Genomic DNA, 113,197 nt, shown 5'->3' on the forward strand with positions numbered 1-113,197 from the left:
TAAAATTCAAAAAGTTACCTTCTCTTAACTTCATAGAAAGCAACGTAATTCTATCATGGATTGTCACAGCCCTATTATAAACAGAATAAATTTGGATTGGTAGAAAGCATTTGACATAACCATTTCTATTAACACCAGGAATAGCGTATTTTATGCTTCTTTGTGGTCAGGAAAATATAGTCCTTTCTTAGAATGAATATAGATAGGGTTGACAGGTTTAGCAAATAAAAACATTAGATGCCCAATTTAATTTGAATTTCAGAGAAATGTCAAATAATTTTTTTGGTCTAAGTATATCCCATTGCAACTATGTAGAATGTATGATGACTTGTCTTTTATGGGCCTGATTTTTTTTCTTAAAATAGAACACATTTTATATTTCTTTTTGCTAGCAGGGTCCATTGGCACCATTCCCCTTCAACAATCTATTGATATGCTGAAAACTACAGTGTCTTTGGAATAACCTCCTGTTGAATTTCCTTTTCACCCTGTCTATGGTGATTTCAAGGAGCTACTTGTGATGTCCTTTCTGATGTCAGAATCAAGGGTGGGGCAGAGGCAGATGTAAGTACAGTACTGCCCACTCTCCTTCAAAGTCTAGTGGGAAGGCCTGGAAGCTAATTGAGAAGTACAATTTTAGTCACAAGTAGACAGGATAGTCTGGACTAGTAATGAAGAATGTTAACACTACCTTGGATTTAGAGTACTCTTCCTTCAAAGGTGTAATTAATTAATAGTTCCTTTGCAGATGTAATTCTTTAATGCTTCACTTTTGTTTTGTTTTTAGTACTTCACTTATCCAAGGTAGGTTAAGCAAAGAAGTATTACTCATTACACTGAAGTATTATTCATTACACTGAAGTAAACTGTTCAGGTCTCTTCTGTCACATCAGTTTAAATAAGTGCAACAAAGATTTACAACTTCAGCTGGGTGAAGTGGCTCATGCCTGTAATCCCAGCACTTTGGAAGGCTGAGGTGGGTGGGTGGCTTGAGCAGGAGTTTGAGACCAGTACTGGGCAACATAGGTGGACCTCTGTCTTTACCAAAAATTTAAAAATTAGCCAGGCATGGTGGTGTGCACCTGCAGTTAGTCCCAGCTACTTGGGAGTCTGAGGTGGGAGGATTGCCTGAGCCTAGGAGGTGAAGGCTGCAGTGAGCCATGATCCCACCACTGCACTCCCATCCTGGACAACAGAGCAAGACACTGTCTCAAAAAAACAAAAAAAGAAAGAATTATCAGCTCTGTCCCTGAACGTTGGAGATTATGAGATCAGTGACATTCTAAATGTTGGAATTTACAGTCTTCCAGTCTCCTGGACCACAATGTACAGGTATTTATAATCTTTATTTAAGTATAACTCTTATTTTGAATTTTGTCTTTGCAAAGAATCACCCTTTAGAATGCTTGGTAGGTCTTCATTGGCTCTGAAAGAAACTTCAGCAATTCCTCTTGATTTTTCTACAACTATAGTAAAGTACACCTTCCCCGTACTCCCCTCCTCACAAAGACAATTGAGGTGATTTTAGTGTCCTGGGTTTCCCCACAAAATTTAAGCATCTGGGCCGGCTGCAGGGGCTCATGCCTATAATCCCAGCACTTTGGGAGGCCAAGGCAGGTGGATCACCTGAGGTCAGGAGTTCAAGACCAGCCTGGCCAACGTGGTGAAACCCCGTCTCTACCTAAAAATACCAAAATTATCCGGGTGTGGTGGCAGGTGCCTGTAATCCCAGCCACTTGGGAGGCTGAGGCAGGAGAATTGCTCAAACCCAGGGAGGTGGAGGTTGCAGTGAACCGAGATCGCGCCATTGCACTCCAGCCCGGGCGACAAGAGTGAAACTCCATCTCGGGGGGGAAAAAAAATTAAGCAGCTGGAAAAATAGTTACTCTCGCCTACTTGCAGAAATTCTCTAAATCATTTAATGGTAACTATCTTAAAAGGGATTCATTGTTTCAACATTTTCTTCTCTCTAGTTCCTTAGATCTTTCCAAGCTTTATGGCACTGAATTCCTAATTAGTATTTCACTGAAGAGCTCTTAAAGAACTGAAAAGGAACTGCTGCGTACCACTCCTGCTGATGGCTAGGTTTATATAGGCATAAGTATTATCCGTCTCCAGGGCTTTGTCATGTTTGTTACTTATGTACTTGCTACTAATGAAAGTATAATTATCTATTTTTCAGCATAAATGCTTCTGTCCCTTGGACTAGAAACCTCCTAGACCAATGTCAAGTGAACAGCACCAAAAGTAAATGCTAAGCAAGATTTACTTGCTTATAGAGTAAAAAGAAAAGGAATACCAGAGAAAGCCTATTACTAACAGTAATAAAAAACAGACACTACAAGAAAACACAAGGAAAATTATATTAGTTTTTTTTTAAACTTCCTATTATATTTACCAATGTTACCATCTTTGAACTATTTTGACATTATGAACTTGGTTTTTGTTCTTAACAGGAAAAAGTCCCAATATTAGATATATAAAATAGCAACATAAAGCCAGAGATTGTTCAAAATTGTTAGAAATTCTTTCTGTAAATATCTTAGTTTAATACATGTATTGAATAATAATTGTGTAAAGCACTGAACAAGGAACCAAAATGTGCTTTAACACACTTTGTTAAAGTTTTGTTAACATCTTTGTTAACATTTAACAATGATGCGGAAAAAAAATCCCAAACTTGAAGGAATCTGTAATGTAAGTGAGATGGAGATATTAATAACTTAATGAGAAGGTAGAGTTCGGTTAACACAGAAAGGAGGAAGATATTACAGGAGTTTGAGGAGAGATACTTGGTTTGGGGTAATTTCAAGGAAAGCTGCAGAGAGAGGGAAAAAAACTTTTTTCCCCTACTCATTTGGATTTGGTAGCAGGCAAAGATGAACAAAGAAAGTAGGAAGAAGAGTAAAAAATACTTCTTCCATTTTATAAACATTTATATAGTCCATGTTAGCTATAGCATGGTTACAGGTGTGAAGTCTGGGAAAAGAAGGCTAAAATGTTGACAGATCCCTACTGTGGAGCCACCTTCAGAGATCTAACAGTTTTTGAGTTAGAAGTATCAACCGGTGTATCAAAGCAAGGAGACAATAAAATTGGAAAATCAATTAGGCTACTGCAGTGATAGAAGAGAATTGATAAGGGTCTGAATTAGAGTGATGGTAGTATAAAAAGAAGAGTAAGAGAGTGAAACCCAGGATTTAGTAACTAAAAGAAAGCAAATGGCTGGGTGCGGTGGCTCATGCCTGTAATCCCAGCACTTTGGGAGGCTGAGTTAGACTGCTTGAACCCTGGAGTTCGAGACCAGTCTCAGCAACAAAGCAGGACCCTGTTCTCTACAAAAATATTTGAGACCCTGTCTCTTTAAAAAAACCATAATTTTAAAAAGTAGCCAGGTGCAGTGGCAGGCGCTTGTAGTCCCAGCTACTTGGGAGGCTGAGGCAGGAGGATCTCTTGAGCCCAGGAGTTCAAGGTTGCAGTGAAATATGATAATGCCATTGCATTCCAGTCTTGGTGACAGAGTGAAATTCTGTCTCAAAAAAATAAAACTGGGCCGGGCGCAGTGGCTCGTATCTGTAATCCCAGCACTTTGGGAGGCCAAGGCAGTCGGATCACTTGAGATCAGGAATTCGAGACCAGCCTGGCCAACATGGCGAAACCTGTCTCTACTAAAAATACAAAAATTAGCAGGCGTGGTGGCACACACCTGTAATCCCGGCTACTCAGGAGGCTGAGGCATGAGAATTGCTTGAACCCGGGAGGCGGAGATTGTGCCACTGCACTCCAGTCTCAAAAAAGAACAACAACAACAACCAAAAAAACTAAAATAATATTAAAAAAAGCAAATGGATCAAGGAGGGGGATGGAAGAATTAATGGTGACGGAGAAAGGACTTAAAGATAATCCCAAATCTGGTTTAAGATGAGGCTTCCCAACGTGGGCACTATTGACAGTTTGGACAGGATTATTTCTTTGTTGTGGCTGCAGTCCTGTGTATTGTAGGATGCTTAGCAACATCCCAATCTTCTACCTACAGAATGCTGGTAGCACCCCAACCCTAGTCATGACAATCAAAAATATTTCCAGACATTGCCAAATATCCCCTAAGACAGGGGTCCCCAACTCCCAGGCTGCAGACCAGTACTAGTCTGTGGCCTACTATGAACCAACAGCAGGCAAGCCAGCATTACTGCCTGAGCTCTGCCTCCTGTCACATCAGCTGTGACATTAGATTCTTATAGAAGCAGGGAATCTTATTATGAACTGTGCACATGGGGAATCTATAGGTTGCATGCTTCTTATGAGAATCTAATGACTGATGATCTGGGATGGCACAGTTTCATCCAGAAAACATCCCTACCCCCACCACTCCCACCCCAGTCAGGTGGAAAAATTGTCTTCCATGAAATGGGTCCCTGGTGCCAAAAAGGTTGGGGACCACTGCCCTAAGTGGTAAAGGTCCCCCCTGGGTGGGGAGCATTAGTCTAGGTGAGTGGTTATGAGGCAGGAGAATAGGGTCTGGAGGCAGGGAACCTAAGACCGATTCACCCTGACTTCCTACAACTAAGTTGATAGGAAAATTCCAACTTTCCACGCTTAAGTAACAAAAAGACCAGAGGCTACTCCCTTTGCAAACCCCTTTTCTGTGGAGCAGATGGAAAATTTAAAGTTGGTTGCAAAATTGGTTGCTTTCTGCAACCAGACATTTGCATGGGAGTGTAACTCTGTAACTTCACTTCAGCCTCTAACCAACTGATTTCTGCAACCAATCAGACTGATTGTGGGCCACTGCTTTATTTACATGGGGTGAACACCAAGTAGACAACTGGAAACCTCTAGGGGGTGTTCACACCCCAGAAGATTCCTTCTCCAGAGCCCTTGAGCCACTGCTTGGGCCCACTGTGGAGTGTACTATCATTTTCAATAAATCTATGCTTTCGTTGCTTCACTCTTTCCTTGCTTTGCTGTGCATTTTGTCCAATTCTTTATTCAAAATATCAAGAACCTGGACAACTTGCAGTCAAGACCCTCTACCAGCAACAGCTATGCCATTAATTAGGGCCTACCAGAAGAGGCGCCCAGAATGGCTCCTTGTCTATAATCTCAAACTTGAAGGGGCTGAACATTTTCCTGCAAGGTGTGGTAAATCTATGGAGGTGAGCAGATGTGACCTCTTCCTAAATGTTCATTTCAGCTGTAGATATATCATTCATATCTTTCTCTAGGAGTTATATTTTCCCCAAATATGGCTATACAGTCCTCAAATGTCAAGCCATTACATCAATAAGGAACAGTAGTTTCTTATAGACAACTCAGGGGAAAATCAACTTTAAATGATCATCTACCTATATTACCCCTGTATCTGATGTAGTATCTTTGGTCATCATATTATGCCTATAGTTTAGTTTTGGAAACACAAATATTGTAAATTGTATAGCCTGGTTAGCAGCCTTTTAAATGTTTTGTTGTACTCTAACATTATGTAATAAGTTGTCCTTTGTGTTTTCCTTGTCCCATTAGTTTTACTTCTGGTTCACAATACTTATGCTCCTCAGTGACTTAGAGTTGTTAACAGACCAGTGATTCTATCTTCTCGATAGCTTTGCATATTTTTTATGTTTATAATCTTTTGATACTAGTAGTGTTTTAAAATTTCAAATGTTAATTATTGTTTACTCATACAACATTTTAAAAAATTTAGGTTCAGGAAATTACTTAGTCAAAAATATCTATTATACATAGTAACAGGAATTTTATAGTTATACATCACTTTATTCTATAATATGAAAGATTTGGACATTATTACCTAAGTTTCCATTCTTTTGTCATATTTAGAAAAATAATATTTTAAATCTACTGATTTCATCAGGGCAGGAGGAATGAGGGGGCCTCAAAAATCTGCAAGCTGCCCAGGCCACTTGAGGCTATTTTAATGGCCTAACATTAAGAGTAGTAGGGAGGATATGCAAAAGATTTACTATAAAGAAACATTTCTTACTGCAAACTTCTATTTAAATTTGACATCAGCCTCATCACCTTTTGTGAATTTTACAGGAAATACAAAAACCATGTTTTTTTATATATATAACTCAATACCATTCAAGCTTGAGATCAGGTGATAGTTGAACTTTCCACGGCAAAATTAAGTGCACCAACTGCCTAGATATAGCAAAGATGTTAGTACCACAAATTTACAATTATTTCTCTCTTTAATCAGAGTGGTCTATTGATTTTACACACTATGTCGTTTTTCTGAGACAGTCTCACTGTCGCCCAGGCTGGAGTCCAGTGGTGCGCTCTAGGCTCACTACAGCCCCCACTGCCTGGGTTCAAGCAATTCTTCCACCTCATCCTTCAAGTAGATGGGATTATAGATGTGTGCCACCACACTTGGCTAATTTTTGTATTTTTAGCAGAGACAGGGTTTTGCCATATTGGCCAGGATGGTCTCAAACTCCTGGCCTCAAGTGATCCTGGCCTCAAGTGATCCGCCCACCTCAGCCTCCCAAAATGCTCAGATTACTGGCATACGCCACCGTGCCCAGCCTCACACACTATGTCGTAAGCTCCAAGTTTTTATTCATCTTTGCAAACCCAATGAGGTTTGCCTGTAATAAGCCTTCAGTGAACACTTCTTGAATTAAAGATCTTTATTTCATTCTAAAAAGTCTTCAGGGTCCCCATATTCGAAACATATGTCCACTCCCATCCCTTCACTGAGATTTATTAAAAGGTGAAGAGAAGTGTGCATTCTATAAAACTGACTAGATTAAACATAATGGTTTGATTTCCTTTTCTGAAGATAACACTGCTCTACAAAATTTTTCAGTTGCGTATCAATAAGACAAAAGCACCTTTGTAACAAAATTCGAATGTTTAATTTTTTTCAAAACTTAACCATACTAATGAAAATAAATTATATGTAGACCACCTTCAATATTTTTACATCATCTTTATACAACTATAACAGTGCTTTTAAAAGACATTTTGTGAAGGACATTAATTTCACATTTAAAACGTGTTTCAAAAATAAGGGAACATTAAAGAACATCAAATTAGTCTGAAATATATCTCACAATGCTGAGAGGCATACTCTTCTTTATCAAATTAACTGTATGTGTATTCAAGATGGCTTTTAACTAATGACCTTTCTTGTCCATTTCAGTAATTTCTTGGATCCAAAACAAAATCTGTGTATTTATTTCTTTGAAAACATCATTTGTCGACCGTCCTTTCACTGCCATGGAATGATTTGCCTTCTCAATCCAGTGGATTTTATGGGGAGCTTGCATTTTCTGTGCCACTTTCTCCAACAAGTTCTAAAGAAAAAAAGAAGAGGATACTAGACTAATGTTCTGTTGATATTTAATAAAAGGTCCTCTCTCCCCACCTATACTGATATTCATTTCCAAGTATTCACTAAATGCTTTCTCACAGACAACTTTCTAGGCAATAGAATGTGTGAAGAAATGTCCTAAATGTGGCAGTCCACTTCCCTCAGCTGTAGCAATATCAGATCAAGCACTCATGCATCTACTAATAAAATGTTAAATAAATTGGAATAAAAAAAATTTTCCCCAAAAAAAGCTTTTTCCCAAGCAAATTATATGCTCTGGGGAATACAACGTTGTTTCATAATATTGGGCTAATATTTAGTAATGTGTAGATATTGCCAACCCTTTCTCAAGAATCAATTTTATAACAAACAATCTGCCTGAATATTGAAATGATTTAAAAAATCTACAGTGTAGTAATCCCCAAATCAGACGATTCAGATATTAAGCCTTCATTTTCCAAATAAGGGTCATATTTACCAACTCTATTTCCAGGGAGACAAATTTTGTCAGTATACTTATATTTTTAGATTCTCAAAAGCAATGGAGTAACCAGGACACAAAACTAGCATTAGTCAAATTGGCAACTTTTAAAAGAGACTGTTGCCAGAAGTATCTTGCTCCCAAGATATTTCTTTCATTCTCTTTCATTCACACAAACATTGAGTTATAATTCACCTTTTCACACATTTCATCTGCTGAGCCTGACACAAACAGTACAGGCTCTTTTAAACGAAAGAGGTCTTCATCTCTGAGTTTATGCTGCTGCTTTGGATGGTGCAGTGGGTAAGAAATACAAATGAGACCCCGAACAAAATCATCACCATCATCTGGCTCAATGTGACACATTACAGAAGCAGCTGCTCTTGAGCCCATTGAACGACCTAAAATCAATTAAAATTAAGTTCAGTTTGAAATATAAACTTTCACATAAAGTAGCAGTGATGGTGTGGCAAATTGAATCTTTTACTGTTCATCATATCTGTTTACCAACAAATTAACTCCAAACGGCAGCAATTAACAAGTTGCAATACCAGGCCAGGTACAGTGGCTCACACCTGTAATCGCAGCACTTTGGGAGACCTAGGTAGGCAGACTGCCTGAGGTCAAGAGTTTGAGACCAGCTTGACCAACATGGCAAAACTCTTATCTCTACTAAAAACACAAAAATTAGCTGGGCATGGTGGTGCACACCTATAGTCCCAGCTACTTGGGAGGCTGAGGCAGGAGAATCACTTGAATCCCGGAGGTGGAGGCTCCAGTGAGGAGGTAAAGGCTCCGTCTCAAAAAAAAAAAAAAAAAAAGAAAAAAGAAAAAGCTAAAAATTGATCTTAAGTCAAATGCTAAAAAAAAAAAAAAAAGGCAATTATTTTTCTGAACACTTAAAAGGACAAGGACAATCACTGTAAAGGAATCATATGCAAGAGGACGATTCAGGGATATGAATAAAAGGAGAGAAGCTCAGCTTATAATACATATACATGAGGTTCAAGTTTGCTCTAAGTATATAAAGTACTTTAATATTAAAAAGGTGACTTACCAAAACAAAAAAAAATCATTAAATTAGCTTCCTATGATCAACTAATTTTAACTCTCCATTACCTATTCCTATATTAAAACAGGTACTTAACAAGTATTCACAAGTATTGCACTTACCTCCAAGAAAAACACCTGCAAGTTTGTATTCTCCTGATGTCTTTAGGTAATTCTAGAAAAATAAAAAAATCATCAGTTCTTCATCTATAAAATATTCCACTGGAAAGACAAGATATATTGTTTCTCATCATTACTGAAATGTATGAAAATCTATGCAAAGATAACCAGAAAATCTTAAGGGATTCTTCTTAAAAGAGGTAAGCAGTCCTTCCTCTTCTGGTCATGCCTTCACTATTAAACCACATGTTAGGTAATACAGGCAAATACGTAAGAAAAAGTCAACCTACCCTTACTAAAATATTTAAGCACTAAACTATTTTTAGAGAATAAATTATTTTTTAAAAAGGCCAGCAAAGGCTTGCAACTAATACCAAATTTGATAATGTTAACATCTAAAGTTCTAAAAAACTTAGTAAGTTTGAAAGCATTTAGATCAGGGGTGTTCAATCTTTTGGTTTCTCAGGGCCACAGTGGAAGAACTGTGTTGGGCCACACATAAAATACACTAACTCTCATGATACCTGATGAGCTTAAAAAAAAAAATTGTAAAAAAAAATCTCATAATGTTTTAAGTAAGTTTACAAACTTGTGTTGGGCCACATTCAAAGCTGTCCTGGGTCATATGTGGCCCATGGGTTGGACAAGCTTGATTTAGTGAAACTTTAGTGTTATCCAGGATTTTAAGCAAGGTTTCTAAATAACATATACAGAAAACAGTATCATATTTGTACATGCATAGTATGGTAAATAAAATATTCTAGAATGCCAAAATGATGTGCTAAAGTTACATAATTCCAGTGAGAAAAATCATAAGTAGTTTCCTTGGCAATATCATGGAGGAACATTTATGATGTAAGCATTCATCTCCACGGAAACTGATGACAGAGAAATCTGACCATTAAAAAGCTTTCAGGTACTGCTGAGTTTTCTAAGAATACACTCATTCAAAGATTTTTTAAATTAAACCAGATGACTACTAATAAAATTTATATTACATTTATTAAGGATTTCAAACAGAATTCTGTTATAAGTAAACATAAATTTTCTTACCAAAACTGATTTATATGCCTTAATTCTATGTACAATATTAAGGCCTTTACAGGTAAATCTCAGGCAGAAAAACCCATGGGATGCAAGATGGGATGCCAGTGACATCAAATGAGGAAGATTCATATCTCCTGATGCTCCATGTGTAAGAATTATTCCATATGTTAAGCTCTTGTTAGGTACCAAACAAACAGCATCTAGTAATTTATTTCCAAAAGGTATTTTTAATTTAACCTGGAATTCAAGAGAATAAAGGGATCAAAAATTACTTTCTTGCCTATTAAGACAACTGAACAGCTACATACATGTTGGCTCTGTGAGGCTCATAATTCAAGTCATAGCCTCCAAATAAAAAGTAGTGATATTAATAATAGTATTTAAGTGCTTACTGTGTTGGGTATTATTACAAGTGCTTTATATGTATTAACTTATTCCACCTTTCTAACAATCCTATGAGGCAAGCACTATCATTATCCCCATTTTATACATAAGGCACAGCAGATTAAGTAACTTGCCCAAGGTTATATAGCCGCTAGCTAGGATTTAAACTCAGGGCAGTCTGTTCTAGATTCCTCATTCTTAACCACTTATGCTATACTGCCTCCCACAGTGAAAGTTGAAAATAAGATTACTCTGAAGCCATATAATCACAAACAAACAAAAAACCAGGAACCTTGAAGATGCAGAACATACGAAAATATTACCTCTGTATGACTCATTTTCACTGTTGAATAACAAACTTAAAGTGCATTTACATCTGAGAAGCAAAGGACATCTCCCTGAAAAGAAGATTCTGTTGTGAAAGGTGAGTTGGCAGACATGGATATGACACAAAAACTATGAATGAACACATTCAGTAGCTAAAATAAACATTTAGAATTACTTCCCTAAAATCTGGTGTCTTTACATGTACATTTTTCTATGGGCACTCAGAATTGGTTAGAGGGGCAGGTGCAGGGTTGGTAGATGTTATAGAAGATAAAACAAAGGTGATACTTTGACATGGAAACTATAAGGTAATTCATATCAAAGTAGGATGCTGTATCTTGGCAAAAAATGATAATGTAAAAATGTATAAATACACATTTTTGTAAGAATCTTCATTCTAAATGAACTATCCTAATTTTTCAGCATCTTTCCATTAACCCATTTTCTTCATTATTATAGTTCCCAAGCCTACCCATCCACACCTTGTCATGTAACTTCACAGTGCTGCCAGAAGGCAGAGTATATATGTCTTCACCCTGTTTACTTTGGACTTGGCTATGTAACTTGTTTTAAGTAATGGAATGTAGGTAGACATTTCAATGTGTGACTTCTGAGCTTAGGCGTGGCAAACTTCCAGAAGCCCTCTTGAACTTTCACCCTCAGCCACGAGAAAAACATGCTCTAGGTGGTTTTGCATTTTCAGCCTGGGTCTCAAAATGAAGACATATGGAACAGATCTGAACCCAAAACTGAAGTCTGGAGTCCAGACTAGTCTAACCAAGACCTAAACAACAGCTGATCTGAAGATCCATGAGCATGAAATGTAAGCCACTGAAATTTTGGGGTTGTTAGGTAGCATTCCTTCCTATGTTAAGAGCTCTTGTATTGTTTAGGATATTATCAACGTTAGGATCTCCATTACTCACCCATTTTTCCCATTAACATTTATTTATTCATTCATTCAATAGGTAACAGTAACAAGGTTTAAAGTTCAAAAGGTACCAAGAATATGTAGTGAAAAAGTCTCACTCATTCCACTTTTGACTTGCCATCAGATCCCCTCTCCAAAGGTAATCAATATTATCTGCTTCTTACTTATCCTTCCATATAGAACTGTACTTATTTTCACACGAGTGTAAGTTTATTTATAAGATAAATTCCTGGGGAAGGAATCGCTGTGTCAAAGGATTTGTTCATAATTTTTTACAGAATTTTTTCATAGAACTTCCTGAGGTGAATACATTTCATTTTTGAACAGGTATCATGTGCACACGGTACACTAAAAAATGTAAACAGAAGTCAAAGGATTTGTTCATAATTTACAGAATATTTTTTTCCACAGGCCTTCCTGAGGTGAAGAATACATTTCATTTTTGAATAGGTATCGTGTGTACATGGTACGTTTTAAAAGACAATGTAAACAGAGGTTTCCTCACACTCTTTCTCCCGGCCACCAAGTTCTTTTCACTTCCTAGAAACCACCATAACCAACGTATTATGTACCTTTCCCCATCTGTGTGTGTGAGCGTGTAGAATTCTCTTATTTCAGCCTGGAGAGCATTAGTCTGATCTGACTGTAAAAGTTTTGGAAGTTGAGTGAGATAAGGGAGATGAAGGACTTCAAGCTTCAGTGTCCCTAACTTCATACATGTAGCCCCATAATTATGCCTGGGTTTCTCAGTTCAAAGATCCTCTGTTTTACTTTCTCAAGAGAATAAGCCTCCATCCAGTCTTCTAACAAGGGGAAAGGCAGTCACCCAACAGCGTGAAATGGGGAAGGGGATCTGGATATCCAATTGCTTCTCAGATTTCACCTAAATCATTTCTTTAAGCTCCTTACACCCACCTTCTGCACCACCACCACCTTCATTCCCAGTACCACAGCTGTCCAGTGCTGCCAGTTTCCGTGCAGTTTGAAGAGTCTGTGGTTAATACAGGGTTTGCTAAGATATTGCCAGCGTTTCCTTTCCTATTCTCCTATTGTTGGAGGTTTGTTTTTGTTTTTAAATCCCCTTAATGTAATTTCAGTGAAACTTCATGAAGGAGTAAATTTAGATGCACGTAAACAATCACTATCTTAACTTAAAATGCTTCACTTTTTTTTTTTTTGAGACAGGTTCTCGCTCCGGTGGACAGGCCGGAAAATTCAGTGATGCAATCATAAGTTCACTGCATCCTCGAACTCCTGAGCTCAAGCGATCCTCTCGCCTCAGCCTCTTGAGTAGGTGGGACTACAGACGCTCACCACCACGCCCGCTAATTATTTTAAAATGTTTTTGTAGGGACGAGGGTCTCCCTATGTTTCGCAGGCTGGTCTTGAACTCCCGGGCTCAAGCGATATCCCCTGCCTTGGCCTCCCAAACCGTTAGGAACCCAATGCGTTTGCCACCTCCCGGTCTGCTTTAGTATTTTTCAGACTTCACGATGCACAGTGTGTTCTTCACGGCTGGTGCACACATGCTGCTTTTCTTCAGAAACACGGAAAATGCCCCATAATACAATCCCCAAGCAATCTGCTCTAGGTCGTCTGGGTGTGTTTTTTTGAGACAGAATCTTGCTCTGTCCGCCAGGCTGGAGTGCAGTGGCGCAATCTCGGCGAACTGCAACCTCCGCCTCCTGGGTTCAAGCGATTCTCCAGCCTCAGCCTCCTGAGTAGCTGGGATTACAGATGGGCGCCACCACGCCCGGCTAATTTTTGTATTTTTAGTAGAGACAGGGTTTCCCCATGTTGGCCAGGCTGGTTTTGAACTCCTGACCTCAGGTGATCCACCCGCCTCGGCCTCCCATCGTGTTGGGATTACAGGCGTGAGCCACCGCGCCGGGCCACTGTCGTCTGGGTTTTCATCTCTGGCTTTAAGTTCAGAGAGGGCAGGGCTTCAAGACTGGCCCGGCCTCAGTGCCCTCAATGGCGATGGTGAAGATGACCGGCTAGAGGTGCTGCGCCCACGAAACGCCAGTGGTAGTGGCGTCCCGAGCGCCGGCTCCACGGGCTGGGCGGTCGGCGGAGTTCTAGGACAACTCCTACTCAAAGGGCTGGGCGATCACCTCCAACGCTACAGCCCCTTCAACTTTCAGTTACAAACGTTCGTGCCCTGTTACGTCCACAGCATTACGTTGGCTGTCGTGGGGCAAACAAAAACGTTGAGTCCGAGTCTTACAGCGGGTCGGGTCAACAACCGCAGCAAACATGGAGAGAAAATTCAAAGTGGGTCTCACGGGCGTGCGGGGCTCGGCGGCGCTCGGGCACGGGATCCGTTCCCTCCGCAAATGCGCGCTGCCGGGGCTGCCCCGCCGGCCGCCCCGGACGACCCCTCTCAACTCGGAGGATGCTTCGAGCCAGTCACCCGGGACTGGCTGACGCGGTCCAGGTTAGCCCCGTCCGGCTCTCCCTGTCCGTACCAACCCCACACTCCGCCCTCCTACCCGGCAAAGCCGACGAAGCCCCCACCGGCTGGTGCCCGCGGGCACCGAACTTAACGGAACGCCTCCCGGCTCGGACCAACCGCGCCTGAGGAGCGACGCCCGCGAGCCTCAAACGCCTCAGGCGGGCCTGCCGGGTGCTCTCCCCGTCTCGTCTCCCAGGAAGCCGCCCCTCAGACGGCGGCGCCAACCGCCACCGCCGCACTTACCCGGGAAGGCAAAAGTGGCCGCGGGCACCCAACCGCTGTCACTCCCTTCAGGGAGCTGACTAGCGCGCTCGAAGCGACCGCCTCGCCTGCCCCGCCACAGTGATCGGCTACGACGCACGCGCGCGCAGGCCACGCCCCCGGGTGCGCGGGCCGGGCCGCAGAGCACGTCGGGAGCGTGAGTCTCCCAGCCCGCCACATCCTGGGGCGGTACGCGCGGAGAGGCCGAGCCGGGGGAAGGCGCCAGGGTGGCCGCCGCCTCAGCAGCACTCGGACGGCTGGAAAGTCAGCCCCAGTTTCCGCCTCCCCCAGGATTGCTCCACTCGGAGCTTTTCCTCATCCCAGCCACCACTCCATTCCGAGGCGCCATCAGCTCTGACCAGTCTCTTCCTCACATCCATTGTCAATTCGTTAGTCCCGTTAGGGTCAAACGCTTACGGAATCCAACCGCTTCGCACACTTCTACATGGGGTCAAGCCTCCTGTTATCTTTGCGGGGATGACTGTAACGGGATAACGGTCGCTTCGTACCATCTTGCCCCCGCCTGGGCCTTGTCGGCGACGCCGCAGCCACGTGGATGCTGTGGAAGCCTACCCGCGCCCCCCTACCCCGCCAGATCTTCCAAACGCTCCGCGCTCATCGCCAAAGCCAGCGGCCGGCAGTGGCCTAGGCTGTTGCACGCGATGGGTCCCCCACATCTCCCCTCTCTATCTCCTTTCCCTGGAGATAGCAAACATGGAGAGAAAATTCAAAGTGGGTCAGCCTCTGCTATCCTCACCATCACCCACCAGGCACGAACCCACGACGACGGGCTTTTGTCGTGGCTTCTCCCTCCCAGCGTGGGCCGTGTCTTCTCGGGGTCGGCAGGGTGCGTGGTTTTCACAGCGAGGCCTCTCCTGATCGCCTCCTCGCTCTTCCTGTTCTTCCCTGGTCACCTCACGAGCTATGGATGTGTCTGTCTCCTCACTGCACTATAAGCTCCCAGGTGAAAACAGGGTTGCTTTTTGTAAATTTTTGTTTTCATTGAGAACCTCCTGTGTGTGAATAATGCTCAGAAAAAAATATATATATATTAAATGAATGACTCTTCCCCAAGCCCAGTGCAGCTGGCACCTGCCCTCTTTTCTGTCACGGTACGTACAAGGAAATACATTCCACAAAACCACATAGTCACTGTCATTTATCACAAGTGTTTTCCCAAATTACAAAGTCTTAATACTTCCTTGTCTCCTAAGTTTTTAGCTGTGTTTTTTAAAAAAGTTTCTTTACATGCCATAAAATTCACTCATTTGAAGTACACCATTCAATGATTTTCAGTAATTTTAAAACCATTTGCAACCATCACTATAATTTAAGAACATTTCCATTATCCCCCCGAAAAGTATGTGCACTGTTACAGTTGAGGTAGGAGATCAGCAGAACTTGTTTTCCAAGCACTGATGACCACCCGCTGAGCAAAACAAGATCCGGTCAGAACAGGATGTCCTAAAAAAACGTCCAAAACTGCCCTAAAGAAACAGGCCCAAACCAGCTAAAACAAGGATGGCGACCAAAGTGACCTCTAGTGCCCTCACTGCTCATTATACACTAATTATAATATATTAAACATGCTACCACACTTCCACCGGCACCCTGACAGTTTATGAATGCCATGGCAATGCCCAGACCTTACCTTATATAGTTTAAAAAGGGAAGAATCCTCAGTTCCAGAGGAACTCCCCATCCCTTTTCTAGAAAATTCGTGAATAACCCACCCCTTATTTAGCGTATGATGAAGGAGCAGGTATTAAATATAGCTAGCCACTGGCCCGGTGCCCTGACTTATGCCTGTAATCCCAGCACTTTGGGAGACCAAGGTGGGTGGATCACCTGAGGTCAGGAGTTGGAGACCAGCCTGGCCAACATGGTGAAACCCAGCATGTACTAAAAATACAAAAATTAGCCAGGCGTGGTGGCAGGCACCTGTAGTCCCAGCTACTTGGGAGCTGAGGCAGGAGAATTGCTTGAACCCTGGAGGCAGAGGTTGCAAAGCCGAGAAGAGTGCACCACTGCACTCCAGGCTGGGCAACAGAATGAGACTCCGTCTCTCTCTCTCTATATATATATCTATCTATATATCGATATAGATATAGATAGCTGTAGATATCTATATAGATAGATAGATAGATATATAGCTAGCCAGCAATCCCTGAGTGTTACTCTGCCTGTGGGGTAGCCCTGCTGTGTTTACCAGAAGCAATTTTCCTGTGATTTGTTGCTCTAATGTACTTGCTTTGCTTTCATTTTACTGTCAGTTTGTTCTTGAATTCTTTCCTGTGCAAAGTCAAGAACCCTCTCAGGCTCAGCTCCAGTTTTGGGATTCACTGGCATTACAGCCATTCTCTGTTCCTACCCCTATCCCCGGGCAACCACTAACACACTTTCTGTCTCTCTGGATTTATCTTTTCTGGACAGTTCATATAAATGGAGTCCTACACTGTGTGGTCGTGTGCCTCTACCCTCTTGCACTTAGGATAATGTTTTCAAGGTTTGTCCATGCTGTGACATGCATCAGTACTTTGTACCTTGTTACAACTCATATATTTTTATTGCCAAATAGTATTCAGAATTTTTGAGTATCCATTCACCAGTTGGTAGACATTCGAATTGTTCATACTATTTTGTTATTATGAATTCTGCTGTGCCATTCAGAGAAACAGAAGGCGATGTGACGACAGAAGCAGAGAGATTTGAAGATGCCAAGATGCTGGATGGGAAGATGGAAGAGGGGCCTCAAGAAAAGAAATATAAGGACTGCAGCTCTAGAAGCTGGAAATGGCAAGGAAAAGTTTTCTCCTCTCCGAGACTCCAGAAGGAATCAGCCCTGCTGGTGACCTTGACATGAGCTCTGTGAAACTGGTTTCAGACTCTGACCTCCAAAACTGTGAAAGAATAATTTATGTTGTTTTCAACCACGTAAGTTTGTGGCAATTTATCATCGCAAAAATAGGAAACTAATACAAAAGCTTTATTTATGAACCAAAAATTGAATTTCATATATGCTTCACATGTAATGAGATACTCTTCTTTTTATTTTTTTCAGCCACTTAGCAATGTTGAAATCATTCTTAGCTTGCAGGCTGTACAAACACTGGTGGTGGCTCAGATTGGGCCTGTGGGCTATAGTTTGAAATATCCTAAATTAAATATGAGTGCAATTAATTCAGCCATGTATTAAAATAATAATATGTAATAACCCTGGTTTGTGTTTTTTTTAAACCCTGGGGTTTTATAATGTTTCAAAAATTAGAATGCTGTTAATGTAATACATTACAGATTAATGCAGCAAAAACAAAGCCAAATAAAACATGAACATTTCAATAGATGCCTTAAAAACACTTAATAAAATTTAATGCCTTTCCTATTGAAAAAGGAAATAAGTCAGTATTAGATTAGAGACCGGCCTGGCCAACATGGTGAAACCCGGCATCTACTAAAAATACAAAAATTAGCCAGGCGTGGTGGCAGACACCTGTAGTCCCAGCTACTTGGGAGCTGAGACAGGAAAATTGCTTGAACCCTGGAGGCAGAGGTTGCAAAGCCGAGAAGAGTGCACCACTGCACTCCAGGCTGGGCAACAGAGCAACACTCCGTCTCTCTCTCTCTCTCTATATATATGTATATATCTATATCGATCTATATATAGATTGATAGATATAGATATAGATATATAGATATATAGCTAGCCAGCAATCCATGAGTGTTACTCTGCCTGTGGGGTAGCCCTGCTCTGTTTACCAGAAGCAATTTTCCTGTGCTTTGTTGCTCTAATATACTTGCTTTGCACTTAGGATAATGTTTTCAAGGTTTATCCATGCTGCGACATGCATCAGTACTGTTTTAATAGTGGTTGTTTATCATAAACTAGACCAAACATTTTACTCAACATTGAAAAATCTGTAACATCTTTGATGATCCAATCTAAACTAGCCACCACTATCTACCCCACTTTTTTCTCTGTAATACCGTTTTTATTTATGACAATCCATAATTATCTTGTTTAGTTTTTACTTGATAATTTTCATTCTTTTCCAGAATAGACAGCAATTGTTCACTTCTGTATCCTTAGAGCACAGTACAATGTCTAGCACATATTAGGTGCTCAAGATTTGTTGAATGAATTCCCATTTGTAATGCTAACTTTATGTGTCAAGTTGGCTGATCCAGGGTGCCTAGATAAGTGGTCACACATTATTCTGCATGTTTCGATGAGAGTGTTTTGGGATAAGATTACCATTTAAATCAGTGAACTGTGAGTAAAGCACATTGCCCTCTGTAACGTGGCAGGTGGCAGGGGGTGGGCGCTCATCCAGTTAACTGAAGGAGTAAGTAGAACAAAAGACTAGCCTTCCTTGAGCAAGAGGGAATTCTGTCAGCAGACAGCCTTCAGGCTTGAACTGCGATACTAGTTCTCTCCTGGGTCTCCAGCCTAATGGTCTTCGGACTTTAACTGCAGATGTTGGACTTGCTAGCCTCTAAAATTGTGTGAACCAATTTCTTAAAATAAATCTTTATACACGCACGCACACACACACACACACACACCCCCCTCTATTGGTCATATTTATCTGGAGAATCCTGACTAATGAAATACCATTGCAGTCTGAAAGACAATAAGAATGCTTGTTGTCACCACTATTATTCAACATTATGCTACAAGTTCCAGCCAATGCAATAAGGATAGAAAATAAATAAGATTATAAATATGGCAAAGAAGATACACTGTCACTTTCAAATATGATTGTGTTTGAGAAAAAACAAGTGAAATGTAGTAGAGCTAATAAAATCGTTCGTTAAGGGGTTGGGTACAGAACATACATAAAAACCTACAGTTTTCTTAGCTACATTAAATAACCAGCTAGTGAGACCCCGTCTCTACAAAAAAACCCAAAAAAACAAAAACATAATCTTTTGAGCATTAAAAGACACTGAAATGAGAGTCTAAGACATGCCATAAAGTAGAACGTATGGAGCATATACCACAAAGTACTAAATCCAGAATATATGTCTATGAATCCAGCAGAAAGTTGAACTACTTAGTAGGAAAATAATTAAAATTTTACAGGAAAGGCAACACAAAAGGCTAATAACCACAAAATGGTCAGCCTCATTAATAATCAGAGAAAAGAAAATTAAAACATGTGTTACCATTGTGTACTAATCAGATTGGCAAAAAATTTGTCAGTCTGATAATATCAACTGTTAGCAAGAAAGTAAAGCAACTGCAAATTCTGTACAGCCCTGGAAAGAGCATAAACTGGGACAAACAATTTGGAGTCATTTAACATTATCTAGTGAAATAACAGATGTACATCCCTTATAACCCAGTAATTCCACTTCTAATCAAATGTGGCCAAGAAACATGAATAAGAATGTTCACTGCAGCACTGATTGACATTTCCCCCAAATGGGAGGAATCCAAATGTCCATCTGCAATGGAATGGTAAAATAAAGTGATCATATTTATATGGTGAAGTACTGTCCACATATAAAAAATGAGTAAGGCTGGACGCGGTGGCTCACGCCTGTAATCCTAACACTTTGGGAGGCCGAGGCTGGCATAGCACTTGAGTTCAGGAGTTTGAGACCACCTTGGGCAACATGGTGAAACCCTGTCTCTACTAAGAATACAAAAAATTAGCTGGGCAAGGCAGGCACCTGTAATCCCAGCTACTCAGGAGACCAAGGCAGGAGAATCGCTTGAACCTAGGAGGTGGAGGTTGCAGTGAGCCAAGATTGTGCCACTGCACTACAGCCTGAGTGACAGAGTGTGACTCTGTCTCAAAAAAAAAAAAAAAAAAAAAAAAGGCAAGTAACACCAACAGAAATTTGATATGATTCCATTTACATCAATTTCAAAATAGGCAAGAGTAAACTCTGCTGCTTAGGGAGGTGCTATATGTAGGTGGTAAAACTAAAAAGCAAGAAAAAGATTATCACAGCCATCATGTTTGTGGTTACCTGGGAGCAGAGAGGAAATGTGATAAGGGGAGGCACTGTGGTCACCTCTAAGCAATGTTCTATTTCTGAACCCGAGTGGAAATGTCGAAGAAAAACCAGAGCTGGACAATAAAGTGGTAAAAAACAGATGCTATTCAGGACTATTGCAACAGGGGACAAGACATTTCAGTATAGGATTGGGCTCAATTCTGAATACAGCATGGTTAAATGGGCATTTATAGCCAAGGATCAGGGTAGGGAGTCAGTGGATGGAAAATTACCAAGAGGAAATGCATCAGGGTGACAGATAATCTGGTTAAATAGACCAAATGGGATTCTAGCTGAAAACAGGCCAGCATGATCAGACATGACTTGGGGGATGGTAGAGGATGAGGAAGTAGATTAGATACAAAGCGTGGTCACATATGGAGGGTGGGGGATTTTTGTGAAACTGACTTAGCAGGGTTCTTGGTAAAATTGAATGTTATAAGGCAGTGCGCAGATAGGCCTATGACAAGGTTCAGGAGACTGATGAAAGGATAGTGATATGGTTTGGCTGTGTCCCTACCCAAATCTCATCTTGTGGCAGGCCAGGTCTCACTAACACAGGCCTCCATACAACTGTTTCAGTACTGACTGAGTGGTAAATTAAATGTTAAAAGCTAGTGTCCTTATACAAAGGCTGGAATGTAACAACAGCCCACCAAGAATTTTGCCTAGGCCTTTCCTGAACCTTAAAGCATGATTAACCAAGTTTTACTGGGGGCCTGAAGAAACTCCCAAGGCCTCCACAAACAAGTTTATTGGGAGTCTGAAGGAACTCCCTAAACCTCCGTGATTTAGTAGGAGGCAAGATAAGGGTAATCACCCCAGCACCTGGACTCATTTAGATTAAGTATATTTACTGAGGCTCCAGAGGAAGGTCTTCAAGACTCAGAACTTAGTTATAGATTAAAAGAAGTTAATCACTTATGTCTTTAGATGAATGCACACTTAAAAACATAGACATATAGCTTGGAAGGTACATAGGCTCTGGAAAACTTTGTAATTTTGAGTTGGTCTAGTGATAATTTCCAGGCCTTCTCCCTGTAGCTGGTTACAGAAATAAAAACTCTCTTCCTCCCCAGTTCATCTGCATCTTGTTATTGGGTCACAAGAAATAGTAGCCTGACTCTCAGTTCGGTCAGAGAACAATCTTGAATTGCAGTTTCCATAATCCCCATGTGTCATGGGATGGTCCTAGTGGGAGGTAATTGAATCAAGGGGGCAATTACCCCCATGCTGCTGTTCTCATGATAGTGAGTGAGTTCTCACAAGATCTGATGGTTTTATAAGGGGCTTTTCTCCCTTTGTTCAGCACTTCTCCTTCCAGCAGGCATGTGAAGAAGGATGTATTCACTTCCCCTTCTACCATGATTTTAAGTTTCCTGAGGCCTCCCCAGCCCTGTGGAACTGTGAGTCAATTAAACCTTTTTCCCTTATAAATTCCCCAGTCATGGGTATGTCTTTATTAGCAGCGTGAGAATGGACTAATACAGTAAATTGGTACTTCAGAGAGTGAGGTGCTGCTGTAAAGATACCCAAGAACGTGGAAGTGACTTTGGAATTGGGTAATGGGCAGAGGCTGGAACAGTTTGGAGGGTTCAGAAGAAGACAGGAAAACATGGAAAAGTTTGGAACTTCCTAGAGACTTGGAGGGCTTAGAAGACAGAAAGATGTGGGAAAGTCTGGAACTTCCTAGAGACTTGTGGAATGGCTTTGACCAAAATGCTGATCATGATATGGACAATGAAGTCCAGGCTGAGGTGGTCTCAGATGGAGATGAGAAACTTGTTGGGAACTGGAATAAAGATGATGCTTGATGTGCTTTAGCAAAGAGGCTGGCAGCATTTTGCTCCTGCCTTAGAGATCCGTGGAACTTTGAACTTGAGAGAGATGATTTAAGGTATCTGGCAGAAGAAATTTCTACATGGCAAAGCGTTCGAGAGGAAGTGGAGCATAAAAGTTTGGAAAATTTTCAGTTTGATGATGTAATAGAAAAGAAAAACCCATTTTCTGGGGAGAAATCCAAGCTTGCTACAGAAATTTGCATAAATAACAAGGAGTCCAATGTTAATCATGAAGACAATGGAGAAATGTCTCCAGGGCATGTCAGAGACCTTCAAGGCAGCCCCTCCCATCACAGGCCCAGAGGCTTAGGAGGGAAAAATGGTTTTGGGGCCAGGCCCAGGACACCCCTGCCGTGTGCAGCCTAGGGACTTGGTTGCTTGTGTCCCAGCCACTCTAGCTGTGGCTAAAAGGGACCAAGGTACAGCTTGGGCCATGGCTTCAGAGGGTGCAAGCCCCAAGCCTTGGCAGCTTCCATATGGTATTGAGCCTACGGGTATATAGAAGTCAATAATTGAAGTTTGGGAACCTCTGCTTACATTTTAGAGGATGTATGGAAACACCTGGATGTCCAGGTTGGTTTGCTGTGGGGGCGGAGCCCTCACTGCTAGGGCAGTGTGGAAGGGAAATGTGGGGTTGGGCCCCACACAGAGTCCCCACTGGGGTATTGCCAAGTGGAGCTGAAGAGGGGCACTATCCTCCAGACCCAGAATGAGAGATCCACTGACAACTTGCAGCTTGCACCTGGAAAAGCAGCAGACACTCAATACCAGCTGTGGAAGCAGCTGGGGTGAGGGTCTGTGGCCTGCAAAGCCACAGGGGTGGAGCTGCCCAAGGCCGTGGGAGCCCACCTCTTGCATCAGCGTGACCTGGATGTGAGAGATGGAGTCAAAGATTATTTTGGAGCTTTAAGATTTAATTACTGCCTTGTTGGATTTAGAGCTTGCATAAGGCCTATTGCCCCTTGTTTTGGCCAATCTCTCCCATTTGGAACGGGTATATGTACCCAATGCCTGTACCTCCATTGTATCTAGGAAGTAACTAACTTGCGTTTGATTTTACAGGCTCACAGGCGGAAGGGACTTGCCTTGTCTCAGATGAAACTGTGGGCTTGGACTTTTGGGTTAATGCTGAAATGAGTTAAGACTTTGGGGAACTGTTGGGAAGGCATGATTGTGTTTTGAAATGTGAGATGTGAGATTTGGGAGGGGCCAGAGGCGAAATGATATGGTTTGGCTATGTCCCCACCCAAATCTCATCTTGAATTGTAGTTGCCATAATCCCCACGTGTTGTGGGAGAGACCTGGTTGGAGGTAATTGATTTATGGGGACAGTTACCTTCATGCTGTTCTTGTGATAGTGAGTGAGTTCTCACAAGATCTGATGGTTTTATAAGGGGCTTTTCCCCCTTGGCTTGGCGCTTCTCCTTGCCACCATGTGAGGAAAGACTTGTGTGCTTCCCCTCCCACCATGATTGCAAGTTTCCTCAGGTCTTGTCAGCCCTGTGGAACTGTGAGTCAATTAAACCTCTTTTCTTTATAAATTACCCAGTCTCAGGTATATCTTTATTAGTAGCGAGAGAACGGATTAATACAGGTGGTCAAGCAAAGAATCTTTGTCAGTGATTACATGGATGTTTTCATATAATTAAATTGCAGATATATGTTTAAATTGCAGATATACATTTTATATTCTTCTGTATGTCTATTTCAAGATTCAAAATATTTTAGAAAAAATTATTTGACTGGAAGATGAATGGAAGAGAGAATATTAGGTAAAGGAATCTGTAAAATATGATATATGGTTCAGTGTTCAGATTTTTAGTTCTTTTTAAGTTCTTTTAACTGCATTTCAAAGTGATTTTCATTCATTCATTTACTCATTGTGTTAAGGCCATTTTTGTGTTGCTACAAAGAAATATCTGAGGCTGGGTAATTTATAAAGAAAAGATATTTATTTTGGTTCATGATTCTGCAGGCTGTATAGGAAGTGTAGTGCCAGCATCTACTTCTGGAGAGGGCTTCAGGAAACTTCCAATCATGGTGGAAGGCAAAGGGGAGCCAGGGTATCATGTGGCAAGAGAGGGAGTAACACAGAGAGAGGGGGAGGTGCCACACCTTTTAAAACCACCAGATTATGTGAATTCACAGTGATAACTCACTTGTTACTGCAAGGATGGTGTCGGGCCATTCATGAGGGATCCACCCCTAAGATACGAACACCTCCCACCAGGCCCCACCTCCACCACTCAGAATTACATTTCAACATGAGATTTGGAAGGGACAAACATCAAAACTATATCACCCATTAGATATTTATTCAGTCTTTCTAGTTGCTGTCACTCTATTAGACGTTAGGACTACCCAGAAGAAAGGCCTGGTCTCTGAACTCATGGCACTTAAAATCTAGTAAGGGTAAAATATGTACTGAAGGATGTCTAAGCTGGATGAAGAAGAGAGGGCCAAGACATTCCAGGACAAAGGAAAGGCATGGGCCAGGAAGGTAAGGACACAGGCATCGACAGAACTGGGAGAGGACTCGTTCTTCCAGAGGACTGGATTGACATTAGAAAGTGCTGAGAGATTTGACTAAAGACGCAGGTAGAGGCCATATGATGATTGGCCTTGTATGAACTATTAGCTAGAATTAAGTTTGGCTGAATACCCACAATAATATGGGCTTAAAAGGAGACAGGGGTTCATTGCTTTGTCATCTAAAACCAGTCTGGGCAGGTGGTCTGGGCTGCTGTGCATCAAGGACCCAGATTCCCTCTGTTTTTACTGCTCCCTGTTCCAAACACAGCTAATAATTAGCACAACATAGGCCTTTAAAATAAAGGTGGTTTTATTATAAAATTCTAAAAATGTACTTTAAAGTACAGTCATGGGAATACTGCATAATAAGTAGAAATGTGTCTTCATACTGCAAACAATCACACAGATATTATATTGTCCATGGAATTAATACTTTAAAAAATTCTTCTTTTTAGTTAAGAAGAGTCTTCAGAGCACCATTATTTTAATAGAAGTTATTTTGCATATCAGAGTTCATCTTTGGTCTGCAATTAAGAAGCAAAATATTTAGAGCTATCAAGAAGTCTTACACAAGTGAAGAAGACTTACACTTATTTGTTAATTATTTTCCTGTAAAGATGAGAGGGAGCCAAGCTGCCGCTAGAGGCTTTTAGGGCTTGGGACTATTTCCAGAGGCCCAGAGTCAGCTAAGGGTAAAATCACATCGTGTTCCATAGCCTACTGATAAGGAACCCAAACATCCACGGGCTGTACTACTGTAAAGGCCTTGTGTTATGAACGGTAGTGGTGAAAGGTTAGGATAGACAATGAGCGAAACAATAAACAAAGCTACCATTCTGGCCCCTAACTTCTACTAATCAGTGGAAGATACTGGCTGGGTACCTCCTCTCAATCACGTAGATGAAGATAAACAATTGAGCAGAGGTGGAGCAAGGAAGCTGCCTAGTCTCACTTAGAGCCCAAGTGAGAAGTGTTCTGATACCTAATCACAGATTGGTGAGGGGGAACCTTTCCATTTGGCAATTCTTGTTTTGTCATTGGTTTTAACTGATTTTTACGGACCTGGAACACTGATAGAGTTAACAATGATGATGAACTACCTTTGAGGGCCAGTTGGTTAGTGGTAAATGAGTTCTACAAAAAACAAAGACAAAAATAAAACAACCAAAATTCTGATTTGTAGCATGTGCTGATTGTCATGGTGTAAATACTCTTATCAGGCTGATTCCAACCTACCAAAAATTTAACCAGTATGCAAAATTCCCGAATATTTATCAACGGGTGAGCTCATATACGCTGGTTCTGTCACATCACTGGGGCCGGCCTCACCTTAATTCCTTTTATACCCCCTTGAGAGGTAGACATAATAATTGCCAAATCTGCCTTCTTGTCTTTGGTTATAATACCACAATTTTGAACTTGTCCATTCAGAAACATAATTATGTTGCTTAAAATGTCAAGTCAGCATATGTTACACACACACATACACAAACACACAAACACACATATACACTCTATTTTATGCAATTTACATTCCTTCAAACAGAAATCATAATCAAAGCAACAGTCCCCTGCCACACTATGTCTTTATATACAAACACACACAATCACAATCTGATGATGAGAGATTGGTTTTTGCTTTGCTTAATCCAGCTAGATGATTTTGAGCACAATTCCTTTTTGGGCTCAGTTTTGTTAACCATAAAATGAAGGCATTTACTGGATGACTTCTAAGGTCCTTTTTACCTTAAAAGTCCAGATGTGAACCTGACTTTCATTTTTATCAATGAGATCCTTAAGTAGTGGTATCAACAGAGATGACTTTCAAATGAAGAATTGGAAAACATCAATAATCGTGGTTACATATTTTTCCTTCTCTAAACTGGGATGATGAACTTTGCCAAACTTATCTCATGAGGAGATGAGGGCATCAGATGATACACATGAAAATATTTTTCAGACTGTAAGCATCCATTCAACTAGGGTGTAAGCTGGATCCTCACATTATAAAAGGCTTCCCTCCACTTTGCCAGGGAGCTACCATGTCTTCTCAATTATCTGCATTGTAGCATCCTTTCTTGAGCACTGCTGTCTTCTATACCTATCTCTCTGGCAGACTGAATTGCTTGGAGACCTCGAGAGGAACTCAAATATTTGCTGCCTGATTGAATGACTATAGGAATAAATCCATGTTTGGATCAATGTTAGTTTTTATTCTGACACTGGTCATAAGCTCAGTTCTGGTTACCTTTTTCCTGTGGCAAGTACAAGGGAAGAGGTCATCCTCAGTCTGTGGTTGTACCCTTTTCATGCCCTCTCGGATTTGGGGCTCACTCACTTGTAAATTGGCATATTCCTGTTTAAGCAACAACATAAAAGCATTCTTTATACAACACTTTAGATCCACCCAATGAGACAGGCTAGAATAGATGAAGACTATGATTCGTTTAACTTATGTGTGTCAAACTGTGATCTGCACAGTCCGTCATATATACTAGTTCTGAACACCAACAGCAGAGCATCTGAGAGGATGAACACTGGCTGCCTATTCCTAACAGACATCTCTTTATTCTATCCTACATTTCCATGACTTTTTTTTTTTAACCGTCTTCTGCCTTATGGTAAAAACAATTTTGCACACAATCTTCCCTAGACTGAGAATGTGAAGACACAGACTTCTGCTTTCCTTATCATGGCTTGCACAAGCCTCCATCATCATCTTCATTTATCATGTGCTTACTCTGAGTACGGCACTGTGCTAAGTACCTATGCTAAATGAATGAACATTGCCCCATGGATGCTTAGAAATTCACATGGTAAATCCCCCGAGTTTATTCATTTTACATGGTTTATCCTACACTTCCCTCCATCAACGGAAGGTTACAAAATGGGAAGGAGCCAGTACAGGCCAGAAATATACCAACTTTGATCTGTAGCAGAGCCTCAGATACGGGGCTCAGTATCTGCAACTGTGAGATAAAAATCTTACTCTAGATCTAGTACTATTATTAGCCAAGAACTTGTTTACTACCTTTTTTTTTTTTTTTTTTTTGAGACAGAATCTCACTCTTGTCACCCAGGCTGGAGTGCAGTGGTGTGATCTTGGCTCACTGCAACTTTCACCTCCTGGTTCAAGTGATTCTCCTGCCTCAGCCTCCCAAGTAGCTGGGGTTACAGGTGTGTGCCACCATGCCCGGCTAATTTTTGTATTTTTAGTAGAGACGAAGCTTCTCCATGTTGGTCAGGCTGGTTTCAAACTCCTGACCTCAGGTGATCCGTCCGCCTCGGCCTCCCAAAGTGCTGGGATTATAGGTGTGAGCCACTGCACCCGGCCTACTACCACATTTTAAAAAGAGTCCTTTAAATGGTCAGATATGCTTGATTACAATCTCTAAATGCTCGGGTCCATGGAAATAATTTCCAAGGGAAGTCATGGCTCATATGGAGTCAGCACAAGAGGCCCAAACACACTTGGCACTGTTTAGACAAAGATACGGTGAGGCAGCAGCAATGTAACACAAAGAGAACATACAAATCTATGCACCATAACTGTGTAGGATCAGAGGCCAATTTCTTAGTTAAACATCACATAGTTCTAATATTAATACTTTTCACTTAATATTGTAACATTTTCCATTAGCTAATCTTTGGTTTTCAACTATTTTTATGATTACTTAATATTTGCCTCTCATTTTCATCCACATAAGTATATATATATACTTCTGATACATACATATATATGTATCTCCCTAGAGTAACACGTTTAGAAATTGTTAAGTAAAATATTATTTGTTTTTAACATGTCTACTTATAAGTTATGTGATAATTTTCTTGGAAAATACTGACCTGGAAAAGTTTGAAATAATAACAGAATATGTCATCGCCCATGAGATTATTTCTTGCAAATTCTTGTCCTGCTTTTGCTATCTTTTTGGCCTACAGGAAGAACAATGATAAAGTCCTGTAATAGAATCCATTTTTCCCATGCAGGCATCTGCAAACTGCTCTTCAGAGTATGTATACATTGAGGCAATTGTGGGAAATAATATCTTTGGGGGTAGTCTCATGTCGTAAAACAGAACACTTAACAGAGTATGTTTGTTTAAATCGGAGGGAGGTTTCTAAGACTTGAAAGTTTGAGAAGTCATGTTGGACATTCTAGAATTAAGCCTCTCTTGGAGAGACAAGGTGTACACCAAGCAAACTAATGATGACTTTGTAAACGCAAGATGAAGCTTAGCACACTGCCTTCACAAATTTCAGCAAACAATTAGCTTAAAGTTTATTGCATTCCATCCCTCTTTATTTATCTATTTATGGCTGTATCTACTTCTGAATCAATCCCTCATTTTAACCTGTAGCCAGTTAGTGACTCCTGCCAGACTGGCCATCTTATAATTTTCACATTGCTAGTGGAGGTAATGCTTGTGGCTCAGAGCAACCCTACTGAAAGAGAAAGTGTAATCAAGGCCACAGTGCAACTTTTTGTTGTTGTTGTTGTTGTTTTTTGAGACAGAGTTTTACTCTTGTTGCCCAGGCTGGAGTGCAATGGTGTGGTCTCAGCTCACTGCAACCTCCGCCTCCCACCCAGGTTCAAGTAATTCTCCTGCCTCAGCCTCCCCAGTAGCTGGGACTACAGACACCCATCACTACGCCTGGCTTATTTTTGTATTTTTAGTAGAGACGGGGTTTTACCATGTTAGCCAGGCTGGTCTCGAACTCCTGACCTCAGGTGATCTGCCTGCCTCAGCCTTCTAAAGTGCTGGGATTACAGGCATGAGCCACCGCAACCCGGTTAGTTTTTTGTTTCACATGCAGAGTGGAGAGTTAATGTAAGATGCAGTGCTCGCTGTGTTCAGCCCAGAGGAACTGCCGTGCCATCCATGAGCAGGCAGCTTCCCATTTTCAGGCCAAAGTCTATTACGTGAACATCCTGGATGCTCTCCAGGTACAACACATTTCAAAGGGACCCATGATATTGGGAAACAAGTGGAAATAAGGCTTCAAGGAGACTAACCTTACCTCTTCATCATGATCTTTTGCCCATTTAAGTTTTTCTAGCAGATCGCTCAGGTTGCTCTTAACTGGAATGTAGTGTTTCCAGGGCTGCAGCTCATTATAAAAATGTTCATAGTAGATGGAGTCCTGCTTCAGGACAACACTGTCACCAACTAGCAAATATGGCAGGCGGTAAGCTGCCACAGTGCCATCGATATTTATTTGATACTTATGCTGCAAAACAATGGTAAAGTCTAAGAACCTCCATTAAATTTCCTTTTCTCCACTCTATTTTCCTTCCCAACCCACAGATAAACCTTTGCAATCCTCAGACACAATTTGGTCAGCTTCCATGCTCTGCCTTTGCCATTTAGTAAGCGTCATTATACAACAGGTTGATCTAGAGCTAAATGCTTGATGTGCTCCTAAATTTTACAAAGGAGGATACAAATCTAGTGTTGAAGCAGCCAATAAAATCATACTGTTGTCCTAAGGCTGCAACATAAGGAAGGATAGATTCATTTGTGAGTTTTTGTAATTCTCCTACTACTTTATTGATTGCAAACGTGCCCCTCATGATGGCACATTCTGAGCCATGTTAACCATATTATTTATGTATTTATTTTGAGACAGAGTCTCGCTCTGTCACTCAGGCTGGAGTGTAGTGGCGTGATCTCAGCTCATTGCAACTTCCACCTCCCGGGTTCAAGTGATTCTTGTGCCTCAGCATCCCAAGTCGCTGGGATTATAGGCATGCACCACCACACCCAGCTAATTTTTGTATTTTTAGTAGAGATGGGGTTTCACCATGTTGGCCAGGCTGGTCTCAAACCCTGGACCTCAGGTGATCCGCCCGCCTCAGCCCCCCAAAGTGCTGGGATTACAGGCATGAGCCATCACGCCTGGCTAACCATGTTTTTTAAACACCCAGACATATGTCTTAAAGAAATTAGCAAGCTGTGGAGCAAGAACACCTATGAATAAAAATATTCATAGAACTGTAGTAATCTTTCATCTTTAGTTGCAGAAAATTCAACAGGCAGGAATAAAGCCAAAGCAGGATGCAGCATCCCTCCACTGAGGAAGGATGACTAGTGTCCTTGCACTTTGGTTATAATCATTTCTTTCAAAAATCTTTGGGATATGCATATAGAAAAATACGGACAATTCAACTTCTAACATTCTTTAGGTCAACCTGCCTCAACACAACCTGTCAAAAGAAATCCTGGTCATCCACAGGGCAGACAGAACTCCTTAATCACTTGTCTTCCCACATACAGAAGACAGATGACGACCTTTTCCCCACCTCTCTCTCTACCACGGGGGACTTCAGAAACAGCTCCACGGTCTAAAGAGCAGGGTGCTGCCCACTGCCTTAAAAAGGGAGTTGTTAGAAAAAGGACTACTCCCCAGGAAACACGGGGAATCCACATTCTAGACACAGAAAGCAAACCCTAATTCCCAGGCAGAACATTTGGATAGGTTTCAAGTCATTCCCCACTATAAGACCTGATAAGAAACAAATAGTTTCTATCTTCCTTATTCTGTGGTGATAACATGGCTCTGGGGAAAGTATTTGTAAAATGACTTACATGTAAGTATTATTAAAAACATATTTGGAGGTGACATGTGCTTATCTCAAGGGTTAGCTGGAAAAAAATTACAGCTCTATCCAGGCTCCAAACTCCCTTGATGCACATTTAATGTCAAGACTAGGCAGTGAGGGCAGATCCTGGTTGCCAAAACAGTCCCCAGCACCGCTATGCCTCGATATTCACTCAATTTTGTGCGAACTTCTCCCACCTCTTGTAATTTGCAGGCCTCAATTTCCCTTCCCAAAGCACTATGTACAAATACATTAGAAAAACAAAAAAGATTAGCCACTGATTAAGTCATACCTTGAAGAAATCAAAAAATGAAATGTGTTTCACAATGGGACCATACAGGCTTTCATCGTGTTTAAAGAAGAAAAAGTTGGTGAAAGCAGCGTCTATGAGTTCCGGGTGTTTTCTACTGAGTTTAACCAGCTCGAGTCTCTCTTTGCGGCTGTCTCGCCCTCTCCAGACGGCAGTGGAATTTTTGCTTTCCCAGGGAGGACCCGTGTTAGCTTGCACGGACATCATATCCAGACTTACCCTAGAAAACAAAGTGCAACAGATTTTCCTCCCAAATCATCATGTCACAAAGGTTGTTGAAAAGAACTCACCAAAGAAAGAAAACCAAGGCTCTGGGCCAACCCTGACTTCTCTCTCACCGGCCCATGGTTTCCAGAACAGAATCAGTCAAGTCGTAGGTAGGCATCACGATATCCTTGGAATCTGTGGAGCCACACCAGGAAAAGATTGGATGGATGTTTGCATTGGATTTCTTTTTTTCCAAAGGCCAGTCTCCCAAATTAACAAAGAACTCCATATCTGGCATCTTCACCTAGAAAAAACAAAACAAGAAGCTTATTCACATTTCCTGCATTGGATAATACATTGTATTTATCAATTTAAATTTGAAATTGCATTAATGAAAGGCCAATGTTACATGTTTTAGGTAATGATAATTACCTTGGTTTGAATAGTGGGCAATTTTTCAGAATATGGTCACATGTATAAGCATTCTACGCTCCCTACGAAAGGGATGAAATGGCAAAAGTAATCTCTGTTCTAATACTGCGAACAGCCTCTAAGATGATCAAAGAGAAGGAGAATTATTGGAAAATAATTTAAAAATTAGCACTTGGGACTCTAACCCTAGTTTCTTGCTAGTGAGCCAATGGTTCCATTTTAAAAAACATATACCAGGTAGGTGGTGGGACCAGGATTTGAACTCAGGAAGCCCAACACCAACAGCAACATAGTAAGTTTCAAGCTATGCTTCCTTCCTTTACTGGCAAATGGCATAAATAGTAAAGAGGATCTGTTTTATCTAGTCACAGAAAATGTTTAGAGTATTTACAAAACAACAGATATATATTTTTAAGGCCAGACCAGCACTGATCAGTCTGAGAAGCATCTTGAGAAACTGAAGTCCTGAAGAACATTCTCATTTTCCCATAGATTGACACAGAGGAGCAAGAGAAGTATGACAGTACTCCGATGTCTTAGTTTAAAGGAGGTTTAATATTGATGCTATATAACTACCTACATTCAGAATTAACAGACTGTACTGTAAGTGCTTTGAAATCTCGAAAAGAAAGGCATTATGATTTTCCATGAGTAGTTTAATCAAGAAATACATGCAAATTATTGAATAAATAAATATTATAATGGATTATAAATAAATACACATTTGGTAAAAATGTCGGTAGAGTCTTTCACATCCACTATTTTGACATTACTTTCAAACCATTCCACTAGAACCCGACAAAAGCCCATTATTCCAAGGAATGGGATTCAGTACAAGGCAAGTCATCTTTGGACTCAAAGTTAGTTTAGTACCAAAATAATTTTATGATAAGGCATTTTTCTTTCCTCTATAAAATATTGTGTCCCTGCAAAAGATATGCTGAAGTCTTAAACCCCAGTGTCTCAGACTGACCTTATTTGGAAATAGGGTTGTTGCAGATATTAGTTAGGATGAGGTCATACTGGAGTAGGCTGGGCCATTAATCCACTATGCTGTGTCCTTATAAGAAGAAGAGACCCAGAGCCATGAGGGGAGAAGCCCACGTGATGACAGAGGCAGAGATGGGAGGATGCAGCTGCAATCCAGGGAACACCAAAGATGGAGGGTCACTGCCAGGAGCCAGGACGGGGCAGGAAAGGAAAGGATCAACTCAGAGGGAACTGGCCCTCCTGACACTTTAGTGTTTTTTTTTTTGAGACGGGATCTCACTCTGTCACCCAGGCCTTGGGAGTGCAGTGGTGTGATCTCAGCTCATGCAGCCTCGACCTCCTAGGTTCAAGCAATCCTCCTGCCTCAGCTCCCCATTAGCTGAAACTACTACAGGCTAATTTTTGTATTTTTTTGTAGAGACAGGGTTTCCCATGTTGCCCAGCCCGGTCTCGAGCTCCTGGGCTCAAGCGATTCACCCGCTTCGGCCTCCTAAAGTGCTAGGATTACAGGAGTGAGCCATGGCACCTGGCTGACACTTTGATTTTGGACATCTGGCCTCCATAACTGCGAGAGAATATATTTCTTTTAAGTCTTTCAGTTTGTAGCACTTTGTTACGGCAGTCCTAGGAAACAAACGCAGATACTGAAATAACAGAAAGCTTCACAACAGTATTATCCTGAGGCTCCAGAAGAGAATACGCTGATAGTGTTAGAATTTGTATTTTGAATTATCCTGTAAAATCTGGGCTTAAATGATCTATTACAGCTAAGAGAAAACATGTACTTACCTTTCTAGTCAAAGAAAGTAGTATGGCATCCATGAAAATTCTAAAACCTACATGTTCACCGTGAGTCTTGATATAAACCTAAAAGAGAATTTACCATTTATTATGTTAGTCTAAAAACACTGGCAGATTTCACTGAGGAAAAGCTTGTCACAATGCTCATTCGAATAATGTTTATAACATGATTTAGCTAATTGTAGCCAAATGTTCAAAACAAGCAAAAAAAAAAATCACTAAAACAAACAAGCAAACCTGAATCGCGTGTTGTACCTTGTTATCCTTTAAGGTGTAGTGACACAGGCTCTGCCTCTGTCCAAATCTTTTTGGGATTTCTACTGCAATCTTTTCTGGATCCACAGTAGGGAAATGTGCCAAATCTCTCTGAATCTGAGCAATGGTTTCAGAGCAGTTCATTTCCTGTAGCCAGGCTGCACTATCTTGCAAGGGACAGTCACAATTCTCATGGTAAACCGGCCCTATTTATATAAGAATAACAAAGCACAACAGTGATAATTTCACTCAGCATTTGAAACTTGTAATAAGTATCTATAATGTGGCTTCATGAGTTTTGCCTAGTTACATAGGAAGAGCATTTTCATTGAAAACACATTTTAAGAGAATTACAGGCCAGCGAGGTGGGCTCATGTCTGTAATCCTAGCACTTTGGGAGGCTAAGGCAGGAGGACAGCCTGAGCCCAGGAGTTCGGGACCAGCCTGGGCAACACAGGGAGACCCTGTCTCTACAAAAAATAAAAAATTAGCTGGGTGTGGTGGCATGCACCTGTGGTTTCAGCTACTTGGGAGGTTGAGGTGGGAGGATCACTTGAGCCCAGGAGGTTGAAGCTGCAGTGAGCCATGTTTGTACCACTGTACCCTGGGCAAGACAGTGAGACCCTGTTTCAAAGAAAAGAAAAAAGTAAGACATTTTTACTATATTGGGGCATTGCAAGTCAGTCAGTCTTCTCCTCCGACAGCTCTTCACAGTGAAGTTTTGTGATATATTCATAATAAGGTCTACTTTGCATGAGTTCAAAAGAAAGCAAATAGAGGCCGGGTGCAGTGGCTCACGTCTGTAATACCAGCACTTTGGGAGGCCGAGGTGTGTGGATGACTTGAGGTCAGGAGTTTGAGACCAGCCTGGCCAACATGTTGAAACCCCATCTCTACTAAAAATACAGAAAAGTTTAGCTGGGTATGGTGGTGTGTGCCTGAAATCTCAGCTACTCGGGAGGTTGAGGCATGACAACAGCTTGAACCTGGGAGGTGAATGTTGCAGTGAGTGGAGATTGCGCCACTGCACTGCAGCCTGGGTGACAGAGCAAGACTCTGTTTCAAAAAACAAAAGAAAGCCAACAGATACTTAGTTTATGTCTATGGTATATATTACAGCTCATTATTCCTTATGTTTTGTAGACTGAAGAATAACCAAATACTGGTAAAAGGGTATCAGAGGGGCATACCTATTTTAATGAAAGACAAAAGTGATATGATTTAATATTTTGATGGTCTGTTATACAAACAGGTTCTTAAAGTGTCTAAGGTACTTTTCTCAATAAGTAAATCATCAATAACAACGAAAATAAACAAGGAACTGCCATTCTGTTTTTGTTGTTGTTGTTGTTTTTTAGGAATTATTAAGAAGCAAAAGTAGGCTGGGTGCCCTGGCTCACGCTTGTAATCCCAGCACGTTGGGAGGCCGAGGCGGGCGGATCATGAGCTCAGGAGATCGAGACCATACTGGCCAACATAGTGAAACCCCGCCTCTAATAAAAATACAAAAATTAGCTAAGTGGTGTGGTGCGTGCCTGTGGTCCCAGCTATTTGGGAGGCTGAGGCAGGAGAATAGCTTGAACCCAGGAGGCAGAGCTTACAGTGAGCCAAGATTGCGCCACTGCACTCCAGGCTGGTGACAGAGCGAGACACTGTCTCAAAACAAAAAACAAAAAACAAAAAACAGAAGCAAAAGTAGCTGGGTACAGTGGCTCACGCCTGTAATCCTAGTACTTTGGGAGACCGAGGTGGGCAGATCACTTGAGCTCTAGGGTTTGGGACCGGCCTGAGCAGCATGGCAAAACCCGGTTTCTACAAAAAATACAAAAATTAGTGGGGCATGGTGGTGAGTGCCTCTAGTCCCAGCTACTCATGCGGCTGAGGTGGGAGGATTGCTTGAATCCAGGAGGTCAAGGCTGCAGTAAGCAGTGATTGCACCACTGCACTCCAGCCTGGGCAACAGAGTGAGTCCCTGTCTCAACAACAACAGCAACAAAAAGAAGCAAAAGTAATTCTCAAAACAGTCCACTTCACTAATTTTATAACAAGTTAATTACAATCTGCATTGAGGTTTTACTGTTATTCCTTTTTATAATTGTCAGATCCCACCTAACCCAGGCAGTGGCTGACAATGGAATATCTTTTTAAGGTTTAGTGGGTGATACTATACCAGGCGGTACTGGCGGAATGTAGGAAAGGAGCCTAGACACTCTTAAAAAGTGTTTACCTTTTCTTACTTCTCTGCAGAGTTTACAAAAATTAAAAAAAAAAGTTTACTTTTCTTGCAGTTGTTAAGGGGGGCAAGATTTCTGCCCTTGTATATACACTGCTTCCCTACTGTTTTGTGGTACTGTCGCCTATAAGAGGGAAGGAGATGGCTCTAGGTAACAAAACTGTATTCTCATCCTATATAAGAAACATCAGAATAGCCAGGCACAGTGGCTCATGCCTGTAATCCCAGCACTTTGGGAGGCCGAGGCAGGCAGATCATGAGGTCAAGAGATCGAGACCATTCTGGCCAACATGGTGAAATCCTGTCTCTACTAAAAATACAAAAATTAGCTGGGCATGGTGGTGCGTGCCTGTAGTCCCAGCTACTTGAGAGGCTGAGGCAGGATAATCACTTGAACAAAGAAGGCGGAGCTTGCAGTGAGCCAAGATTGCGCCATTGCACTACAGCCTGGCGACAGAGCAAGACTCCGTCTCAAAAAAAAACAACAAAAAAAGAGAATTTCTCTGGGAAAATGGCATTGGAACAATACAAAAAACAACCACCAGTGCCCGCCTTCTCTTTCAAGCTATCTCCCTTTCTGAAGTGATCTACCAAATTTCAGTAACATTTATCAGTTACTTAAGTCATATATTTCCAATTAAGAAAGTATCATATATGATGATGCACACAGCTTGATTATTCTTGCTAATGTATGTCTTCACAGAGTAAATTCTCTACTAATATGTTCCTTGCTCTTAAGCAAATCAGAATTTCCGTTCAAATCTTGTCTTTTACCAGGACTCATAACTTAGCTTTCAAGTAGAAAGCCTTTATTTTTTTTCTTTCAGTAAATAAAAAAAAAGTCTATATATATATATATATATATATATATATATATATATATATCATGCCAAGTTGTTTTTGTTGATGCAATAACATATATTATTTTATTCGAATACTGCTGGTATAAAATTATATTCCAAATTACCTTTTAAAATATATGGGGATTTGGCCACATGCTGACCTTGGAATTTAACTTCCACCTTCAGATTTTTGTAGCTTGCATACATTCTGTATCTTACTATGAAGGACCCATCTTTTCGGTCTAAAACCTGGACTCCTACTCTAGTGAATTGCTCCTCTGGTGCTGAGACTTTCACCTGGAAGACCTTTTCGCCTGGAGAAGATGTGAATCTGTGATGAAAAGGCGATGGGGAAAATAAACAGATTATTTTAATGAACAAACACACAAAGATTATGCTCTTCAGTCTGGAAAGTTGATTATTCTCCTCCACATTCTTCCTCTAACATATTATTGCCTCTTTTTATCTTACGCTTTTAGTACCAGAATGAATATGATGGATCAAAGATTTAAAAAAAATGAGGATGACAGTGGCCAAGATAACATGAAACAGTTTCATTAAACAATCACAATGGAATATGTTAAGACTACTAGTCTATATAAGCATAGAACATACTCATGCATTCCATATAGAAAAATATTCTTACCAACTTATTTATTTCATGCCATCACATCTGGATATTTGTGATCAAACGGTGGTCCCAAAGATAATGATCTTATTTTGAAAAATCTCTGCCAATGAATCTTTACAATATCAGTATTATAAATCACGCTCAGGCCTGGCACTGTGGCCCATGCCTACTATCCCAGCACTTTGGGAGTCCAAGGCGGGAAGACTGCTTGAGGCCAGGAGTTCGAGATTAGCCTGGGCAACAAGGTGAGATCCTGTCTCTACAAATAATAATAATAATGATAATAATAATAAAATAAATAGCCAGGCGAGGTGGCACGCGCCTGTAGTCCCAGCTACTAGGGAGGCTGAGGTGGGAGGGTAGCTTCAGCCTGGGAGGTTGAGGATACAGTGAGCTGTGATTGCACCACTGCACTCCAGACTGGGCTAGGAAGTGAAACCCTGTCTTAAAAAAAGAAATCACGCTCAGCCATGGGCAAAAGCAAAGTAGTAGGTAGTGTATCATCTTTTGCCAAATAACAAAATTTACAAACTGTCTTTCACTTGACAATCTTTTATTCCAGTATTTTTTTCTGTACGAAATACACATGGTCAGCATCCACCAATAATAAAGACAATCATTTCAGAAGTATATGAATCATAAAAATAAGTTTTAAGTATGATGTTAAAGTATTAAATTCATTGGAACAAAATATTTGTTACAATCATATAGGAGATTAATACTTCGATACTTTCCTTCTGAACTCTAAAGTTTCAAATAGTACTTCATTTTTTTCAGTTTCAAAACATGCTTACCTGCAGATGTCTCCTTGAAAATTGAGAGCCGCACCAGAGAAAGATGAAGCCCATCAAGTCTCTAACAGCTAGGTTTAAATCCCTTATAACAGCTTATGCGAAAAGTAGTTAGAAACAGTATTTCCAGCAAAGTGGAGGGACTTTGTCTTGCCCTGATAATGTGGGAATCCGAATCAAAATTGCTAGGAGATTATTTTATATGTTATATACAATACATTATATTGCATATATTAAAATTCGGAACAATTTCTACAGCTACAGAGAAAAATTGGTACCCGAATATCCTGGAATTTAAACTGCTGTGGAGAAACGAGTTCTTGGAAAGATCAAAATTGCTAGGAGATTATTTTATATGTTATATCCAACACATTATATTGCATATATTATAATTCGGAACAATTTCTACAGCTACAGAGAAAAATTGGTACCCAAATATCCTGGAATTTAAACTGTTGTGGGGAAACGAGTTCTTGGAAAGAAAAAACTTAAAGGGAGAAACAGATTTAACCGCCATCCAAAATAGGTAAGGAGCCGTTTCTCGACTTACTTATTCCCTGATGTATCCACTGCCTGAATATAGAAATAGCGGGCGGGAAGGACGACGTCTGCTTTTAGCCCGGGTCCCCATATTTCGCTCTTCTCCGGGCTCAGCTGCTTTTCTCCGCCGGTCTCGGCGAGTGCTGGAAGCGTCGCCAGAAAGAAGCAATAAAGTAGCAAAATGCTAAACATTTACAAGACGGACACTCGAAATGATCCACGGATAAATGAAGAAGTGTAAGAGGTGGACAGAAGCAGCCGAGGCTTCGGCAGGGGCACGCCGGCCGATCGCAGCAGCCAACGCGACTGCAAAGGGTGCCGCCCGGCGTGCAGGGCAGGCGCGCGGGTCTCCGCGGCCCCAGGACAATCAAAGCCCGTGCCCCGCTGCGCCCAGGTGAGGGTCCCCTGCCGTTCTGCTGTTCCGGCCGAGAACCGCGCTGTTCCTCTCTTTCAGGACAATGATGAACTTGAGTTGCTCCTGCCACTGGAGCATCTTTTGGGAGCGAATCCGTCTCAGGTTCCAGCCAAGGTGTAGGGCGAGGGGATTGGCCCGTGCGTCGAGCCAGACTCAGTAAGGCCTTCTCCAAGTGGATGGCGGGGTGGACACGCGTCCCGACGCCCCGGGCTCCCTGGGATATGTAGTTCGCGACAGGACGAGAGGAAATACTGCCAGGTTTTTACCACCTCTCGCCCATTTATTTACTTTTCCGTCACCACTTTCGGGGGACAGATAAACACCACAGATGCCCATCAAAGGGGCGCACGGGTCTGGAGGCGCAGCTCAGGTTTTTGCGTTGGTCACCCTGCCCTCCGCACGTGCAGAGAGCAGGCATAAAGCACCTTGAAAGGAAGGTGCTGTCAATGCTATCCGACGACCTGTCGCCGGGCACCGCAGTCCAGAGCGCTGTCCTCGCGCGCTCCGATGGGACGAGGGACGCCGGCCCCAGGGTAACCGGAGGCGCCTCGCGGGCCGCGCGCTGGATGCTGTGATCCAGGTCCGGAGCCGGGTTCCGCCGCGGCCGCAGCGACCCGACCCCACCGGACAGGCCAGAGGTACCCCGGGGCGGGGGGCAGGGGCCGAGGTGGCGGCCAGCTTTGCGCCCTGAGCGCCTGGCCCTCCGCTGGGCACCTTGGCGCCGCCGGCCCGGCCTGCTGCCACTCTACGCGCAGCCATCTGGGCATTCAAAATTTTTATTTAATTCTATACCAGCCTGGGCTGCCAGGGGTCATCGCCTCTCTGGAGCCCCGTGGCGTCCAGATGGAGGCCACTGCATGGGTGCCCGCTCTCCTGGGAAGGAGTAGGGGGAAAAGCTGGGTCGCAGGGGGATGAGAAGGACCAGGGAGAGAAAGGCCTAGCCCTCTGGTGAACAAAGCTCGATTGGGAGGTGTCCATCTGGATACCGGTGACCCCTGTGCTGCCGTCGGTCTCCACGCCACGCTGGGCAGGGTCCGGGAACCAGCGCGCGGCGGCTGTCGCCTTCCCCTGCATGCCCGCACCCGGGCCCGGGCCGCCGCCAGGAGTCACGGGCGCACCGCCCTGGTCAGCTCGGGAGTCGGACCCGGAGCCGCCTCCTCTGCCTACCTCCCTCTTGCCAGCTGCCCCGAAAACCCAGAAGGGCCGGTGGCTCCGCGCCAAGGCGGGCCTGGTCGGGCGCCAGGGCGGGGGGTTTCTTTCGTATTTTCTTTTGTGCAATTGTCATTATTAATGATATCGACTCGTTTACTCAAACACTCGAATCGGAACTCCAGCTCTTAGCCCAGATGCAGCAATTGCCCGCGGGCCCCCTTTAACACCTACAGCGTCCCTGGGCCCGGGGCAAGCATGTTCGAGGCGGTCACCCCCGGGGCTCGGCGCGCTCCCCCTGGTGGAGTGCCTCGTCTTCCGGCCGGTGAGGGAAGGTGGAGGCGGGAGTAGGGGCGAGGAGGCCTCGGCGGCCCTTGGGCGGTGCGGACCAGGGACTCGCGGTCCCCGCGACTCGCGCTGAGGCGCGGGCTGGGGTGGCAGCGGGCAGGGGGCGCAGCAGCGCTCCTTCCTCTCCGCCCGCGTCTCCTCGGCGCGCACTGGTTCTGCGCGGCCGGGGCTTGGCCTGCGCGACTGTCTCCTCAGTCCTGGCGGACTCCGAGCTGGCCGAGCCACGAGCTTGTCAGAGGACGGTGGTGGGAACGCTCCCGGCCTCCCCAGGAGCGCGGGCTGGAGGCTGGCGCCAGGCGCGGAGGACTCCCGGTATCTTTTGACAGGCGGGCGCCTCGGCTCTGGGGACCCGCAGGTCTGAAGGGGAGGAAGGGGCCTGGAGGGCGCGGGAGGACACTGGGTAGGAAGGGTGGCATCAGCTCGGCTGGGGGCTGTGCGCCTCTGGTCTCGCCCTCCGGCACATATTCGACCTTTACGAGGTCACCGGAGTGCCCCTGCTCCTCAGTTGTCTTCTATACAGAATATGGATCAGGGTATTTTGTCATATGAAAAGGCTTTACTGAAGAGGGTTTTAGAGATGTTTGGTTCTCTCATAAACTTGATACTTGAGAATATAGACAGAATATAACCAGAAAAGTCTATAACCTAGGCGATGAAGATTGGCTTTACAAATGGACGTTTATTTTACAGAACACTTCTTTCAGTGACTTTGAACAATCGTGACTCTGGCGGTGCTTTTAACGCTTGCCATTTTATAAATTTTTGCTTTGGATACAAGCAAAACATATTTCTATTGCTTATGACGTGATTTTATGTGTAAGCTATTAGTTGAGCCTGAGGTCCTGCAGTAATTCTTAGTAGTAAATCTTTTTTTTTGTTTTTTGAGACGGAGTTTTGCTCTTATCGCCCAGGCTGGAATGCAATGGCACAATCTCAGCCCACTGCAACCTCCGCCTCTCGCGTTCAAGCGATTCTCTAGCCTTGCCTCCTGAGTAGCTGGGCCTACAGGCATGCGCCACCACGGGCGGCTAATTTTGTATTATTATTTTTTTTTTTTCCAGTAGAAATGGGTCTCACCATGTTGGCCAGGCTGGCCTCAAACTCCTGAACTCAGATGATCCACCCGCCTCAGCCTCCCAAAGTGCTGGGATTACAGGCATGAGCTACCGTGCCGGCTTAGTAGTAAATCTTAATATAGCAACACCTCACTTGCCTGGAAGAGGGAACCTCAATCAATCAAAATGAGGGCCTACAGGAATGCCTGACATGATGCAAACACTTAAAAGTTATCTGTTGAATGAGACGTCTACAAATGCTAGGCCCTGGGGATACAATAATCTGGAAAACCAGACTTGCAGGATGCAGACGTTGATCATATAAACAGATACGCACAGAATTAAGTGTAAAATTGCCACCTGGTAAGACCTGTGCGAGGAAGGTACTGGAGTCTCTACCCGGTGACCTGGCCTAGTTTGAGAAGCCAAGAACGTTTCCCCTAGAAAGTGACATTTCAGCTGACATTGGAAAGATGAATGGGAATTAACTAAGTAAGGGAGATAGTATTGGGAGAACCAAAAAGTAATGTGGAGCTTGGGGGGTGGAGGAAGGGAATGAGATGGAGCTAACCAGATAAATCTAGGGACCATCAGGAGTTGGCCTTTTGTTCTAAGAGCAGAGGCTTTCAGGCAGACGAGTTCTGTGATCATATATATGTAGCAAACTTTATTTTCTAATATCTCTGCACAGGTCAGGTTAGAAGTGTCAACTCACTGGGAATGGTTTATAAATAGAGAAACAAAAGGAGTTACAAGATGAGTCAAAACAGTGACAGCTCAGTCTATTAAGTGGAGGGACAAACTGCCTCTCTATATCTCAGTATTGTCTATAATGATTCTGTTATTAGTATTATCAGTAATAAATTGTGCTTAGTGTACTTTAAGAAAGCTAGAATCTGAGCAAAGTACTGAGGATGCAATAATAGAAGCCCCCTTCGCCTCTTCGGGCTCTCACTGTAGTGAGAAAATAGACGTGAGACAGTGTGGAAAGAAAGTAAACACTAGCAGTGTTTGGGTCGTGGGATTTGGGTAATTTCCATTTTCCTGTAATATATTTTGGTACTTTGCATTTTTTTGTAATGTTTTGCTTATAAAATCTATGAATATTACATTTTCAAAGAGAAATTTACATAAATATAGTTTCCAATGAGAATGTTTCATGCCCTTGGATTTTAGTGACAGTCAATATAAAATGCATCCTTATGTTGATGATCTTCATTTTTTTTTGCTAAAACTTCGACCAAAGAGATCATCTTGTTCAGTGACTATTATTTAAAAGCAAACAAACCAAAAACACAAATAAAACCAGACTGTTACTTTTTTCTCTCTTTCCTTTTTTTTTTTTTTTTTTGAGACAGAGTCTTGCTTTGTTGCCCAGGCTGGAGTGCAGTGATGTGATCATAGCTCACTGTGCAGCCTGAAACTCCTGGCCTCAAGCGATTGTTTCGCCTCAGCCTCCCAAAGCACAGATATTACAGGTATGAGCCACTGTGCCTGGCCCACACTGTTACATTTTATATTAATTGAGTGCTGTGTTCTATCTTTAGCTTCCAGGAAGCTCACCCCCAACTTTTGTGCTTAAATGCAGCCATTTCCCTTTGCCTGTGTTTTTGATAAGAATATTCTCCATGGCTGGGCATGGTGGCTTGTGCCTGTAATGGCAGCAATTTGGGAGGCTGAGGTGGGAGGATTGCTTGAGGCCAAGAGGTCAAGACCAGCCTAGGCAACATGGCATGACCCAGTTTCTTTTAAAAAAAAAAAAGATTATTCTATATATGTTCCAAATGAGCATACTTTTACAATCCCTGCTGAGCGCAGTGGCTCATGCCTGTAATCCCAGCACTTTGGGAGGCCAAGGCCGGCAGATCACCTGAGGTCAGGAGTTCCAGACCAGCCTGGCCAACATGGTGAAATCCCATCTCTACTAAAAATACAAAAATTAGCCAGGCATGGTGGCACCTGCCTGTAATTCCAGCTACTCCAGAGACTGAGGCAGGAGAATCTCTTAAACCTAGGAGGCAGAGGTTGCAGTGAGCTGAGATCCCGCTATTGCACTACAGCCTGGGCAACAGGGCGAGATTCCATCTCAAAAAAATCAAATCAAATCAAATCAGATCCTTACACTGTCACACAGAGAGATGGTCCCACAGGCAAAATTCCATTCAGTGTGAGGAAGGAAGCTCTGGGAAAGTGGAAGCCAAGTCTGAGATGAGGATATAAAAGGGGCGGTGCCTGGAACATTTCTGTCTCCCCACCAAACTCACTCCAATAACCTTTGCCTATTGCTTCTCGCCCAGACCACATGCTCTTTCATTCCTCACCTCCCACAGCCCACCCCCACGACCCCAATACCACAAATACCTACCTCTCTGTCCACCACACTGATGTAGAGAAAGGCAAGGCATGAAGATCACAGATGAGAAGTAGAAAATGCTGTTAGGACACCTGCTAAGAATCAGAGCAACTCTGTCTTCCAAAAAGATAAGAGTTTGGTCTGAACAACGCCAGGTACTGAGCTTCCCTCTGCCATTATCATTGCACCACCAGATGAATAAGGAGACAGCATCAGCACTTCCACCTGAGGACCCACTACACCTACTCCAAGATTTTTTTTACCAAAAGAAAGTGAAAGTTTTCAAAGTGAAACCACGGGAGGTTCCACCTTTTGTGGTAATGTTCCTATCCAACTGACCCTCCTACAAACAACTATAAACTCTGCAGAAATTCTTTTAAAACTGAAGGGTTTTTCTTTTTGTTTTTGTTTGAGACAGGATGGAGTGCAGGTTGCCCAGGCTGGAGTGCAGTGGTGCGATCCTGGCTCACCGCAACCTCCGCCTTCCAGGCTCAAGCAATTCTCCTGCCTCAGCCTCCAGAGTAGCTGGGATTACAGGCACACGTCACTACCGCCTGGCTAATTTTTAAATTTTCAGTCGAGATGGGGTTTTACCATGTTGGCCAGGCTAGTCTCGAACTCCTGACCTCAAATGAGCCACCCGCCTCAGCCTCCCAAAGTGCTGGGATTACAGTCGTGAGCCACCACACCAGGCCTAAAAACTGAAAGGTTGAATAGAGAAAAAGCATGCTTTAAAAGCATTTTTTAAGTAAAGAAAATGGAATTTTGCCTAGCACATGTGGAGTCCTAATATGCAGCTCTGTTTCCTTAAATTCCATGAAAGCCATGCAATACCTTTGCTAGTTTCTCCTCACAGATCAGGATAACCGAGGGGGCTCTTGCGTGAATCATCTTCTATTTCTTGCAGCCTAACTCAGAGGCTTTTGTTGTTCAATATTTGTGTGATGGTTTTGATACTATTTTTTTGTAACCCATGACAGTTATTTTTATTTCTAATTTTTTAAGTAAGCAAATGGGCAGAGATATTAACTGGTAAAAGTTCAACTGATCACCCAGGGTGGATTGAATCTCTCGACTGATGCTCTGTTGCTGGAGCCCTGAGAAACCCACATACCCCGCCTGGGCACCTGCCTGGGGTTGTCTGCTGCGTGACCTGGGATGGTTCAAATCACCAAGGACTTCCTCTGGTATAAATCTTCAGCTTCCTTGCATGCCCTCAGTTGCTATTTAAGCTTTCTGTTTTCTTCCCTAAAGGAATCAGTTTAGACTTGAAATTCAGTTTTTCCTGAAACTGATCAGAAGTTAGTGACACCTTGATTGGATCCATTTTTCTGTCAGGTGATGAATCTTTGAAAAATTTCCTTTCTGTATTCTTTGTTGATTTAAATCTGTGGTCATTATTCATTATGTACCCTATATGCCTATGTACTTAAAAAATCTTGCTAATGCATTATTTTTTAGACAACTTTATGGAGGTAAAATTCACACACTGTATAATTTACCCATTAAGTTATGCAATTCATTGGCTTTTAGTGTATTTACAAAGTTGTGTGTTCATTGCCACAATCATTTATAGAATATTATTATTACAAAAAGAAACTCCATCACCCCCAAACCTCAAGCCCTAGGCAACCATGAATTTACCTTCTGTCCCCATAGATTTGCCTGTTCTGGACATGTTATACAAATAGAATAATACACTATCTGATCCTTTGTGACCATCTTCTTTTACTCACTATAATGTTTTCAGGGTTCATCCATGTTGTACCATGGGTCAGTACTTCATTTCTTTTCATTGCCAAACAATATTCCATTGTATTGATATACCACATTTTATTTATATGTTCATCAATTGATAGACATTTGGGTTGTTTCCATTTTTTTGGTCATTATGAATAATGCTGCTATTAACATTTGTGTGAAGATGTATTTTTCTTGTCTGTCATGGATATATACCTAGGCATGAAATTGCTGGACCATATGGTAACTCTGTTTAATTGTTGGAAGAACTGTTTTCCAAACAGCTGGACCATTTTACATTTCCACTAGCAGTGTATGAGGGTTATGATTTCTCCACATCCTCACCAACACTTTTTCTTACCTTTTTGATTATAGCCATTCTAGTGGGTGTGAGGTGTTATCTCATTGTGGTTTTGATTTGTATTTCCATGATGGCCAATAATACCGAGCATCTTTTCATGTGCTGATACTGAGCATCTTTTTATGTGCTTATTGGCCTTTTATTTTATTTTATTTTATTTTTATTTTATTTTATTTTTATTTTTGAGACAGTGTCACTTTGTTGCCCAGGCTGGAGTGTAGTGGCGCGATCTCGGCTCACTGCAAACTCTACCTCCCAGGTTCAAGCGATTCTCATCTCTCAGCTTCCCTCGTAGCTGGGACTACAGGCACATGCCACCATGCCTGGCTAATTTTTGTATTTTTAGAAGAGACAGGGTTTCACCATGTTGGCCAGGCTGTTCTCGAACTCCTAACCCCAAGTGATCTGCCATTCTTGGCCTCCCAAAGTGCTGGATTACAGGCGTGAGGCAGAGGTGGGCGGATCACTTGAGGTCGGGAGTTTGAGAACAGTCTGACCAAGATGGAGAGACCCCATCTCTACTAAAAATGCAAAATTAGCCGGGTGTGGTGGTGCATGCCTGTAATCCCAGCTACTTGGGAGGCTGAGGCAGGAGAAACACTTGAACCCGGGAGGTGGAGGTTGCAGTGAGCCAAGATCGCGCCATTGCACTCCAGCCTGGGCAACAAGAGTGAAACTCCAACTCAAAAAAAAAAAAAAAAAAAAAAAAAAAGGGCTATTTGCTTTTTAATTATTTTTTAATTATTTAAAAATAATTTAGTGCATTATTTTAGACTAATTTAAAAAATAAGATAGTGATCATGACTCCAGTCATATAGTAGTTGTAAAATTAATATAGAATGAAGGCATATGTATGCATAAAACTTGCTATGCTTTTTAGTGCTGTTTGTGTATCTGGTGGATTGTTGATCATTCTTTTTCCTTCCTCTTAGGAGCTCATTTTGTGACTCTCAAGCTTTTATAGCATGCTGTAAACAATTGTCAAAGTTGTTTATCAAGAAACAGAAAAAGTTGCAAGTTCTTTCTAGTAATAGAAATTTTACACCGCATTCAATGCCTAACGTTGCAGAAACAGAAAGGTCAAATGATTCTGGAAATGGTGAGCACAAATCTGAGAGACAGTCACCTGAAGAGAATCTACAAGGTGCTGTAAAATCTTTCTGCACAAGTGCCTCAGGAGCACCCTTGGGTCCCAAAGGAGATGGTCATTATCCATGGAGTTGTCCAGTGACTCATACTCGGGAAAAAATTTATGCCATCTGTTCGGACTATGCCTTCCTCAACCAGGCGACCTCAGTCTATAAAACTCCAAATCCATCCCGCTCTTCTTGTCTCCCTGATAGTACCTCTTTATCTGCTGGAAATAATTCATCAAGATACATTGGTATCCCGACTAGTACATCGGAAATAATCTACAATGAAGAAAATAGCTTGGAAAACTTATCCAACAGCCTAGGCAAGCTACCTCTTGCATGGGAAATTGATAAATCTGAATTTGATGGGGTGACCACAAATTCAAAATACAAAACAGGTAAGAAGGGAGCCATGAGGTTCATATGTGAAAATAATGAGAAAACAAACACTAAGTGTTGTTTAATCTTGCCATTACACAGTAAAACAAACACTGTGTCTTGTTTAATCTTGCCATTACACATAGTTTCCTTTTATAATACTAAATAATGAACATGGCTATCATCATGTCTGTCACTGTAGTTTTGGGAAAGTAACCTTGGCATAGGGCTTGTAGTTCATTACAGGGTTTCCACTGGAAACTTCAAGCATAACCTTTATATTAAATTATTTTGAGAGCTTTGAAAATCTAAGAATGTTGTACAATGTTATAGATAAACAGATTATAGCTTAGAAAAGGTTAATAATATGGCTAGAATAACTTAGTACTGTTTCATAGTTTTATAGGCATATGAAGTCACATTTCCTGACCAAACATCTCCTTTTCCTACTATGTAATGTTTTAGCTTTTTTTGGTTAAAATTTTTGAGGCACCCAGCAAAGCCTCCATGTACCACTGAGTGGGTTGTATACTGCTCAGTTTAAGAGGATGCTGTTTACCTAGGTTGTGCATAACTTTCGCAGTTGCAATGGGGTGGTCCTGTGGCAGATAGAAAGACTTGACACTTCTTTCTTTTGAATTCAAAGTAATACAGGAATTTTATGAGGCAGGTACTGCTACCCCCATTTGTAGGTGAAGAAATGAAGGCTTAGAGGGGATAAATTTCTAGACCGAAGTTGCAGAGTTAATAACACGTCAAACTAGGATTTGTATTTTACTTCTAGGCTTCTTTGATGATTTTGTAAAACCTTAATGCTTCTGCTTGTTCATCTGCAAAATCAACTTGTTTCATAGAATGTTATGTAAATTTGTAATTCTCAAAGGTAGGAGGGGGATTTTGCTTTTTTGTCTAAATTTGTAAGTAATGAGCCTGTAGTTTTCTTTTTGTCTAATGCCTTTGTCCAGTTCTGGAATTAGGGCTATGCAAATCTTTGAAGAAAAGTTGGGAAGTGTTTTTTCCTCCTGTTTTCTGAGGATTTTCAGAGAGATATTAAAATCTCTGTGTATAATTATGGAGTTGTCTTGATTTCTGTTAATTTCTGACGAATTTTAATTTATCCATGTCATTTAAGTTGTCAAATTTGGGGGCTTAAAGTTAATGTTATCCCTCTAACATCTAAGGAATCTTTATTGACAACTCTTTTTGCATCCTAATACTGGTAATTAATTTATTTTCTCTATTTTAAAAAACTGATCAGTCTAGCTAGGAGTTTATCAATTTTGTTCATCTTTTCAAATAACCAGCTTTAGCTTTGTTCATTTTCTCAATTGTTTGTTTTCTATTTCATTGGTTTCTGCTCTTTATTATATCCTTCCTCTGACTTACTTTGGGTTTACTTTGTTCTTCATTTTCTGACTTCTTAAGATGGAAGCATAGATTATTGATTTTAGACTTTCCTATCATAAGCATATAATACCCCGAATTAGTCTTTAAGTACTGCTGTAGCTGCAGCCCACAAATTTGATATGCTTATTATTATTATTTAATTTGAAATATTTTCTAATTTCCTTTGCAATTTATTCTTTGATACATGTATTACTTAGATGTATGCTGTTTAATTTCTAGATATTAATAGTTTTTCTAAATATTGATTTCTAGTTTAGTTCCATTGTGGACCGAGGGCATATGCTCTCAGTCTTTTTAAACTTACTGAGGCTTGTTTTATGACCCAACATATGGTCTATCTTGGTGAATGTACCATGTGCACTTGAAAAGAATGTGCATTCTGCAGTCATTGGGAGTATCTATAAATATTATTTATGTCAAAGTGTCTGAAAGTGTCATTCACATCTTTTGTGTCTCTGCTTAACTTGTGTCTTTTCTATCAATTGCTGAAAGAAGGGTGTTAAAAATCTTCAACTATGATTGTGAAGTTGTCTTTTCTCCATTTAATTTATTTTTAAAAAACTAATACATGTTTAATAACAGAAAATTTACCATCTTAACCATTTTTACGTGTACAGTTTAGAGGCATTAAGTCCATTTACTTTGTTGTGCAGCCATCATCACCATTCATCTCCAAAATTGTACCCATTAAACAATAAATCCTCATTCCTTCTCTTCACACTCCCTCAAAACCACCATTTTACTTTTTGTCACTGTGAATTTGACTATTCCAGGTACCTTATATAAGTGAAATCATATAGTGTTTGTCTTTTTATGACTGGTTTATTTATAGCTACCCCTGCTGTCTTCTGGGTGCTGTTTGCTTTGGATACCTATTTCCATCCTTTTCTTTCAGCCTATTTGTATCTCCAGATCTAAACTGAGTGGTTCAGAGAGAGCATATAGTTAGCTATTTTTTTCTGTTTCTTTTTTTGTGTGTGAACTCACATATACAAAAACATATTTTTTTAAACCCATTCTACCAATCTCTGCATTTTGAGTGGAGAATTTAATCCATTTACATTTAAAGTAATCACTGATAAGGAGAGACTTTTGTCATTTTGCTACTTGTTATCTATATATAAAAACTCTGTTCCTATACTGCTTAATCTCCACCCACTTTCAGTTACTGATGTTATAAAATTACATCTTTGTACATTGTGTGTCTGAAAACATAAACTAATAATTTTTATGTATTAATCTCTTAAATAATGTGGAAAAGAAAATGTGGAGTTACAAACCAAAGTTATTATAATAATAGCTTTTTTATTTTTATTTTTTATTTTGAAATAGGGTCTTGCTCACTTGCCCAGACGGGAATGCAGTAGCACGACTATGGCTTCCTGCAGCCTTGACCTCCTAGGCTTAAGCAATCCTCCCACTTCAACCTCCTGAGTAGCTGGGACTACAGGTGCACACCACCACACCTGGCTAATTTTTTAAATTTTTTGTAGAGATAGAGTCTCACTATATTGCCAGGGCTGGTCTTGAACTCCTGGGCTCAAGCAGTCCTCCTGCCTCGGCCTTCCAAAGTGCTGGGAATACAGGCATGAGCCACTGCTCCTGGCCTACTACTAGCTTTTAAACTAATAATAATTTTTCAAAAATGTATTAGTCTCATAAATCATATGGCATACAAAAACTGGAGTTGCAAATTAACAAAATAACACTGGCTTTTGTAATTGTTCATGTATTACCTTCACTCAGGTAAATTTATTTCTTCCTGTGGCTTTGAGGTACTAGCTAATGTCCTTTGATTTCAACCAACAGGAATCCTTTTGGCATTCCTTACAGGGCAAGTCTAGTGATAATAAACTCTTTCAGTTTTTGTTTGTCTGGGAATGTCTGAATTTCTTCTTCACTTTTGAAGGACAGTTTTGCTGGATTTAGGAATCTTGTTTGAAATTTTTTTCTTTCAACACTTTGAATATATCAGCCCACTTCCTTCTGACTTCCAGTTTCTGATGAGAAATCTGTTGATATTCTTATTAACAGTCCATTGTATGTGATGAATTGCTTCTCTTGTGGTGCTTTTAACAGTCTGTCTTTGTCTTTTTGCAATTTTTAAATTTTTTAATTTGAGGCAGAGTTTTGCTCTTGTTGCCCAGGTTAGAGTGCAATGGCACGATCTTGGCTCACCACAACCTCCACCTTCCAGGTTCAAGCGATTCTCCTGCCTCAGCCTCCCAAGTAGCTGGGATTACAGGCATGTGCCACCATGCCTGGCTAATTTTCTATTTTTAGTACAGGTGGAGTTTCTCCATGTTGATCAGGCTGGTCTCGAACTCCTGACCTCAGGTGATCTGCCTGCCTCAGCCTCCCAAAGTGCTGGGATTACAGGTGTGAGCCACTACACCCGGCCTTGCAATTTTATTATATCGTATATTGGTGTGGGTCTTTCTAAGTTCATGCTACTTGAAATTTGTTGAGTTTCTTGGATGTTTACATTCATGTTTTTTAAAAACAAATTTGGAAAGTTTTTAGCCATTATTTGTTTGGATAATCTCTCTACCCCTTTTTCAGGGTCTTCTCTTTCTGGAACTTCTGCAATGTGTAGGTTGGTCCACTTTATGGTGTCCCCAGGTCCCTTAAGGTCTGTTCACTTTTCTTCAGACCTTTTTCTTTCTGTTCCTCATACTCAGTTATTTCAGTTTTCCCATCTTCAAGGTCACTAATTTTTCTGCCTGCTCAAATCTGCCTTTGAATCACTCTAGTGAGTTTTTCATTTCAGTTATTATATTTTTCAGCCCAATAATTTCTTTTTGGTTTTCTTCTAAGTTTTCTATCTCTTCATTGATATTTCCATGTTCTTCATACATACATCTTTCTTTAGTTCTTTTAGCATCTTTAAGATAGTGGTTTTAAAGTCCTGTCTAGCAAATCTGCCATTTGGTCTTTCCAGAGATGGTTTCTGTTGGTTTATATATTTTTTTGTTTCTTTGAATGGGCCTTATTCTGTTTCTTGTGATTTTTTGTTGCTGTTGGAAACTAGACATTCAAATGTTATTTAATAATGTAGTAACTCTGGAAATCAATACCCCCCTTTCCCAGAGTTTGTTGATTTTAGTTTTTGTTTTTTGATTGCTATAGGCTGTTTCTATGCTGGTAATCAACCTGAGGTATACATTTAAGGGCTTCTCGGGGAAAAGCCCCTGCCTTTCTCTGAGTGTGTACAGTGATTTTCTAAATTTCACTGTATAAGTGATTGCTTCTGAATATACTGTTTTTGAAATGTCTGACTCCCTAAAGGGAAAATGAAGAGAAAAAAAAATAGAACAAAAAAACCACACCAAAGGTGCTGGCCCCTTAAGTCCTCTGGAAGTTGCTTCAGTTGTAGTGGGAGGGGCTTGCAACACTGGAGGGAGAGTTGCAACAATGGCTGACCCCCTGTATCTGTGCTTTCAACATCAGAAGCAGCAGTCAGCAGTCAGAACACAGGTTCCCAATTTTAGTAGGACATGGACCTTTTTGCCCACCATGGTTCCCACAAACTGCCTGGAGCTTCTCCAGGAACATGTGCCCAGTTGCCTGGACTTGGGGATAGGTACTTGTACCTTGCTATGTCCTGAAATTGACCAAAATTTGCATTTACTGTTCAGGACTTCCTCTGAAAGTTGCAATCCTTTGAATAGACTCTGGAATTCCAAAATATTTACATCAGACAGGTTCTGCCAGTGCAGTTGTCTAAGTGGGGAGACAGATTCCTGGTGCCTCCTACACTGCACTTAATTCTGTTAATTTTTTTAAAAATGTAATTTGAAGCTCTGTTATTAAGTTCACGCACATTTATGAGATTTATGCCTTCTTCCTGAATTGACCCTTTTATCATTATGAAATATATTTCATTATTCCTGGAAATTTTTCTTGTCTGAAAGTTACTTTGTTTGATATTAATAAAGCTCCTCAGCTTTATTTTGATTATGTTTGCATGGTATATATTTTTCCATCTATTTATTTTAGTTCTAGAATTTACATTTTTATAGCTTCTATTTCTTATCTGAGATTTGCTATATTTTTCATTTATTACAAGAGCATTTTATCTATGTCATAATGCATAGTTATAATGTCTACTTTAATGTCATATCTGCAAATTTCAAAATCTGGCTAATCTCAGAGTAGGCCTTATCTTTTTTCTTGAGAATAAGTCATATTTTTCAGTTTCCTTATATGTTCTATAATATTTCGTTGTATCCTAGATAGTGGGACTATTATGTTATGGCAACTCTGGTATATTCCTTCAAAGTGTTGATTTTTTTTTTTTTTTTTTTTGGTTTTGGGTGGCAGTTAATTTGGTTGAACTAAAACTGTAAATTCTGTCTCCTTGATACAGCTCCAACCATCTCAGTTCAGTTCCTTTAGCTGTGTTGCTTGGGTTTGCTCCGTGCATGCATGGTCCAGGGGTCAGTCCAAGATTTGGGCCAAATTTATACACAGAATTTGGGTCCCCTCTTCTCTGTGGCTGTCTTCTTTGTGGGTTCCCTCTCACCTCACTTTCAGTGATGGTGATTGCACAGGACTCTGTCCTTTGGTTCTTCCAGTAAAAAAAGACAGTGGATTTTCTGCTTTTATTTGCTCTTCTCATACCTTTTTCTAAAAGTCAGTGTGGTGAATACATATATTTGTGTGTGTGTGTGTGTGTTTGGTGTTGAGGCTGTGTGTGTGTGCTGTGGGTAGGGTGAGAAATGGAAGAAGGAACTCGGTAATGAGAAGGAGCAGTGGGCTAAGGTTCTTGGAGCTGATGTGATGGGAGGCAGAAGGTGCTCTTTTATGTTCCGATGTCGAACTGAGCTTTCACTTTGATGTGGCTTCTTTCCCTCAAATCGAATCAACTTTTGCCTGTGGGACCTGCTCTTTCTGTGGCAGTGCGGAGATTTTATGAAGTATGCTCATTTGGACCGTATATGCTCATTGATCCCAGGGGCAATCGTAGATTCAGCAAAAAGAGAATGGGGGCAAGGTCATGGAACCCTAGAGGAAAGTGTGAGTACAGACTGTTTGCAGAGCCTATCAAGGTCACACATTTCCATGTTTCATTAGCCTTAAAATTTTAAGTGGCTGGGAAAACTACTTAGGGAATTAAGTCATTATTAGGCAGTAAAGACATCTCAAGAAATGTGAGAAACTCATTCTTCTGTCATCTGACTCTCTAAGAGTCATTTTACCAGTCAAGGAAATTTGGCACAATGAGATTTGGCGCAATTGCTCACCTTTGCCAGTGATGTTCAGCTCTGTGAAAAATGTGTTCTCTGTAAAAACTTAGAGAAAATAATTAAAAGGGTTGAGCACAGTGGCTCACACTTGTAATCTCAGCATTTTGTGAGGCTGAGGCAGGTGGATTGCTGGAGCTCAGGAGTTTGAGACCAACCTGGGCAACATAGTGAGACACCAACTTTATTAAAAATACAAAAATTAGCTGGGCATGGTCACATGCACTTGTGGTCCCAGGTACTCCCAAGGCCGAGTAGGAGGATTGCTTGAGGCCCGGAGACTGAGGTTGCAATGACTGGAGATTGCATCACTGCACTCTTGTCTGGGCAACAGTGCAAGACCTTATCTCAAAACAAACAAACAAACAAAAAGAATAATTAAAAGGAAGGTGAAACATTGTTTCTTGACTTTATAGTCTTATTATTACATTTTTACAGAAATTCCCTGGTAATAATAGTTCCTGAGTTCCAGCTGTTCCTAGGTGCCAAATGGTTTCAGTGTAGAGTATCTTGAAGGAATAAAACCGATCTCTTTCTATGTTTGCTTATTAGGTGCATATGTATATAATCTGTTTTATAATTTATGAATGACTCATAAAAATGAAATATTAGCCTTCAGTTAATTTTTATAACAGAACTGTTGTAAAATAGAATATCTGTGAAAGATTAAAGTATTTGAGCATAGCTATCTGAAATCTTAATAGTATTTTAATTAAATGAGGCTTGGATATTATTTATTGATATTTTACTTTATATACCTTTTTTTACTAGATATTTCACTAACAATTTAGAAATAAAACATATAAAAAGTATAGGGATGGATACCCCATTCTCTATGATGTGGTTATTTCACATTGCATGCTTGTATCAAAACATCTCATGTACCCCATAAGCATGTACACCTACTATGTGCTCACAACAATTAAAAAAATTAAAAAGTACAAATTCTCACTCTTACTTTTGGCTCCCCTTTTGTCTAGCTCCCAATTCTCCCTTCCCCAGTAGTAACCACTGTTGTTTGTCTTGAGGGTCTTTTGGAGAATGTATGTGTGTGCATGTATGAGTGTGTGTAGGTACATGCATACATACATGCATATATGCACACAGGAGACTTTGCTTTTCATTCTAGTTTCTGTGCTAAAGTTGCATTTTTGTAATGTACATATGTGCATCATTCTTCATTCATTCTGTTGTCTCTGTAAGCCCAGAGATATTTTTAAACATCACATCATCACATTATTGGATCTGGTGCTTTTACTTTCTTAACAGAGTTGCATTAATTTGGTTTTATTGTTTTATAGAAAGCCTTCATTTTCTGGAAAGTGGTCTAGTTAAATTTTTTACTGTCGATAATTTGATTTTCTAGATGTGGCTAAAGATTTAGTGATTGTGACCGTTTCACCAACTAAGTGACTAGCTCTGGAGTTGGAGTATAAGAACGTAACATGAAATAGAATTCATGGTTGTTTAAATTTGTTTTTATTCTCTCTTTCTGTTTAAGGTAGGGGACTATTATTGAAAATACATGTATTACTTCACTGTGTTTGCAAATATCATTTTTAGAACCGGTGGCAGTTATTTATTTATTGTTATTTTTTCTTTATACTTTCTCAGCAGAATTATTAAGGCAGTTACTTCTGAATTTTGGTGTATAATTTTTGTCATTTCAGTTTACTTCATCTTAAGCATTCTGCTTATTTTATACTCTTGTATTCTAGGCAATGCAAAGAAACAAGTTTCCAAGAGAAAAACTTCAGATAAAAAGGGAAGATATCAGAAGGAATGTCCTCAGCATTCTCCTCTTGAAGATATTAAACAGCGGAAAGTATTAGACCTTAGACGATGGTGACGTTATCAGTTTTTATTTTTTTCATTTTTGAAATATGTAATATATGTTGGCAATAACTTAGCAGTTTACAAATTAATACATTATATGTATCATAAATATTTTTATTTCTAAAATTATTACCAGGATTTCTGAATCTTTAAAGTCTACCACAGATGTTTGAAGTAGATTAATCATGTGCTATGCTGGTCTTTCCCAAACTCGGCTGGTCATTAGAGTCATCTGTGTGACTCCACATAACTGCCATCTAGATTTAACAATGATTAACCTTTTGATGTAGTTACATACTTAGCTTTTCATTGCTGAAGAATTTTCAAGTAAGTGACTGATTTTTATCATATTTAATCTCAAGTTACCTAAGTATGCATCTCTAAAAAATGACTTTTTTCTACTTAACCACAATACTTTTGTCATACCTAATAAGATTAACAATAGTTCCCTAGTGTCTAATTCCCAGGCTAAATTCACATTCCCCATATTGTTCTGAAAAGGTCTTCACATCTGTTTGTTCAAAGTGCGACCCAGTTGTGAACCACATGTGTGCGTGTCATGACCCATAATTGTCTCAATCTAGGACAGTCTCCACCCCACGTTCCCCCTTTTCTTTTTAAAATTCTATTTATTTTAATCAACAAATGATAATTGTAAAGATTGACTTATTGAAGAGACTTGGCCAGATATTTTGTAGAATGTCCTACATTCCAGATTTGTTTTTTCCTTTTAGTTTCCTAAATTATTCATCTAACCTCAATATTTCCTGTAAACTGGAAGTTGAATATAAAGACTTGGTTAAATTCCAGTACAACATTTTATGCAAGAACACTGCTTAAGTGGGCCCTCATACTTCAAACGTTTCACATCATAAGTCACATGGTATCTGATTATCTAATCTTAGCAATTCTAAGTGATTACTGGGTTAAGGTGGTGACAGTTGTATTCTACATTGATGAGTTCTTTCTTTCCCGTCTGCTACGCTCAAGTAATCAGTAGGGTGACAGAGTGGCATTAGGTAATAGCCAGGTTCCATCAACTTTTTACGTTATGGGTTTAGCCAAATGTATTGACAACCCAAACCCATTGATGATCCTTGTCTGAATATTTGTTGCAAAATGGTTACATATCAAAATTCCATTTTTTTTTTTTTTTTTTTTTACTTTTATTACCCAGCCTTCTTCTGTAGCTTTCATTGATCAACTGGGGCTATTTGGTTATCTTAAAATACAGTTCCTAGTCTAAGGAAAACAAGTTTAATTCATGACAACTTTTCTGTGTGACTGACTCTGATTGGGGTTTTTAAAATTCCTTTGTATGACATTTTAGAAATATATTTTTATCACTTATTTAATACATATTGGACCCTTTGCTGTAGGCTGAGAAACAGAGATGCACACAACATGGTCTTTGTTTTCCTAAGGTTTACAATCCAGTTGAGGAGAGGGGACTACACAGAAAAATGTGAAATATCTTAGGCAGTTTGTCATGTGATGGGTATGAATCACTAATTAACCATGAAAGGAGGTAATGATCACCAAAATGCTTTACTAAGGTCCTGGGTCTTAAGGGAGGGAATACGAAGTGTTGCAGGGGGTGAAGGGTCTTTGAAAGGATTATAGCAAAGTGTCTCTGGAATGTGGGTAATGAAGAGTAGAGTAGCTTGTCTAAAGGGAGGCTCAGAGAAGCCAAGAAACCTGCCAATGTCACATGGCTAATAAGTAGAAGATCTTGTATTGAAGCTGAAGAGTCAGACTCAACATTCATGCTGTTTCCTTGTAACACATGTCATGATCTGTTTCTTAGATATCAGGCTCAATATTAATTTTGTTTTCTGAGTTAAAGATAAGTCATGGATGATTTCTTAACAAAAGGAACTTTTATAACGATAAATTTGAAATAGTTTGTAGGGAATAATGGAGAAGAGACATTAAAGTCAAAAACATTCATTTTAGTTTCTTTGAAAAGAAGGCTTTGCTCGTTTGTGCTTCTAATCACTTAGATTTAAGCTTTGTTTCAACAACAAATCTGTGTAACTACATGTTAATAGTATAACATGTGAGGCCATGAAGGCTAGGACTAGGAAGGATAGATGAGAGAAATGCCCTGAAGGGAAAACATCACCAGGAATATAAGCCTGTTTTCCACCGAGACTATTACAACATTAGGTTAGAATGGAAAGTCCCATAGAAGGTAGTAGAATGTTGGTAAACAGTTTAACCTGGTTATAAACAAGACTAGGAAACAAGTTGAGATTGATGAAAAAGTATGAAAAATCTTAAGAGAAATCCCCCTTTCCCTCTGCTTTTAAAAATTCTTTCAGGCCAAATGTAGCGTTATGAGAAAAAATATACACATGCATGTAATACTTTGTTAGTAAATGTATGTAAAGATAAATTTTGTAAAATATAAAACACTGTTAGTATTGGACTTGAAAAATAATCCCCAAAATTGAACTCTGGCAAAAATATTCACAGCAGAAAAAAAAATCAGTAAATGAATGAGTTGCTTGTGTTTTATCAGCATGGACCATATAGCTTATGATGACAGAGCTGTTAATAATCACTTGTCCACAAAGATCTCTTAGGTTGGAGTTCACATTCATATTTAAACAACTAGGGCAGATTACTTGAATAAGGACATTAGTAAATTGCTCATATGTTTCCAGGGATGGGGGAAAGGGGAAAAAGGGAGTTGTGTTGTTCAATAGGTAAAGAGTTTTGTTTTTGCAAGATGGAAAAGTTCTGTTGCCTAACAATTTGCATATAGTTGACACTACTGACCTGTACACTTAAGAATGGTGTACATGATAAATTTGATGTTGTGTGTTTTTACCACAATTAAAGAACAAAGCAAAACTGAGGGAGGACTCAATAGATTTGACAATGAGGTATTGAAGATAGCACTTAGTATGTTAAGTGACAGTTATTATCTTTTGTGTGTCATTTTGTGTAGTTGAGTCTACAGATTTAGGGGTCCTGGAGCATGTTCTCACTTATAAGTGGGAGCCGAACAATGTGAACACATGGACACAGGGAGGGAACAACACACATTGAACCCTGTTGGGGGGTGGGAACATGGGAAGGGAGAGCATCAGGAAAAATAGCTAATGCACACGGGGTGTAATACCTAGGTGATGGGTTGATAGATGCAGCAAACCACCATTACACACGTTTATCTATGTAACAAAGCTGCACATCCTGCGAGTGTACCCTGGAACTTTAAAAAAAAAAAGATTTAAGGATCATGGTTAACTTGTATGTTTGCCAAAATGCATAGTATATATACATATACAAATGCGTATATGTACACATGCATATGTCTAATTTTTCATTTTGTGATTAATTTTCAGACAACACTAAAGTTGCTCTTAGTGATGATAGGTCTTGTTTCTTTGTTTCATTGTGGCTGCTTCTTAGCACCTTCTTTAGAAAGCAGTTAGGAGAAGATCATTTGAAAGTCAACGAGTATTGTGGGTTATTGTTAAGCTGATTTAACATTGTCTCCCCCTACAACCATGCTTGACTAGCTTCGCATTTGGCCAGGTGCAGTGGCTCACATCTGTAATCCCAGCACTTTGGGAGGCTGAGGTGGGAGGATCACAAGGTCAAGAGATTGAGACCATCCTGGGCAACATAGTGAAACCATGTTTTTACTAAAAATACAAAAATTAGCCGGTTGTGGTGGCGCATGCCTGTAGTCCCAGCTACTTGGGAGGCTGAAGCAGGAGAATTGCTTGAACCCGGCAGACGGAGGTTGCAGTGAGTCGAGATTGCGCCACTGCACTCCAGCCTGGGCGACAGAGTGAGACTCCATCTCAAAAAAAAAAAAAAAAAAAGCCAACCTATTTCTTCTTAAAGCAGAATAAATAAATAGTCTGTCTCTTTCTCCTTCTGTTCGCATTCACCCCAGTTTCTTCTCTTGAATCTTGACAGTTTGGAAAATTATCTGGATTGCTTAGTGCCACTGAATCATGCCATGGAAGGATTTTGTATTTCATTTTTAAAATTCTCTGTGACAGAAGCACTGCTTCGTGGCTTCTTGCCCAGGGATTTTAGATGGACAAGTGGGTAACAAATGGATGATTTTTAGTTTGGGTTGGAGAATTTCTCTGAGAAGTTGACACGTGGGGGCAATGCTTTGTTTCTCCTGTATTTCTAAAGTTGCAAATAATCATGTATGTAGTTCAACCAGGAGTTTATACCAAACTTTTAATAGGTGATGTCTAAATTTATGTATCATTAATTTTTTTCCCTTTGGTTTAGATAACATCCACTTTAACTGGTAGTTAGTTATACTTAGCTATTTTTATTAAAGCAGGTGATTTATTGTTATTTTATATTTATGACATGATTAATAAGTGAATATGGAAGATTTTACATTGACTTAGGGGATCAAAGTTTTCATTACATTAACACCCTTAATTGCCATGAGTTTTCTATTTGTAGCATGCATATTTTGTATTCATTCAAGTGAAGAAAACAGTTTTTGTTTTCTCAGGTACTGCATAAGCCGACCACAGTATAAGACTTCTTGTGGCATCTCCTCATTAATTTCTTGTTGGAATTTCTTATATAGCACAATGGGAGCTGGAAAGTAAGTATGTCAATTTATCAGTATCCTCAAACTCCAAAGTAATTCGATGTTGCTTTTTCTATAACAGAAAAAATTTTAAGAATAGATTTTTTGTAAATTAAAAAACCCTGCTGTATTTTAGTGTAAGTCTTTTAACTTAAAATATACACATGTATTATTTTCAATAAAATAAAAATAAGCTGGATGCAGTGGTTCACACTTGTAATCTCAGCACTTTGGGAGGCCAAGGCGGGAGTGTTGCTTGAAGCCAAGGAGTTTGAGACCAGCCTGGGCAACAAAGCAAGATCCCATCTCTACAAAGTAAAAAAGTAAAAACAAGTAGCCAGGCACAATGGCATGTACTTGTAGTTCTAGTCTCTTAGGAGACTCAGGCAAGAGGATCACTTGAGCCAAGGAGTTTAAGGCTGCAGTGAGCTATGATCATGCCACTGCACTCCACCCTGGGTCACAGAGTGAGACCTTGTCTCTAAAAAAATAAATAAAATAAAATAATGAAAAATATTACTAAAATTATTTGCAAATCAGACAAACATATTAACATTGAGATAGGTTGTATTTGCATATGACTGGAATTGAAAAATGAAAGGCAATGAATGTTTCTTTTGTAGTCTTCCACCTATTACCCAAGAAGAAGCTTTACATATTCTGGGCTTTCAACCTCCATTTGAAGATATTAGGTTTGGTCCTTTCACGGGAAATACAACACTTATGAGGTATGAAGACCCTCTAAGAGGCAATACCGTGTTTCTAGTTTTGCAAAATGATAATGATGTAGATGTGTGTTGATAGCAAAGCATGTATTCAGCTGCTGGGCTTCAACCTCTCATGGGTATACCAACTTTGGGCTATGCCTGGATTTCTTTAGAATTGGAATAATGCCATCTTTGTTGTAGAATTGTTGCCATGAGCAAATCTTCTTGTTATTTTCAGGTGGTTTAGACAAATTAATGACCACTTCCATGTAAAAGGATGCTCTTATGTTCTATATAAGCCTCATGGGAAGAACAAAACAGCAGGAGAAACTGGTAGGTAAACATATAGAAGATTTATACACACACACACGCGCACACACACACGGTTTAGAGTTCATCTCAAAGACTGGCTGTTTAGCTTCCTGGGACATTATGTAAACCCTCAATACAGTCTGTTACTTGCATGTAATCTGTAGGGCACTTTCTAATACGCAGTTTAATATTTTGCCTCTTCTCACCTTTTTATGTAGAACCTTTAGAACTTTAAGGTATATCACAAACACTACTCTAACATATTGTATTGTTTGGGTCCATGGTGTGTGTGTGTGTGTGTGTGCGCGCGCACATGCTAGTAAAACTCTAAGGAAGCAGCATGGAGTTAGCAGTTTTTCTTTCTGAGAAGGAATGTAAGGATTTGAGAATATTTGATGTTAGACCTGTGTGGTAACATATAATGGCAGGAAAATAGATTGTGAAAGTGACAAAGTTTTGCTATAAAATAGTCTTGGTTATAACAGAAATATTAATGGAGTTGATCTCAAGGATTATTCTAGTTATGTGCTAATTAAATAATTGGTACTATTTAGCAATTTCCATTTTTAAAATATTACAATCTTTTGACTGTATAAATCAGAAAACTATAATACATTGTTAAAGAAAAAATTATTCTGACACTTGTTAATAGGGTGAGGAAGACTTTATTTAAGGCTTGTGAAAGGCGTATTGTAGTAGGGATGAGAGATCAGGCTCAACTCTGAATACAGCAAAGACAGCTGAGACTTTATAGCCAATGGACACAACAAGGGGTTTGGGGGTGGGAAATTACTAAGAGGGGTAAGGGTATGGGGATTCTTGCTAAACTGGTCTAACAGACTTCTTGCTAAAGGCAGGTCAAGGTCTGAGACATCAAGAGTTGGTACGGGAGGCCTATGAGGAACTTGATTAGATATTAAGAGTTGTGGGTTCTCTCTAAACTGACTTATCAGGATTCATGCTAAAACTGGACACAGAAGTCAAAGGTCCAGGACCGTTTGAGAAGAAGACTCAAGGATTAATCAAGAAGAGAATTGTTATCAATAGAGGGTATATGGTTTACCAAGGTAAAAGACTGAGCACAAAGTCAGATATCTTTCTGTTGACCTATATTGGGGATATCGAGTTGGTTATTGGAGGCAGGCTTGGAGATTACATGTTGGTTTCTACACATACTAGTTTTGTGACCTTGAACAAGTCACTTGCTGAGCCGTGATGTAGACCTTTTATCTTTCTATATTTGTATAGGGTCAGTGTGAGGATAAAAGGAGACATATTTGTAATGTACTCAGCACGCTGTGTTACAGAGTAAGGACTCAGTAAGTGCTAGCATTTATTCCTACTGACTAAATTCTATGCATTCACATGGGGCCTGTCTATCCCTCTGGAAAACACAGCTTTAAATGCTGTGTTGCTATTTATTTCTGTTTCTAGTGAGACTGTAACCACACTACTCTCAGTAGGTGACCAGGCAATGAAAAACTAAGAAAGGATATATTATCCTGTTTCATAATTTTCTCTTCAGCTGTGTCTAGTTTGCTTTTTATACTGTCTACTGAACTTGAGTTTTTTAAAAGAGGTTTTCAATCATTTTTATTCTAAAATATGTAGCTCTTTGAAAAATATGCTTTAAAAAAAATCTCATTCCTTACTCATATTTTCAAATCCTTTTATTTTTTAAATCTATTGAAACTTTTTTCCTCTGTATTTGGTGTAATGTAAGAAATGTGTATATATCCGATTTTGCTGTCTCTTGTTTCTTCTGGATCTTATTTGAGGTGTCTTCGTGTGCCATGAAAAGAAAATGCGTAATTTGGCATTGTCTTGTATAGTTCTTGAATGTTTACTTCCACAAGATGTGCTAAACCTTTTTCTGGTCCAAAAGATTTTCACAGTCATTCTCTAGTTATTAGAAGGTATAATAATGATTCTGTCAATTGTGTTCATTAAAAGTTTTATAAAATGTCTGCCAATGACATTTTACACCCTGTAAACCGAATACATGGCAGTTCAGTGAAAGCAAGAGAAAGGGTGAGGGTATCAAGGCACAGTAATTAGCAACCTGAGCCCGCACCACCATGTGGAGTTCCTGCCCCTCTCTCAGGGATAGCACATGTGTGACCCGGGACCTTTGGATGTAGGGTTGTATAGTGTAGAGAGCATCCACACTCAATCCACGGAATAAATACTAGTAAAGCTTAATTTCTTTTTAAAATATGAGGATCACTATAAATAAATGTTCTGATATTTTGTTTCTGTGCCCCCAAAGGGGGTCATCTTGTATAACCACCTGGATGTGTCAGTACTGAAAATCATTAACCTAGAGGAGCAGTAGTTGGCAAACATTTTTAAATAAAGGCTTGATAGTAAATATTCTTGGCTTTGAGAGACACATGGTTGTGGGGCAGTCACAGCTGCTTGATACGGCAGCCATAGACAACATGTAAACAAATGGATATGGTGGTGTCCTTGGAAAAACCTTACTGATGGACCTGAAATTTGAATATCACATAATTTTCACATGTCACAAAATATTATTTTTCTTTTGAAATTTAAAAAATTTTATTATTTATTTTTTAGAGATGAGGGTCTCATTCCATCCACTAGGCTGGAAGGCAGTGGCTGTGATCATGGCTCACTGCGGCCTTGAACTCCTAGGCTCAAGTGATCCTTTCCCCTTAGCCTCCCAAGTAGCTAGGACTACAGGTTCATGCCACTGCATCTGGCTAATTTTTAATTTTATTTTTAAATTTTTTTCGATTAAAAAAAATTTTTAGAGATGGGGGCTTACTATGTTGCCCAGGCTAGTCTTGAACTCCTGGTCTTAAGTGATCCTCCTACCTCGACCTCCCAAAGTGCTGGGATTACAGGCATGAGCTACTGTGCCTGACCCTTTTTTCTTTTGATTTTTAACAACGTAAAAACCATTTTATCTTGCTGCCCATTTCAACACAGGCTGCAGTCTGCAGACTGGATTTACCTGTTGGTGGGACTTTGCCAACCCCTCACCTAGAGGATGAAGCTTAAATTCCTGAGCATGGTGTTTGAGGGACTGGGTTTCGAGTATCCTGCTCCAACCTGCCTCCCCTGGTGTTCAGCCATGCTGGGCTCCTCGCTGTTCCCCTGTTCTTCACAAGGTACAGGTCATCCTTAGGCCTATGTGCCTCACCAATGAGATGCCCTGCTGTGGAGCATGTGGAATGTGGGATTTCATATCTTTGTGATTGGATTCCTATGTATTTGTCCATCCTGGACTTCAACATAACAAATGGATATAGTGGTGTCCTGGGAAAGCTCGGAGGGGGGGCGGTGGCTTTTTCTTCTGCTTGCCAGGCAGGATTCAATCCCTTCCTCTCCTGGGTTGTCACAGCAGCACGTGTGCCTCTGGTAGAACCTTGATTTCGTTGCGAGGTAATTCTTGGTGCACCATATGGTTTCATGCAGAAAAACTAGAGTTACCTTCCTTGACGATCAGGCCAAGTTCTTACTCATTTTTGCATCACAGTGCCTGATACTTAGGTGCTCAATAGGAGTTAATTTAATGAATTCTCAGTTGAGGAAATGAGGCAGGAGGAATTCAGGAGATTGGGGTTAGGAAACTTCTAGGAGAGAATTTTGTTGTCCATTCCAAAGCTGGCATTCTTCCTTTGCAAGAGCTCTCTCTTGTGATGTGGAAAGGAAAATGTTTTGTTTTTCCCTTTCTGTAGCTCATCTTTCCTTCTGGCTCCTACCTGCTCTCCCCTCCCCACACTCCCAGACACACACTCACCTGCACCTGTGTGCTAGGTCGGCCCTGCTTTCCATCAGAACCCAGTGCATCCTCCTTCTGTCTTCTGGAGTCTTTCAGTTGACAGTTTTTCAAGTGTTCCTAAGGACGGAAATGAGCCAACTCATTGAATCTGATGTTTTCAACTTGACATCTTAGCAGTGCCTTGAACATTGCCTTTTACATTATAAACAGTAAAATATTAAGACTGTCTCAGAATCACTTCTTAATTGATTCATAGGGTGGCTTTATATCTCTTTTAATGGGGTGTGGACCAAAATGCATGCCTGGGAGTATAGAAATGATCACTGGAGCGAATGTCATACTTACATGTCAGACATAATGGAAAGCTATTACAATGCAGTTCTCAGTCTTGTGTCTCAAGACTGCATTATGAGTAGGGCCCTGGGAGACACCAGAACAAGACTCATAATTCCTTTTACTTGTTTTCTTTTTGTCTGCTGATTATAAGAGGACTTCATTAGAGCAGTTCATGGCTTTTTCTATTAATATCAGCAGTATCTAGATAGAGTGAGAAGATAGATGAAGAGATGGGTCAGTGAAAGTAAAGAAAAGAGGGGAAGCAGGAAGACCAAGAGAAATTAGAATAAGAGACAAAATCTATCAAAGAAACTCTGGGTATTGAGGATACATCAGCTATATAAATTTAATCAAATTCCCAAAGTAAGAACATATAATTTTTAAATTAATGGAATGGAATAAAACACTAAAAGGGCCATGGAGAGAGTTGACTTAGGAACCACTATTCTGGAATTTTAAAAGATTTTTGATCAACTGTCCTGTCCAACTTTAAGATTTTATACTATGATCTTGCTAGAAATTTTCATTTGTAGATCTTTTGAATATCTGTACTTTATTTATTTTATTTTCCAATAGTCTGGTACCTCCCAAGTTCTTTGTGACTTATTTAAATGTAATGATTTGGTGCATGTGTTAACCAGTTCCCTTAATAATCAGGATGTGTAGCATTGGGTCCCAGGAACTTTTTTTTTTTTTTTTAATCTATGTGTTTAAATTTCCTTCAGCATATATTCACACTTTTTCATTGAGGAATGGGATAAACTACCTATTTTCCTTAACTTTTTTTCTTTTATTTTGTTAGGAGGTTGAGGTGGTTACTGTAATTTCTTTGAGTAAGTTTTAATGTATTTTTCAAATTTTATTCCTACTTTCATTTTTTTCCAGAATATTTGACTTCTTACTGCTTTTCTGTGTGCATTTCTGGAAGCATAATTAATCTGCCTACTCCTCCTGGAATATTTTTGTCTTTACCTTTGCTAATTGGGGGAGCCAATTAAGCCCTGCTTCATCTCTGATATGTTCCTTGACCACCTTAGCCCTGGATTCCTCTAAATCCCTGTAGTACTGATTATTCACACCCATCATTTTCCATTTGCTATGTGCTATGTTTTATTATGTTTCACCTGTTTAATGTGAGTGTCCAGCTCCTTGACCATAGGGACTGTTCTAAATAGCCCTTACATTCTAGATACGATGCCCACGACATCACGCTACCTTATGAATTCTGATGGTATTCAGGGGGTAGGGTGGTTCATGTGTAAAGCAGACATCTCTTCTGTTCTCTCCCATTGCGGAAGAAAGAGTTGCAGAGATAGGCTTTCTCCTTTCTTTCTGGGATGTTCACTGGTGAAAACCGTTGTCGGTAGCGCTGTTTGTTTAAAAACACTTTTAAATGGATCTTCTCTCTGTGCTTAAATTGTTTTTTAAGCACTGCTAGGCCTGTTTTTCACAATGGGCTTTACGTTTTCCTGGGGACCACGCTGCTGTGATTCAGGGACTCCCCGGTGCTTATTTCCAATGGGCTCTCAGTAACTGTAAATTAAGCACACTAATGGAATAAAAGCGAAGTCCGGGGCTTTTGATAAGACTTAGCTGTTAATATGAGTATTTTTTTCAGAGATGTCACTAGCCACAGTGAAAATTTATTCTAGGAGATGCCAACATTAGGTCTCTGTTCAGATAACTTCAAAGTATGGGTTCACTTAGCCACCAACATTTGTGCCAGGCAAGTCCAGATTCATTTTTTTAAAATCAGCTGGCTTGAAAATTGTATTTATGTTCATGTATTTAGTTTTTTTCTGGGGGTATTGCAGTTCATAACTTTTGCTTATGCCATGCAGATCATGGGTCTGCATTTGGTGGTGGTTGCTTTGTTGCTTAAGTTTCAGATTTTAAAGATATACTGAAGTACAGACTCAACTTCATTCTGAATTTAGCTTCCCTCAGTAATACATTTGTGTCTTCTCATACACAGAATTACTTTCTTGGACAACTACCTTAATGTATTAAATGCTGTATTTACTGGCTTGGCACGGTGGCTCAGGCCTGTAATCCCAACACTTTGGGAGGCTGAGAGAGGTGGAACATTTGATGTTGGGAATTTCAGACCAGCCTGGTCAACATAGTGAAACTCTGTCTCTACTAAAAATACAGAAATTAGCTGGGCATGGTGGTGAGTGCCTGGAATCCCAATTACTTGGGAGGCTGAAGCATGAGGATCGTTTGAACCCGGGAGGTAGAGTTTACAGTGAGCCGAGATCACGCCACTGCACTCCAGCCTCGGCGACAGAGCAAGACCCTGTCTCAAAAATAAAATAAAATAAATAAATAAATAAATAAATTTTTAAAAATGCTGTATTTACTATCTTTTATTTCAGAGGGTGATCTTTTTCTGATTTTGGCCTGAAATTGTTGGGTTGTCCCACAGTAGGCCTCTCTATACCATTATACCCTATATTCTATAAACTAGATCATGGGCTGTTCCCTGAGTATATTCCTTCTTCCCCAGTGGTTTTGTTTTCTCCTAATGGTCTTTCCTCTGTCTAGATTGTTGAAATCCTGACACTTCATTAAGTTTCATCTTGAATGCTACTTCTTGACTCCTCAAACCTGATGTGCTGTTTCTCTTTTGAATTCTAGACCCCTTTTGTGGCACTATCTTATTCCACTTTATATAAAAGTTACTTGTTCCATCTTCCCTACTAATAGACTTGAGGGACTGTGCATCACTCCTTGGCTCTCTGCTACAGCCGTGGACCTGCTGTTCTTAGTAGTCTTCAGCTATTTCAGTGGCCAGAAAGTCAATCATTGAAACTATGACTTGGAAGCTTTCATCTGCTTCATCTATTTTTAGGATTTCTAGTTTTAATGGGCTGTTTATGAATAAATAATTTAGCTTCTTCTGGGAGATGCAAGTTAATGAAACCTCAGTTAATGGCTTTGAGTACTAAGTGCTGGTAAAAAGTCATTTCTTATGGTAATACTTTTGAAATTGACCACTATTATAGTTATGGCAAATGTCCAAGGGAAGAGTGGATATAAGAGGGTGTGGTGGTACTACTAGCCTGTCTCTGTAAAGATGTTATCTTTGTCACTTGGCTTTTGAAGGCTACTCCTCTAGCCTCCGTAAGTTTTGTGTAAAGATTAAAGTGTGTGTTAGTGTTGTAGAAAAAACGGGGTTCTTATCACACAACAAGGAAAGATTAGGCTCACAAATACTTTGAAGGGTGAGAGGGAACAGAATTTATTGGGTGAAAAGGAAAAACCTCAGCAAGCGAGAAGGGTTCCTGCTAACAGGCCCTCATCTCAAAGGTTGAATCCCAGGTTACCACACAGGGATAGGAGAGGACAGGCTCCTCCCCACTGCAAACAGCGGGCACTTCCCGAGGCCCAACCCCATCCTCCCAGCATGCAGACCAGTTGGGGATTCTCCAGGAAGCCCTTTTTACTTGGCTGTCTCATTAGTAGGAGAAGTTTGCATTTTTAGAACTTGTTTATTACCTGGAGTTTTTTTATTCATATACATCAGTAGTCTTTTAAGTTGGGAAGGGCGTACTGCATATATATTAGAACCTCTATATTTTAACCTAATTTTAAATTCCAACTTTTTGTATATCTTTTATAAAGACATTAGTACAGCGGTATATGTATATACTTTACAAATGCATGTGCTAATATTGGGCATGCTTGTTCAGAATTTTAAGTGATAGCTGTGTACAACCAGAAAAGTTGAAACCATTGCTGAATACACTAGGTATCAGGTTTTAGACAAATTAAATTTCATAGACAACTGTGTGTGTTATTAGAAGGTTTTGGTAAGCAAGGACATATTTTAGTTCTTTAGTTTGCTAATGAGCTTATTAAAGAGTAAAACAGAATACATTTATTAACATTTTTTGTACCTATCAATAGCCTCTTGTTTTTCCCCAGCAGTGTCAGTGTGTTCCAAGTAATGTCTTTTCTGTCCTTAAGCCCTTAACCCTTAAGCTTTGTGTAAAGCGTGGACACTGCTTTATGGGCCTTCAGTTTGTGTTTGTTTGTTTTTAATAGCTTCAGGGGCCCTGTCGAAGTTAACCCGTGGATTGAAAGATGAATCACTGGCTTATATCTATCATTGCCAAAATCATTATTTTTGTCCAATTGGCTTTGAAGCAACCCCTCTTAAAGCTAATAAAGCATTCAGGTAAGCATTGACATGTTTTAGAAAGTGCATTTTAAGAAATATTAAAAAATAGCCGGGCACTGTGGCTGTCGCCTGTAATCCCAGCACTTTGGGAGGCTGAGGTGGGCGGATCACGAGGTCAGGAGATAGAGACCATCCTGGCTAAGACAGTGAAACCCCATCTCTACTAGAAATACAAAAAAAATTTAGCCAGGCGTGGTGGTGCATGCCTGTAGTCCCAGCTACTTGAGAGCCTGAGGCAGGAGAATGGCATGAACCCGGGAGGCAGAGCTGCAGTGAGCCGAGATCGTGCCACTCTACTCCAGCCTGGGCAACAGAGTGAGACTCCGTCTTAAAAAAAAATAATAAAAAATAAAAAAATATTAGAAGTCTCTGAAATTGGAAGGCTTGGTGATCTGCTTTCCTGACATTAAGTTAGACTATTCTTTAAGCATTATGACTTATTCTTCTGCAGAACTGCATTTAGTTAATTGTGCTGTTGAAAATATCCATTTAGATACTGTTGTTCAGTCATTATAGGAAAAAGTCACTTGAAAAATCACTTGTTTTTGTCTTAGAGACAGGGTCTCACTCTGTCATTCAGGCTGCAGTGCAGTGGTATAATCATAGCTCACTGCAGCCTCAACCTCCTGGGCTTAAGTGGTCCTCCCACCTCAGCCTCCTGAGTAGCTGGAACTACAGGTACACACCACCACACCTGGCCAATTTTTCTGTTTTTTTTGGAGACAGGGTTTCAGCATTTCACCATGTTGCCCAGGCTGGTCTTGAACTCCTGGGCTCCAGTGATCTGACCACCTCAGTCTCCCAAAGTGCTCGGATTATAGGCATGAGCCGCCACACCCAGCCAGGATGGGTTATTTGGGGTTGGAGGCCATGTGACCTTGGAGTCCCACTCAAAGGCTCCTCAGGTTTAGGGAAGAGAGGGATGCTGAGACAGGTTGGAATGACCTGGGAGAACCAGGAAGCTGGAAGTTGTGTTTTATGAATGAGGAGCAAGAGGGAACTCTCTTGTTCTCTCCAAATGCTGAAATGCTTTATTCATCTTTCTGGAGGTGGAATTTCTTGTAAGTGAGGTATACTGTGTGTTTCTTTTATTATTTAATCCTGCATCTTCACCTGATTTCAGACATTTATCAAATATAAATCATGGTTTTAAACCGACTTTGTACCCTTTAAAAGAGAGTTCCTCACTTCTGTCTTCACCTAAGAATCATGTGAGATTTTTTTTTAAAAACTATAAAAATCCCCAGCTGTACTCCAGACCTAGTCGAATTAGAATGTCCAGGGATGGGATTAGGAAATCAGTGTGTTTAGAGACTCCATTGCTTTAGGCTTTTATTTTTAGGATGCCTTTTGAGATGTCTTGAATTCACAGTGAAAGGAGAAGAGTAATGGAAAAATGCAGGTAGCATTCCAGGATTTTTTTTTCTCCTAGAATTTTAGAGGTGGTCTATTAAAACATTTTATAGCCCTAGATTTTGAATAGAGGATTAAGGCTGAAATTTAATTTGTAAGTTCCCTTTAATGGCCTATAGAAATTTACCCTCACCTAAGCTCTAATGTCTGTTCTTGATGAATGAATGCCGTGTTTGAGTACACTCTAGTATGCCTTTTATTAATATATAGTTGAAGCAATATACTCAAGGGAGTAACTATTAAACTTACTGCGAATGTATTTTATGTTTAGCAGGGGACCTCTCTCACCACAGGAAGTTGAATATTGGATCTTAATTGGAGAATCAAGTAGAAAACATCCTGCCATTCACTGTAAAAAGTATGCTGACTTCCCTTTATTTTCTTTAATTGGGGTAACATTTAGAGACAATGAAATGCAGAGATCTTAGTTGTATATAATTAGTTTGATAAATGAATGCACCTGTATAATCACCACCCAAATAGGATATGGTACACTTTCATTGCCGTGGAAAATACCCTCACTCTCTACTCATATCAATTTCCATAGAAAGCCCCTCTTCTGATTTCTGTCACCACAGATTTGCTTTGCCTCTTCTTGAATTCCATGTAAACAGAATCATACAATATTATTTTTGCGTCAATATCTTAAGTAACATATTTGAGATTCCTCCATTGTGTCACGTGTATCAGGAGTTTATTTTTTTTATTGCTGAGTAGTATTCTGTTGCATAAGCATGCTGCAATTTGTTTTCCATTTTCCTGTTGATGGGCATTTGAATTGCTTTGAGGTTTCGTCTCTTGTGAGCGAAGCTGTTAGGAACATTCATGTACAAGCCTTGAAACAAATTATACAAAAATTTTAGTGAAATATAATTCACATACCATAAAGTTCACCGCACCCACCATGCATGGTGGCTCATGCCTGTAATCCCAGCACTTTGGGAGACTGAGGTGGGAGGATCGCTTGGGCCCAGGAGTTCAAGACCAACCTGAGACCATTTCACAACCAAAAAAAAAAAAAAAAAAAAAAAAAAAAAAAAAAAAGAGGCAAGAAGATTGCTTGAGCCTAGGAGATTGAGGCTGCAGTAAGCTGTGATCATACCGCTGCACTGCAGTCTCGTCTGGGTGACAGAATGAGATACTGCCTCAAGAAATGGGAAAACATGTACAATTCCACAGATTTTATTATAGTTACAGGGTTCTGCACCAGTCACCACTATCTAATTGCAGAAAATCTTCGTCACTCCAGAAAGAAATCCCATGCCCCTTGGCAGTCACTCCGCATTCCCTGAGCCTTGGCAACCACTGATCTACTTTCTGTCTCTAGGGATTTGCCTATTCTATTTTGTTTGGTTGGTTTTTTTTGAGACAGAGTCTCTTTCTCTTGCTTAGGTTGGAGTGCAGCGGTGTGATGTCAGCTCACCAAACCTTCACCTCCCAGGTTCAAGAGATTCTCCTACCTTAGCCTCCTAGCTGGGATTACAGGCGCCCGCTATCATGCCCAGCTAATTTTTGTATTTTTTGTAGAGACAGGGTTTTGCCGTGTTGGCCAGGCTGGTCTCAAACTACTGACCTCAAGTGATCCCCTCGCCTCAGCCTCCCAAAGTGTTGAGATTACAGGCGTGAGCCACTGCACCTGGCTGGGATTTGCCTATTCTTGACATTTCGTATAAATGGTGACATACAGTATGTAACATTTTGTACCGGGCTTCTTTCACTTAATACAGTGTTTTCAGTGTCATCCATGTTTTAGCATGGATTAGAACTTCATTCCTTTATATGGCCAAATCATTTCCTTTGTATGGATAAGTCACTTTTGTCATACAAGTCTTTTAGAGGACATATGTTTTGTTCTCCTGGAAGATACCTAGGACTAGAATTGCTGATTCATAGTATAGATGTATACTTAAGAAACTGTGAGAAAATTCTCCAAAGTGGTTGTAAACCTTCTGATGAACAGAAGTTCTAATTCTAATTAATTTTAATTAAATTTATGTTATCAATTTTGTTCTTTTATGTGTTTTGTGCCTAATAAGAAATTTTTGCCTACCACAACCTCAGAGATGCTTTCCTGTTTTTTTCTAGAAGCTTTATAGATTTTATGTTTAGATTTCTGATCCATTTCTATTATTATTTTGAGACAGGGTCTCTATCACCCAGGCCAGAGTACAGTGGTGTGATCATGGCTCACTAAAGCCTTGACCTCCTGGGTTCAAGTGATCCTCCCACCTCAGACTCCTGAGTAGCTGAGACCACAGATGTGTGCCCCCATGCCCTACTAATTTAAAACATTTTTTTTGTAGAGATGGAGTCTTGCTGTGTTGCCTAGGCTGGTTTAAAACTCCTGGGCTCAAGTGATCCTGCCTCCTTGGCCTCCCAAAGGGCCGGGATTACAGATGTGAGCCACCATGCCTAGCCTTAATTACCTTTTGTGTGTGGTATGTGGTAGAGCTCAACTCTGATTTTTCCCCCAGTGTTTATCTAGTTATTCTAACACCATTTGTTTACAAAGATTTTCCTTTCCTTATTTAATTTCTTTGGTGCCTCTGCTGAAAACTGTATGTGTGGGCTCTTTCTGGACTCTGTCCTACTAATCTGTCTGTCCTTTTACTGACGTCAAACTCTGAATTGTTTATACTAAATCCTGAAATTAGCTAGCACGAATTTTCTGAATTTTTCTTTTTCTTAAAGATTGTTTTGGCTCTTCTAGGACCTTGGCTTTTCCATAAAAATTTTAGGATTTGTCTTTTTGCTCAAAAGCCTGTTAAGATTTTGATGAGGATAGAATCTATAGAATTCATAATTTCGGCTGGGTGCGGTGGCTCACGCCTGTAATCCCAATACTTAGGTGGGAGGATCACTTCAGCTCAGGATTTCGAGACCAGCCTTGGCAATATGGCGAAACCCCATCTCTACTAAAACTACAAAAATTAGCCAGGCATGGTGGCATGTGCCTGTAGTCTCAGCTACTTGGGAGGCTGAGGCGGGAGGATGAACTGAGCCTGGGAGGTCGAGGCTGCAGTGAGCTGAGATTGCATCACTGTACTCTCCTCCCTCAGTGACAAGGTGAGACCCTGTCTCATAAATAACGAAAGAATTAATAGTTTAGTTTTAGGAGAATTGACATTGTAACAACATAGACTATATCTTTACTTAATTAGAACTTTAATTTCAACTTTTTTTTTTTATTTTTCAGTATGGAGTTTTATGTCTTTTGTTAAACATTTTTTCTCAATGTGTTCTTTTACACTGCTGGTGGGAATGTAAAGTAGTACAACCACTATGGCAAACAGTATGGAGATTCCTTAAAGAACTAAAAGTAGCTCTACCATTTGATCCAGCAATCCCACTACTGAGTATCTGCCCAAAGGAAAATAAGTCATATGAAAAAGACACAGGCACACACATGTTTATAGTGACACAATTCTCAATTGCAAAGATGGAGAATCAACCTAAGTACCCATCAACCAATGAGTGGATAAAGAAAATGTGGTATGTATATACCATGGAATACTACTCAGCCATAAAAAGGAATGAAATGATGTCTTTTGCAACAACTTGGATGGAGCTGGAGGCAATTAATTCTAAGTGAAGTAACTCAGAAATGGAAAACCAAATATCATATGTTCTCATTTTAAGTGGGAGCTAAGCTCTGAGGATGCAAAGGCATAAGAATGATATAATGGACTTTGGGGACTCCTGAGGGAAGTCTGGGAGGGGGATGAGGGATAAAAGACTACATATTGGATACAGTGTACACTGCCTGGGTGACGGGTGCACTAAAATCTCAGAAATCACTACCAAAAGACTTATTCATGTAACCAAAACCCAGCTGTACTGCCAAAACAATTGAAGTAAAACAAAAGATATTGCAATAAAAAGTTTTTCCTCAGTGCATTATACTTTTTGATGCTATTGTAAATTGATTTTTAAAAAGTTTCATTTCCTTATTATTTGCTGGTTGAATACAAAATTACAATGGATTTACCTAGGTAGACCTTGAATCTTACATCTTTACCAAATCCTATTAGTTCTAGTAGTTGTTTTGTAATTCCCTTGGATTTTCTGCACAATTGTGTTGTCTGCTAACAGAGACATATTAACTTTACATTATTTTAAAAGTGGACTTGACTGTAATTGAAAAGGAAATATAGCATGTTGCTGCTTTAGCCTGCAGGATGTCATCTAATATGTTGGTATTTATTTATTCTGTAGGAAGAGTAACCAATTGTATACTGAGAACCTTGGCAATGGTTGGATAAACAGAATTGTCATAAAACTAGAAGTTATTACAGTTTAGTAGATGAAACAATGTTGAGATAAGAGAATTACTGCCAGTTATTGCTGTGATAATATTGCAGCAACTTGCTCATGAAAAATTCCATTGCAATGATACTTTGGACTTAAAGAAAATTGTGCTTTATCCTTTCTTCTTAACTATAGATGGGCAGATATTGTTACTGATCTAAACACTCAAAATCCAGAATACCTGGATATCCGGCACTTAGAGAGGGGACTGCAGTATAGAAAAACAAAGAAGGTAAGAAGAACACCATTGTGTTTGAAGGCATTTCCCAGCTGACCAAAATGCAGTGTTTTACTTAGCACTCTTTAGGTTGTAAATAACAGAAACTTATATTTTATAGAGGAGTGAAAATTATTTTAAGGACACAGGGCTGTCTTTAAAACCCTAGGGCAAGGGGTATAACCTGGAGTCATAAAGGAATGGTAGATGGTAGCAGGTATTGGAATGATAGCAAGGGCCAAGTAATTGGTAGTCTGCTTCACTCTTTTGGGGGCTATACATTGTTCTTAGCTCTCCTTTTGTCTGATTACTTTCTTCTTATGATCATCATCTTTCAACTTATGTATCTTTTTTAGATGAACAGTCTAGACTGAGACTGAGCTGTCTTGGGTTCAGTTCCATAGTCTTAGCCCAGCTTGGGCCAGATTAACTGTGGCCTTGTGGCAGAGTCATGTGTACAAACAAGGCTTTGAGGGAGGCTCTAGGGAAATGATATCCCATTGATACAATCTTACTCATAAAACTATATGAAGAATAGGAGAGAGAGGAAGAGGAATGATCTTGGTGTTTGAATTAGGCAGATGGGGAAGTTCTCTAGTATGTGTTGAGAGTAAGTAGTAGAGAGGTACGGGGAGGAAGGTGTTTTGGCTCCAGTGGGCATTGTTATATTTTGTAAAGGCAGCTGTCAGAAAAGGTGCAGGATAAGGTGCTCTGATGATGCCTGGAAGGAAAGTACCATTTTGAGGCAGGTGAAGTAAAAAAGAAACAAGGGAGTTCATAGGGACAAATTAGTACAATTAATTTCCCTTTATTTTCTTCACCCAACTTTTTTTTCTTCTCAGGTTGGGGGAAATTTGCATTGCATCATAGCATTCCAGAGACTTAACTGGCAAAGATTTGGCCTTTGGAACTTTCCATTTGGAACTATTAGACAAGAATCACAACCTCCAACACATGCCCAGGGAATTTCCAAATCTGAGAGTGAAGACAATATTTCCAAGAAGCAGCATGGGCGTCTGGGCCGGTCTTTCAGTGCTAGTTTCCATCAGGAGTCGGCATGGAAAAAGATGTCTAGTATCCATGAGAGAAGGAACAGTGGTTACCAGGGTTACAGTGATTACGATGGGAATGATTGACTGTGTTTGGTACTGAACAGCTGGCATTATATATGAAACTGCTATTCAGAGGACTGTATAAAGACAGTAGAAGATTTTAGTAAGCCTACATTAAATAGGAGCAGATCTTGTGGTATAAAAAATAAACTTGTAGTTCTCCAGATACTAAGCTTGTACATGATTATGATGGGTGATTTCAGATATATAAGCAGATAAGCACAGATTATTGTCCTTTCAAGTTAAGAGTATATAAATAATCTGGACAGAAAATTTCACAAAATTCAATAAAATTACAACTGTTGTCTAAATAAGTCAAACACAAATTCACTTAATAGCATCAAGATTTGAAATACTTAAGCATGAAGTGACTTTTTAAATGACTCGAATCTCTAGATATTTGTTACAGATAGTTTTATTCTCAAGACCAAGATGTAAAGTACCATCTGCCCTTAAAGAAATTGGGGCCATCAATTTCTAGTTTTCACTCATGGTTAACATGCGTTTAAAATTATTTCATGAGTCTAGTAGTTCTTTGATTTATAGCAGGATCTTGCTTGCCTCATTTGTCTCCTGGTTATGTTCTTAGGATTCTGACTAAGAGGCAAAAGAGAAAAGACTCAAGAAACTGATCCTTTCTTTTGGTGCAAATGGATGACTTAGTGCATTGATTCCGATTTTTTGACTTTCTTGAATGGTTTGTAATAATCAAATATTGACAAGAACCTTAGGTCTTGAAAGACTTTTGTAAGTCTAGATGACGTTTGCCTTAGGGATAAAGTAAAAGAACAATTGGCACCTTAAGTTTCTATGCCCAGGGTTATCTGTGACATGAGATCTCCTGATATTTGATTGCTCTCTCAATATGGAGTCGTATGTTGATAACAGTACTGAAGATGCGTAAGAAATGCCCAAGTCACTCAGAGGACAACTACCCATATTCCAGACTCTGAGCTGTTTCCTTTTTTAAAAACCATATAGACAATTAGCTGTTTGAAGTGAGTATTAAATATTTCAGAAGTGTGAATTTCATGTCTTTGAGCTCCTCTAGCTGCTGTCAGTTTTTCTTCTGCTGCCAATCTGTGACTCACAAATGACTAGGATCTCTTGTTCTTTAATTTTAGGGTCTTGTTCCAGGACTCAAATCAGTAACTTGGTGATTACAAGGTGCTGAATATGTTGGTAACCATATCGCAATACACCTCAAGGAAAAGGTTCAGATTTTTATTTTTAAAATATTTTCATTTTTTCTTGAATTTTATATCCATTTGTTCACTCATACATGCCTAGCCTACAGAAGGGGATATATATTATGAAATGGTCATTTTTCTGAAGAGAATATTTTGCTTGAAATGCAAAGAACTGAAAGAGATTTGTAGGTTGTTGATTTTGTTACTTCATACTGGAACTTTTAAAAAGTTTTCATCAAATAAAGTTTTGTTTTCTACTTTTAATTGTATGAATGATTTTAAACCTTTGTTTTAGGTAGAAAGTACCATTATGTCTTTGAAGTACATGATAATTTGTCAATTCTGCTCAACTGGTACATCATAAGAAACCATCTTGTGTCTTTTATTATTAATGAAACAATATGCATTATGACTATAATTTTAGATTTCTAATTTAATAGGAAATAGACAATTTGATTCTTATGTTTGAACCAAATGAAGCTGTCATCTTTGTAGATCAAAAATGGTTGAATATCAGCAATTTCATACAGTTCAACTGAATATTTCAGAGAAGAGGTAGGTAGGAAGAACCAAGAGGAAAGGAGAAAAATGCAAAATAAAATAAGAAATTAAAGGATAGGGTGACACCTAGAAAAAGAGGATGAGTTATTCAAACTATTGACCATAATCAGTTTTTATAAAAGTCTTGATGTATTCTAAGTTTGGCTTTCCAGTTATTAGGAGCACAATGAGGTTTGAGTTTAGTGAGATTATTTTTCCCGCAGAAGCTGTAAGCAAGAGTTACTGCATACTTGTCTTAGAAGATTAGTAAAATTCCCATCATATTTGATTTGTTGGTCAGCTCTGAGGAATCCCCATAGATACAATGAACATTCAAATACTGGCTCTGCACTTAACAAGCTGTATCACTTGTAGTGATATAGGCAAGTTAAGGTTAATTATTTTTCTGTGCCTACTTCCTCATTAGTAAAGTGGGGGTAATAGTATCTACTTTATAAATGATTTTGAAGAATAAGCTAATACATGTAGTGTTTAGAACAGTGCTTTGTAGATAGGAAGTGCTATTTAAGAGTTTGCTATTATCATTCCAAAAGATGTGAATTTTACTATTCAGAGTCTTTAGAGAGAGCCCTTTAGACAGCATCTTAAGGAGCTAATTCCTTTAAAATCTAATATGTACCCCCTTAGTTGCTGTTTCTTCAGAAGAAGATGGAGTCTCGCTTTGTCGCCAAGGCTGGAGTGCAGTGGTGCTCTCTGCAGCCTCTGCCTCCCGGGTTCAAGTGGTTCTCCTGCCTCAGCCTCCTGAATAGCTGGGATTACAGGCATGCACCACCATGCCTGGTTAATTTTTGTATTTTTAGTAGAGACCGGGTTTCACCATGTTGACCAGGCTGGTCTTGAGCTCCCGGCCTCAAGTAATCCGCCTGCCTCGGCCTCACAAATTGCTGGGATTACAGGCATGAGCCACCGTGCCCAGCCTTTGCTTTGGTTTTAAAAGTACTTACAATACTCAAATACCTATGTTGGCTATTTGTTTTTACCCAGCTCATGGGCAGAAAAAAAATAAAAGTTTATTTAGATCAAATTCTGCGCAGTTCCTTTCCCTCCTACCATTATTGTTAAAGAATTGTGTGGTATCATTAGGCCAAGTTGGTGCAGCAGCTACAATACTTCCCAACTTGTCTTCTCCCAGACTGGAGGGGCTCAGGCAGCTCCTCTAGGATCCATCACATTCTGCATCTCAACTTTACCCATAACACTCCCACCCCTCCTGTACCAGCGATTCACTCAACTAAATGAGACACCATTATCAGGTCAATTCTTAAACAGCTCAACAACAACAACAACAACAAGATGTTGGCGGCATTCCCGTTTTGCTGGCAGAAACTGAGGCTTTCATTGGTGAAGAAACTTGCCTAGGATCACAGTGTCTTAGTTTCTCAGGGCTACCATAACAAAACACCACAGACAGGGTGGCTTCAACAACAGAAATTTATTTTCTCACGGTTCTGGAAACTAGAAGTCCAGGACCAGGCAGGTTTGGTTTCTTCTGAGGCCTGTCTCCTTCACCTGGAGAGGGCCGCCTTCTCACTGTGTCCTCACATGGCCTTTCCTCTGTGCCTGTCATCCCTGGAGTCTCTCCATGTGGACCAATTTCCTCTTCCTACAACGACACCGGTCAGATTGGATTTAGGGCCTATCCTAATGGCCTCATTTCAATTTAATCATTTTTAAATGCCATGTGTTCAGACAGTCACATTCTGAGGTACTCAGGCTTCAACAAATGAATTTTGGAGGACACAATTCAGACCATAACACAATGCAATGTATGTCTCAGATGAGATCTGAATGAATTATCAGCCTAACCTCCAAGCAGATTCTTCCAACAGACTGCAAGGTGCACTGGAGAGCTTTAGACTAGAGGCTTAGGAGGTCATTTAGGCAATATTTACAGAACTGCTAAGTGCCAGGAGTGGGGGATGTAACAGTCAACAAAATCGTTCTTCGTTTCACTAAGTTTACAGTCTACCATGGGGAAGAGACAAATACTGAATAGGCAATTATATTACTCTCAGTAAAATAACAACTGGGAACGGTTTCTGGGGATTACTTTACATATGGAGGAAATGCAAAAAACACTTTGTCAGGATTATTCCTGTAGAAAATTAGTTGTGACTAGGTCAACCAAACATGGCCACTGGGAACCATCTTGTTGGGCATAGAAATAGTTTTGTTAAAAATGGATTTCTCCACAGAGCACGGCGGCTCATGTCTGTAACTCCAGCACTTTGGGAGACTGAGGCAGGAGGATTGTTTGAGACCAGGAGTTTGAGACCAGTTTGGGCAACAAAGCAAGACCCTGTCTCAAAAAAAAAAAAAAAATCAGGGCGTGGTGGTGGGGGCCTGTAATCTCAGCTACTTGGGAGGCTGAGGCAGGGGCATCACTTGAGCCAGAGAGGTGGAAGTTGCAGTAAGCTGAGATCGCACTACTGCACTCCATCCTGGGCGACAGAGTGAGACCCTGTCAAAAAAATTAAAATAAATAAATAAATAATCAATTTCCCATATACTTCTGTTATAAAGAAGTCTTAAAAAAAATTGCCCGCTCCCTTAAATCAGCCTTTTCACTGAGTTTAAATTTAGTTCAAATTTGAACAAATATGGATGCTAACACTGTCATTTACTGAGTAGTTACTAGTGCTAAGTGCATTGCATGTAACACCTTGAATCCTTACCTGAAGTCTGCAAGGTTGGTTTTATGCCCTGCTTGCTGATGGGGATACAAATTCTGGAAAATTGTGACTTTAGTAAGACCATAGGGAGGCATGATGGGGGGATTTGAATCTTGGCCTGAGGGTTCCAGAGCTGTGGCCTTTCCTGGGGTTACTCTGTTAATTGATTTCTAGTCATTTCTGATCTACAAGTCGTGGCATTATAAATTTTAGATGCCGAAGAAAACTAAACTATTATGTCAAGGATTAAGGCTTGTGAACCCCCAAAATTTGAGACAGGTCTCAATTAATTTAGAAAGTTTATTTTGCCAATGTTAAGGAAGCACACCTGTGACACAGCCTCAGGAAGTCCAGATGACAGGTGCCCAAGGTGGTTGGGGCACAGCTTGGTTTTATACATTTTAGGGAGGCAGGAGACATCAATCAATATATGTAAGTACACTGGTTCCTTCCAGAAAGGTGGGGACAACTCGGAAGCACGAAGGGCTTCCAGGTCACAGGTAGATGAGGGAGGTAATCAGAATATGCGTCTATCTCAGTTAGCAGAGGAATGTCTGACTAGAATGGGAGGCAAGTTTTGCCCTGAGCAGTTCCCAGCTTGACTTTTTCCTTTTGTTCAGTAATGTTGGGACCCCAACATTTTCACAGGATTTAAATTTTATTACTCTTTGGTTACTACGTGCTAGCATACAAATAAATAGTACAAAACCAAGAAGGCATCCACCTTTCGGTTGTCTCTTCACGTGTAAAACAACATTTAGTGTTAAGTGTCTTCACAACTGGCGGCGCAAAGGTGAGAAACCGATACTAAAAAAGCGCGTAGAAAATCGTCACCTCACAGCCTGGGCAACACAGGGAGATCTCGTTTCTACAAAAATAATTCGCCCAGCATAGTGGTGCGCGCCTGCGGTCCCAGCTACTTGAGAGGCTGAGATGGGAGAATCGCTTGAGCTAGGGCAGCAGGAGTTCCAAGCTGCAGTGAGCTAAGAATGCGACGCTGCACTCCAGTATGGGCGACAGCGTGAGACCACAAAAACAAAAAACAAAAACCCGTTGCCCAACCAAGAAGGTGCTTTTGCACACTGTTTTAATGCTTAACGATTTCAGAATGCCAGCGTGGCGGTAGCAACTCACCAAGAAATCAACACTGGAGCTAAACCTCTCACTTCCGGAGTGCTGCAAGCGCAGAAAATATACGTCGGTACGGAGGCGGGACTTCCGCCCTGCGCGTCGTATTAGACGGAAACCGAGCGGGTCCATTCTTCGTGGGTTTGCGGACCCACCAGCAAAGGCGAACGGTGTCGCAGAGACATCTTCTGGCTGTTTCCGTCGCCTGCGTGGCCCTGTCACCCCGGTCTTCCATTAGAGGCGCAGACGTTTGGGCCTAAGCGCTGGCGAAGCGACGCCCTGCCCCTCCCCACCAACGGCCATTCTCTGGACCTGTCTTTCTTCCGGGAGGCGGTGACAGCAGCTGGGACGTGTTGCAGCCGGAGTCTCTCCCCTGTAATGCGCTCCCGTTAGTGCTTTCCCCCGCCCTGGAAAATCGTGGCTTCTGTATTATTTGCCATCTTTCCTGTGTAGGAGCAGGGAGGGCTTCCTCCCAGGGTCCTAGGCGGCGGTATAGCCCGTCGTAGAAGAATTAGAGTAGAAGTTGTTGGGTCCGCTCTGAGGACTCAGCCGCCTCATGGGGGTCCAGGGGCTCTGGAAGCTGCTGGAGTGCTCTGGGCGTCAGGTCAGCCCCGAGGCACTGGAAGGGAAGATCCTGGCTGTTGGTATCCTTAACGCCGCGTTGGGACTTGGGGTGCAGGGATTCGGGGCTGGATTCCTCGCGGGGCTCTGCCTTGGGCACAGAGTAGCATCTGCAGGATGACGGTCTTGGGTCGGGGTCGGGGTCGCTATAGAATCCCTGTCACTAGGGTTTCTAAGTACAGTCGTACCTCGGTATCCCCGGGGCTTTGGTTCCAGCCCCCCCTCCCCATACCGCGATGTTCAAGTTCCTTCAAGTCCCTTATATAATGGCGTGGTATTTGCATATAAACTATGCACTGCCTCCCGTAATCTTTTAAATCGCTTCTAGATTACTTGTAATACCGAATGCAATGTAAGTGATCTGTAAATAGTTGTTATACTGTATTTTTAAAATTTTTGTAGTTTTTATTGGTATGTTTTATTTATTTATTTTTTTCCACCGCAAATATTTTTGATCCGTGGTAGGTTGAGTGCGGAATCGGGTGATGAGGAGGGCCGCCCAGTCTGCTTTCCCCAGCTTTGCAGTCTTAGCGGCCTGTGCATCCTGGTTTGTCTCTTTGTGGCAGTGCTTTATGTTCCTTTCTGCTTTAATTCTCTCATCTGCAAAGTGGAGGTGGTGATAGTATCTACACACAGGATTGGAATGAGGAATAAATAAATTACCTAAATGAGAGAAGTTTAGCGCGAGTAATACAGTAAATCTTAAAGTTATTATCCCGTCCGGGAGGTCAGTATGGAGAGAAGAGTAGATTTCGACCATTAGTTTTGCTTGAGTCTTGCCCCATTTATGTTTCTTAGAGGAAGGGTAGTGTGGACAGGTGTTTTACCATTTTTTTAAAAATTGACTTTTTAAGGACTGTTGTTTTTGTACATGTTTGGCTGGTTTTGTTTGTCATTGGAATTAAATTCTTTTTGCATTAGCAAAACGTGATACTGTTTTTGAAATTTTGATCTTTTTCTTTGTTACGTAGTCTTTTTTTTTTTTTTTTTGAGTGTCTATTCTGGCTCAGAATCTGGTGATACCTTACACCAATTTCCTGAATGGGGATCTATGAGTCTAGGGGCTCGTGGGCTTGCGGAAAGAGTCCTGTAAATGATGGGGAGGGGATTGGGACCGGAAATGGAGTGCAAGAGTGTGTGGGCGTTCAGCAAAGAAGTCCGTGACTGCGGAGCCCTAATTCTTCAGTAGGAACACAACTTATAAATAAAACGACATTGATAAGTTTTAAAATATAATGAGATTGTCATCATTTTTTGGAAATGGATAATCTTTGACTACATCTGTAATTGATTTTTGGCTTAAAAGTTTTTATACAGGGTACTTTGAATTGGGGAAAGCCAAAGGGTTTTTTTTTTTTTAGAGCACATGCGCTGTTGCTGCCCTCAAGCGGTTCGTCTATATCATTGCAGTCTAAAGATTTTCTCAGAAATAAAGGGTAAAGGTTAGTTTTCAGTGCCAAGAACCCTTAACACTTCAGCAAAGATTTAGATCATTTTATGTAGCAGCCCTTGTGAAGACTTACTAAAGAGGGCTGCGGCCAGGCTCAGTGGCTCACGCCTGTCATCCCAGCACTTTGGGAGGTCAAGGCAGGAGGATCATTTGAGCCCAGGGGTTCAAGACAAGCCTGGGCAACATTGTGAACCCCTGTCTCTACACGCAGTCAAAAAATTAGCTGGACGTGGTGACCTGCACCTGTGGTCCCAGCTACACGGACGGCTGAGGCAGGAAGATTGCTTGGGCCCAGGAAGTCAAGGCTGCAGTGAGCAGTGTTCATGCCTGTCTCTTAAAGAGGACTGTGAAAGACATTCTAGTCATAATGACAACCTCATATATTTATAATAACCTCATTTATGTCAAAGGAGAATATCTGATTACTTGTTCTACAGTTGATTTTGCTTTATTTCGTTTTCACGGGAATTCAGACACCTGAAATTATTTAGATTTTATTGTGTTGTTTGTTAATGACAAACTTACCCATGATTATACTAGTTTCATAATTTACTCTTGTATCCCTATAATAAATTGTTTGGTCTTTAAACCATCTATATAGCTTAGTGTCTTATTTATACAGTCTAAATGTCTGTGTCAAATAATGCAGAATTAACAGTTAAACTTTTGTCTCTTACAGATTTTAATGTTTCTAAGATGCATTTAAATGTATTAGCAAGTTATTACATTCTCTTTAGGCTATGTATAGTAATGGGGATTAATTACATTTTAAGTCACCTAACTAAAGAACTAAAGAAACTTATTTTTTGTATTAAAATGTTATTGGTCTTTGGGTCTTATACCTAAAGTGATTTTTGGCTTTGCTGCAGATTTTAACTTTTCTGCCTGCAGGAATTTAATTTTGAGTTGATAAACTTACTGAAATTAGACAAGTCAAATTATACAAATATTTTCAGATTGTCTCATTTTTCATATTTCTTGTTAATAATTTATGTGAATATTTTCAGATAATCTAATTTTACATATTTCATCTCTAAGAATTCAAGACAAAATTCTCAACCCTAGCTGAGTGTTGGCACTACCTGTAGTTAATTGAAAAATAAAAAATAAAAGAAGACCTACCTCCGTATCTATGATTTAAAATTTTAGGCCCATGGGGTTTAATAATCCATATGTTTCAGAAGCTTCATATCCTATTCTAATGGATAGCAGGGGTGAGAGTCACTGATCTGAAACTAGATTTCCTCACTTAACTTAAAGTTTAAAGTAGTGGGCCAAGTAGAAACTAATTTAATCCTGTGCAATAGGGAGCTCTATGGCTTTTTCAGACTATACTTGTAGCAAGCAGAAACATCGATCTAATACAAGATAGTTGTACATCAACACCAAGTTCTACTTCTGAGATGTGTCTTTTATCCGACCTCTTCTCATAGTCTCCACCACTACTCGCTGCATTAACTTGGGCTATTTTAACTCATTTTAGAACTGGTTTCCTAATAATCTGTTCTTCACATGTTCATCAAAGTTAATCCTTAAATCACATTCTAGAAACTTCCTGGTGGCTGTATCATCTGCCATTGCTTTTGTCCTGCTGCACTGGCTTCCTGGAGATAGGGACCGTCTCTGTTTTGTTCATGGCTGAATTGTTTGGTGCATATCCCTAGGGTCTTGGATATACCTGGCCCATGGTATTGCTAAATATTATGGAAATAAGCATAGCATTAGCTTGCTTTCCACTAGGTGTTTTGTTACATAGTGTTTTGTAAGTTAATTGTTGATGAGCCTACATTTTTTTTTATGTTAGTAAAAGTTAGGCAATGTACATTCATTTCAATACTAAACTGCTCAACTTATTTAATAGCAGATTTTGATTGTGTATAAGAGTCCCTGTGAAAGCGAGTGCAGTGCACAAATTGCCTGGGCAAGCCATGGAGCACAAAGGCTTGGTGTTTTCCCTGCTAGATTATAAACTCCATAGGGCCAATACTGTGTTTTGTTCAGTGCATTGAATATGCCAGTGCATAGAAAAATTGCTGCCACATAATAAAAACAGAAATAACTTGATGGGATTCCTTCAATGTTCTTTCCCTGTGTTAGAAATTTACCTGCAAAAATTAGTATCAGTTCAGGTTTCTTTCTGGTTTTTTTTTTTTTTTTTTTGAGATGGAGTCTCTCATTGTCACCCAGGCTGGAGTGCAGTGGCGCGATCTTGGCTCACTGCAACCTCTGCCTCCTGGGTTCAAGCGATTCTTCTGCCTCAGCCTCCTGAGTAGCTGGGATTACAGGTGCGTGCCACCACGCCCGGCTAATTTTTGTATTTTTAGTAGAGACAGGGTTTCACCATGTTGGCCAGATGGTCTTGATCTGTTGACCTCGTGATCCGCCCACCTTGGCCTCCCAAAGTGCTGGGATTACAGGTGTGAGCCACTGCGCCTGGCCCATAATTAGTTTTATAAAAAGACCTGCTGGAAAACTTTTAAACTGATTGTTATATTTTCATTATTATTAACAAGCATTCTATAAATAACTCTCATTATATATCTATGATGATTTTTGAGGATCAATGTCTGGAAGTGGTAAAATCAACTGCAAAGTTTTAAAGTTTTTTTCACTATGAATTGTCAAATCGTCCTCCAGAAAATTTGTGCTAATTCATGAAAATTCTTTAGCAATCACTTGTCTTTTTAAAGAAGCGATTCTTTGCAACGAGACTTCTTAAAAGGATGTGTCTGTCTTTGTATAATTTTAAAATGCAGTATGTGAATAAGGGTAACAAGAGCTTAACTAAAGTTAACTGACTTTAGGTAGATCCCATGAGAGCTAAATGTTTTTCAATTTTAAATGAATAGTGATAAGTATTTAGTGTTCAACATTTGGGTAATATCAGTTATTAGGAAATTGAAGTTGTGAGGATGAAGAGAAAAATTCCAGAGATTTTTCCATTAACAATTCTCCCAGATATTAGCATTTGGTTAAACCAAGCACTTAAAGGAGTCCGGGATCACCACGGGAACTCAATAGAAAATGCTCATCTTCTCACTTTGTTTCATCGGCTCTGCAAACTCTTATTTTTTCGAATTCGTCCTGTTTTTGTGTTTGATGGAGACGCTCCACTATTGAAGAAACAGACTTTGGTAAGTGTCATCTAGTTTTCGGTAAGTGTCAAATAATTTTTTTCTTTCTGCATTCTTAGAAAAGTTCACATAAAATTTCTGTTTTCTCCTTAGAATTTTAGAGACAGACTTATTTTGACATATATTTAATTTAATTACATCTACTTTTTTATCTTGAACAATTAATTTTCATTTTAAAAAGTTTTATGAGAGTTCATTGTGGGTACAATGATAAAATTTAACTTTTAAATAAAATAAAACTAACCACTAAAAACCTTGCCGTTGAGAGTTTTCCCTTGAGAGGATCTTGTTAGGTGTTCTATATTTATTTCAAGGATGCGGCCATCGCTTAGAACACTGTGGAAACCCTCTTTGGGAAGTGCCTCCCTGAATCTGAGATCAAGTATCCTCCGTGATAGCAAGCCTTCTCTTGAGGGGAATTGGATTTTAGCAGTAAGCAATGTTATGTGGTGCCAAGTGGTGACTAAAGTGGATTATCTAGGAAGGAAATTGACCATGATATAGAAGAATGAGAATGAGTTGCAGCTTTATTGTTCTGGAAGTAGTTTTAAAAAATGTTTTTGGAAAGCTGGACGCAGGAGGATTGCTTGAGCCCAAGTCCAGCCTGGGCAACACAGGGAGACCCCATCTCTAAAAAAATGACATAAAATAATGTTTAAACAGTCCAAATGACAGCACCCATTTGGATATATGACTTTTATTTGTTGAAAATGCCAAAGTAATGGAATGATGACTTTGTAATCATACCAGACAGATACTCTCTAATTAAGTGAGGATATAGGATAAAAGTAAGGCTTTATAAATGCTGGGGGATGTTTGTTGCCTCAGTAACAGTGTCTAGACTTGAATGTTGCAGTTTTCAGTTACCCAAGGCATACTGTAAGTCAGGTACTTTGTGGAAGGATTAGAAAGGAAAAGAGAATATCTTGGTTATTTTTATCTGAAATTTAACTATAAGCACAGGGACTATCCATTTGTCACGACTTGAACATTTCTTACAAGATATTTCTATACATTTTAGAATTTCTTGTGATATATAATCTTGAATATTGAAGGGCAGAATTACATGTAAGTAATGCATGTTTATAAAAAGCAATATTAGAAATTGTTTTTGGTGTCACTGTGACATTTTATCGAATAAATAAATAATTCCTTTTGGGAAGCATTTAAGCTTTCCACTTCTTGGGCATATTAAAGGACATTTAAAAGAAACTGAAAGTAAATTAATAGTTTCCCAAATATATTGTATAGTAGCCCATTAAGTAATAGATAGAAACTCTGGGTGTCCTTTATGTAGCAGCAAGCTGAAGATATTCGTTTATATGGCAATTAGGAGGAAATGCTAAAGCAACCGTAGTCTGAAAACCCAGACAAACCAAATTCTATGGGAAATAAATCACAGAAATGTTTCTAGTGGTCTAATATCCTGAAGTGAGATCTTACATCCTTTCTTCTCATAGGCGAAGAGAAGGCAGAGAAAGGACTTAGCGTCCAGTGACTCCAGGAAAACGACAGAGAAGCTTCTGAAAACGTTTTTGAAGAGACAAGCCATCAAAACTGCCTTTAAAAGCAAAAGGCAAGAGGAAAATTACAGTCATGTTAGAGATGAAGTTTTAAAAAAGTGATTTTTGTCTTGAATTCCTGTGACACTCTTTCCCTGTGTAATTTTAACTTTCAACAGAAAATAGAGAATGAAATGAGACAAGTAGGCTGCCATTTGACCTGGTAATTTGGAGTTGTGGCAATTCTCCATTCTGTGAGAATCAACTTTGCTAATGAGAAAAAACAGCTGTTGTGTTGTGTCATGTACACTTTTTACTTTGATTATGCTCTTCTTGGCTCTGGGTGAGCAGCCCCGCCATGGTTCCTTCCTTTCTCTCGACTGCATTTATTTTCCACAGCAGTGGCCCGAGGGCAGCCAGGTCAGGTCCCTGTTCACCATCCTGAGCAGGGTCTGTGTAATCAGTGGGGGAGTATTATCGACTCAAAATACTATTTCATATAATCTGTTTAAAGATTTGTATACTTTCCAGAGATGAAGCACTACCCAGTCTTACGCAGGTTCGAAGAGAAAACGATATGTATGTTTTGCCTCCTTTACAAGAGGAAGAAAAACACAGGTAAATGTTTAACTCTTTAAGAATATTATTTTAGTCATTGCCACATTCGGACACATTTAAACCTTGATGTGTTATCTACATGATAAGGCATGTGAAAATTTCTTAATGCATCTGAAATAGGCACGATCTGTACCTTTCAGAATATTTTTCAAAGCCTAAAGTTTTTATTTACTATTCTTTGTGTTTTGGTGATTCATGATTCTTATTCCTCTTCATTCTAAAGAACTTCTGCCAGGGCTTTGGATTTAAAATTCTCCAAGGCATGAATTTTAGTTTTCCTTTCACTTTGCTTACACATGCTCTTTCTAGCTGCTTTTCAATCCTATATGGTCTCTCTCACCATGATGCTAAAATACCACAACCCATGACATTCTTGTTGCTACATCTAGCAGATGCTTTGAACTTCTCAGTGTACTCGACTTCTCCGCCCTAAAAACCATGCTGCACTGCCCCACTCCCCTGGCATCTCTCTGGCCCTTTCTGCTTAGCCTCTCTGTGGACTCCACTTCCTCTCTCTCTCTCTCTTAATGGTTGGTAGCTTCTGTGATGGAAGTGAAGGTGGAGAACGAGAAACTCGACAGTTTGCCTTTGTCCCCTGTCCTTCTCTCCACCTCTTCCTTTCCCAGGAGTTCCCAAGAGACAACTTAGCTTTTGAATCAGCGCAGTTCTATTTGTCTCATTGCTCCCACTGTCCTTTTTTCTCCAGGTTACATTATTCGTTTTTAAACTTCTTTCTGTCTTTGTATTTTTCTTACCCTTTTTGTAATAACTCCACCCACCAAGCCCAATCTCTGTTTTGTGTTATAGTCTGTTTAAAATCCAAATCTGGTATTGTCATTTCCTTACTTAAAACACTTTCTAGCTTCTCTTTTCTTTTCCTTTCTTTTCTTTTTTTTTGAGATGGAGTCTCTGTTGCCCAGACTGGAGTGCAGTGGCACAATCTTAGCTCACGGCAACCCCCACCTCCCGGGGTTTAAGTGATTCTCCTGCCTCAGCCTCTGGAGTAGCTGGGATTACAAGCACCTGCCACCACACCTGGAAAATTTTTTATATTTTTAGTAGAGATGAGGTTTCACCATGTTGTCTGGGCTGGTCTCAAATTCCTGACCTCAAGTGATCCACCTGCCTCAGCCTCCCAAAATGCTGGGATTACAGGCGTGAGCCACCACACTCAGCTTAGCTTCTCATTTCTTTAGGATAAAACTTTAACTCCTTAATTACATTTTCCAGTCTTATCCCTTCCTCTCTTCACATCATCCACAAGCAGGCTTTCTTTTCCTTGTTTCTATATGGTTATAAAACTTAGTTCTTTTGCCTGGAACACTTTTCTCCACGAACCTTCCCACTCCCTACAACTAGACTCCTCACTTAACTCGTGGCTAACTCCCACCAGTGTAATTGTCGGGGATCCTGGAAAGCTTTTGTGACTCCTCCTAAATTGGGTGAGGTGAATCCCTATTGCATCTCTAGTGACCTGCCCTTCCCTTGTGGTGGAAGTTATGAGATCCCACTCTAATTGCTTACTTACATGTGCCCCCCACCAGACCATGAGACCAGTAGTGGCACAGATCTTGCTGTTTTATTCACCATTGTAGCTCCTATAATGAGCAGCACCTTGTGTACGAGTATCTTTGTAAGCAGTCATTAAAAATCATAGATACCGTAAAAGTGTGTTTGACTTTCAGTTCAGAAGAGGAAGATGAAAAAGAATGGCAAGAAAGAATGAATCAAAAACAAGCATTACAGGTATTTAGATGATTTTTGAATTCAGAATGTATTCTGTTATTTGAAATGAATGACATGAAAATGAGTATTAGTGAGGTATATGAAACTATGAAAGTTCCTGATGAAAAGTAAAGACAGATGCCTTTCTGATTGTGCATATATATGTGTACATGTATGTATATAAATACATACTCACCTATACATGTGTATATATATGGAATTTGCCATTATGCACATCTGTGTATTCAAAATAAGCCATTTTTCTTTTACAACCAACCAACCAACCAATAGTAATATGTGCTTACATAAAAAATATAGAAAACATATCATTCGTAAATAACTTGTAGTAACATTTTGATATATTTTCATCCATTCTTCGCCTGCCCCATATAATTGAATACCCGTGTGTATATTTGTATACATGTATCAAATGTACATATGTACATATATATGTGTACACATATGTGTGTACGTTCTAGTTATCTGTTGCTGTGTAACTTAGTGGTTAAAACATCTTTTGTTTTCATCACCTGTCTGGGTTCCAGGGGTTGATGAGCTCAGCCAGGCAGTTATCTCTGGGGTCTCTTGTGTAGATGCAGCCAGTCTGTAGCTGGGGCTGGAGCGACTAACAAGGCTTCCTTGCTGCCATGGGTGGTGGTTGATGCTGGCTGTCAGCCAGACTTCCGTGCGGCTGGTGCCAGAGCCCTACTTGTGGCCTCTCCATGTGGCCTGGGCTTTCTCCCAGCATGGTGACTGTGTTCTGAGGGTGCCTGGGCTTTCTCCCAGCGTGGTGACTGTGTTCTGAGGGTGGGCATCCCAACGTTCCAAGCAGAGGCCCTGTTGCCTTTCTGACCTAGCTTTGAAAGTTGTGCAGCATCCTTCCCACCACATCCTGTTCCTCAGAAGCTAGTTACTAAGGTCAGCCCCTATGAAAGGGGCAGAGAGTTAGACAAGAAGAATGTCCCACACACATTTTTGTGAATAGCATTTTTTACAAATTGAGATTATACCTTATGTATATATTTTTTTCATAAACATTTTTTCAAGTTTGTTAGTGTCACAGATAGCATTTTTTTGATTCCCAAATTCACTGTTTCTTGTTTGTTCATATTGTTTTGTCATATCAGGTAGAAGACTTTTGAGCGAAAACCTCGAGATCCTTCAGGTTGTGGAGGTGCTGTGCTATTAATGCAGCTAGTGAGAGCAATCTTAGTTAAGACCATGGGCCTCGAGGTCAGAAAGACCTGCGTTTCAATCCAGGCTCCACTGTTCACTAGCTGTGTGATCTTACACAGATTAAATTCTCCAAGGCTTTATTTTTTTTTTGTAAAACGAAATTGATATCAGTGCCTTCCTGATAGGGGTGATGGGAGCATTAGTGAGGGAAGGCACAGGAAACGCTGAGCTCAGTGACAGTTCTGTCCTACGCGTTTGCTGGTTAGTACGTACACATGTAACATACAGACATGCAGGACAGCAGGTTGTATTAGCTTATCTTTTTTACTAATGAAGGATTTTAAAGTACTTTTTGTAATGAGTTACAATTGAGAAAAGTTTTACGCTTTTCCATGTCTCCTGTGAATTTCTTACTTTTAATTTCATTTTTTATGTTATAAGCAAAATAAAACTAATTTAATTACAGGAATTATATATATTGCTTGAATTCTTAAGTCTCATTCTGTCTTGGGTTCTTGCATTTTCTATTCTCTCAGCCTGAAATGCTCTGTCCTTAGGCTCTTTGATATCTTTCAAGTCCCTGCTCACACATCCTCTTTTTAGTGGGGTCTTCTTTATCTGTCAAATGAATCTTTTTTTTCTGTTTTCTTTTCATGTAATCACTCTCATATCAGATAAATATGCTTTATTTTCTTACCATTATCTTGTTCATTTATTTATTTATGTATTGTCTGCCCTCCTCTACTCCTAAGGGCAGGGACCTTATCTGGCACCTTATCCGATCTCACAGTACCTTAGTACCTCGAACAGTGCCTGGTGCCTTAGAGGTACCTGCTGAGTATTTTTTCTTTTGAATGAATTAAAGAGTGAATGGCTACATTCCCTAATTTGCCTACTCACTTTATTGCCTGTCACAGATTATATGCAACTGTGTTTAGCCAAGTGTTGATTATGTAGAACTGTGTTTATTATATTAACATAATACATATCCCTAATGGTGAGTAGAACTAAGTGTACGCAATGTAAATTTCATGGTGCTGTGTTTTTCTCTTTACAGGAAGAGTTCTTTCATAATCCTCAAGCGATAGATATTGAGTCTGAGGACTTCAGCAGCCTGCCCCCTGAAGTAAAGCATGAAATCTTGACTGATATGAAAGAGTTCACCAAGCGCAGAAGAACATTATTTGAAGCAATGCCAGAGGTAAAACGTACAACAGTACATTCATGCTTAGAATTAAGAACTTCAGCAAAACTTTTTATTAGAAAGAAGAGAAAATTGATAAGCAATACTTATATGGTAACTCAGTTAACTGTAAACAGCATTTCTGTATCTCCGAGATTCTAAGAAGCATTGTTTATTTATACGTTTGAGCCTTTAGACATTTACTCTAAGGAGTCTTTCTTGACTTTTGACCCAAGACTTCTCCTGGTCTTTGTTCTCACATCACCCCGTACTGTCACTTTATAGTTCTTAGCTCCAAAACATGCTTATCTTGCCCACCTCTGTATTTTCAGTGCCTAGCTCAGTCTTTTTCACATGGTATGTGTCCAGTGGATGCTTACTGACTCATTTCTTAGGTTAGTTCATAAAAGTTATTGTAGCCTATAATATACATTGTCTATAAAAACTAATAGTTATATAGAATCTAATCACAATGGAAAAATAAGTTCTAAATTGAAATTCCAGGTGTATCTTCCTCTGCTGCATCCCTAGAAATGCCATTGGCTCTCCGCATTCCCTCCTCCTCTTCCTGGACAGTGGGAATGGGGCTTCTTCACCTTGGAACACCTTGTAGCTCGGCAGGCCCAGAAAGCTAGAGTGGAGGTGGTGTGTGGTTGGGTGCTAGCAAATATGTCTCCTGATCATGCTACCATTGATACTTAATTCATGTTACTATTGATGACTCTCTGTCTTAGTTGCCAGTGAGTGAGTTCTTTTTCTCTTTCTATTGCTACTACCTGTTACTTCTACCATAGTTCTCCTTTCACCCACTGTAGGACAGAATAGAAATTTTGCAGCGTCATCGACCTTAGTGCGTAGATGGAGTGTTTTTTATTTTCTACAATTTTTGAATATTGCTTAAATTCATAGCAGAAATACGAAAAAGGAAGGGTAAACTTCTTTTCTCATCACTCCCTGTTTTTTCCACAAAGAGTGTGCAGTAGCAGACACTAAGGTGCACAGAGGTGACATTCTTGGGTCTTTGGATATACAAGGACAGAAGTAAATTGATTTTTATTTCAGGAAAAAAATCCAGGCTCAGTCAGACATTTTATTTCTTGAGTGTGAAAGGTGGCAGCTGAGGAAGTATAATTTTGGTTGTGTAAACAATAATAGGAAGAAATGGGAGAAAGAGAGACAGTCCCTAGTGATTTACTGTTCTGTATTTTCTTTCTGCAACCACGAAGTCTCGGGAAGTGGTGGACTGTAGGGTGGTGTGGAGTAGCAGCTTATTGGATCTGTAATTTTGATAGAGATGTTCTAAGTCATCCACGTTGGGCCTTTGTATCATCTCTACGTCGTGCAAATGTAACATTGGTAACAGTAGTGATGGTAGATAATAGTAGCAGTAGTAATAATCATAATACCATAGTTCCATCTTACTCAGGGTTTTGATTTCTACAGTTTGCAGTGACCTGTGGTAAACTGTGGTCTGAAAATATTAAATGGAAAATTTCAGAGATAAACAATTCATAAGTTTTAAGTTGCACACCATTCTGAGTGGCGTGATGAAATCTCACACCTTCCTGCTTCATCTTGCCTGGAACGTGAATCCTCCCTTTGTCTGGCGTCTCCGTACTGTGGACGCTTCCTTCCTGTTAATCACTGAGTAGCTGTCATGGTAATCAGACTGACTGTCGCGATATTGCAGTGCTTCTCCTCAAGTCACTCTTATTTGACTTAATAATGGCACAGCAGTGCAAGAGTATGATGCTGGCAATTTGAATATGCCAAAGAGAAGCTGTAAAGTGCCTCGTTTAAATGAAAAGGTGAAAGTTCTTGAATTAATAAGGAAAGAAAAAAATCGTATGCTGGCTGAGGTTGCTAAGATCTGCATAAAAATGACTTTTCTAGCTGTGAAATTGTGAAGAAGGAAAAAAGAAATTGGTGCTAGTTTTGCTGTCGTACCATAAACTGCAAAAGTCATGACCTCAGTGTGTGATAAGTGCTCAGTTAAGATGGAAAATCCATTAAATTTTCGGGTGGAACACATGAAGAGAAACATGTTCTGATTGATGACAATCAGGTTTGGTTCTGCAGTTTCAGGCATCCTCTGGGGGTCTTGGAACATACCCCAAGGATGACGGGGTTGTCTACTATATTAATAGATTCAATTATAGTAAATCGACATGCTTTTGATCCCAGATCTACCCCTTATTAGCCCTGTGACTCTAGGGAGGTTACCTAACCTATTTAAGTCCTGATTTCTTCATTTATAAAATGGAGGTGATATCTGTTTCATAGGATAATTGTGAGAATAAAATGAGGTATTATATATTATATGTAAAAGCACTTAGAAAAATGTCCTCCATGGGAAATGCCTTATAATGTTAAGTATTACTATTAATAACTGTGATTACTATGATTTATTGTGTCTTTTATGGGATTAGGTTGTGCTGGGCACTTCACTTGCATATTTACCTGCATTCTAGAAGATTGTTAAGCCATAATCAAATGTCATAGTGACTGCTATGCATTACATGCCCAATACCTATTTACTGAATAATGATTAAATCATAAACTGTATTCATGTTTTTTTATTTTTATTTTTTCTTTGAGAGGAAGTCTCGCTCTTGTCCCCCAGGCTGGAGTGCAATGGCGCGATCTTCGCTTACTGTAACCTCTGCCTCCCGGGTTCAAGCGATTCTCCTGCCTCAGTCTTTGGAGTAGCTGGGATTACAGGCGCCTGCCACTACACCCGGCTAACTTTTGTATTTTTAGTAGAGACAGGGTTTTACCATGTTGGCCAGGCTATTCTCGAACTCCTGACCTCAGGTGATCCACCTGCCTCGGCCTCCCAAAGTGCTGGAATTACAGGCATGAGCCACCGCTCCCAGCCATAGTATTCATGATTTTTTTTGCCCAACTCTTTTGAAGATTATTTTTTTAAAAGGAAGTTGTAGTTTTTCTTGTTATTCAACTTTTATAATATGAAACGACCATCAATGAAAAAAGCCAATTGTTCTTTGTTCCCTGTTGGGGAAAGGGTGGAAATATGGTACTATTATCTGCATTTAATATAAAACAGTACTTTTGTTTGTTTATTTTGCTTTTAGGAGTCCAATGACTTTTCACAGTACCAACTCAAAGGCTTGCTTAAAAAAAACTATCTGAACCAGCACATAGAACATGTCCAAAAGGAAATGAATCAGCAACATTCAGGACACATCCGAAGGCAGTATGAAGATGAAGGGGGCTTTCTGAAGGAGGTAGAGTCAAGGAGAGTGGTCTCTGAAGACACTTCACATTACATCTTGATAAAAGGTATCAGGCACCATCATTTATATATTTACATTAGAAATCCAAGATATATCATCACTCTGAATTCTATAAACTAGCACTCCTGGATAATATTAATGAAATTCTATTTATGTAATAACCGTATACTGCTATTAATGGATTAACTACTATAGTGCCAAACCACTTTAAAATTAGCTAATGAATTAACTTCTAGTTGCTGATTAAATGAAAATGTATATACTTATTTATGAGAACCAGTGTTCTCTTATTCATCTTGCTAGAAGTGTATTGTCACACTGTAAAACTGCATGGTGAGAAGTGTTTTAATTCTTCTTAAGGTATTCAAGCTAAGACAGTTGCAGAAGTGGATTCAGAGTCTCTTCCTTCTTCCAGCAAAATGCACAGCATGTCTTTTGACGTGAAGCCATCTCCATGTGAAAAACTGAAGACGGAGAAAGAGCCCGATGCTACCCCTCCTTCTCCAAGAACTTTACTAGCCATGCAAACTGCCCTGATGGGAAGTAGCTCAGAAGAGGAGCTGGACAGTGAGAATCGAAGGCAGTCCCATGAGAGGAATGCACCTGCTGCTGTAGACGAAGGCTCCATATCACCCCGGACTCTTTCAGCTATTCAGAGAGCTCTTGATGATGACGAAGATGTGAAAGTGTGTGCTGGAGATGATGTGCAGATGGGAGGGCCAGGAGCAGAAGAAATGCATATAAACGGCTCCACCGAGAACAGTAATGAAGGACTTAAAGTGAGAGATGGAAAAGGAATGCCGTTTACCGCAACACTCGTGTCATCCAGTGCCAGCTCTGCAGAGGAGCATGGAGCCAGCACTAATGAGGGGAGAGAGCCCACAGACTCAGTTCCAAAAGAACAAATGTCACTTGTTCACGTGGGGACTGAAGCCTTTCCAATAAGTGATGAGTCTATGGTTAAGGACAGAAAAGATCGACTGCCTCTGGAGAGTGCAGTGGTTAGACATAGTGACGCACTTGGACTCCCGAGTGGAAGGGAAGTGACGCCGGCACCTCCAACTTGTACAAATTCTGTGTCAAAGAATGAAACACATGCTGAAGTGCTTGAGCAACAGAAAGAACTTTGCCCATATGAGAGTAAATTCGATTCCTATGTTCTTTCAAGTGATGATGAAACAAAATGTAAACCAAATTCTGCTTCTGAACTCATTGGCCCTGTCAGTTTGCAAGAAACGAGTAGCACAGTAAGTGTCCCTTCAGAGGCAGTAGGTAATGTAGAAAATGTGGTGTCGTTTAATACTAAAGAGCATGAGAATTTTCTGGACACCATCCAAGAACAGCAGACCACTGAATCTGCAGGCCAGGATTTGATTTCCATTCCGAAGGCCGCGGAACCAATGGAAATTGACTCAGAAGAAAGTGAATCTGATGGTACGTGTCTGTGCTTTTGTAGAAATTTAGAATGGTAGGATTTCACCTCTGTAGGAACTGAGAGATCCTTTTGTGTAGTCCTGTTTTTACTTTTTACAGATAAGGAACAAGAGATGCAGAAAGAAAGGTGAAATGACTTTCCCAGGGACACACAGCTGGTCATGAATCTTGACCTTCCATGTTGCTCTGCTTTTTGTTATCATTTTTAAAGGCATGACATGCCCTAGTTGGGGAAGGTAAAGTTGAGTTTCCCTCTAGTTTTTAAAAACTTTTTATTTTGAAATAATTATGAACTTTAAAAAGTTGGAAGAATATTATAAAATATTATAAAATACCGGTTCCTTCATCCAGTACCTCAGTGGCTAGCATGATACCACATTAGCTTATAATTTCTCTTGGTCTCTCTGTGGCCCTCTATATGTATATCACATATCTCCAAATCTGTATACATATGTATACTGTTGATTCTCATTATTCATATATTCCATATTTGCAAAATTGCCTGCTCACTAAAATTTATTTGTAACTCCAAAAATCAGTACTCACTGCAATGTCTTTGTGGTCATTTGTGGACATTTGCAGAGCTGGGGAAAAGCTTGAGTTGCTACACTGTGCTCTGCTGAGGTTAAGCAAGGTGACACTCTGCCTTGTTCCCGTGCTCTGAGATGACCAGAGGGTGGGGACAGTAGGGGATTATGCAATGGAGAGAGAGCAAGAAGCTCCGGCCCCAGGCCAGTTGGACCAGATTTGAATCGCTATTCTGGCACCTGTTAGTGTGGCAGCCTCAGGCAGGTCCCTAATTTGCTTCTTGAACTTTGTTTCTTATTTATAAAATGAATCTACTAAGATGGTGGTTTTTTAGGATTTAAGATAATATCTATGAAATATGTTCATATATATGTTATATATGTGTATGTGTGAATATGCACATATATCTGTTTAGGGGCAGTGACTCAGTATTGGCTAATTGAGTGTTCACAGAGACTTCATAGATGATAGCCGCTTTGAATAATGAGAGTCAACCACACACACACACACACACACAAACACACATACACACACACACAATTTGTTCCTGGTATCTGCTAGTTTTCTTCATTCAAAAGTTACTATTTCCCTTTTGTAATTAATAAGTATTTTGTGGGAAAGGAATTTTTGGAGCTATATAAATATGCTGTTCCTGAACAAACTTTCATCCACTTGTTAGCATCCATTGATGTTTACCGGAATAATTTGTTACTACGTTGGTTGCCAAATGATGGTTTTCTAACTCCGTCATTCCTTACATATTATTACTTGACATCCTCCTATGAGGAAGATCTTTTTCTTCTCCCCATTTTTTAAAATTATTTTTAATCAGTGTAGACTCCTGTATTCCTATTTTATTCAGTGAGTTATAATCCAATACTGTCATAATTTACTTTGTTGCTCAAATTGTCACAGCTTTGGCCAGTGGGGACTCCTTCAAATGGCTTTTAGCAGTTTTTTCATTATATTTTGAGCTTTTCCTTACTTTCTGGCCACGCTGTTCCAGGCATATCTTGTACTTACTCTGCCCTAGTCCTGGAACCAGCCATTTCACCAGGGAGCTCTGGTTCCTTTTGGTGGAGCATGGGGTTTAGACACCGCAAGCTGGATGTGAGTGTGCTTATGGATCCTGAGGTGTAACTGTCTCAGGCCCTTTCAGCAACAAAGCCAGGAAGTATATTTATGTATACATATACATGCACACACACATCTGTATTTATTTTTATATCTATCTGTACTAAAATCCATGAGTTTATACTGATATCTGCAATTCCATGGGGAATCTAGCCTCCTGCTTCTTTGTAGTATCCCTAACAATGAGAAACATTGCTCCCCTTATCCTCAATATATTTACATCTGCTTATTCTCCCTTGATATGTAACCCTCTCCCCTTCCCACTGGCCTCCTCCTTGGCCCTGCTGTCCTCTTTGCTTCAGCTATGTCCTTGGTGCCAGCACCCAGGTCCTGAGACCCCCCCCTCTTCTGTTCCAATTGTCTCCTTAAACCCAACTGGACAGGCCTTGCCAGCCCTCTCCACCTGCAGGGAAGGAAGGGAACCAATAAATATATTTTAAGGAGAAGGAAAGATAGTAAGAGAGGAGAGAAGGGAAGTGGAAGAGAAAGAACTATTTCTAAGTCACAGCTTTATTCTGTGCTGTGTGAATAGCATAAAAACATTGAGCAACTTCCTTGATTATTTATATACTTTGATAATTCTCCTTTTTGAATTTTTAAAACAATGTCAGTTAACTTAGAACATATTTATATAAAGCGAATATACACATCTTAAGAGAGTTTTCTACTTTCAAAGACAATGCCAGTTTACCTAATTGAAAAGGCTTGAAGTTACAGGCATTTGTGATTACACTTATTTAATAATAATGCTACTATTACATGTATTCTGTTATAGTCTTATCTTTCCTTTTTAGGGTGTAGCATTTTTCAGTTTCCTCCAGAAAGCTCTTGATGATTGCAGGATCATTTTAATGTTTTGGTTGTAGATGAAGTGACCTTTTAATTTTGGTACAGGAAGTTTCATTGAAGTGCAAAGTGTGATTAGTGATGAGGAACTTCAAGCAGAATTGCATGAAACGTCCAAACCTCCCTCAGAACAAGGCGAAGAGGAACTGATAGGAACTAGGGAGGAAGAAGCCCCTGCTGAGCCCGAGAGCCTCCTGAGGGACAACCCTGAGAGGGAGGACGTGGATGGTGAGCCACAGGAAGCTGAGAAGGATGCGGAAGATTCACTCCATGAATGGCAAGATATTAATTTGGTAATACTGTAACATTGTGTTTTCACTTCTTGCTGAGGAAGCCGGGTTAAGTAGGTTTTGAGTTTTAAGGAGTTGCTGGATGAGTATTTATTAGCTATTTGCAGTACATCTTGTGGTTGCTGATGGCTTCGTTTTTGTGTAGGTTACTGGCTGGAATAGACTCCGTTTTCCGTGTGGTTTAGTGAGGGATCTCTAAAGATATTACAGAGTCTTGGTTAGCAATCCAGTGGAGTACTTCCTAAGGAGAAAGAGCTTATTGGTAATTTCAGTCAGACTAAATACAGGCTTTCTGTAACAAATGGACTCATTTGGATTATTAATATAAATCTGTAAATGAAAACACATTTTATAGGAGGAGTTAGAAACTCTGGAGAGCAACCTCTTAGCACAACAGAATTCACTGAAAGCTGAAAAACAGCAGCAAGAACGAATCGCTGCTACTGTCACCGGACAGATGTTCCTGGAAAGCCAGGTGGGTGCAGGCAGCTTGGGCTTCCTTTACCACCTTCCTCAGACCCCGGGGGAATGCACTGCATGAAGAGGGTATGCACTGCGCCTCCTGGTGCTCAGGGCCTGGCGATGCCCTTCCCTGGGGTCACTGTGTACCCCTCACTCTGCAGGAACTCCTGCGCCTGTTCGGCATTCCCTACATCCAGGCTCCCATGGAAGCAGAGGCGCAGTGCGCCATCCTGGACCTGACCGATCAGACTTCCGGAACCATCACTGATGACAGTGATATCTGGCTGTTTGGAGCACGGCATGTCTATAAAAACTTTTTTAATAAAAACAAGTTTGTTGAATATTATCAATATGTGGACTTTCACAATCAATTAGGTAAGACTTCAGAGTCTTTTTGATTACTTTCTGACACTTACCTTCAGAATTTGTCCTAGGAATCTTTTTCTTTCCAAGGAACTAGTTTGATGCATTGATGGAAATCGTAGGTCTGTGCAAATTTTCATATAAGTGATCTTTGGCTTATATAGAGGAATAGGATTTTAAACATTTGAATTAAGGAATTCAAGTCCTAGTATATTTAGGTAGTTAATCATCTGACTTAGTTAAACTTTGACTAGTTATCCGAGATCTCCAGAGTGAACCAAAGATGGTGGAGAGGGGAAGCAGGGGGAGTCACTCCTGCACCTGGGCCTGTATTCGGGTTTCTGGCATTGATCATCTTCTGTTCATCCAGCAAAATATATGTTTGGTGACTCCTATATGCCAGTTGTTCTTAACAAGGGGGAAAGAGCAGAGAGTAAAATAGTAGGAGAAACAGATGATAAGCAGATACATAAATCATAATTTGACAGTTGGTGGTATGTGCTGTATAGAAAAATATAGCAGTAAAGGAGAGGACAGAGTGAACTTCAGGCATTGAGAGTGCAGGTGCTGTTTCAGAGAGAGTTATTGTGAAAGGATTTACTCACGAAACTTCAGGGCAGGGACCTGCAGGAAATAGGAAGCAAGCACTGTAGATAGATACCTTGGGACTAGTGAGTGAAAGGGGCTGAGGCAGAAGCTTGTGGGCTGTGTTCTAGGGAAGCAAGGAGGCCAGTATGAGAGGCAGAGGGAGGAAATGGCAAGGGTTAATGTTAGAGAATAGGAAGATGCTAAAACCCACCAGGGTCTGGTGTGCTAGGGTGTGCAGGCAGATTGAATGTGGGGCGGGAGAAGAATGAAGCTGAGGAGGATTCCAGATACTGAGTGGCTGCTGGAGTGGACCTGCCTTAAGTAAGACAAGGAAGGAGCACAGTGGAGGAGGAGAAACGAAGTGTTCAGGTTTGCATATGATAAATTGGAGATGCTCATTGGATACCCAGTGGAGATGTTGAATTGATAGTTGAATATATGTGACTGTGGTTCATAGAGACCCAGGCTAGACAGCTAACTTTGGGGGTCAGCATATAGAGGGTATTTAAAGCTATGAGAATGGATAAAACTTTAAAAATATTAACAGAATGCCATTGAATAAAATAATTTATTTTCAAATAAGATATTTTTGGTGGTTGGATATAGATATACACACATATATGATTTATATAATAAAATGTTTATAAATATTATATAAGAAATCTTGATAAAATAAAAATTAAAAAATACTGTTACTCTTTAGGATTGGACCGGAATAAGTTAATAAATTTGGCCTATTTGCTTGGAAGTGATTATACCGAAGGAATACCAACTGTGGGTTGTGTAACCGCCATGGAAATTCTCAATGAATTCCCTGGGCATGGCCTGGAACCTCTCCTAAAATTCTCGTAAGGTCTTTTATTTCTTTAATTCAGATAATTGTGTAAATACCCAAATAAGCAAATGGAAATATTTTTTACAGCATGAACTGTCACAAATCATTGTTCACTGAGAAAGCAGCAGGAAGTATCGGTTGTTTTCTGTTTTGTAGAGATGATGAAATCAGAGTCAGTTCTTAGCGGTGCTGGGCTTATCCTAGTTCAAGGGTACAAAACCAGTCCTGTGGATTTCACATGTAGAAGTTGCCTTTTCACTCACTGACATATTTACAGAGCAGCTATGATGTGTCAGACACCGTGCTGGCCCTGGGGAGAGGAGAGACGAGTAAGGCATAGGCCTTACCCTCAAGGATTCCCATATTCTTGGAGGTGATGGAGAAGCAAAGGAAATTGTACTTGTTGGTGTGTCCGGTGTCCTGAGAGAGGTCAGCCAGGGAGGGACTTGGAAATATAATGCCAGGAATGTTACATCCAGCACTCCTGTCCTGTTTCTCACCGTATGAATCCTGTGACGTGTTCAGTGGTGAAGTCTTGCTCCATCCAGAACCCAGAGTCGTGCTATACTCGGGGAACATTTTTCATTTTGAAGATTCTGAGATGGCAGGAGTTATGAGTACGTCTGGGAAAGTAGTTTTTTCTTTGTCCTTGATGGCATATTTTTTAAAAAATTGAAATATAGTCACATACCACATAGTTCACCGATTTTCAGTGTACAGTTCATTGGTTTTTAGTATATTCACAAGATTGTGGTGGCATCTTTTAACCATCACTATGTCGTGAGATGCTGTTTGGTGGTGGCTGATTTAATGATCCTTGAGTGTTCTCTCCAGTTACATATCCTGTGTTTGAAAGATGTTGGGATGCTCTGGTCTGAAGAGTCAGTGATTGGAATCACTGAAATGAACTGTGAAACTATTGTAGTGATTGCAGTCTTCCAGTCATAGCACACTTACCAATGTGTTGTATTTTATACTGTCTTGATTTATCTTTTTCTGATTTTCTTATTGTTGAGGAAATTTATATACTGGGAATGAGTTATGAGGTAGACATACATCATGGTAGGTAAATAACTTGAAAACCTGCAAATAACTTTATTGTACAAATAAAGTAAATGCATCATAGAAAATTATAAATATGTACTAAAAAGATGATTACACTTTACAATTTATGTAATTTTAGACTTCTCTTCACACATATGGAAGCATATACATTGCATATATATGTATACTCATTTGAGTGTGTGTATTATATTTTTTTACCAGAATGGGATGATGCTCTATACTTTTTATTTTACCTGTAACCCATTTGGTGTTAGAACAGGGCCTATTATCAATGATGATACAGATTTATATCATTTTTAATGGCTCCAAGTAGTCTCTTTTTGGGTCTATTAGGACTAATTTAATCAAATGTCTTTTGTTATTTCTATTTTTAAAAAAGTATTAACAGACATTGATTTGAGTGTCCTTAATCTTTGGGTTCTTATCTAACGATTATTTGAGGATAAGTGAAAATAGTATCTGACTTTTCCATTCGGTTTCTTGATAACTACTGAGAGTGAATTTTTTAATGTTCATAGACGGTTTGCGTTTCTGATGTAGTGAATGACCTGTTTATGCTGTTCCACTTTTCTTTGTGCAGCAGTTTTTGCTCGTTTGTTGCCTGCTGAATCGTTTTCTATTTGAGCAGTTTCTGCCTTTGGTCCTTCAGCTCGTTGATGCCAGATAGTAGCAGCCTTCGCCCTGCCTGGCTCAGGACATTTAGGATGAATACATAGTAAAAAGCAGGAAGGATGGTGGGAAACCAGTAAAATCAGAATGTGGCCTCACTTTCTTTTCTGTTCTCCTCTCCTGAGGGCACCCGGCCTGGTGACTCATTCTTAGAGTGGGGCTGCTTTGGGCCTGCTGGTTGAATTCAGCTGTAGTCACATTTGGTTTGGACGACATGGTGTATTCTTCTCTTGAGCTTTAATTTTCAATTTTTCTACCAACATTTACCTTTGGGGAGATTTTACGAAAAATTATGGATTCTCTTGGGGGAAAAAGATCTGAAAATACTGCGCCTAAATTTCTGGATAGCCCCAAAATAGCTGGCATGGCGCAACAGCAGTTCCCCTCCCCTACCCCAAGGCCTTGGACTGAGCATGAATCCTTCAGTTTCATTACAGTTGCCGCCACTCTCCCAGCTTAGCTGATTGACAGACAGACACCTTCCTCCTTTCATCTTTATGTGAAGTGCCAGGCCCTCCTGCTTGAAAGGGTAACCGTAGCTTTGGCTTGATGAGCTCACAAGTGCGCTGATTCTAACTGGCAGTCATGATTACAGTTTCAAAAACGAAAATCTGCAAGTAAAGTAGAGGAGAATTATCGGTATTCTCTCAGTGCACTCCTGGGAAGAGTGTTGTAAAAGTAATGAAGAAAAATTATTTTTTCCTTTTTGCATTTTGTTGCTGTAATACAAGGAAGACCGCAATTAGTCATTTCGTACACTAGATGGCACTCCTGCATCGGTGAGGCGGGCCCTGGCCCTGACAGCAGGTCTGAGTGGGTTCCTAATGCTGTGCTAGCAAGCTTGTGAAGCGGAGGAGCGTCAGCTGCGGGCTTTTTTTCAGGTTCCATTGAGTACATGGATTGGTGAGGATTATGTTAGTAACTTTGATGGCATTTATTTTTTCCTAATTGTATAAATGTTTCTGGTCAACTGTCACCACATTACAAACTACCTTCAGCCTTAGTGGCTTCACACAGCAGTCGTCGCTGATTTTGCTCGTGCCTCTGAAGCTGGCTCAGGCCTCGTGGGGGTGTCTTGTCTCTGTTCCATGTCGGCTAGGACGGCTCAGCTGGGCTAGGACCCCTTCAGATGGCTCGCAGGGCTGATGAGGTGGTGGTGTCAGCCTCGGGGCCTCTCCACCTGGATGGACACTTTGTGAGCTTGGCTTCCTCACAGCGTGTTGGAGCCAAGAGCAGGAGGTCCAGGGGACAGGAAGTGGCGAGGGCCTCCCCTAGGCCCGGCACAGCTCGGGTCACACTGGTCAGCCACAGCCTGCCTGCTCAAGAGGAGGCCACATGGACCACCTTCGTGATGGCAGGATGCTCCAAGAGTGCGATACTGTCTTTATCCCGCCGATTTAGGCTTACAATGGAAAACAATGAAAAATGAATAAAATATAAAGAAGAAAATGAATGGCTGTGTTCTTGTGTAGAATATTGCCTAGCACACAGCCAAGTAATAGTTGTTACTGTTATTTATTTTAAATGTCTGTTTACTTTTCTCATATATGTGTTTTTTTCCAAAACTGGAATCGTACTTTAAAGTTATATTATCTCTGCTTTTATATATATTGATCTGTTTTATATACATATATAAAATATATACAGATATATATGTTTTTAAAGTTTGACATTTTCTTGGCATATTTGCTTTTTATTAAATATTCACATTTTATTAAATATATATATCTGTTTTTAAAATTTAACATTTTCTTGGCATATTTACATTTTATTAAATATTCTTCGATCCATTATTGTATTTGATTTGAGGTAGATAACACAGATACATTACTTCAATTTTACTGCTGAGAAAGAAACCCAGAGAAGTTGTAACTTTTGTGGTATAATTATGAGTGTGGGCTCTAGAGGAAGATTGTACCAATTCCAGCTGTGAAATCTGGAGCCAGTTACTTCTTTTTGAGTTCAGTTTCCTCCTCTGTGAGGTGGGGGTAACAATAGGACATGGCTTACGTCATGATTGGGCATGTGAAATATTTAACACAGTGCCAAACACAGAGGAAGCCTTCCATAAATGTTTGCCATCATTATACATTGTGGCTAATCGTACTGAAATTAATAAAATATTCTATATATCATATAATTTGAGTTAGAACTTGAGTTTACATGTTCTAAGTTTAGTTCTTCATCCATAGTGCATGAACTGTAATGTCTTATTGCTGTGTAAGTAATTGTTTCCTTTACAGAGAATGGTGGCATGAAGCTCAAAAAAATCCAAAGATAAGACCTAATCCTCATGACACCAAAGTGAAAAAAAAATTACGGACATTGCAACTCACCCCTGGCTTTCCTAACCCAGCTGTTGCCGAGGCCTACCTCAAACCCGTGGTGGATGACTCGAAGGGATCCTTTCTGTGGGGGAAACCTGATCTCGAAAAAATTAGAGAATATCCTTTACTTCTTAAAAGAGAAGGAAACACCTTGTGAAATATGCGTTTGGTTTAAAACTTACAGAAGAGAAACTTGGATCATTTTTTCTTAATATCCGTTAATCCCATATTCTTAGTATCCAGTTCTCCTTTTCACTCCTTTTTCCCTCTCCTTAGTTGTTGTTTTTTGTTTGTTTGTTTGTTTGTTTTAAAGGAACAGTGTATCACTCTGTCACCCAGCCTGGGGTGCGGTGGTGCAGTCATAGCTCACTGCAGCCACCACTTCCTGGGCTCAAAGGATCCTTCTGCCTCAGCCTCCTAAGTAGTGCCAGCCACTGCATCTGGCCCCTCTTTTTAGTTTTAAAGAGGATCTTAGTTTGAATAAGCAGTGATAAGCATTCATAGATACAACTACATACTTAAATATTATTGATTCTGAAAGAAAGAAAGATGACTAATCTTGTCCTTTTTAATACTGGTTTTCCTCTCCGTGTATATTTAAGTAATCATTTGGATAGATGTTTCAAAACTTGCACTAGAATTAATCTAACTACATTTTATTTTTTCTCTCAAAGAAATAGGTAGGATATCTGAAACTTGTTTTTATTCCAGTTAACCTTTTTTCCGTAGTCACAAGTCTTTGATGTCCTACAGTGAGAGCTACGTATGTTTTATTTTAGAGAATTGAAAAGAACATAGTGCCAGATGATTATGCCGGAGTAATTTATTTTGTTACTACTTTCTTTTAGCACTCTAATCTTTATAAATACGAAAATCTTAGGAGATACGGGGAATGGAATCAAAAATGGGTTCTTTGGACCTTTTTATTTATCACTTGTTTAAATATGTTTCAAAATATTTATAAGTCTTAACTGCCTGCATATTTTGTCAGCGGTATTTCGGCTGGAACAGAACGAAGACAGATGAATCTCTGTTTCCTGTATTAAAGCAACTTGATGCCCAGCAGGTAATCACGGTGGACCCTTCTCCTAAGTTCAGGATGAAGAGTAGGCTGTAGTTGACAGCTGTTAAAGACCAGTTAACTCTTTTATTTTAGGACATAAAGCAGACATTTTGAAATTAGGATAATTTAGATGAGAGAAGAAAAGAAAATAGAAAAATAAAAATTAGACTTTGGCTTCATTTCTTATGATCACTCTTAGGGCTGAACTTTTGAGTCTTTTCAGATTCATTTTTTTTCTTTGAAAAAACCAGTCTAATAATTGATTTCACACTAAGGTGTTTCTGAGTAAATACATTACCCCTTTGGCGTTACTTTCATTTTTTAACGAAAGGAAGTGTTCAATCCAAAGCGATTCTGATCATTTAAGTTTTTATAAGTACTAATATTTTTAAATTCTATAAATTAATCTTGAAAGGTAGAAGTTCAGTCATTATTGTGTATCAGTAGGAGAGGTTTTTATGGGGAAGGAGCCCTTTTGTGTGACCTTCAGTTCCTCTAGGTACCTACTTCTTGCTTTATCTGTGAGTATGTTCCGACTCACGCAAAGCAAGCTTTCGCTCACACTAGAAACAACCCACAAGACGTACATACAAATGAACCACTTAGCAGAAATGAGAGTGTAGCTTTTGAGATAATATATTTAAATTAAACCCGTTTTCATTAGGCTTGGATAATTTTGAAAAGCATGAACAAGACTGAGACAACATTTCTACGAGTTTCTCTTTGTTTTTTGGATGACTGTCTACTGGAAACATTATAAACCAACCGAAAAGCAAAGCTATTTGGCTTAGTGTCTGGTGACTTCTTAATTTCAGATAAATTTTGTTATAATATTTATCTCCCTTTTCATTGTAAAACTTAGTGTTTATTGTTCCAAAATTAGAAAAAGAAGAAAATGAATTAAAACTACTCATTATTTACCTTCTCTAATACAGATGTTAACATTTAGGTTAACAAATTTTCCTACATTTATTTGTGACCATACTAAGTGTAACTTAATATATCTAATCCTCCCCTAACTTATTAGCATATTTTCTTCTATGTATTGTGTAGTTTTCTTAATTCCAGGTGACTAGATTACATATGAAAGGGATTTAAATAATTAGTTCAATCTACTTGTTGGACCTTTAATTTTCAAGTTTTTATAGAATGCTGAACATTAGGCATATAGCTTTACCCATATGTAGCTATTTGTAAAGAGTACCTTCTTAAAAGTGAATTTGCTGAATAAAAGGCATGAATATTTCTTACAGTTGCTAATATATACTGTGAACTTGTGTCTTAAAGGCATTGTATGATGATAATGTTTTTAAAAGAAAGATATAGTAGGACTTAGAAAGAGGCCCCATTAAATTGTGTTCCTCCTGAGGAAGATGAAACATTTAGCTACAGAAAAATATTTAACACTCTTTGAATATCTAGGAAGAGATTTCTCATTTGAGATGTGGACTAAAGACTTAGTTGACAGAGATGGTACAAGTAGTGCTTTAGGTATGATTTAGAAAGTGAAAATTACTATCAGTAATTCATTGGGAGAGAAGTGGGTTTTGGGAGATAATGAATTAATATTCTCTGACATAGTAATCCAATGTGAGTGATCAAGGTTGAGCTTGTTGATTTGGTTCAGAAACTTGACTTACTTGTCTGATTTATTGTTACTATTCTTTTGTTATTTTTTAGACACAGCTCCGAATTGATTCCTTCTTTAGATTAGCACAACAGGAGAAAGAAGATGCTAAACGTATTAAGAGCCAGAGACTAAACAGAGCTGTGACATGTATGCTAAGGAAAGAGAGAGAAGCAGTAGCCAGTGAAATAGAAGCAGTTTCTGTTGCTATGGAGAAAGAATTTGAGATACTTGATGAGGCAAAAGGAAAAACCCAGAAGAGAGGCATAACAAATACATTGGAGGAGTCATCAAGCCTGAAAAGAAAGAGGCTTTCAGATTCTAAAGGAAAGAATACGTGTGGTGGATTTTTGGGGGAGACCTGCCTCTCAGAATCATCTGATGGATCTTCAAGTGAGGATGCTGAAAGTTTAATGAATGTACAAAGGAGAAGAGCGGCGAAAGAGCCAAAAATCAGTGCTTCAGATTCGCAGAACTCAGTGAAGGAAGCTCCTGTGAAGAATGGAGGTGTGACCACCAGCAGCTCTAGTGATGATGACGGAGGGAAAGAGAAGACAGTCCTTGTGACTGCCAGATCTGTGTTTGGGAAGAAAAGAGGGAAACTGAGACGTGCAAGGGGAAGAAAAAGGAAAACCTAATTAAAAAATATGTATCCTGTATAATTAGGTATGACAGCCTTTTGTAATGAATTTGTTGTGAAGGCATAATAAAATTAACTATTTGCATGGGTTTTGTATTTAGTGTGTGGTTCTTAAAAGTACAAATGCTAAATTTGACATTTGTTTTTTAATGTTTTACTTTTCTAGTCTTTTTTAGTTGAATATTTCAAGTATCATTGGATATTATCTTGTGTTCACAGACTTTGTCTTTTCATGTTTTCGTTATCTTACGATGTCTGATCCTTCCTGGCCACATGTAAAAAAATGAAAAAGATTTCTGTTGATCAGCACTCACTCTCAACAGGCATTCCCTCTGACATTCAGACCTAACTGAGAAGAAACGTGTGCATGTTCCTTATTCCACGATAGTGGCAGTTTTACACAACTGTTTAGCTCTGCTGCCCATGGCTTTGCATTTTCCCTCAGGTTCCACTTAAAAGCATAGCAGGAGGGAACCTCACTGCTGGAACATATTTGAATATGTTTGCTGTGGTTTTAGCAAATAATTAGGAAACCTAAATGGGGTCCATCATTCCACCTGTGAGCATTAAGTGTATGGGAACCTCTGTACCATTATGTTTGGGTTTTAAACGAGACTTCACTTGTCAGAAGCTGACTTCTGTGTAAATGGATTTGGAGGCTCAGGGCTGGAGTTGAACTGGTGTAGGTGGGTCAGCTTTAGGAGTGGCCTGCAGAGGTTGGTTGTTGTTGACACAGTGTTTGTTCAGAGTGGACAGACAAGGTTATTTTAAGACTGCTCCTGCGGAGACCTCTCCCAAGAACAACTCCCAAGCTCCCAGTTGCTTCGAGTTAGGAACGATTGGAGGAGAGTGCTACCAATTACTTAAGCGTGGGTCGTCTGCCTTCAGACATGCCTTCCCAGCTCTGTCTTTTTGGCATCTTTAGTATTTCCATCTTTCCTGACTTTTCCCTTCAGCCTTCAAATTGAAAATCTTCACCAATAAAAACAAAATCCAAATAGATAACCTCCAGCAGTCTTTGAACGACTCCTAGATGTGTTGTTTTTTAGGCTGTCATTTATGTTGACTCGTCAACCAAACTTCTCCGGTCCTTGAACTACAGCAGCTGCTTTTCTTTGCACATTATTTCTTCCTAATTTCAAATACGTCATCTGTATCCATCGTTCTTCTCTAGCAGCTTCCTTCTAAAGTCAACAGTGATTTCCACAGAAATAAACTCAAATGGTTTCTTCATGCTTCTTTTCTCTGGAGGAACTTGGAGCAGAACATTTTTGGAGGCAACGGGAGGAAAGAAAAACTTTTTCAGGTTTTTCTCATTTCTCAGAATGACTCGTCACTGGGAGTTTTCTGCATATAT

General features: G+C 40.1%; 4 protein-coding genes and 1 long non-coding RNA gene across 42 annotated transcripts; 2 read left to right on the forward strand and 3 right to left on the reverse strand.

Moving 5' to 3' along the window:
* Positions 1-6,855: 6,855 nt before the first annotated feature.
* Positions 6,856-14,492, reverse strand: TEX30 (testis expressed 30). Of its 3 annotated transcripts, NM_001266631.1 has the most exon segments (6): positions 6,927-7,319; positions 8,013-8,218; positions 8,991-9,042; positions 10,041-10,271; positions 10,742-10,816; positions 14,375-14,469. In NM_001266631.1, coding segments are annotated over 5 exon segments (684 nt in total). In that variant the 5' UTR covers positions 10,757-10,816; positions 14,375-14,469; the 3' UTR covers positions 6,927-7,139.
* A 10,571-nt stretch (positions 14,493-25,063) lies between these two features.
* Positions 25,064-39,954, reverse strand: POGLUT2 (protein O-glucosyltransferase 2). Its single transcript, XM_015121421.3, has 10 exons — positions 39,418-39,954; positions 37,571-37,776; positions 34,371-34,576; positions 34,104-34,181; positions 32,024-32,196; positions 31,668-31,905; positions 29,794-30,003; positions 28,618-28,707; positions 27,020-27,127; positions 25,064-25,295 (listed from the first exon to the last, which is right to left on the reverse strand). The coding sequence occupies exons 1-10, from the start codon at positions 39,597-39,599 to the stop codon at positions 25,278-25,280; spliced, it is 1,509 nt and encodes a 502-aa protein (XP_014976907.2). The 5' UTR covers positions 39,600-39,954; the 3' UTR covers positions 25,064-25,277.
* Positions 39,955-40,047: 93 nt separating this feature from the next.
* Positions 40,048-79,206, forward strand: BIVM (basic, immunoglobulin-like variable motif containing). 36 transcript variants are annotated; one of them, XM_077973949.1, is made up of 12 exons: positions 40,048-41,674; positions 43,733-43,852; positions 45,982-46,065; positions 47,761-48,359; positions 56,711-56,837; positions 61,330-61,425; positions 62,034-62,138; positions 62,356-62,450; positions 70,567-70,699; positions 72,387-72,473; positions 76,559-76,655; positions 77,483-79,206. In XM_077973949.1, the coding sequence occupies exons 4-12, from the start codon at positions 47,882-47,884 to the stop codon at positions 77,774-77,776; spliced, it is 1,512 nt and encodes a 503-aa protein (XP_077830075.1). In that variant the 5' UTR covers positions 40,048-41,674; positions 43,733-43,852; positions 45,982-46,065; positions 47,761-47,881; the 3' UTR covers positions 77,777-79,206. The 36 variants fall into 36 exon arrangements, with proteins under 36 accessions (XP_077830075.1, XP_077830086.1, XP_077830078.1 ...); XM_077973960.1 differs by having other exon boundaries at positions 72,390-72,473; XM_077973952.1 differs by having other exon boundaries at positions 40,048-40,460; positions 45,733-46,065.
* Positions 79,207-80,916: 1,710 nt separating this feature from the next.
* LOC144336180 (uncharacterized) lies at positions 80,917-83,372 on the reverse strand. Its single transcript, XR_013407720.1, has 2 exons — positions 83,310-83,372; positions 80,917-81,106 (listed from the first exon to the last, which is right to left on the reverse strand). It is a non-coding gene; the product is annotated as an uncharacterized LOC144336180 (long non-coding RNA).
* A 266-nt stretch (positions 83,373-83,638) lies between these two features.
* Positions 83,639-111,928, forward strand: ERCC5 (ERCC excision repair 5, endonuclease). Its single transcript, XM_001096257.5, has 15 exons — positions 83,639-83,947; positions 88,333-88,508; positions 89,969-90,084; positions 90,542-90,628; positions 92,314-92,374; positions 94,587-94,730; positions 97,808-98,015; positions 98,330-99,403; positions 101,960-102,204; positions 102,557-102,676; positions 102,825-103,038; positions 104,318-104,462; positions 108,427-108,627; positions 109,492-109,576; positions 111,254-111,928. The coding sequence occupies exons 1-15, from the start codon at positions 83,860-83,862 to the stop codon at positions 111,836-111,838; spliced, it is 3,549 nt and encodes a 1,182-aa protein (XP_001096257.5). The 5' UTR covers positions 83,639-83,859; the 3' UTR covers positions 111,839-111,928.
* The last annotated feature ends 1,269 nt before the right edge of the window (positions 111,929-113,197 follow it).

Source organism: Macaca mulatta, chromosome 17, assembly GCF_049350105.2.
Source record: "Macaca mulatta isolate MMU2019108-1 chromosome 17, T2T-MMU8v2.0, whole genome shotgun sequence".
NCBI lineage: Eukaryota > Metazoa > Chordata > Mammalia > Primates > Cercopithecidae > Macaca > Macaca mulatta.

What these genes read in the sequence shown, in the direction of transcription:
- TEX30 (XM_015121342.3), bottom strand. Translation starts at nt 10,163, where the DNA reads ATGAATCTTCCTCATTTGATGTCACTGGCATCCCATCTTGCATCCCAT. An exon ending in TGCAGGTGTTTTTCTTGGAG is followed by an intron (nt 8,219 to 8,990) that starts GTAAGTGCAATA and finishes AATTGATTTTAG; the next exon opens with GTCGTTCAATGGGCTCAAGA. An exon ending in CAGATGAAATGTGTGAAAAG is followed by an intron (nt 7,320 to 8,012) that starts GTGAATTATAAC and finishes TTTTTTCTTTAG; the next exon opens with AACTTGTTGGAGAAAGTGGC.
- POGLUT2 (XM_015121421.3), bottom strand. Translation starts at nt 39,599, where the DNA reads ATGTTTAGCATTTTGCTACTTTATTGCTTCTTTCTGGCGACGCTTCCA. An exon ending in GTTCTGGAAACCATGGGCCG is followed by an intron (nt 31,906 to 32,023) that starts GTGAGAGAGAAG and finishes TTTGTTTTCTAG; the next exon opens with GGTAAGTCTGGATATGATGT. An exon ending in CAAAAGATCATGATGAAGAG is followed by an intron (nt 28,708 to 29,793) that starts GTAAGGTTAGTC and finishes TTCTTCCTGTAG; the next exon opens with GCCAAAAAGATAGCAAAAGC.
- BIVM (XM_015121414.3), top strand. Translation starts at nt 45,886, where the DNA reads ATGGTTCAAATCACCAAGGACTTCCTCTG. An exon ending in CAAAACAGCAGGAGAAACTG is followed by an intron (nt 62,451 to 70,566) that starts GTAGGTAAACAT and finishes TGTTTTTAATAG; the next exon opens with CTTCAGGGGCCCTGTCGAAG. An exon ending in CCTGCCATTCACTGTAAAAA is followed by an intron (nt 72,474 to 76,558) that starts GTATGCTGACTT and finishes TCTTAACTATAG; the next exon opens with ATGGGCAGATATTGTTACTG.
- ERCC5 (XM_001096257.5), top strand. Translation starts at nt 83,860, where the DNA reads ATGGGGGTCCAGGGGCTCTGGAAGCTGCTGGAGTGCTCTGGGCGTCAG. An exon ending in GGACTTTCACAATCAATTAG is followed by an intron (nt 103,039 to 104,317) that starts GTAAGACTTCAG and finishes GTTACTCTTTAG; the next exon opens with GATTGGACCGGAATAAGTTA. An exon ending in GATCTCGAAAAAATTAGAGA is followed by an intron (nt 108,628 to 109,491) that starts ATATCCTTTACT and finishes AACTGCCTGCAT; the next exon opens with ATTTTGTCAGCGGTATTTCG.